Below are 131,523 nucleotides of genomic sequence, written 5' to 3'. Positions count from 1 at the left end.
TTACAAAGAGTAGATAGATGCAAATTGTCTAACTACAGCTTCAATTGTTCCTTGAGAGCGAAAACCTATTGTCGACGAATGCTTAACATAGCTAATCAATTCGATCAGTTTTCACCAGTAGTGCTTCTTAGCCATGTCTTAATTCGATGAAGGGAGCTAAATGAAAGCTCGATAGTATTTGTTGTGCACGGCTGTGAAACCAATATCAACAGAGCCTTTGTAATTTTCGGGAAAAACGATTCGTTCTTTTTTTAAATCTCAATTATGCCTGGCGCTCATTACACATTTTGAACCACAATTACTTTTCCCCTTCAATGCCTTCTTGGCAATTGTAGAAAGTTGCACAACATGAAATACTTTCACTCCATTCCACCAATGAAACACCTCTCAAGTCACTCGGATAGAAATTTATTAATGAAAATGCAGGCGATTTGTCTACAGAAAATCTGACTTCTGAAGACGATATGACGGAATCCAAGCAAGGAATTATTAGAGAGAGACCTTCTATAACATTCGGTTGAATTTTTGGCTGGATGATTGCTTCTGTGTTTGTGTCAGCTAGAAATGTGAATGGCGGTTATATCAACATTCAGATGCACTACAATGTCGCCTGCTTCTTTTAAAACGGCAGTCGTGACGTTCTCCTAATCTTCCCGATGAAATCGTAGCATATCAAGAATAGTATGAATGTGCTGGTTGACTATGTCACGTATCTTCAATTGAAGTGTGTGTACGACGATTGCAGTGTACCAAAATACTTAGCAATGAATGCTACTGATAAAATAAAGATAGATCAATTATTTCATTTTGGATGATAGATAATTGATCCGTTTTTCGATCCAGGCTCAGAATGGTCTTTTAGGTGTAAATCACCTGCTTCGATGAATAAATTGCATAAATCGATAAGTACGTCTTCATCCAGATTTTTGCCTCTGAGAGGTTAATCATGTGTGCCGGAAAAAATTACGCAGGAAACAATTGAGGACAGTACTGTTTTCTATTAATTTTCGTGAAGAATGATGAAATTGGATGTCCACTGGAACAACCTCCATGATTGCAATTCCATTTTAGTCTGATATTTCTGGAATTGTACATGTGTTTTGCAATAATCGTACACGTCCTTGTACTTTGTGAAAGATCTGATGGAAAAACATCCCCAACCACCTCTCATCGTTCAGGCTGGTGGTAGAAACAACACATAATATTTACAGAAAGCAATATTGAGTCGTCTTGAATAAGCTAGTCTTGGTGAATATGCATCCAGTCCTTGGTGATAGAATTTCCTCTCGAGATGTTTGGCATCTGCCAAAAAATCGTAGTTCTTCGAAGGTACCCACACATTTTCTAAGAGACGTTTTTTCTTATCAACCGGAAGATTGATAAGTTCAACTACCAATGCTCGTCAAGCCGACAAATTTACTAGTATCATTTTCATGACAATCGTCGTCTTCAATTTCACTTTCACTGTGTTGCACATTTTTTCAACCGTGGAAGGCCCCACAGTAACAGTGTTTGAACCAGAAGGTGGTTGTATTTCCTTATCCTCATCATCATTGCTTCTGCTGGAATTTTCTTCGTTTCAAATTCACAGCCAAAAAAAATTAATTTAATTTGATTAAACAATAATGTGGATGCGGACGTGACATCTCGCTGCATTGGTTTGACAATGCAGGTAGGTTCTATCTGAATGTCAAATTGAGGTTTATACGGTATACGACTACACTAGTTGAGCTTAATTAAAAACATAATTCTTTTAATTAATATTTTTTATTACTATTAATACTCTTTTTATTAATATTGAAAGCTTATAGAAGAATCATCGATAGAAAGTTTATCAGACAAACAAATATTTTTTTAAAAACTCCTTTTTTGGACTCAGGGATCCCAAAACGGATATTTCTACATATCCATATCACAATCACAAATTTGTCCCAAATAGTTAAATGTTTTCCTTACTTTACTGACGAATTAAACATAACTAGAAACGAGCCGATTTTACTAATATAAAAACTGAGCAACTGCCCAAAGCAATGTTGGTAATTAGGCCACGTTTTGAATTATTTTTAACTGCTCATAAAAAGTATTGATTATTTAAAAGAACTTAGCAAAAATTATAAACTTAAATACGAAACTTTATTTTATGTTGAAAGATCCAAAAGAATCCCTAGTGGCATAACACTACAAGCATAGAATGATAACAAAAAAATGAAGACAAACAAATATTAAGTTACATGCTTTTAAAACATGACACTCGCTTTTGTAAATTTACGGTACATATATTGCAAGTTAACTAAAAGCATTTAAAAAACATCACAATAGGCTGCTTACCAAAAAAATGTTCTAATATCCATTCGTTACAATAAAGTGGATGGCAGATGACCGGTACGAAAAAGCAAACTTTACAGTTGTAAAAAATTGCATACACTATTTACACACTTGTGTGAACACTGCACTGACTCTAGCAAAAAATGCGTGCGCTCTTATATGCTTGGTAAATAGATTCTGTATTTTTCCCATCGTGTCGTGAAATAAGACGAGTGACGAGACACCTCTATGAAACACTTGTTACCGTACGTAAGATGGCGCCGGCGTGTAAAATTAGTTATTAAATCTTCTTACAGATGGTGCGAGTGTGTCTATTTTGTGAATAGTTTCTTTCAAAATTTTTAATTTTACATTTTTTTAAAATTTTTTATTTAAACATTTTTTCCCATCTTGGAACGGGAGCACCTGTTCCCCTTGCTTCCTTCCAGATACGCCCGTGGTGTTCCGTTTGAGTCTGTCAGTTGTTGGAGGATAATTTCTACACTTTTCTTTTAAATAATCCCAAAGAGAAAATTCGCTGGAGATAAATCTGGTGATCTAAGTGGTCATATACCATAGGAAATAATTTTCTGCTCAAAGAAAACACACAGCAGCAATATAGTGTTATTCGCTGTGTGGGCTGATGCGCCGTCTTGCTTCAATCAGCAATCGCGTTCATCTTCTAGCAACACAGTGAAATCAGTTATAATCTACTAATAGTGTTAAACAGGGACTGTTGGAAGCAGCTGTGCAGGGAGATTGACAGAGACATCTGGGGCCATGGATACTAGATCGACTTAAATAAATTCGGGCGGAGGTTGCCAATCCTTATTGATAGTTAGTTGCAAAGTTGTACTGCTGCGCTCTTTCTAGACGGGAGGAAATTATCCTGACGATATCCTTCGGTTCTCCTTGGAGAAACTGCTTGCTCCTATCTGGCGGATGAAGACCGGGAAAAGTCCTGGGCCTGACGGACTTCCGGTTGAAATAGTAAGGATTGTTGACGCGGCCCATTCAAGCTTTTAAATGTGTTCAACATGCTGGTCAACGACGACAGGTGATGAGGAAGGAACTTCTACTGATCAGTAAGGAAGGACGCCCTGTCGATGATCCTTCTGCCTATCGATCGCTTTGTTCAATCAACAACTTCACGAAACTGTTCGAGAAGATGCTGATAACGTGCGGCTTGCGACAACATCGCTAGAAACGGTGGCCTAGATTCGCACCAGTATGGTTTTCAGACAGGCACTCCACGATTGACGCCGTCAACAGGGTATTGAGTACGGTCGATAGTGCTGTTGTTGGATCGAGACACAGAAGGAAAATCCTGGCACTCATCTACTGTCATAAATAATCTATCGTCATCAGAAACACCACCAACAATCTGTTATAGTCGTCGATCTTCGAGTCGCTTGCAAATAAGGGAGTTAACGCCTGAGGAGAAACTTCAGTCCTATCTTCCCAGTAGGTTATCATCGCATCTAGCATTAATGACAGGACCATGTTTACGGTAGATCGGGTTGAGCCGCAGATTCGAGCTGCCACTCCTATTGCATAATGTTGTCTACGATGGGGTACTGAGGTTAACGTTCCCTGAGGGCGTTGCCCGGTCGCCTTTGCCGATGACTTGGTTCTAGTCATAGTGGATAGGACTGAACGGAACATGATGGACAGGGGCAACGAAGCCACCGAGTTAACGAGAGGCTAGTTACTCGATAAAGGATTGGAACTGGTCTCGGAGAATAGTAATTTTTTGGTCACTGCCGAAAGGTGGAAACTGCGAAACATCGCCTTTAGAATATAAGATGTCTCTGACTTTCTGGTACTTCGGTGAAGTACCTTGGAGTATGGCTGGACGAGAAACGTTTCTCAAGGGACATAGGAGCAAAACCGCGGTTAAGACAACGACCGCACTGAGGAGACTTCTCAGCAACATAAATGGCCCAAGATCTTCAAAATAGCGCGTATACTTGAGTGCCGTGAAATCGATCCTGCTGTATAGGACACCTGCCTGGTTAAGAGCCCTGAATACACAACATAACCGATTGATCCCTGAGCGCGTTCAGAGAAGGATGTCTTTGCAAGTCTGCTCGGGCTACAAAACTGTCACGTGTGAGGCGGCGTTGATTAACGTCAGTACGCCACCGATATACTTGATGCCACAGTTCAGAGACGACTGTTACGGTGGGGAGGGAGAAGGATAGGGCATCATTTTACGGTGTTCTCCTAAACAGATGGCAATCCAAATGAGATGCATCTGATAAGGGAAGATGGGTACACAGTCTAATTAATGGTGTCGTGCCTTGAGTTGGTAGGGGATTTGGAGATAGATTATTTCCTCACTAAGTTCCGATGGTTATGAGTGCTTCAGATTGTATCCGAACACTAAGAGGCGCAGCGAAGACGATTTGTGCCCGAATGCTGTTGATGATGTAGAGCACATGATTTTCGTGTGCGATAGATGGACGAATCTGAAGACGCGATGTGTGGCGGTAACAGACTCGTTAGACACAAACATAATCGGTGACATGCTTGGTAGCACTGAGAGTTGAATGCGTCTCCAAGATGGTGAGAAGCATAATTTCTGGGAAGGGGACTAGGGAGTAGGATTGGGGCCAGTCTGCGAGGTTGGGGGCGGGCTCTGAGGAGTTCCACGGAATACCTTGGCCGGGCCGAGTTGAAAAGGCGGACTGGCCGAAGATTTCCCTGTAGCCTGTGGAGAAAGAATGTAGTTGATTGAGGCCTCGACCAAAAGGGCTGTCATGTCTCTGCCCGCGGAGGGGCGGATCTAATCGGTGAGAGTGGCCCGGCTGCGGCAGAGAGTGTCTCCCACGACTATCAGCCCTCCAATAAAGAAGAGCAGGGGCCCAGCGTATTCTGGGGCTCGGTGGCCACGAATAGTTGTGATAAACTACTGGAGATTGTTAACAGCTTGATACTGCTTACGGAGAGTGAAGTTATGACTCAGAACAAGGTGAGGGGCCTGGCCAAAACACTTTGAGACCAGGCCAGAGAGGTGGTCGGTGTAATCCGTAGGTTGACGGATGTGAGCACCAACACGACTGTGATGACCCTGGAGGAGGTGCAGAGGGTTTTGCGTTCTGGGGATGTTGAAGATCTAGAGGAAGTTATTGGGGCTCGTTGGTAGAAAGAAGTCTTTAGAAATGTGGTAGTCTCAAGGGGTTTCCCAGATGTGTATGGTGAAGACTCTCACGTGTTTCTTGTCTCCAGGGGTAAATGAAAGAAATCCCCTTATGTTCATCCTATTAAAAGACCTTGGGTGATGCTTAGGCGTCTATTCTGTAAGGGACTGTATTTAGGGACTCCCAGAGTACCAAGGACTTCTAACCAGAGGAAGAGAGGATAAGCCAGCTGGGAAGTGGCCACTTCATCTTATTGATATGGAGATCCGGAAGAAAGGACCCCAGAGGCCCACCTCATTGGTGGTGGGGCCCCATAGAAAACTGTCGCCGTTAAGACTCAGAACAAAAGTTATGCAGAATTGTTTAGGCAGGTGAAAGACGGCACTAGGGGAGATCTCCCTGAAATATTGTCGCTGAGGAGAGGTGCTAATAAGAGTAAAAGATGAGAAGCAAGGTGGGGAGAGACTCGAGAAAAGGATTGCAGATGGAATCGTGGGTGTTAGGGTTACCTGTACGAGTAGGGTACGAACCAAAAAACTGTACATTACAGACACTGATGAACTTTCTACAGAGAAGAAGATAATGACTGCTCTAGATTTGGTAACGGGAATCCTTTATTTAGTGGTTCTGATTAGTTTTTAGTTTATTTTGTTCGATTACTTTGAATAGTTTCCTTTTTCTTCTTTTTTTTTTAAGTAATAACTAATAAAGAATATTCCCAAGAAAGAGTCTTCTTATCCTCTCAAGTTGTGTTTGAAAAACACAACAACAAACTTGGTAAAGGCAATTTGCCTTTACCAACGCAAACTTTGAAGTAGATCAGTTCCAGGACCTGACCCTAAGACCGTCACACGAAAGTACTAGAATTGCTATTGCTATTGATATCGTTCAGGATAGCAGCTAAATTGTGTCAGAGTGATAGGGTAAGGATTGGCTGGGTCTTATGCCGAGTTGCCCCTAGCAAAGATGTGAAGAAATTCTACAACTGTTGGGCTGTAGGTCATAAGGACGCAAAAGGTGTTGGTCTGCACCGGAGTAGGTCCTGTTTTAATTGTGGCAAGATCAGGGACTTTAAGGCCAACTGCATGAAGACATCAGAGACGGAGTACGATGCACTGGAGGCTCAAAGTGTTAGACATCTGCAAAATGATGATATTGCTGACTAATGCCAATAGTTCTCTTTCTCATGACTTAGTCAAGGAAATTGCGAGTAGATATGATGTCGATTTCATTGTGATCTCCGAACCAAATAAGGTTGTTGCTGCCAAGGATGAATGGTGCGCCGACAGTAGGGGCGATGTGACCATTTGGTATGTCAGTTGCAGACTGGGCTGGCGGTTGTTTGAGAGGAGGAGCGGCCTGGTATCACATGGTACCATACACTACTCACTTGCATGTACCATTGCCCACTTGTTATATATCATTAAAATGGATAGGCACACCTCGTCACCTACTAAAACATACATGACTATCAATAATTAAATTTATCTCGTCAGACAGCAATTTGCTGCCACGCCAAGGCTGCTGAATGCCAGCAAGTACCTGTCCACCATTAAAGCGCTTGGAGCCTTAATCTGGCTGGTAGCCAGCCATATCTCTCAGTTAGCTTCCTACAGCAGCACGGTAGGAGTGCTACCTTAGGACACTTTTCCCTTAGGAATCTTTTCCTAAGGAAGGAGTCTTTTCCCTTAGGTACACTATTGATGTTGGTTGAACAAAGCAACCACATTAACGAACTCCCACATGGTCAGACAATGTGGCTCTTGTCACTTGTGAGTGACCAATTTTCCCCTTGACCTCTAAGTTCCAGGGTGGCTGAGTTCTGCCCCCCCCCCGAAAGGATTGGGCAGTCGAACTTCATGTGTTCATTCAAGTGGACCTCCCCACAAACACACAATTCATCAGCTTCCAGGTGGAACCAAATTTTCCATCCAGGGAAATATTATAAAGGTGCTTCTTTTACTTTCCTATCTAGATATCACTACAGTTATAGAAGGTAAAGTATTGTAATCGGTTCAATTTGGGGATATGTGGTTTTCACCACATATTGACATTTTGATACCTAAGGAACCCAAAAACCCAAATGGAGATTTTCCGAATGTTAATGTTCATATGTACGTGTGTTCGGTATTGGCCTCTAATCACCTTATATCTCCAGAACCACTGAACAGATTTTGACCAAATTTGGTCAGATTACTTTTATATGTGGGCGGGGGCATGATGTCATTTAATTTTCAACTCAAAAGGTCAAGGAGGTAAGGCTGTAGAGCAAGGTCACCCTCAGTATCTCAAGATTTCACATAATTAAGTTCATACTTAGCACATTTGTTAACAATAAAAAAAAATAATAATATTTGCAAAAAAAATGTTTTAGCAAAATTACACCCCCCACCCATAAAAATGCTCTATACTACTGCTACATAGTGACATCAAAGGTCAGCGGTAGAATTAAATAAAAGAATAATATTTAAAGTTTAAAAATGTAACTCAGTCTGATTGGGTCTTAAACTTGATTGCCCAGTTGACACGGAACCTGGTGAATTAAGCCTTGTGGCTATACCAGTCTGTTGACCATACAAGCAAAATTTGTTTTATTTACGTTGTGAAATCACATTAGTTTAGTTAGTGCTGACTGTTGCCGCTAGTATTGCTACATTCACACAAATTAAATACAATACATGCGCTTTAGTTAGAATCACTGAATTAAATAAATGAAAAAATGTTGTATTTAAATAAAATGATAGATATTATAAATTAAGTTGTGTGTGTGTGTATGTGCATGCATGCGCGTGTGTGTTTGTGTGTGTGTATGTAAGCCTTGGATCAAAAACAACCCACAGCTGAAGGATTTTCCCTGAATGCAGCTTTAGGTGTGTAATGGAAAAGTCCCATTTTTATCTACCCATTCTTGAAATAATCTACTTAAGACATTATATGTACCGATCATAATAAAAGATTTATTTACAGTTCAAATTTATTTTTATTAACAAAAATAAATGCAGTAAGCTAAATTCTAATCATGGTGTTCAAAAAAAAATTACTTCCCTGACACAAATTCAAATCTGGGATAGACTAACATTTCATAAAAAGAAACATGGTAATAATAACATGACAAAATGAAAAAGTATCCAAGGCAAGGCCTTTAGCCTTTAGCCTTTAGCAAGGCAATTATGTCAAACCCCTAAGAAAATTGATTATTTTAACCATTTTGAAAGTAAAACCTATCAGGTAGTTGAAAAAATTGTCTGAAAAAGAACTCTGGAATTTCAAGAAAGACTACAGTTTTTATTTTGCAACACCCAACTGCTTTACATGTAATCTTGAAGTAACAACAATTACGTTTTATTTTACATATTCTCATTCAGATAGAAACTACACTAGACTGTTGCACAGGCCAAGCAGTTATAAGCCTAACTTCAGTATCATGGCATCACCACAAGAGAAAGCATTGTGAGTGTAAAAGTTTGCAGAAACATCAGCGACTAACATAAAGAAATTATATAGTCTATCATAGAAATTTCTTACTAACAAAAATAAATGTAAGTGTTGTGAACAGTTTTTGGAAATTAGAGGCATTTTGCAAGGATGTAAACCAACCACATAGATGAATAAATCACCTACTTCGTGAATCTCCTTTCAAATGTCCTATTTCATGATTCACAAAGTACGCCTAAAATAAGTACCAAAAACAAAAAGAATTCAACTGTCTTTCCAACAAAGTCCAAAACATTCAGTTTGTAGTGCAAGTTATCAACTAAACATTATAACTGTTATACATTTTAATTGTTGTACATTTGTTAACATTATTATTGTTCATGATTTTGTTTGCAAACGAATGAAACTTCAAGCTTACAAAGTGGTTAATGCATTAAATTACACCTAATAATAAGCCACAAAGAGTTTAATTTGTAACAACTGTGTTAAACTTCCTTTCTGCTGATGCAAACTACTTGTAGCAGATTTTCTTTTCTTATGAAGCAAGATATTTCATGATCATAGAGTTGTGAATCACCATAATTGTCCAGAATGGGGCTCAGAAAATTCACACAAACTGATAGAATTCATCTGCAACTGTCTGAAAGTGAATGTCATGTTTATAATGAATAATAAAATTCTGAGGCCATTTTTTTTTTATGAGCAGACTATTATAGTCATACTGTACTCAGACAAGTTAGAGAACTTTGTGTTCCTGCAGATCGAAAATATGGAGGGTTTAATTTTCCAACAGGATGGAGCCCCTCCATATCATGCAGAAGATATGTGGACTGCACACTCAATGACAACCTCTCAGAAGGCTGGATAATCAGAGAAACTTCAATCACTTAGCCACTGCGAAGACCTGATTTGATGCCAATGAAGTTCTTCTTTCGGGATTGTGTAAAAGAAAACCTATACAAAGAGAAAATCCAGCCATTTGATCATCTGCACCAAAGAATAACAGCAGCTGTAGAGGCGATTCCTACAGCCATGCTTGTCAGAATATGGAAGACAGACAACTGCAAGTCTGTAAATTGCACAATATTGAATAACATAAAGAGATAAAAAAAAACTTAACATTTTGGTGTTTTCATATAATAAAATATACACATGAGAAATTCTAAATGTTATAAAGTAATTTTAATTCACAAACCACACAGCTCTTTTCAGACACCAAGGTACACCAAGGTACACCAAGGAACTTGGCTCCTTATTCATTTAATATCAAAGTACAGGCCCTTAATTACACATAAAAGATGGCCGGAGAAAAGTTAAAAGGAAGGAAAGAAGGCCAGGTAAAGAAGGCAAATTATCACAACTTGGCAACAATTTTTTATTGATATTTTCTTCAATATGCATTAAATGGATTTCTTGTCATTAAATGACAATCTTATCCTTAATCAAAACTAAAGCAGTAATACTATGATTTACATTAAAACATAATAAAACAATATAATTAAAACTATATACATCCATTATAAGCTAAGTTTGCAGTGATTCAATCCCATTTGTTCATACAATTTTTTATTGAAATCTCTCTTTTGGTTAATTTAACAATATAATTAAAACTATATACATCCATTATAAGCTAAGTTTGCAGTGATTCAATCCCATTTGTTCACACAAATTTTTATTGAAATCTGGTATTGATGAATGATACAATGGTTCTCCTTTCAAAACTTGTGAACTAGAACCAGTTATCTGTAAACATACAATCAATATAATATCTTCTAAAGTTAAACTAATAATAAACAAAACTGGCCAAACTAAGTAAAGTAGAGCCAGTGAAGAAGAAAAATATAAAACATATGTTTTTGAAAATTATGTAATTTTATTATAACCTATTATTTAAGGATGCTTAGTAAAGTATAATTTTATCAGAAAGCTACCTCATATTTTTATAATAATAAATTAGAATTCAAAATTTCACTGACCTCAGTGAACTACACAGTATAGTCATACCTCGTTTAATGTTACCTAACAAAGTCCATAATTTACAATTTTTTTGGTTTTTTTTAAAATTTTATTTTATGGAAATGTTTCTAAAGGATAAATACGAGGGATTTTTTTCAAGGTTTGATCGGTCACAAAATTAAAAATTTTTTATTTGTAACAAGTACTTACATAGTTACGCTATTTCTCTATATAGTCGCCACTCCGATTTAGACATTTGTCGTATCATGGTTCCAACTTTCCAACACCCTTGTCATAGAATGGAGCCGCCTGTATTTTCAGTCATGTTTCTATGCTGGTCTGCAGCACTTGGTGAAATTCATGGAACGTAGCACGACCATCACTGCAGCCTCATACTGCGTGACTCTTCAACGTCTACAAAGGGCAATTCAGAATAAGCGGAGAGGAATGTTGTCATCTGGCATTGTCTTTCTTCATGACAATGCTCGGCTGCACACTGCAGCTGTAACAAAGAAGCTCCTCCTGCAGCGTTTTTGTTGGGAAGTGTTTGACCACCCATCATACAGCCTGGACTTGGCTCCATCCGATTTTCACCTCTTTGCTCACATGAAACACTGGCTAGAAGAACAACATTTTGGCACAGACAAAAGCTGCAGACCAGCGTAAAAACATGGCTGAAAACACAGGCGGCTCCGTTCTATGATGAGGGTATTGGAAAATTGGTACCATGCTTCGACAAATGTCTAAATCAGAGTGGCGACTATGTAGAGAAATAGTGTAACTATGTAAGTACTTGTTACAAATAAAAAATTTTTTATTTTCACTGTGATTTTAATTTCGTGACCGATCGAACCTTGAAAAAAAATCCCTCGTAAGATAAAACGCTCTAGACCAATGAACTTTACACAAACAAGCACATTATTCATTAGTTGAAAATATAAACTCAATGAACATAATTAAACATATTAAAATTTATTTAGAAACTAAAACTATTAATGTCACTCAAGAGTTGAAGATTAGAATCTTGTAAATAACAAAATCAAAAATCTGACAAGATGTTTGAGTGATGTATATAACAGTAAACTTTTTTTGTGAAAATGATCTAAATTTAGAAAGCAGTGTTATTGTAAAAATATCAATGTTATATGCAATAAGTCGGCACAAGCAATTATGAAATGAAAGAGAAAAGGTGTATAACTTTAGATTCATTCATATTTTCAAAAGTTGTATTTGTACAATTGTAATACTTAATCGTTTTACAATAAATAACATTTCTTCCTAAATATATAAAGAATTATTATGTAATTTTTGATGAAAATCTTTTTAATGTTGATGTTTTTAACATATCAAAAATTTATTGAATAAAAATTACTTTTCTTAAAGATTATATACATGCATATGTATATTTTACTTATTAAGAAACTTATCCCTATCCCGACCATAATATTTTTAACTATGATAATGAAATTGTTTAAGATGTGGGACATACCTTCTTCATTAAATGAAATATGACTGTATATAAATTAATAATTGATTGTATGATATGAGCAATTCATTATGTAATAAAATATGTTTTATGTAAAACTAAGATTTATTTCCTGTTTTTAAATATAACTACCCATTTGTCTGGTTTCACCTGGCTTGTGGTAAATAATATGCTAGTCATTAATATAACTAAAAAATTACAATATGAAAATGTATTAAACCCAAACTATAAATTGCTGAACACTAAATCATAACCTACGAAATACTTACTAAACACTGTGTATAAAAATAACAAATAATATAAACATATACTAACAGAACACAATCCAAACTGTAAAAAGTACTTACAACCACTACAAGTACTTCTAGTACCACCAAAATACAAGATAGGTGAAAATACTGGAAGAGCTTCATACAGTTTAAAATAGCAAAAGTAGTATGAAAAATTTTGGTTTTTATGTTGGTAACGTCATGATGTTATAATGTAGTTAAATCAAATGTTTCCTGTTTCACACCCAACACCAAAGCTGTTGGGTGTGAAATATGTCATGTATACCACAGTAAAAGAAATCAGCACTGAACAACACACAAATATCAAATTTTGTGTTTAGTTTAAAGAATCACAATAAGAGACATTAAGACTGCTTGAATAAGCACAAGCATATGAGAACTGGCAATGAAGAATGCAATGGTTTAAAATTGACAAAGTGTTTTAGTAATGGTCATAAAAGTGTTGGAAATTATATTTGTAATGAAGTAATGAAAGCCCTTATAACTAGATAAAGGAAAAAATATCAAGCATGTCAAAAATGTTGCTTAAAGTGATAAAAGTAAAACTGTCAAGAAAATAGTGTCAATAGTTGAATTACACTGATAAACATAATTTTTGTATCTTAACACGCAATACATGATTTTAGTCTGTTTTTTATGCTGAAAATGAATATGAAGTCAGAATCTTTCTATCGCCCAGCATTTTTGAAAAATTTTTAAATTATAATTAAAGGATTTTTTTTCAACGTATAGTTAGCATTTTAAGCTCCTATATTGTATTTTGTTAGCTCATTTTTTATTGTTAACTTTGTTAACATAATTTGTAAGCTATAAATAAACAATACTAGACAAAGAATTAATTACATCATAGTCACATATTAGGACATTACAACTAACACTGAAGAGTGAGCCTTCACAGACAAGATTAATCATGTTTGTGCAAGTCAAAACATATAGCTGAAAACACAGTAGTGTAGTTTGTATTAACCACTGGGTTTATAAATGAATTAATTCTTCAGTCTTATTGCTCTCTTAAGTTTGTAAACAATGCAGTGTCATAATGCGCCGAAATTGTGTAAATGATGTGGTTATCTTTTGTTATGTATATGGTGAGTTTACTGTAAAATCAAATAGAAAACATTACAACTTGAATTAAAAAAGCATATCATTTGCACTTTCAGTGTAAAATTGGTGATCAGAATAAGACATGGGCTCTTCATATAATATGCACTAATTGTTCTGTATATTTAAGAGGATGGCTGAAAGGTACTGGAAGGATTTGCCATTTGGTGTAACTATGGTTTGGCATGAACCAAAGGATCATGTAACCGATAGTTACTTTTGTTTAACAAGCGTGTCTGGAATTTCTAAAAAATCTAAACATACTGTAAAATATCATTCATTTCAATCTGCAATCAGGCCTGTGCCTCAGTGAAATTATTCCAGTTCCTCAGCCACCTGTGAATGTATGTTTCAAAAGCAGCGATGAAGAATCAGGCAGTACTGAAGAAAACAACAATGATTTTGATTTTATTTATCTTCCAATAAGCTACATCTATCACAAGGTGAATTAAATGACTTGATTAGGGATTTAAATTTATCAAAAGCTCAAGCTGAATCGTTCGGATCAAGACTGCAACGTTGGTATTTAATTTTTTTTTTAAATACAAAAATTTTGGGCTTTCGAAGCCGACAAAAAGAACTTTCTCAGTACGTTATTGATGAAACTAATTTGGTTTATTGCACAAATATTGATAAGTTTATGTTGCACTTTACAAGCTCATAAACCTGAGGACTGGCGCCTTTTCATATATTCGTCCAAGTATAGTTTAAAAGTGGTTCTACTACACAATGGTAACAAATACCCTTCGATACCAATCGCTTACGATATTAATTTGAAAGAGACATATGATATGATGAAAGACGTTCTTGGAAAAACATTATAAAAACATAGCTGGAACATATGAGGTGATTTGAAATTTATAGCTATTTTGTTAGGCATGCAGTTAGGCTATACTAAGTACACGTGTTTTCTTTGCGAACAAGACAGCCAGCTAGGGATAAACATTATGTTATCAGAGTGGAAGAAACCAGACAATTTATATCCAAATGGAAAAAATATTATTCACGAGCCCTTAGTTTAATTAACATTAAATATTTTTAAAAAATCAATGTTTTTTAAGGTTATATATATTTTTAATAACAGTTTTTGGCAAAAAAAAAGGATGAAAAACAGTTGGCATCCAGATAGCCAACAAAATAAATTGTGGTATGCTAACCAACAAGAACTCAATATTCTAACATTAAAATCACATATAATATTTCTATAATTCAAACCCTTTTTATAGTTTGCTAGCACTTGATATGAAGGGAAATGTGAAATTATAATTTATGACTGTGGAAATGTCTTCTTTTTTAACTTTTAAATCAGATAAAAGTTAGAGGATTACAATGACCTGACACAACAAAAATTATGAAAATTAGATCAAAAGGAAAATTAATATCTAATTTAGCAGTACAATCAGTTAACAAAAACAATGTGTTATACCAAGATGTTAAAATTAAATGCAATTATTAATACTTCATCAAGAAGAGGCAACATGGCTGACTCATTGCTAAAAAAATTATATTCTTTTTTATAAATAGTGTACACCAGAATTTTTGTAATTCATAAAATGAAATAAAAGCAAGCATGATATAAATAAAATTAGTTATTACCCAACAAAAGCACACTGTTCTTCAATTTCCTTTTTATCATTTGCATTTTACACCCATTGAGATGATTTGGCTTGATAAAAAAGGTTTTGTTTCTAAGAATTAATATGAGTATTTGAAATTAGTGAATGATAGAGTATACTCTTTATTGGAGAAGATTGCTTGTGAAGATCCAAGTGTGTTGGGGTGGAAGTAAATATGAGTAACATAGAATGCTTAGAAAGTATATTTTACTGCAAATAGTGACTGGGCAAATGCTTATCTAGTTTAACAGTAATAATAATAGTGGTTGGTATTCACTACCACTGTGCTATGTAATAGATTCAACTCTCTACCACAAAGCTTTCACAACTAGGTGATCATCACCACTGAAGGTGATCACTCCAAGCATCATGTCTCAGTATGCTGCCTCTACACAGATATAAATTTTGTATACTTTTCACAATATCGGGTTAAACTGAAATATTCATGTTGATTTCTCCACCTCCTTCTTCTTGTTGTTTGGATCAATTAAAGAAAAAAGAAAACCAGCCAACTTTTACAAATTTTAGATACTGATCTGAGACTGTACAAGACTACACTTCATTTACATTCATACATATCATCCTCAGAAGTATTACCTTACAGTGATTTCAGAGGCTAATCAGTAAACAGTAAAAGTAATATTAATACCACATCAGATTTAACAAGACGGTGCTGATTATGCAAAGAAAAACAAATTAATAAGATATTAACAACAATACTAATAAAAAAAATCAAAATTACATTTTAAAATACCGTTAAAAAATTCTCGACAGTGTTCTGGGACCCAAATGCGTGTATATGGCTGACTACCTGAAACACTGTAAATTCGATATGATATATATATATACATTAAAACACCTTAGGAGAGATGTATAGTGTTAAACAATCTATGAAGCCATTAATTCTGCAACACGATAATGCTCCACATCACGTGCATCCATCAAGGCTCTAGTGAAGTTTAAATATGAACTTATTCCATACCCTCCACACTCAACAGATTTGGCACCCTGTTATCATCATTTCTTTGTACAACTATTGATGGATACTAAGTGTAGTCATTTCACCACTGATGATGAACCTCACTACCGATGTAGTGAGGTCATGGAAAAATGTGTATTTGTAAACGATGACTACATGGAAAAATAAATAAGCTTTTGTTACAAATAAAATTGTCCTTTTATGCCATATATGTTTCATTTGAATACTCTTTTCATTTGCAAGTTATGAGTGACTGTATATTATATTTCAGTCACCCCTTGAATGTAAAACAAACCAGACATTAGTAAGCTAAGGACACTGAAATAGTTAGATAAAAAAAAAAAACCGCTTACTTTCACAGAAACATAATCTCCAGGTTTTATAACAGATGTAGTTTTACTTTGAAATTCTACTGGAATGTCTATGCTTGGAAATATTACTTTCACATTTCCATCATTACGCCCAGCTAAGAATTTATCAGATCGTTTGCTTCTCTGAAAGAAAAATTTTGAAAATTATACATATGTTACAACTCATTACTACTGATTGTAGTAATGATACAAAACAAAGAATTATTTAATTCCCTAACTGTTTTTAACCACCAACCGTAATGAAGCGAAAAATGGGGGTTATGTTTGTGATTTTCTCTATACCTACTGCAGCTATCGAATTGGGCCTTTAACAGAATTATTTGTCATATTTCCTCATAGGGTTTTGAGCCATAAATGTCATGAATTTTTTAATTTTATTTTTCAATATTCTTTGTAATTTTTACTTCATTTTTTAACACCAGGGTTATTTTTAATTTTATACTCGTTATCTGCATATTATGTTCACATAAACTACATTGCAAATTTGATCTCATTTTCTATTTCTGCTGTATGAACTACTGACACATACTGTGCATAATATCAGCAAGTATGACGCTAGCCAGTAGATGTCAGGGGAACTTGCAGTTCACCTACACACCTGTACACACATTCTCACCAAACCAGCTGATCGCATAACATACCCATTACAGTGGTGCTGCAGCCCTACCACTTGCAGGCAGCTTTAAAACAGCACATGGCAATGCAAAAGCATTCATTGTTCAACCAAAAGAAGAATAAGAAGAAGAAAAAACCTCCTGACTGGTCCAATGCAGTGGGGGATCTCTTAGAGGATGCCAACATCCCTGCTGGAGCAGCTGGTCTGGCTGGCCCAGCATAAAGCCTGCTAGTACCAGGAGGCATGGCGGTGAAGAAGGGGCTAGACAAGCATCTCTCTGTGAGAACCACCTTGGCTGCACCTGCAGAAGGTGGGTTGGTCCACCTGCAGACCTGACATTGTGGGCCACCACTCTAGTGAATGCTGTATTGAGGAACCAACTGCCTGTGAAGCTCAGTCTAGTTTCAATCGATGAGCCACAACTCCCAATTACTACTGTCAAGCTGAGCCTACTTTGCCAGACACCAGACTAAACAGCCCTTCTCAGGACTACCTCTTCCAACACAAAATGACTCTTTTCAGGGCCACGACTACAAAATACCAAACAGCCCTTTTCAGGGCTATTGCAAGGTTCTAAGATGCCACTTGTCATCAAAACAATTACTCACAATATCTAAAATTGGTAATTTAGCATTTATGGTACTATATTAAAGTATGTCAACTAAATGATTTTCCCTTTCAGCCCCAAAACTTGCTTGTACAAACATGTTTTATGTCAATTTGTAAAAATGGGTAATACATATATTACCCATTTTGCTGAATACAATCTTAGATTAATTTGAGATTAAATAAATTCTTTTCAAAAGACAAAGAACAAATAACTATTGAATATATATGTTCCATTAATAGAATCTCACCTTATCAATTTTGCATGTTTCCAGCATAGATAATGATAGTAAAAATTTGTTTGAAGATAAAAATGTTTAAAGTTTAATGTTTACATTTGAAACTAAATATTGAATGCAACACAGTTCCTGATGAAAACACTTATACAATCCATAAACAGGCAACTAATCTTAATAATTTGATACTTAAAAAAAGTTTCATCTGTTTTCTATAAAATAAGACAAATTAAACCATCAATCTCTCTGGTAGAGTGGTAGTATATCGACCTTTCATTCAGAGACCCTGGGTTCAAATCCCAGTCAGACATGACATTTTTTCATGAGCTTCAAAATTTCCATTTCATATTTCTATGGCACAAGCTTTGAATTTATGCTTGAATTAACCGCAACAAAAAAAAGGCAAAGCATGAATTTAGTTATTTATATATTTACTTTTTTATAAAACAACTTCATATAATAAAATCTATTAATAATTAGAGATAATTAATTAATGTTTAATTAATAAATGTTTATTGGTGTTTATTACTCTCCAACAATGCAAAAAATTATGAAATTTATTACAAATATGGTGAACATTTTGCGGAGACAGTACATAAAGTTCATAGTGGTTTTGGTTGTAATGAAGCACAGTCTCATACAGCAAATTGTAAAATTAATCGCTAAATTTGAGAAAAATGGCTGAGTTACAGATATGAAGATGTAAATCTATCGGTTAGTGCCAGGTCAGATGAAAACATTACTATTGTTGCTAAAAATATTGCTGAAAATGCAGGTTTCTCAGTTCCAAGATGTTCACAAAAATGAACCATCTCAAAGACTAACATTCTTAAGGAATAACATTCAGAACATAAAAACTAAGGTAACCATTTATCAGATATTGTATAACACATTTTATCATAAATTTTGCACTTGATGGAAATGAAGATAAGAACTTTTTTTGTTAATTTAAAAAGCAAATCTTAATGAAAAACCTTTTATTTACTTTCTATGAGAGTAAAGATGATCAATGCATGGCAAATCACTAAGCTGAACAAAGTGAAAAAGAATTATTGTAGAGCTGAATATTAAGAGCATTCGGTGAATTTGGTGTGGTAACTACATATTCTAATTTGTGAAAACAGCAAAATTAAACCACTTTATACTTTGCTTTTCTTTCCTACTAAGCCTAGCTGAGATGCTTTCTTAAAATGACAGTGTAACCTTTGGGCATGGCTTGTGTCAGGTTATTTACAACTGCTTAGTTATGAGACCTAACAGAAAAATGGAAGGATATACATTAAAAGCATTTTTTCTGAACAGTGGTATCAATTTTTTAATTATATTCTCTAGTTATCTAGAAATATTTTCTTACAATTGTTCTGGAATTTTTGTTCAAGTAGCCTTGATGATAAAATAAAAAATTAGGATTTTATATCTTCTCAGCACAAGTCAAAGAATGAAAGTACTATAACCCATCAAGATTTAAGAAGAAAGTCCACAAGCACAATTTAAACTAGTAACCTATCACATTACACTTTATGTAGCTTTAAATAGTCTTCTATAGTACAGAATATTTGCTATAGCAGTAGCAAATAAATAAAAAGAATTCGCTTGGGCCTACGTGTGTGGCAGACTGTTCCTCATAAGATTAATGCTGTTAATTATCAGTGAGAATGAGAATTTGCATGGCTAAACGTCTTGTGAATTTATTTTAGTAACAGTGTGAGCCCTTCACAGAAAACTTGGGTCTCTGAATCTGCATGGCGAACATAAACTGCACTACACAGTCATTGTGCAGTGCAGTAATGTGCTGAAATAATTCCAAGTTTAAAAGTTGAGAAATTTATCAATTTGAAATACACAGTAATACTGAATGAAATAGCAATGGAATGTTTTCAAATGCTCACTGAAGCTTATCAGGAGGAGGATTTGCAGTAGACAACTCAACTTTAAATTGATTTTTTACTTTTCATTTCATTATACCTTTCATTCTATCAACATTAGTAATAATACACCCAAACAATTTAGACATAAATATAGAACAAAAACACAAATAAAATACATAAATATAGAGCATACTATAAATATATATGTACTATAGACTGCTTGTCTCATACAAGGGTGTTTGAGTAATATGAAAATGTCAGAACACCAGAACATTTTTTATGTTCTGGTGTTCATAAAACATAAAAAAACATATAGTTTTTTATGTTTGTATTACAAAGAATGTTAAATTACAAATAAATGTGTAAAATTTATTATCAAAACTGTTAGGGAATTTGATTCTGAGAAAATTGCACAATAAAAAAAATACAAGTTCAAGAAATTTGATTTTATTACCAACACTTACCGTATGAAAACAAAGGGATTACAAATACAAAGCATGTTTGCTTTCTTACAAAGTGCAATGACACAAAAAAACAGTGCTATATTAAAGATAAAAATAAATTTCAAAAAGCAATTAAATAAAAAAAACAAATACTAATGTTATTCAGACAATTTGCATATTTTTCTTGAATTCACTGTCAAATTGAAAATTTGAGAAAATTATGATTTTGTAAATTTGTTAACAGAAATCAGCTGGCCAACAATGCATTTTATGCCATGTCATCAGTGCATTGCATGTTCTATATTACTGCTATGAATTGTTGCCAGTACAGTCAGGTTAATTAAGTGTGTGTGTTTGTTTTAATTTGTTTAACTGGTTTTAAGTGCAACAATACCTTTGTTATTTACAACTGAGGAATACATAAACATGGTATTTACCTTGGGGGAATGTGGTGGAAATGCAACTGCTGCTGCCACTGCTGCAGAATATCAAAGATGTTTTCCTAACTGCAGAGTTCCAAATCCTAAAAGAATTAATGAAATACTCCATATGTTACAAGCAATGGGTAGACTTCCCAGCATTAGTTCTACCATGACCAATCTGACCATAATGATGCCAATATTGATGAAACCATTATCGAGGCTACTTAACACAGTTTGGGTATTGGTACACGATGCCTTTCCCAATGTTTTAGATTTTACCCGTTGATGGTGTGGAGGAAATTTTGTAACAAGCTGTAAACTTACCATAATTAATGAATACAAAACCAAGAGATTCTCCTCTTTATTGCATTATTATAAATGATTGAATATGAACCACCAATTGTACAGGTTCATTTTATTTACTGATGAGGCTCAGCTTACTTGGGATGGCACCAATAACCTTCACAATGAACACACTTGAGCAGAATTCAATCCACTCACAACAGTAGAATGTAATTTCCAACACTGATTTAGCATCGAAGTGTGGTGTGGTTTAGTTTACGACCAGCTAACTGAATCATTTATTCTTCCAGAATGTCTAAATTCTGACATTTACTGGAAATTCCTTAAGGAACAATTGCCACTGCTATTACATGTTCTGCTAGCATCAAAATACCACTTGTACTTTCAGCACGATGGTACACCTCCCCCACTTCTTACATACCATATAAGCATGCATAAATGAGCAATTTCCAGAGCACTGGATTGACCCAGCAGGCCACATTCTCCATCACCCAGATCACCTGATCTAACACTATTAGACTTTTGTGGGGTTACATACATGTGAAGAGTTGACTGCTTGTATTACAGATGCCACTGCACAAATTAAGAAAAGTTGTGCAGAATTACAAAGAGCAATGTTAGCAACCCGAAAGTGTGCAGCCAAATGTACTTAAGTAAAGGACAGATTTTTGAAAATTTACTGTAAACTTCATTTTCTGTAATTAATAACATTTAAATCTAAAAGCATACAAAAGTATCCAAAATCAGATATAAATGTCGAAATCTGACAACCAGTCCAGAGCACTCTGAGTCACCTGATGCAGAATCCCCAGATCACCGTCAAATGCTCGAAGTGGGCACTCCATAACAACATGTTCTATTGTCTACTCCTCCGCTCTGCAACCGAAGTCAGCAGATGGGCGGAGAACCCACCTCTTAAAGGTATAACCACACCTCCATTGATCCATCCTAATTCAGTTCAGCCTCGACCAAGTTTGGTGTGATAGTTAGAATCCCTCAAGTTCTTTGTTGGATCTTGAACCAGGTGAGCATTGTTGGGTGGATATTCATTCCAGCATTGTTGCCAGTTTTCATATGCAAGTGTTAGTAATAAAATCAAATTCCTTAAACTCGTGTTTATTATTTTTTTTATTGGGCTATTTTACATTAACTTTATCAGAATTAAATTCTCTTCAAGTTTTGACAATAAACTCCACACATTTATTAGTCATTTAACAAAGGTTTTGTATTAAGCATAAAAAAACATGTTTTAGACAAATTTTTCTGTTTTACTTTGGATATTATGGAAACTACTGGATTCTGGAATGTTTTATCTCAATTCCTAGAATTTCATTATTGTTTTAATTTACTCTTTGCCCAGGAATTAGGATGAAATCTTTCGCTAGTTATAACTCTGTAACGGAGCATTTCCAGACCCGTTTATATGAACCTTTTCATTATTTTCATTAGTAGAATAAGCTCAGAAAACACTATGTGAATCACCCTAAATAAATAAATATTATTTATCTAGGTGATAGTAGCAGTTTTCTACTATCAGGAACTTTAAATATGAGTATTAATAACAGTTGTGAAATGTATCACTCCTTTAATATGGAGAACAACTCTATTTTTAGTCTTTATTTAATAAGTATTTTTACAATCACTTCATCTGATTGCTCAAAATAAATGTATCATAGTTACCCCTTCAACTAAAACAAGCTGCACTTTTCCATGAAATGTTTCATTCTTTTCAGCAACCACTTCCCGGAAAGCCTGATTCATTTCACTAAGTCTGCGTAATTTTATTTCTGAAGGAACATCATCCTTATATCGTCTGTGAGCAGTTGTTTTCTAAATAAAAAAATTAATTTTCATTTAAATTTAAAATTAAAATTAATTTTAAAACAATTACAATTTAATTTAAATTAAATTTTCATTAAAATTAATTTTAAAAGAATTACAATTTAATTTAAATTAAATTTTCATTAAATACTTTAAATCATATCAAATATTTTAAAAATCAAAACCTTCATAACTTAAATGACATAGTATTAATTTAACGTTATCTCAATTTTATAAGAAAATTTCACTTCAGATCAGCAGCAACTTAACTAAGCTGCTCTAAGTCAAATCTAAAAAGCTGTGTTTGGTGGCAATTGAGCTTTACAATTACAATTTTCTTAGAACCTTGAAAGGTTCTAAGAGTTTTTTATTCAAAAATCATACGAAATCATCAAATTATTTCCTTAACTTAGTTGGAAAAATTTCAGTATAAGTTTACTTTGGAGTAGAATCAGAATGAAATTTTTCGCAAGCTGTAACTTGAAAACAGAATTGTCAAATCCATGTTTACATTAACTTTTTTCTTATTTTCACTTTTTTGATATATACTGAAATCCTTTCCCATTTCTTTATGAAAAACTTTCTATAGAAATCCTGTGTAGGAGGAAAAATCTTCTAATGAAGAGTAGCAAGAAGAAGAAAAAAATTATGATTTTAAAAGTCTTAAATACAGTTATGTAAATAAATAGATCTCTGATAGATTCAAAAAAAAAAACATAAAAGAGTATTTTGTTGGTAATACTGTTACAATAAAGAAAGGCTTGAACACAACATTCTGTAAAATATATTAAATCACAAATGTTCTCTCAATTTCACTGTAGGTATTCTTTTTATCCCTTTGAGTTACAATAAAATTAAAAATTGTTTCAAACCAATAAAAATCTGTTGAATTATTGTAATTATGACATTATAATATCAACCCAGCATAACTATCTAAACAGTTCTTAAACATTTTCTGGTCAAATGGGCTAGAATATGTAGCAGGCTAATAATATTACAAAAAAAAAATTTCTTGACATGGAAATTTGAGTATTGAGTACTCATTAAATCTTATGAAAGTAAAAAGAAAAAAATACCTGAAGAAATATACTTAATAGAAATGTAGAAATAATGCTTTTCAAAATAAATAAATACAGGTATAAATGTTATAAATATACAAAGTATTAGTTTTAACTCAAATCAGATATAAAATTTAAAAAAAAAACTTATATTAAGTTATAGTACATTACAGTAGACAACAGAAAATGTAAGTTATATTAATTTCTCAGTTGATGCTACATTTTTTCTATTATTATGAAATTTCAATGATGTAAAAATAAAACTAATAAATAGTATTCAATAAGAATAACAAAATAATATATAAAATAAAAATGAACAATTAAACTTAACTCCTAATAGTTAAAGAATAAGTAAATAAAAACTCACATCTGACTAAAAGAATCATTTTGTACTGAATATTAAAAGATTCATACAGAAAAACTAAACAAAAATCATAAACACAATGCAATAAAATAAAAATTTGATTGCAAGTGTAATATTGTAAAAACAAAAGCATTCCAAAAACTGTTCCTCCCCTTCAGAGCTGACAGAAAAAATTACTTGAGAATGTAATACTGTGGGCATACCATCAAGAATTCATTCACCTGAATGAAGAGATATGAATGCCAGTCACGAATAATTTAGTTTCAGGTAAAAGAATAGTCAGGGAAAACAATTTTAACCTACTGATTAATTTTAGAAGACAGATTGAAGATAAGCAAGGCTATGTTTATGCCATTTGTGATTCTTTAAAAAAGAATTTCATCATATAGAATAGAATAGAATTTTTAAGATTTTATGAAAACCAAGATTGATTCAAAAATGATTTATAATGATACACAAATCAATCAGCTTTAACAACAATAGAGAATGAAAAAACACAAGCTGCAATACAAAAATGTGCTAGACAAAGATGAAACCTACCTCTTTCATTTAATGTTTTATGTAGAACCAATAAAGGAAATTATACAAGAAAATGTGAAAGTGAAATAACAGTCCAGGTACAAAAAAAAAGTTAAAATTCAGTAATGATTTTTTTAAAAAAAGAAATGAGTTAGTTATAAGAAATGAATTGTAAGAATTCATTACTAAAGGAGGTGTTCAATTTGAAAACGAATAAAAGGAAAACAGAAGTTGAAGTCTGACAGAAGGATATTCGGGCATTTATTAAAAGATAGGTAATTACAATAAATCAAAAGTTACAGGAATTTGTTATTTAAATAGAAAAGTTACAAGGAATGAACAAAGCATGAAGATATCAAAAGTAGCTATAGATTTGTACAAGCCAAAATAATTTTATCCAGAAGAGAAATCTGTTTTCTGCTATTGCACATTTAGGAATGAGAGAGAGACATTTTTAGAAATATGTCTATAGAGTGTGGGGATTTATGATGACTAAGATGAGTGATAAAGAACCTAGAAAAACAAAAATAGAGCTTTGAAAATACTTAGGTATGACGTAAGTTGGTGGATAGAGTAAAAAACTTATGTTTTAAGACAAAGAAGAAGTGAGAGGTTTGTGGCAGAATGAAGTAAAAAGAAAGATCAAACCCATAGGGCAAATATTTAGGGATGCAGGATTATTAAAAAAAAAAACAATAGGTACAAGTAACCAAACAAAATGGATATTATAAAGTACATGAAAGTGCTTTGTACAGTGTTATATTTAAGTGTGGGAACAGCTTTTTATACTACATATCTGAGAGGAATTTGGAGGCAGAAAGAAATGGGGTTACATGTAGTTAAAAAATATCTCCATTATGGTGGGTTTTTAATTCTTGACTGCCATCTTGGATCACCATTTTGAATCAAAATTAATTTTTTTAAATAGAAAGGTAAATGATATATGACACATGATTTCAGTTTAAAATTTTATAAGAAAAACAATTGTGAAACCCATTTTTCTGTTAATACCTTTGTTATTGAATTACTAGCATTCAAAGTTGCAATGACGAAAAAATTGTGTAACGGTAAAACAAACTGCATGAACAATTTTATTGTATTTTACAATCATAACACATACAATAACGAACTTGTATAGTATGGATATAAGTGCTATAGTATGGATTATAATAAACAATAACTAATAATTAACAACACAACAACAAATTAAATGATATCAACTGAAATTATTTTCCAATTAAAAATTAATTTCCAGTGTAATACCAGGTTTTTATTGGTTTTTCTGGGCGAAAAACACTTTAGCGTTATCATTGCCCGAACACAATTTGTTTTAAAAACTATGTCAAAAAAAAACAAAATTCACAATTAAAAATTTAAAAGAAACGCCCAGAAAACAAAACATGTAATATATAAACAAAAAACAATAGTATAAAAAAAAAATTAAAACAAAATGAAAACTTAAAGAAGAAATTAAAAAACAAAATCAAAAAAACTACTATATAAAAATAAAACAAATATTTAAACTAAATGTTAAAACACAAAAACATACAGTTACCAAAAAAAAAAAAAAAAACGATTAAAAAATGTATAAAATATTAGCACCCCAAAGAAATAAAAACAACTGGTCTAAAACTTCTTTATTATTGCCCAGGATTTGATGAAAATTCCCGGGCAATTTAAACTTAAAATGCAAGGCTGCATATCGTATGCATTCTACAAGAATGTGGCGCAGAGTCAAGCAGCAGTTGCATCGCATGCATACTGGTGCGTTTACTGCTGATATCAGATACCCGTAAGTAGCTCTCATATGTCCTATCTGCAATCGGCAGAGGATGACTTCCTCATGACAAATTTTCCCGTATGAAGAGTAGTCCCATGACAACACAGAACCTTTAATGTGCCGAAGTTTGGTATCTACCGTAGCCGTCCAGTTATCTTGCCACTTTATGCAAAGCGTGAGTTTCACACAGTTAACTAAGTCGGATGCAATAACAAATGAGCTGGAAATACTTAAAAGATGTGTACAAATTTAGTTGGGCAAATCAGCTGTTAATTTACAAAAATGCAGTTTGTATTACGATGAAACAATGTAACTTATTAACTTCTCATTTCACATTTTTACTTCAACATACTTGTAATGGTAACATTTGATAGAGCTAATAAAACACAAATAAAGTTGTATGCCTAGAGGTTCAAATTTATTTTTTGGTGAAAGTTTTATTAATTTTTTCTCATTCATTTATTTAGTTTTATGTAATATTAAATCTTCAAACAACAATGATTTTTTTTAAATGAAACTAAAAGAATAACTCTGTCATTGATGTACAGGTACAGTAACAGAGTTCGGCCTTTAAAAGAGATATGTGATTTATTTAATAATGGATTTCCAAAAAGCGAACTGATAAGTAAATCGACTGTGATCAAGGCAGTATAGTGATTTGAAGAAACTGGTACTGTAAAGAACTGTCTTCGCGTCAATAGATCAAGAACTGTCACAACTGATGCAAAGTCATTAGATGAATTGCAGACCTTTGTTGAAAACCCTCATTCATCGATTCAGAAAGCTGTTGTCCAACATGACATCGTTACTTTTCCCCTTCAAAAAATTCTTAAAACAAATAAATCTGACCCTTATAAGCTACACCTGGTGCAAGAACTTTCAGAACATGAATTTGACCACTGAGTTGAGTATTGTGATATTATAATGCAAAAATTAGACATAGATGCAAATTTTTTCTAATTCAATAATATTTTACTGATGAAGCAACTTCTATGTTAAATGGCCATACCACTAAACAAAACTGTTGATATTGAGCGATAATAATCTCAGATGGATGTTGGAAGCTCATACACAGCATCCTCAGAAAGTGAATGTTTGGGTGGGAATCATCAGTCATCATATTGTTGGGCCTTTTATTTTAGATGACAATCTAACAGGAAATGCTTACTGCAACTTGTTAGCTGATAGGATTTTACCAAATATCCAGGAAAATGTTGGACAAGAATTAAATAATAATATATGGTTTCAGCAATATGAAGCACCACTTCATTATTATATAAGGGAACGGCAAATTTTAAATGAACAATTTCCAAATTGCTGGGTAGGTCGTAGAAGAGCCGTAGAATGCCCTGCTAGGTCCCCTAAACCTGTCTTCTCTGGATTACTTTTTATGGTTGTACCTGAAACATAATGTTTACAAAACAAAACCTGCAGACATTGACAAACTGAAAATAAGAATAATTGACGAATCTGCTTGTGTACTATCTGACATGATACAAGTTATAAATAGATATTACTTGAGATTAGCACACTGCCAAGCTGTAGATGGGAAGAATTTGTAAGATTCTTTATAGAATGGTATGCTTTCATAATTTATTTCATTAGTTATTTATAATCAAAAACATTTATTTAATATCTTAAAACAAATATTGTAATGTTTGAAGTAAATAATATCGATTGATATAACTGTTTAATTTGTTGTTGTGTTGTTAATTATTAGTTACTGTTTATTATTATCAATATTATATCACTGTTTAAAGTTTGACATTGTATGCATTATGCAATAAAATTGTTCATGCAGCGCGTTTTACCTCATTTTATTATTAACAAGACTTTTCCGTCATTGCAATTTTGAGTACTTATAACTCAAAAACTAAGGCATTAACAGAAAATCAGATCTCACAATTGTTTTTCTTGTAAAAGTTTAAATCAAAATCATGTGTCATATGTCCAACTTTCTATTTAAAAAAAGTAAGTTTGCTTCAATATGGCAGATCCAAGATGGCAGACAAAAATTAAAAACCAATCAAAATGTAGATTTTTTTTTAACTATATATAACCCCATTTCTTTCTGTCTCTTAATACCTCTCAGATATGCAGTATAAAGCTGTTTTCGTACTTAATTAACACTTGCTACTTCTTTACATACTTACAAAAAATTTATTTTTTCAAGGTACTGTAAACAATTTTAGAAAAATAACCAATAATAAAGTACTGTCATCTGAACAAATACGTTTTATTTTTTCCAAGTACCCCCATTGTTACAATCACTAGATAAAGACATCATAGTAGCTTTCAAAGCATATATTTTTGTTAAGACTTTCTTTGGTTTGTTCAATGCAAAAAAAAAGGCCAAAATTTATACATTTACCTAGTTTAGAAAAATTACAATGCAGCAAATTGTAGTCAACATAAATGAAGCTGATAAAAAAATGAAATCATCCACTAAAAATACCTGGTGAAAAAATTATATGGGAATACTGTTTATACTCAGAGAATAATGGAAATAAAAGTTAATTTGTTGACAATGACAGGTACTGTTGCTCTAGTGAATAACATTAGAGAAAGGGATTTGAAGAAATCTAGTGCTATATAGGGGAATCTACGAAATTCCATTAACAGAAAACATTATATGCAAGAAGTTAATATAAATTAAATCACTTCTAACAAAAAAATTAATTAATAAACTTACTTACTTCTCTCATACTGTATGCAAACAGAAATGTCGACGAGTATTTTACTTCTCTAATTAAAGTAAGAGTATCTTGAAATTCTTCTTCTGTCTCGCCACAAAAACCGCAAATAAAATCGCTTGACAGTGCAACATCAGGTATGATGTCATAAACATGATTAACTAATTCTAGATAAGATTCCCTTGTATAACCACGTCTCATTCTTTCCAAGACTTTACTATTACCACTTTGGGCAGGTAAATGTAAATGGCTACATATATTACTTCTTTCACTTATTAACTGTAACATCTAGAAAAACCAAACAATAATAATAAGAAAAAAAAAGATGAGGATTACCTATACCAAAACATATCTCAACTTTATCATAACAATCACATGCTAGGAAACTCAAGAGAATATCCAAGAAACTTATAGCAATATTTTCATAATTAAATGTATATTAATTTTTTTGACTATTAATTTCAAGAATATGAATAAATAGCTATTATTCTTTGGATTTCTAAACTCTAAAAAATGGTTTTTCAAAGTAAGAACAGATTAATTTATTTAAATAGATATTTATTTCCCTGTTGCATCAAATGTTATTCTCTTTGTAATAAGAGAAAGGAAAAGATATTGTTTATTATCAAAATTAATGCCAGTGTTACCAGAACTAAGGTGGAGATATTTTTAAAAACAAAAAACTGCAATAAAAATATACTTAAATGGAGAAGATTTTAGGTGATGATAGTAACTACACCTAAAAGTACCATCACCAGTCTAAATAAAGAGTTCAATGAGAATTAATTAAAGAATTAATTTTATAAACAGTAGTATTCACATGTTTAAATGGAGAAAAATTAAATATTTTAAGCAGTTTTTGCAAATAAAGTATGACAATATTCTGAAAAGAAAAAAAGAGGGGTTTTTTTTATTTGAGTTATGTTTTTAAAGTAAGGTCCATTTTGAATTTGCCTCTACATTATGTAAACAGATGACGCTTGCATAGATCAGTTAATCAATCTATAGTCAGCTGTTAGCAATAATAGTTCAGTCATTCATAGTTAGTTGTTTATACTCACTCATTTACAGGTACTGTTGGGTAAAGTTAACAAAAAACACAGCTCATATTTGCCAAAAGAAATTGGACTTTAATGAGAAAGAAAACAACTGAACTTAAGTTAAAGCATAACCTTAAATTAAATGAAATTATGAAATAAACATAACTTAATTTCACATAAGAAATATCAACTAAAATCAGCATATCAGTAATAATAATATTAAAATGAGATTTACAAATATAATTAGAAAAACAAAACATCAATAAACATAGTATGACAGGAAAACTATTGCATTACTGACAAATGCTGTAATATTGAAAAATTAGCAATGAACAAATGTCATTTTTTTTTGTCTTCAGTCATTTGACTGGTTTGATGCAGCTCTCCAAGATTACCTATCTAGTGGTAGTCGTTTCATTTCAGTATACCCCCTACATCCTACATCCCTAACAATTTGTTTTACATATTCCAAACGTGGCCTGCCTACACAATTTTTTCCTTCTACCTGTCCTTCCAATATTAAAACGACTATTCCAGGATGCCTTAGTATGTGGCCTATAAGTCTGTCTCTTCTTTTAACTATATTTTTCCAAATGCTTCTTTCTTCATCTATTTGCCGCAATACCTCTTCATTTGTCACTTTATCCACCCATCTGATTTTTAACATTCTCCTATAGCACCACATTTCAAAAGCTTCTAATCTTTTCTTCTCAGATACTCCGATTGTCCAAGTTTCACTTCCATATAAAGCGACACTCCAAACACACACTTTCAAAAATCTTTTCCTGACATTTAAATTAATTTTTTTATGTAAACAAATTATATTTCTGACTGAAGGCTCGTTTTGCTTGTGCTATTCGGCATTTTATATCGCTCCTGCTTCGTCCATCTTTAGTAATTCTACTTCCCAAATAACAAAATTCTTCTACCTCCATAATCTTTTCTCCTACTATTTTTACATTCATTGGTCCATCTTTGTTATTTCTAATACATTTCATTACTTTTGTTTTGTATTTGTTTATTTTCATGCGATAGTTCTTGCGTAGGACTTCATCTATGCCATTCATTGTTTCTTCCAAATCCTTTTTACTCTTGGCTAGAATTACTATATCATCAGCAAATCGTAGCATCTTTCTCTTTTCATCTTGTACTGTTACTCCGAATCTAAATTGTTCTTTAACATCATTAACTGCTAGTTCCATGTAAAGATTAAACAGTAACGGGGATAGGGAACATCCTTGTCGGACTCCCTTTCTTATTACGGCTTCTTTCTTATATTCTTCAATTGTTACTGTTGCTGTTTGGTTCCTGTACATGTTAGCAATTGTTCTTCTATCTCTGTATTTGAACCCTAATTTTTTTTAAATGCTGAATATTTTATTCCAGTCTACGTTATCGAATGCCTTTTCTAGGTCTATAAACGCCAAGTATGTTGGTTTGTTTTTCTTTAATCTTCCTTCTACTATTAATCTGAGGCCTAAAATTGCTTCCCTTGTCCCTATACTTTTCCTGAAACCAAATTGGTCTTCTCCTAACACTTCCTCCACTCTCCTCTCAATTCTTCTGCATAGAATTCTAGTTAAGATTTTTGATGCATGACTAGTTAAACTAATTGTTCTGTATTCTTCACATTTATCTGCCCCTGCTTTCTTTGGTATCATTACTATAACACTTTTTTTTAAGTCTGACGGAAATTCCCCTTTTTCATAAATATTACACACCAGTTTGTATAATCTATCAATTGCTTCCTCACCTGCACTGCACAGTAATTCTACAGGTATTCCGTCTATTCCAGGAGCCTTTCTGCCATTTAAATCTTTTAATGCTCTCTTAAATTCAGATCTCAGTATTGTTTCTCCCATTTCATCCTCCTCAACTTCCTCTTCTTCCTCTATAACACCATTTTCTAATTAATTTCCTCCGTATAACTCTTCAATATATTCCACCAATCTATCGACTTTACCTTTCGTATTATATATTGGTGTACCATCTTTGTTTAACACATTATTAGATTTTAATTTATGTACCCCAAAATTTTCCTTAACTTTCCTGTATGCTCCGTCTATTTTACCAATGTTCATTTCTCTTTCCACTTCTGAACACTTTTCTTTAATCCACTCTTCTTTCGCCTGTTTGCAGTTCCTGTTTATAGCATTTCTTAATTGCCGATAGTTCCTTTTACTTTCTCCATCACTAGCATTCTTATATTTTCTACGTTCATCCATCAGCTGCAATATATCGTCTGAAACCCAAGGTTTTCTACCAGTTCTCTTTATTCTGCCTAAGTTTGCTTCTGCTGATTTAAGAATTTCCTTTTTAACATTCTCCCATTCTTCTTCTACATTTTCTACCTTATCTTTTTTACTCAGACTCTTGCGATGTCCTCCTCAAAAATCTTCTTTACCTCCTCTTCCTCAATCTTCTCTAAATTCCACCGATTCATCTGACACCTTTTCTTCAGGTTTTTAAACCCCAATCTACATTTCATTATCACCAAATTATGGTCGCTATCAATCTCTAACTATTATTAAATTTTCATCTCCTTTTACGTGTTTAATTGCTTCATCAATCTCTTCGTATACACACTCTTCCTCATCATCATCATCATGGGCGCTTGCAGGCATATAGACATTAACAATCGTTGTCTATAGGTAGGTAGGTAGGTTTTGATTTTATCCTTATTATAATGATTCTATCGCTATGCGTTTTGAAATACTCTACTCTCTTCCCTATCTTCTTGTTCATTATTAAACCTACTCCTGCCTGCCCATTATTTGAAGCTGAGTTAATTATTCTAAAATCACCTGACCAAAAGTCGCCTTCCTCTTCCCACCGAACCTCACTAATTCCTACTACATCCACATTTATCCTATCCATTTCTCTTTTTAAATTTTCCAGCCTACCAGCCCTTTTTTAAACTTCTAACATTCCACGCTCCGACTCGTAGAATGTTATTTTTTAATTTTCTGGTGACCCCCTCCTTAGTAGTCCCCACCCGGAGATCCGAACAGGGGACTAGTTTACCTCCGGAATATTTTACAAAGGAAGGCGCCTCCATCATTGCTATATGAAAATGCAGAGAGCCACATTTTCTTGGAAAAAAAGCAGCTGTAGTTTTCCATTGCTTTCAGCTGCGCAGTACTCAGAGGATTGAGTGATGTTGTTATGGCCGTTTAAGTTGTCCTGACTCACCCCCCTAACAACTACTGAAAGAGCTGCTGCCCTCTTTCAGGAATCATTCCTTAGTCTGGCTCTCAATAGATACCTCTCCGATATGGTTGCACCTTCGGTCCAGCTACTCTGTATCACTGAGTACTCAAGCCCCCTCACCAAGGGCAAGGTCTCATGATTCATAGAGGAGGGCAAATGTCATTAACTTAGAAAAATAAATTACAGTAAATCTTAATTGGCACTGGCCTTTCCTGATTTATGAACAATCTTAGCATTAAATAATTCAAACATGCAATTCTAGTTTAATGTAGAAAAAAGGCCACAATAATATTATAGTACAAAAAGAGTTAATTACAATAATTAAATTGAAATAAATAAACATATAAATAAGAGTTCCTTTACTAGTAAGCTTTCTTGAAAATATAAAATTACAAGAAAGGCCTAAAACATAACTGCACATCAGGATTAATTTGCTTTAGGTTAATTTAAGAGAAGTATTATGAATACAGTTCATGAGTAGAAAAGAATTAATCTCGGCGATTAACAAGTTACAAGATTAAATGATAGAGTTAATTACAATAACAACAAATTGAAATAATTAAGCACGTAAAATAGGTTGCAGCTGAACGATGTCACAACCTTATATAAGCCACCTGTCGTGAATAAATGGCTTTTTAACCTAAACTTGAAATGAAATTGAAACTTGAAAGACTTAAGGTATGATGAACTGAATGTTCCACAAATTTTAATGATAAAATAACTGTAACGTAATAAATAATGAAAATTGAACTTGCCTGTAGCACACAAATATTAGCAAGAGACAAACTCGTGAATGAAGGTAAATGAATACATACAGTAATCCTGGGCGTAGTCCGCAGTGGTGTATCAGGAACATGGGGGTGAGACGTGTTTTAGAGATTGAGCAGGACGTGGCGTCTCAAAAAATGTAGCAACGAGTTTGGAGAGATTCTGCATCGACAAAAATGTAATCAGCAGCTAGAGAATATTCGGCGTCGATAGAATTGGCAGTTTGTAGTAATTGAAGCACTTTCAGCAAAGACGTAATATACAGAATTTAAAGATTAAACTTGACAAAGAAACGAGGCAAAAACAAAACATAGAGATCGGTGAAAATAACGAACCACTGACAGGTAGAACTAGAGATAATTTCGACAGAGAAATACCGCACCGTGTATGCGAATATGAATGCGATGAATATATTAGCACAAAGTTGGAGAGCGAAAAGTCATAGGGGACTCTACATGGTGAAGGTCTGATCTACTCTGCCGAAAAAATGGCATGAACGAAAAGAGGGGGAAACCAAGCCTGGGCAGTGGACAGGAGAGAGTGTGTGTTGGCAACAAGAGTAGTGTCTTAGTATTAGTATGAGAATGATTAGAGAAAACGTGTGGAATTCGAGAACGAAGACATAACAAAAATGATTTACAAGCAAGCACAACACTAAAGAATTACATAAGACAGATAAAAAATAATTCTGAATACGCAAGTTGAAGAAATGACATCAGGGCCGACAAAGAGAAATAGACTTCTAGGAACTATGACAATATTGAAATTGGTTGAGAATAAAAAAAAACACTAAGTCTAATATATACATTAAGACTAAACAGCAATGAAATAATGTGTGATAGAAATAAGCTAACATCAATATGATGATGCAACAGTCAGTCAAGCTGGAGCCTGAGAGAAATGATATCGAAAACAAACCCAAACAACCTATTTTAAAAATACAAAAAATGCAAAAAATTACCAAGCCTGTAAACTACAAGACTCGACCATAACCTTGAATTCATTAGAATAAAACGACTTTACGCAAACGGCGTAAACAGGTACTCATAGGTTATCGGTGTGCACACCATACTATTGTTTATGGTGAATACCTGTAAATCTTTTATTATTTCAGGTAGTGTTTTCTCACCGGCCATATTCTCATAATGTTGTACATAATTTTGCAAAATCAGTATTTGATTACCGATAGAACAAGGAATGCTGGAATAGTCGATGTCACCTTCTGTTGCCGTACTCCCATACCAGCTGGACACATTGTCAACAGGATTGTGCAGATGTAATTTGTTCGGCACCATTGGATTGTCACTAGTATATTTGTAAGAATAATTAACACCCTGATATTTATTGTTTAGTCCATAACAAACTGCAACCAACATGAACTGCTCGCTGTTGCTGTTGGTGATCTGGGCGCTGTTGGTATGAACAGCAAACGAAATCCTATCAGCGTTGCTATTGTAGTAACCTTCTTCACTTCCGATGTTATAGACAGAATGGAGAATTCGGCCAGCGAAAGATACTAGGGTATTATATCACACGGTACATAGGTAAATGGTGTAATACGTAGCCATACTTCATTGTTGGCACAGGCCTGGCCGGCACCTTTACTACCGCTGGAATAGCTTCAGCCCATGTCACTTGCTCATTAAGGTGTTTAAATTGGTAGCCAAAAGTCCACACAAAAAAAGATGATTACACTGCAGATGGCTGATTTTGAATTGTGATATTGGCTGATGGACGATGCTGGACAAGGCATTGTGTTCTGGTCTAACTTGGCCACCTTTGCTGGAGGATCGTCCATAACCATTCCAGAATCAGAGATGCGGCTTCCTGAAATTTTCGGATATAGGACACCAGTGATGTACTCAACAGCATATATTCTTGCAAGCCCTGCAGCGCCCACGAGGCTGTGCCAATACCCAGTCCAGGTATATGATTCGAGGCCGATTCGTAGGCGGAATCGTGTTCCTAAGCGATCTGATTATCTACGTCTACCAAATCGCCATTGTCGATTGAATTACCTGGCCTAAGTAATTATGTCCAGGAAAATTCATACTGACCAGAACCGCGAGTTTCCGCGCTTTTTATTCAGAATAATCCATACCCAGTACATATAACGCTCGGCGAAAGATTGTTTCCCACCACACAAACAGAATTGGTGGGAACGGAAACAATCAGTCTGGTTACTTATTCGGATCTTTTTCAAAGATCCAGCCTTCCGCCTAGCAGCCAAACGCAGCTGGATGAGTCGGCCGGACAGGCGACGAGCTCGCAACAGAATCGGAAGTTACGGAGCAGACGGCCCAGGAAGGGCACGGAGCTAACAGTCAAGCGAGCAGCGTCAGGCGGTGTAAGCGATCCGGCTGGAAAATTCTACGAACATAAGGTCGTAAAAACGTTTTGGCCCATTTAAAATAACACTGAAAATTCATTTTTTTCTATGAAACCGTTAGCACCGTAAATGTAGATGGAGAGAACGGCCAACGTCGAGAGCTACGTCAGCTGCCGGACGGAAGTTGGATCTTTGGAAAAGATCCGAAGTAAGGAGGTTGCTTTCGTTCCCACCAATTCTGCTCGTGTGGCGGGTAAAAATTTCCCGCCGAGTGATATATGTAGTGCGTCACAGTTATCTGATAATATCGTCGCGGCTCGTGTATATAAACGAACGAAACACCATATAAAATTATTACTCTATTATCTGTATATCAAACACTTAAGCTTGACGTTTGACCACTACAATAAACAAGCACATATTACAAAGGTTCTGTTTTATAATATGAAGTCGCTCAATGATATTACAAAATACTAGCGTATCTCGTCACGACTTTGCCCACAATACAGATGTAGCTTCACTCGCAATGCTTTTTTAATATATACAATTTAAGATAAACAAAAAAATTTATTACAATCCCAAATCTAGCATCCCCCCATCGCGGCTTCGTCCGTGCTCTATGGTTACTTGCACTTCCCAACAAGATCAGAGGGTCATGGCTCGCTTCGCTCTCCCTTCGCGTTTTCTTCGTTTCTCTTTCCCTTACGTCCCTTTTCCCTTCATCTTCCCCCATTTCCCTTTTCCCCTTCCTCTTCCCTATTACCTTTTTTGATTTTTCTCTTTCTCCCTTCCTTCCCGGTTTTCGATTTCAGTTGGTCTTCGATGAATTTCGGTACAGGTTCATTTTGCCGCTAAGCAGAAATCATGGTAAAATTGTTTGTTATTCCTAATTTAAAAACAAAGCCTTTTCCAGACACATGTTTATTAAGAACTTTCTTTCATTATTTAAAACAGAGACATACAGCTGTAAAATTTAATGGTATCCTTCTGGAGCACTCACACATTCATTCTGCTGCTCTGCGCGCGCGCACGATGTATTTGATAGATGTAATGAATTACTTCATTTCCATGTTTTACCTACACTTTTAATCTCAACCAATTTTTTGCATCCGACATCTTCAATTATTTGCTTTACGTATTCTAATCTTTTAATTCCATTTTAATTCCTTTTAATTCTTTTAAATCCATTATTTGCTTTACGTATTCTAATCTTTTAATTCCATTTTAATTTAATTATTTATTTATTTTAAATTTAATTTAATTTTAATTAAATGTATATAATCTCCTTTCCTTTTTCCTCTTTTCCCTTTCCATTTCCTTTTCCCCTTTGTCCCTTTTACCTTTTTCAATTTTTCCCTTTCTCCCTTCTTCCCTGCATGTAAATCGGTCCAGTAATTTTTTAGTCTATAGCGGACACAAATATCAGAAACATTGCAATGGAATCGTAAAATATTTAGTATAGCGTATATTGCTTTTACATCCAACAGATAGTGCTGTTAACACGAAATTTAGTTTTTTATCGTTTTGAACCCCTTAAAATCATAATTTTGCAAACTCCTTTCTTAGTTCATGCCTACTTAAAGATACGAAGGTATCCTGAAAATTTCAATTCTCTACCTATAATAGTTTTGGTTGTACGTTGATTATGAGTCAGTGAATCAGTTAGGACATTCTCTTTTATATATAGAATATAGTGGCAATAAAAATCATGCTAAAAAGGTAAAATTCAATGAGGAAAAAATCACGAAGGAATCAACGAGGAATGTTGGTTGGTTATTGAATCAAGGTGTGGAAAGTTTTTTGTTTAGTCGATGTTTGATGATGCATGTTCCACATGCAGTAAATACTGTCATAGACTTGAAATAAAGTTTCAAACAACTTAATTGGTATGCTAGTGGAAATAAAGTACAACATGGTCAAGAAGAAATCAATAATTTACTTTAAACAATGATTATATGATATAAATAGATCACAATTTTAAATCGGGAGAATAACAATCATATTAATGATTAATGAGGAGAAAATCACAAACGAATTGACAACGAATGTTGGTTATTGAATAAGGTGTGGAAAGTTTTTTGTTTGGCTGATGTTTTTTTGACGAAAAATGTGAAAACATTAAATATCAAATTGTACTTGCTGTTTGATTTAAGACAGATTTTAACTATACAAATTTTAAATTGTAAAGTTTACACAAAATTTATTTATAATTAAATCTAATCATTAATTAATATTGGTTGGTATATTTAAATATTTTGCTAAAAATTAAAAAGTAGTTTGTCAGTGACAAGTGATGGAAATTTTGTCTAGCTCTTTATTTATAAAAAATAAGGCTCAATCACAAATTACAGTGCCATGCTAAAAGCATTAAAATATAAATTAACATTTGCCTACCATGTTTGCATCAGTGATTTTCATTTCAACATACATTAATCAGAAACAAATAATTCTGTCTATACTACTAAATGACTATTAATGACAAAAAAAATAAATATTACATCATGTATAATTCTGTGCTTTAAAGATTAAAAATTAAAAAAAACAACCAACTAATAATAGTAAAACTTAGATTTAAATCAAATTATCATTATTATTACTATTAGATTAAGGTAAAGAGGTAATGAATATTATATAAAAGAGTTATTACATACATTAAGTAATATAAAAACAAACAATTTGAACACTCAAAAGAAGAATTAAATTACTTACCTCATCCGGAAAATCTTTTGGATGGGGAGACGTAAATCTGATCCTCATATCGGGATCTATCAGTGATACTTTATCTAATAAATCTGCAAATCTTAGGCCTCCCTTTTTAGTTTTATAAACAGTTTTAAATCCTTTTGCCATTTTTGTTTCATTTCCAAGGGAAAAACTTTCTTGACTAGTATCTCTATAACTGTTTACATTTTGACCTATAAATAAAAAAAGGATTCACCAATAAAACATAATCCTTTCATTGAAAACATTATATAATGCAGAGGGCCTACAAGATCTCAAGAATAAACCTAGTGAAAGTTGAAAAAGATATTTTAAGAAATATCCATCGTCCAAACATAAAAGATAATATTTATAAATTAAGAAAACCAGGAAAAGTTGGAAAAAAAAGAATTTTAAAAATAAGACACGCAATGAGGAAAGTTAAGACTCAAATTTTATGGTCAATCATACAGAATGGATGAAAATAACAAAACAAATATTTAAATTTTTCTAAGAAAGGAACTAAAATAAGTCAGTTCAAAGAAATTAAAAAAGATTTAAAATAATTAAGCAATCCAAAGAAATAATTTCCAATAGATAATCATCCAGAAAACTAGTGGATGAATCTAAATTTTCCGAAAAACAGAAAAGGAAACACAGCGTATGGACCAAAGAAAAGAAAGTAAAGTTAAGAAAAGCAATTTGGAAAAGAAAGAAGTCAGGAATACTATGCATGTGTGATCATTAGGAAGCACAGATTAAAAAAAAAAAAAATTACTAATATTTACAAAGTTATTAATGATTAAAAAGTTTTAATGACTGTCACTGTAATTTTCAAAGGCAAAAGTTTGAAAAATTTACTTATCTAATAATATTTACTTATTATTTTGCAGAAGAAGTCATTGGGTACAACCTTTAATAGAATGTCTCAAGCCATTCTTAAAACATAATTTTTTGTTGAAAATCGCTGTCCACCATTTTTTGAGGTGGTCAGAGGTAAAATGAAGCATTTAAGCACATGAACTTTTTAGTTTTCCACATCCTAAATAGTCCTTTAAGTATGGCCAACATTTCCCAGGACACTATATGTATATGTGTGTCTGTGTCATTTCTTAGTCCATGAATAGAATTATTAAATTAATAATTTTCCAAAATATTTTCAACATATTTCTCAAATTTAGATTCTGTAATACTCTATTCTTTAGACAAAAGCACTTTTGACATCAGATACTTTGATTTTTTATCCAGTTTTGATATTTCCTTTCTTTCACCACACAAATAACTTTACTTCCATAAATTTTTACACTTGTTTTCTATATTTACAAACATGAAAACACATTCAGAAAACCATTTAACTATTTCCAGTCTTTAATAATGTTTGCTAAATGCGTAAGAAATTCTGACACCTGACGTGAAAAAAAAAGGTGGATATATATATATATATATACATCATTATTTTAACCCAAAAAATTGAAATAGAAGATAGGGGGACATAATGTGCATAATAAGTATGAAAACTTCAGTAAAAGTCATAGAATGTCATTAACTAAAAATGTTAATGTAATTTGAAAATGTCATTTAATGTAATTAAATGTCAAACGTTCATTAACTTCTTTTACAACTTTTCAAAATAACTAATACTACAACTTACCTAATAATGTTATTTCCTTTACGCCCTCATCAGAAAGCTTCTGAATTTCTTTTACAATAGAATCAATTGGTCGAGATCTTTCACGACCTCTCGTAAATGGCACAATACAATAAGTGCACATGTTATCGCAGCCTCGCATTATCGATCTAAAAAAAAACAAAATTTATATTCGTTACCATTAAAAGATGAAATAACTGGCTATATCAGAAATAGAGAATAAAATACACTTATTTTTATGAGTAAAAAATGAAGGATAAAAAAGGAAAAATTACTCTTCAAGGTTAAAAATGGGTATCTATTAAAATGAAAAAATAATTTCATATCTATTGTAATAAGAACTGCATTTTGTATTATTTAAAGCAGTTTAAATAGCGATTCAAGCAGTTACATAGTTTTAAGTTCTCTATAACATTAACCATTGTGCTTCATAAGTCTGTACAAAATCAAAAGATTATAGAACTTTGTCAAAGTAATTTTTTATTTTTCTGCCACACTGTTAGGAACACAACCAAGTTTCAGTCAAATACATTAATAATTTTGTTGTTTATGTTGATCTGAGTTGATCAAAAATTGTGATTTGTGAAAACTGGATGAATTAGGGAATTTTGTATGATCAAACATTACTTTTTAAAAAACAGTAAACTAAAGCCAAAATATAAAACTGTACAAGAAACTACTAAAGTCAAGCTGGATAAAATTATGTTGAGTCGACTTAATTGATTAGAACTGTTTACAAATGGTTTGATTATTTTTGGAGTAGACATATGAGCACAAGTGACACTAGGTATCTGAAATGAATGGTTGTTTAATTTTTTACACAAATATATTTACATATGTGAAACTGTCTTCAAGATGATTGTCGCATTTCTTCAGAATCTATCAAAAGCATGAACAGGTAAACATTTCTAAGCAGGGTTATAGGTTTTCAATATAATCAAGAGGCATTTTCGCAGTATTTCATAACAGCTGCTGAACTTTGATACATCACTACCAACTTGAAACCAAGAAACAGTCAAAATTATCCCTTACAAATTAGCAAACTCATTCCAAAAAAGACGAAAACCTTTCATCAGCAGGAAAGGTGATGGCCATTGTCTTTTGGAATGCTTGTGACATAATCTTTATTGACTTTCAGCTAAAATGATAACAAGATAATATTAAACATCTTTGATGGATCACCTAAATGAGGAAATAATAAAAAATTACAAAATTTGATAAAAAGAAGTATTTTTAACCAAGACAATGCACAGGCTCACTCTTATGATTGCAACAGTTATATTGTTTGAATTATAACACTTCTTCTGCATCCACCCTAATCACCAAACGTAGCACCTCTGGACTATTTTCTGTTTCTATATATAAAAAAAAGGCTTGCTGGAAAATTTTATGCGAAATGAAGTTATTGGTGAAACACCTGCCTATTTTGAAAAGTTACATATATCATACTATAAGAATGGATCTAAGTATACAGATGGAAGGAGATAGTTTTGAAATAAAAGAAATCTTTCTCTAAAAACTGTGTATTCTTTAATAAAATACCTGTATTTTTAAAACCGTGATCAATAATGTAAAATCCTTTCAACCAGGCAAGTGGTTTTGTTTGCTTATTTTTTGTAAAAATAACCTTGTACGAGGGCTGTTTTTTTTTCAACCTCCAATCATGCATCAAGTAAACAAGAGGTAGGTGGGAGCCAGGTCTGTGAGTCGTGCCACTACGCCACTCCCCACCACAACCTCAGCTATTGCTGGCTTCATTGCATCAGTCTGAGCAAAGCTACAAGCAATTGAATATGGCCACTACAATCGATGGTCCCACCAAGTGTGAGTTGCAAAGTATGATATGTTTTCAGCAAGCAGAATGACGTTCAAGCAAGCACTGCTGAAATCCATCATAGAATGAGCATAGTGTAAGATAATTACTTTATGAAAGACGGTAGTGTACAAGGATGGTGTAGGAAATTTAAAGAAGGGCGAAAGGATGTCCATGAAAAAGGTGGGCAAACACGCAATGTTTTTGCTACTGTATGCCTGGTTGAGTGTATTGATGATTTTGTTCATAAAAAACGAAGGTTTATGATAAGTGAACTTTCTGCAGAAATTCCAAAAATTTCAAGATCTTCTCTGTACACAATTGTGACTAAAGACCTAAGATACTGGAAACTGTGTGCACGTTGGGTCCCAAAAATGTTGACTGACGATCATAAAACACAGTGAACGACATCACCCTTAGTGCTTCTGATGCGTTACGATAATGATGGGGAAGAGTTTTTAAAGTTGTTACTGGCGATGAGACTTGGATCCAGTATGACAATCCAGAAACCAAAGAACAGTCTAAGCAGTGGATGCACACTTCTTATCCAAACAAGCCGAGAAAGTTCAAACAGACACTGAGTGACAGGAAATCAATGACTACAGTTTTTTGGGACTATAAAGGTGTCTTGTTGGTGGACTTTATGGAGCAGAGGACAACAATAACAAACAAAGTTTATTGTGAATCTTTATGTCACCTCTGCAGAGTGATCCAGAACAAACAAAGAGGCATGCTCTCATCTGACATGGTTTTGATCCATGACAATGCATGACTGCACTGTCCCAACGTGACTCAAGACCTTTTCAAACAATTCAAGTCGGAAATTTTCGACCAACCACCGTGTATAGTCCAGACCTAACACCAAGTGATTTTCACCTATTTTTAGAATTGAAGGCATGGTTGAGTGGACAACAGTTCACTAGCAACGAACTTCAGGAGGCTGTCAAGACATAGATTACCTCATTTGTGGCAAACTTCTTTGAAGAGGACATCGAAAAGCTGGTGTCATGATTCAACAAATGCCTCAATTGTTGTTGCAATTATGTAGAAAAATAAGTTAGAAACTACTCAACTTTTAGTAATAAAGTAATTTTGTTATGTAAATGTGTCTTTTTTTTTATAGCCCATCGGAGGTTGAAAAAAAAACAGCCCTTGTATGATCTCATAATAATTACATAATTTCATAAAGTACTCCCTTTGTAATAAAATACTTAACAAACGCAAATGGATATAACAGAACAGCCACTGATAAATATAAGCAAAAAAAATGTAAAAAAACTGGTTACAGAACTGCCTTCAGAACAATAAGAAAAACAAATCACTTCATACTAATAATGCCCCTGGAATTCAAAAATTGAACTACCCTAACTAAATAATACTTTATGATATATTGTGAAATGGAACGCACTTTCAACATCATAATGAACATTTTAAATCTCTGCACAGCAACCTACAATCAACATCAACATATGCCAGCTTTCTCCTCAATACAAAACACAAATATATCAATATTGAAATTTTACATATAAAGAAAGGACCATTATCCTAACGTACTTTAAAATTATGAAATATATAAATTCTCAAAAATGATTAAATACTTACTGAAAATACCTAATTAAAACCTAATACACCTTTTAATCATCGCATTCTAAATATCAGTCTGCTTAACTAAGAAAAAAAATACATCAATAACATCAGCTGATGGTAGAAACAGAACGGAAGCACCATTCACTGAAACTGAAGATGGCAGTAAGAGTGACACACAACAAGTTTTTTAGATTTGTTAAATTTTATTTGTTTTGTTGTTTCAGAAGTTGATGTGTTTAATCATTTTCAACATCAATCATCATGGGCAGAAAACATAATTATACATCCATTTCTTGTCCATTTTACACTACTGACAACTGTTATTGATCTGTATCATGCCATACAATTTTAAAGAAAAACTTTAACATACATGGCATCTTTGCAAACTTCATGCTGTATTTGCTGACCAATAATCAGAAGAGAATTGCATTAACAACTTCTTGAACATACCAATGCTGATGAAATGTTTTTGAAAAATTCCCTATAGGAGATAAAACTTAGGTTTCTTAGTTTCCATATTAAAAACCTTAATTTCAATTTAATGAGGAAATTAAGAATTAACCATTGCAGTGGGTGAAAAAGGCCTGCCCTGACAAAATTCCCACAAGTCGGTCAAATATGAAGATGAAGGATCTTTTTTTTTTGATGGGAAGAATTAATCCATTTTGAATTCATTCCCTGCAATCAGATAGTAAACAAGGAGTTTTACGTGGAAGTTTTATGGCAAATGAAGGCTGCTGAAGACAGAAAGAGCTACGGGAAAATCAGAGTAGGATGCAACACTAAGACACACACAACATTAAGCATCTTTTCTTACCTGCCAAAGCACAAAACAACTGTTGTGTCTCACTCACCTTACTCTCCAGTCTTGGGTTACGCAGACTACTGTTTTCCTGTTTTTGATACTGAAGGTAACCTTGAAAGGAGATCATTTTCAAACCCTAAATGAGATAGAGGAAAACACGATAAAACAGCTGTGTGCCATCTCCAAAAACATGTTCCAGGACACATTCCAAAAATGTAAGTAACATTGTGAATGGTATATTGCCAGCAGAAGGGACAAGCCTAACAAGCCAATATAAAGTTATATATATACATTAAGTTTCTATTACACAGGATAGGTATTTATTTGAACATACTTTGTATTTTAATTTATATAAACTTTCTCAATAAAAAAATTTCATGAATGCACATCAGAAGTCATCCAGTTAAAAAAATGTAAATAAAAATTTTAATTTGAATAAAAATAAGAATGTAAATTTGAACATCAAAATACTGACACAAAAGCAGATACAGAATCTTCATTTAATCTAACTGGTACAACATCCGCGTATGTTTCATCCAAGGAAAGAAGAACATTAACAGCAGTCTGATTATTTTCAGTAAGAGCAAGTAATCGTGGAAGATCTCTATAGCTGTCTGGGCCAGCAACCAGATCTACAGCTTTCTCTTTTTCAATGAGTGAGTGTTTTAGTCTTTCTGCCATGCAACCTACAATTAAGAAATTCAGTTACTAACGTGATAAAATGGACAAAGTAACTACTATTAAAAAATATATTCAGAAAATTATATAACAGGAAATCAAACTTATTCTCTATTTTTTTTTCTAATTTTTGCAATAATAATATTCTTTCTTTGATCATTTAAAATAAAATTACAAGAAAACAAATAATAAGTAAATAATAATGCTTTACATTGTCCCCTTCTCTGTTTAAATAAAACTTAAAAAAAATAACATGAAAAAACTGATTAATCAGATAACTGACTGATTAATTATAAGCAGTATCACAAATGATTACTTATGGTAATTTTAATAGTCATAATCACAAAAGTATTTCTGATCTCATTAATTCCATCAATGAATGACCTATTCCACAAAGTAGTATGGACAATACTACAATTAGTGAATTAATTTTTAGATTTTACTAATAAAACATATAACAATCTAGAAAACATTTATTTGAAACCAGTAATTATTTCTCCACACATTACAAGTACGATAATTAAAAAGAACAAGAGTTTCGTTCAACAAAAATATATTAACATAAGTATTCTACAGGTGATTCAAGGAAATACCTAAATTTAAAATAAAATAAAATTTTTAATTTGTTCAGGGCAAGTGTCAGGACTGAATAACTACAGAAGTTAGCCACACCATCCTGCCATTCAGTTATGGATACTATGGAGTGGTGCACCATCTGATTTTGCCATCAAAGCTTTTTGTAAAAGATAATTTTACCTCCAGTTTAACTTAGGACACCACCATCCTGAACTATTAACATATGCAATTAACACATGTATATATAATTTTGAGGAAACAGGTTCAGCAATGAAAAAGAAACCTCCAGATAATGTGCGGACTATTCATATACCAGACAATATCTAGACTGTTCCAAGCTGCTGTCATAAGCCAACAATGTTTAATTTGTTGTCATGCAGTATCTTTATAGTCGCATAGTTCAAGTGTCAGAGGAATACATCTGCAGGACTTACTTTACCATCTATAAAAGTTACAGACTGTCCAGGAATTAAAGCCAAATGATTACATAATGTACCATTAATTCTGTGAACGAACAGTTGTAAAGATAGACGAGTACAATGACTTTGTTAACAAACTGTGGATGTTGGACGAAGCCAATTTGCACCATAACAGTTCTGTTAATAAATAAAATTTTTGTTTTTTGGTACAAGAGAATCCTACACAGCTACACCAGCACTTGCTTCAAAACAAAAAGATTACTGTATGGTATGCGCTCTGTCATCATATCCCATTAATAGCCTTATTTTTTTTTAAAAACAGGGATGGCTTCATAACTACAGTAACATCAGATTAATATATCACCATGCTGAAAAACTATGTTGAGCAAAAACTACAGATATCTCCACAAATTTACTGACAACACTTCAAGAAGATGGATCAACATTACACACAGTACAAATATCAATGGCTCTGTATACCAGTTGTTTGGTAACCATGTCATTTTGAGAAATGGTAACATTCTATGACCTCCCAGATCTCCTGATTTGTTGGAGTGCAAGTTTTTCTTGTATAGGTTAACTTAAAGCAAATTAAATTAAAGTTGTTTGAGTGGAAACAAGATCTATGAGTGGACTGATCACTTTAAAAAGAGAAGGATTTCTCTGTGATGAACAGCGGCAAGGTAGACCTTGCAATTCAGACTAACGACAATATTGAAGTGATTAAACAAATGATTCTCAGTAATCAATGAATTACAGTTATGACAAAGCAAGCAAGTTGAATATAAGCCATGCCCCAGCATTATCAATCATCCATTATCCTTTAAACGTTTGAAAAGTCTGTGCTCGCTGGGTTCCTCATCAACTGACCAGCATCCACAAAGAGAATTGTTTGAAAATTTCCCAGAAGCTTTTGAAATGTTACAAAGATGAAGAAGACTCATTTCTTAAGCGAATAATAATCATTGATGAGACATGGGTCCATCACTTTGAACCCAAGAGTAAAGGATAAAGTTTAGTGTGGAAATATCCTTCATCTCCCACACAAAAAAGTTCAAAACTCCGATGTATACAGGAAAGGCGATGATGACCAAATTCTTGGATATGGAAGATTGACTCTTGGTTTACTTCACACCTAAAGGTCAATCAGTACAGTGACAACTACTGTGAACTATTGTATTTACTGCAGCAACAGATCAAATCCAAAAGATCTGGTAAACTTTCCGAAGGCGTGATTTTGCTTTAGGATAATGCTCGACCTCATACGGCCAAAAAAAGTCCTTTGCCTGCAAGATCTTGGTTTTGAGCTGCTGAACCACCGGATACAGTCTAGACCTTGCTCAAAGCAATTTTCATCTTTTTGGCCCATTAAAATTAGAGTTGCGAGGGAATCATTATCGAACTGATGAAGAGGCCGTAGAAGCGGTGAAACATTTTCTGCGTACCAGATCGAAAACTTTCTTCCAGGAAGGAATTCAAAAACTCGTTAAATGTTAAAAGATGGACAAAGTGCATAGAAGTAGGAGGGGATTATGTTGAAAAATAATGCTGTATAATTTATATAAGAACAAATAAATACATTGATTTTTCTGAATTTCACTCTACTTTTTGACTTGCCCTCAAAAAACATCCTGTTTGTGTGTGAAAATCTACCACATAGGTTTTTTTATGTTTATATTTCCAGTGATTAAATATGGCTTCCATGTTATTTTATAGACACCCTATTCTCCGGATTAACGACCAAAAGAAAATAAACTGAGAAAAACCTGAAAATCATATTTTCAGTTGAATGAATGTGAAATAGTACCAAAAAACATTAACTTATTTTAAAAAATACTGAAAAATCCCATCACAGTCTTAAACTGCTGGTTTGATTGGAAAATACTCTCTGCTCGATTTCTGGAAAAAATTAACATTCAATGTATGAAATAATATTCTTCTATTGATATTTTAATACGTATAACCATTAGCAATGTAATTGCTCTAAATACAATGAATTCATAACATAATAACACGTTTTCATGCTTTTAACCTTGACTTTTCTGATAGTTCACACTTAGAAATTAAATGATCAAAACATGAATTGGCCTTTCTTACAACTGATTCCTGTAACTCAAGAGGAAACATTTCTAAAAATAAAAAAATAATCTTGTCTCCTTATTTTCATCAAAAAATAGTTTTAGTCTATAATAACACAATCAGATGAATTAAATTATGCACTGAAAACAGAACATCATCAGTGCTTCAATTGTCATTGGCTTGATTTGGAGTTAGCTGTTTTTTTCAGTTTATTTTCTTTTTTACAGTTTGTACAGAACTTGAGAATCACCTAATTCTTTTTCACAAATTCATTGACATATTAGAAAAATATAGTTTCCATTACTTTGCAATAAGGAACATCATCCTTACCACTAAAATTGTTATTTTTCATAATCTAACCACAATTTTTTCATGACCAGAAGTACTAACCATTATTTAAAGCCTACTTCACTTCTAAAAATAATGAATAACTTATCAATAATAAGTATATATATGTACATTAACAAAACACAATAAAATTAAAGAAAAAAATGAAAAAGTGATCTAATTTCAACAAATGGACATCACTTCATTCACAGTGTAATTAACATTACTAAAAGAACAGTATTTGCTCATAGTAAACTACTGATCATGAATAGACAAAACAAAGGAAAGTGAATTTTTTAATTACAAAATGGAGATGAAAACTAGTTCTTGAGATAACCATAGATGCTACATAGGTGCTTACAAATCCCATTATTACACATTTTCAGCATTGAAGAATGGAATTTGAAATCCTGTAGAGCCATGGATGTTAGTGATGAATGCTTATTCATAATCAGCAGTGTAGTGTTAAAAGTAATACTTCATTGATATAAAAAATGCAGGAAGACGTAATTTGATTTCCTGATCTCATGATTACAAACCAAGAAAAATTACAAGTTTTCCTCTTAATTTTTAAATTCTTAAAATTGCCTTTAAAATTTCCTGAGGAAAAAAACGACTACCCTGTAATACATCTTTTTTTTTTTTTGTCTTCAGTCATTTGACTGGTTTGATGCAGCTCTCCAAGATTCCCTATCTAGTGCTAGTCATTATATTCACCCACTATATTTCCTTCCTTGCTTTTTCCAATGCTTGCATTCCAATCTCCAACTATTATTAAATTTTCATCTCCTTTTACGTGTTTAATTGCTTCATCAATCTCTTCGTATACACACTCTACCTCATCATCATCATGGGCGCTTGTAGGCATATAGACGTTAACAATCGTTGTCGGTTTAGGTTTTGATTTTATCCTTATTACAATGATTCTATCGCTATGCGTTTTGAAATACTCCACTCTCCTCCCTATCTTCTTGTTCATCACGAAACCTACTCCTGCCTGCCCATTATTTGACGCTGAGTTAATTACTCTAAAATCACCTGACCAAAAGTCGCCTTCCTCTTCCCACCAAACCTCACTAATTCCTACTATATCCACATTTGTCCTACCCATTTCCCTTTTTAAATTTTCTAGCCTACCAACCTTTTTCAAGCTTCTAACATTCCACGCTCCGACTCGTAGAATGTTATTTTTTAATTTTCTGGTGACCCCTTCCTTAGTAGTCCCCACCCGGAGATCCGAACGGGGGACTATATTACCTCCGGAATATTTTACCAAGGAAGGCGCCTCCATTATTGCTATGTGAAAATGCAGAGAGCCACATTTTCTTGGAAAAAAAAGCAGCTGTAGTTTTCCATTGCTTTCAGCTGCGCAGTACTCAGAGGACTGAGTGATGTTGATACGGCCGTTTAAGTCGTCCTGACTCACGCCCCTAACAACTACTGAAAGAGCTGCTGCCCTCTTTCAGGAATCATTCCTTAGTCTGGCTCTCAACAGATACCTCTCCGATATGGTTGCACCTTCGGTCCAGCTACTCTGTATCCCTGAGCACTCAAGCCCCCTCACCAACGGCAAGGTCTCATGATTCATAGAGGAGGGTAATACATCATGGTTGCAAAATAATGTTTCTCAACTGTAATGATCAAAATTAAATTACTGAAGAATAATAATTAAATCAATTTACCGATACTTTCCTCCACTATTTTTTCTACCTTCGAGATAAGATATTATTTAATTTTTATAAAATTCTAAATCCAAGTTTCAGATAAAGGAAATCTTTAGTCTTGTTAGATATGTTAAAAGTAAAATTTATAAGCAATAACTGTGCATTATTAGAATTACAAAATCAAGTAAATAAAATCTTTAATCTCATTGGAACATAATATAGATCACGTCAATGTAAAATAAATTATAAATATTAAAACAAATTTTAAGATAATAAAATTGAGTATTTAAAATCCAAATTCATTATTTAAATACAACAAATGAAATAATGTTAAGGTAAATACATTAAATATGAAAAATTACTGTAAGATAATTCATAATTCATTACCTGTTACTGAAAATTATTTTGAGCAAATATTTATATAAGCGAATGGGATGGAGATAAAGTAACCTTTTAATTAGTATTATTTAAAAATTCATCAACAGAATAACTGTTCCTGTGAAAGAATTTTTTTTAACTGTATTTTAATTAAACTGGGGGGAAGATTTTTCAAATAGTTTGTCAATTTATTAAAAAATGGAAAAGGAAGCATAATAAAGCCCTTTATCATAGCCCAAAGTATTGTGTTGAGATACATGAAGAGTTGATTGTCTGGGTTAGTAAAGGTGAATGCTATTATTTTTTAAGAATAAGTGACCATTCTTTTTAACAAAGGTTGAACACTCATAAATATAAACACATGGGTAAGTTAAAATATTTTAACTTTCTAAATGGTGGTCTACACAATTCAAATTTATGTTCAATGAGATAACATACTTTATATGAGAATATATATGGACATAAAAAATACTTAATAATGATGATAACAAGCTTAGAATTTTATTAACGCAGTTAAGAGCAAAACGGTTACAGCTCAATTTTGTTACAAACAAAATCAATATGATCATCCCATGAGAATTTGTCATGTAATAAAACATCAAAAATTTCCGTTTGTGGATAATAGAAATATTCTTGTTATCATTAATAGGAATTCTATCGTCACAATCAGCAATGTTACATCTTCCTGAGAAACACAACAAAATAGTTTCATCTACATTTAAAGTTATATGGTTTAATATGGTTTTTGAGCTACTATTGTACAACTTTCAATTCCTTGTAAATAATTATCTTTAGATATATTTAGTTTGCTTGGCATTTCTCCCGCCACCACCCCATTCGGTTACCCTAAAGCATAAGACCGAATGTCTGTGCCACAAACAATTACAGAGCCTCGAAACAATTTAGCGACCAGTGTGCTAACTAGCTCCTAGAGCTAACCTAAAGGCATGAGCGGAATAAGTGTAGTACCATACACCACTCGTTTGCGTGTCCCACTTCACACTTGTAATATATATCACTAAAATGGGCAGGCACATCCCACCAACTACTAAAACATATATGACTATCAATGATTAAATTTATCTCATCAGACAGCAATTTGCTGCCATGGCTAGACCGCTGAATGCCAGCAAGTATCTGTCCACCATTAAAGAGCTTGGAGACTTAATCTGGCTGGTAGCCAGCCATATCTTTCGGTTTGCTTCCTACAGCAGCACGGTAGGAGTCTTTTCCCTTAGGTAAACTACTGATGTCGGTTGAATGAAGCAAACCACATCAAGGAACTCCCACACGGTCCAACAATGTGGCGAGAGCCACATTGACTCATCGCTTGTGAGTGACAAATTTTCCCCTTGACCTCCAAGTTCCAGGGTGGCCTGAGTTCTGGATCCCCCAAGAGCTCGGCAGTCGAACATCATGTGTTCGTTCAACTGGACCTCTCCCCGCAGACACACAGCTCATTAACTGCCAGGCGGAACCGAAACAAATATTGGTTTAAATTTACATGGTTGGAGAGCACTCGGGCTGCCGTTGTCCTTAAAAATGAAGGAGAGGCATACCATCCCCGCAGATCTTGTATAAATATATACAAGAACCTTCCCTTAGTCATGGCGTGCCATTCTTGCTCCCATGCTTCCATTGCAAAGCTGTAAAGTAGATATAGATATAGTTTTAGATATAGACCTAGTTGAGTCATCTGTGAAAAGGATTACAATGAATGGCTCAAGACTTTGAGGCAGATCATTAATAAACAATGAAATAAAAAAAACAAGGAATCTTATATATAGGCTGTCTTAAAAAGTAATCTGAAAACTTATGCCAACCACTCTTTCAGGTGTTACTCCTTCAGATTTTGTATAGTTTCTTTTAATTAAAAAAAAACCTCCTTCACGTAACATTTTTTACAAAGAAGCTTTTTGTTCTACAAGCAACTAGTAATAATTATGAAACATGATTTTTATCAAATTATAATAAACAATCATATCTTGCTTTATTTTAATATTATTTTTCAAAAGAAAAAAGTTTAGAAAATATTAATATTAGAAAGTATTCAACTTCAGACTTCAATAATAGAAAATACAGGTAGTAAATTACAATGCTGAATAGAAAATACAACGCTGAAGTAAATTGGCACCCAAATAGATTTTATAATATAATCTTTTTTTAAATCTTCCCTCTTTTCAAACAAAGTGTATGATCTAAAAATGGTCTGAATAAAAACTGAATATTATCTGTTTAGGTACGAAATAGTGTATGCTATTAGCATCATATCTTTATTATAATTAAATGGCACATCAATTGCTTGTAACTGTAATAAATTATAGCTCCCAAAAGTTATATCAAACTTCACCTCCTTACCACTTTACTGCTGAGAAGCTGATAACCACCAAATTAAATATTTGTAATGACAAGTACACTGATCTTAGACAACTTTACTATTTAATAAATTTCAATTCAAATTATACTTTAAATGAATATACAATACATTCATAAAGCCTCTCAATCTAAAATGGGCACTGATATGATCCTACGCTTGTAAGTTTGTTGTTATTTCCTGATACTTTGCAGATACCGTATTAGACAGGATCAAAATGAACAGATTATGTGACTAATTATCTCTCTGTCTGTGTCAGCAGTACAATTAACACACCAGTTTTTGCAAGCCCTGCATATAGTGACTGTAGAAAATTATTTAATCACTTGGTTTTGTACCGAATACCAGAATATTTTTTTTGAATAATTTTTCCAACAATGCACTACCAAATAAATCAACTAATTTTTGTTTAGTGTCTACATTTCATAAAACAGGAAATGTAGCAAATCGTAAACATCATATGTCAATTATATGATAACAAATGTTCTGTCATATGAAATGATTTTTATGTTCTCCAGGAAAATCACTCTGAAAACTTTATCACAGACTGAAGTTTCAGTCAAGGTTGTTCAAAAGACTACAAAAAATTCAAGTTGCACCCACACTGAATTCAAAAAGTTTAAGAACTTAGAAAACCAGATTTTAACAACTGACTTCAGAAAAATGCTGATTATTCAAATATTTCACTTAATATGGTGTGCATGTTTTGGACAATGTTATTTATTAAGATGAAATGAGATTTCATCTTTTTTGAAGACAAAACACCAAAAATGTGGAGAAATGTGGAGTATGGAATGTGGAGTTCTGAGAATTCTCACAACTATCATAAAATTCTCAAATCTGTATTTGATGCTCAATTTTGTGATGAAGAGTAATTGTACCTATTTTTTACATAAAAACATTAACTCCAGAATGTTATTCAGAAATTATCACAAATTTCAAACCTTCACTTGAAACTGAACAGCTAAACTGCAGGTCATTGCATAATGTTACACTACTAAATCAATTATGGAGTTGTTACATTACTTTTTTTTATTTAACTCCATGTAATCTCGTGCATACTATTGCCTCCACAGCTCCTGAATACTTTAAAACCAGATTCTTATTAATGGGGGTCATCTAAAAGGTACTGCTTTCAAGAACAACTCGCACACTTTGGATGAATCAAAAGAAACTACTGAACACATCTCTAATATAAGTCCAACAACTCTAAAGACAGTTACACTTTATTATTTGTTAGGTTGCACTTAATTATTTATTGTGACCTGTAAGTGGAAAGAATTGAAAATATAGTTTGCTTAATTTCCTATATTATATAAATATAGTTTATTTAAGAAGATTGCATGACTTTATTAACATTCACGTGTGCGTGCATTCATTCGCTATACAAATACATTTGTAAGGGATGATCAAAGATATGATTCTTTCTTTTACGTAGATGTCATAAGAAAGCTACCTATTGTAATGGGTCCTGTGATTCAACTTCTGGAAAATTTCAACATATCTTCGCCTTTCATATCCCCGAGACCCCAAAACCACCTTCAGTTCAAAAGTTTATTTATACATTTATCTATATATATATAATTTCACTTTCTTGTTGCTATGATAACGCGTAATTTTGTGCCAATCACTTTCAAATTGATAATAAAATATAACAACCCAAAATCTCAGTCATGTTTGTTAATGGGCAAAACTGGACCATGGGGGTAGAAATGGGGGGGCTTTCTGAAAAAGCAAAATATCGCTATAATTATCTTATTAAGTAAAATATCAAATTCATTAAAAGTTCCTACTATTCTTTGGATAAGATTCTAAAATTTATTTAAACATTTTTTGATATCACCAACCATTGGCCCAGGGGATGGGAAAATGGGATTTTGAATTTAAAAAAATCATACCTCCCTTAATATGAGCACACTATCGAATAGGTTTAAAGTGGTCGTTAGTCCTCTAAACATTATGTCTGAAACAATTTTTGATATGACCAACCTCTACAGCAAGGGATGACCAAAATGTTGCTGAAATTGTAGGAAGATGGGGCTTGTCGTATGCTGAACATGTGAAACTTTTTTCACATGCAACCATTGTTGTATTGAGTAAGTTTGAAATTTTTCTTAATTTTAAAGTGAAAATCTTTTTTATCCCCTACTTAGCACCGGTGAAATCTACCTCCGCCTTCCAACATGCCAAAAGGGATTTTTTATTAATCTTTAGTTGTCAAGATTCAGTTCTTCATTTTACAGACTTACAAAAATAACGTCTAAGTAGCTTAATATTGTTATAAAAAAAAACCATTTGAAATACAAGGTAATAAATGAATTAAAATACACATATTGAATAATTTTATCTGGATTTAGATATTTTCCCATTTAATACACCTTTGCTTTTAAGATTTACTCACCTCTATGAAAATAGATGCGTTTTAAATTACAAGTAAATGACTACAAACAAAATGTTTCATTATAAGTCAGAGGCTAGAATAATAAAACAAAATCCAATGATTAAGTATGTGTAATTACTTACTTACTGTTTATAATTTCATTGAAAATGATAAAAAAGATTCATATGTATCAATTATTTATTTTTTTATTATTATTTGTGTGATTACGACCCAAACAAATTTTTAAATAATTTTTATAAAAAAATAATTAAATTTATTAAGTAATTCTTTACATATTATTTCTAATTCTAAACATCATGATTCATTCATATTAACCTAACAACAATAATCTAATTGTTTAATTCCTATATATTTTTTCCTCCTGTTAACCTTACCAAAGAGTAATGTAAAATATTTGCAGACATACAAAAAATTCCAACAATGCTACAGCAATGAAATGTAAAAATCAGCATAGGCAGCATTTTTTGAAAACCTAACCACTAAAGAACACCGGTATCCACGATCTAGTATTCAAATTCGTATAAAAATAACTGCCTTTACTAGGACTTGAATGTTGGAACTCTTTGACTTCCACATCAGCTAATTTGGGACCACAGGTTCACCACTAGACCATCCCGGTGGGTCAGCATAGGTACCTAGGCAGATATTTATGTACATACAATTTTTATATTAGTTATTTACTTCCCATTATCTATATTGGCATTATTTACTCAGTTAAGATGAAAAAATGTAAATCAAATAATGGGAATATTCTATTTATGCTTATGATGGTTAACTTTGTTAAGAAATTATTTTTTCTTTTTAAGAAATAAACAGAAGTCGGTCAATGGTATCAATCTAGGAATAAAAAAATAAAATTTCTTACACTGATCCTTTCTTTCATACTAAGAAAGAGTGGAATACATTTTTATATTTATTACACGATGAATTATTTTATAAAACTACAGAATATATCTTCATACAATGTACCTGTTCTAATGAAATTTTAAACCTAATCATACAAAGTACATTAAAACTTACCTTTTCCCTTATAATTGTGTAATCTTCATCTCACTGATCATATAACATTGGATATATACATACAATTTCTCTATAAATAGACATGTTTTTTGAAAACAAGATTTCTTAGGTATTGAAAGTATCTGGCTCGATAAAACACTATCGACAGGGAAATAAATTGAGAGTAATTCTAATCATTGCGAGTTCACATTCTCGCTGTTGACAAATGGGATGAGATCAGAAATATAATCTGCCATATAAATCTACTCTTATAAATTTAACACTAAGTTTCTCATGCTGCAATTTCTGCACCAATGCACCTTATGCTGCAAATATTCTGTACCAATCTGTGGAAGCCTTTTCATGATCAACACAACCACACACATCAGTTATAAAGAAACCAGGATACTTTCCACTAAATTCCTTGAACTGCATAACATTTAACTTTACTCTTAGTTAATTCTATTGCATTCCTAAGATGTATTACTAACACTTATAAGGCATTCATTTTCATCATACCTACGACAAATTTCAATAATCAAAATAAACAACTTACAGCGAAGCATAAGGCCCAGAAAAAATTAACATTTACTGGATTTAACCTACTAATGAATAAATGGTATTAATAAATAAACTAATTTAACAACATTTTGCTTTATGGCTTATCAAGGCTACCTGTTCCAATATTACTAATTATTACCTAATATTCCAATTTTAAGAGGTCTCTTAGTTCTTGCTCTTTTTCTTCCCTTCAGATATGTAAGTCTTTCCCATATTTTATTCTCTGCATTTTCTCTTATGGCACAAGTTACAATAAGCACGATATCTGCTTCAGAAATAGAATTTGTATTTTCAAAACCAGCTGACTTCAAAATCGACCAAACTACTTCTGTGTCACTAACATTCATCTGACATCCATAAACATCAAAGTAAACTGAAATATATTAAGCATATAGATTATTAGTTATTTAAATATTGATAGATATAATATATTTGGAAATACTTAACCAACACTAAAAATGATTAAAAACCCTGAAAAAAGATACAGGTAGTAATTTTATCACTTGAACAATAATACAAAATGTACATGTATGCTTACATCAAGTGTACAAGAGATGGTTGTGGGATGCTTAATGGAAATCTACAACAATTGAAATTGCATACCACTTAATCCGTAGTAGTGTGATTTCTCTTTCTTCAATAGAAAATTTAACGATAAATTATTCGATTTTAAAAATACCAAATCCATGGAAGGTATTTTTTATGTTCCTGGCTATATAATCATAGTTACATTTTTATATCATAGATATAAAATGTAAATTATTACATAATGTAAACTGCGCTAATCAGATCAAATTTTGCATTCACAGGTTTTTGTAGATCTTGAAGATTCATGAAACTTTTAACTAAAATAACACAATTTTTACACTGAAAATTTTCAAAAGGATTTATATACGGACATAAATACTGACATATACATACAGACATACAGTGATTATGCATATGATACATACAGATTGTTTTTTTCTTGATATCTCAAGACTAGATAGACCAGTACAGATGAATTTTGGTATGCTGATTTCTTTACATGGAGCGCTGATATTATTTAATTTTAGTAACAACTGGCCAAATGGATTTGTGGACCTTACAGGTACCAAATATTAAAATTTTACTAGAAGGGTAGAAACATTTTCATTAATACTTTATCAATAATAGTGTAATTACGCAGACAGAAAAGTAAAATTTAAAGAAAAATTATCTTAGTTTATAATTGCTTATTTTGGTGGCAGGGTGGTAGCGTTGTCTCTGTTTCATCTACAGGTTCTGGGTTCAAGTCCTGGTCAGGTATGGCAGTTTTTCACATGCTATCAAAAATTCATTAATTGAATACAGAGTGCCAGCCAGAATAAAACAGAATATACAGAAGTTAATTACCCTTTCTCTCCTTACAGTTAATTATAAGCTTTCAACATATCAATTCATTGTTCTGAGGGAATTGACTGTAAATATTTAACTGTCAAAAAAAGTTTATAATAAACATTTTCTTAAATTGAAGTCAAAATTAAAAACAGAGTATGCTATTTAATAAAATTGAAAAAAATTCAAATAAATAGAACAAAACAATTCAAAAAATATGTTGCAGTTATCTTATAAATAGCTAAATGTTACAAATAGTTATAATTAGCCAAGTATAACAGAGCCGTCCTAGCAAAGCATTTTTTCCTCTACTTACAGCATTTATAATAAGAAGGAAAGGGTGGAATATATTGTAGAGTTATACAGAGGAAATGAATTAGAAAGTGACGTTATAGAGGAAGAAGAGGAAGTCAAAGAGAACGAAAGGGGTGAAACAGTAGTACGATCTGAATTTAAGAGAGCATTAAAAGATTTCAATGGCAGAAAAACTCCTGGAATAGACAGAATACCTGCAGAATTAGTGTGTAGTGCAGGTGAGAAAGCGATAGATAGATTATACAAAATGGTATGTAATATTTACGAAAAAGGGAAAATTCCATCAGACTTCAAAAAGTGTGTTATAGTCATGATACCAAAGAAAGCAGGAACAGATAAATACAAAGAATACAGAACAATTAGCTTAACTAGTCATGTATAAAAAATCTTAACTGGAATTCTGTACAGAAGAATTGAGAGGAGAGTGAAAGAAGCCTTAGGAGAATACCAATTTGGTTTTAGGAAAAGTATAGGGACAAGGGAAGCAATTTTAGTGCTCAAACTAATAGTAGAAGGAAGATTAAAGAAAAACAAACCAACATACTTGGCGTTTATAGACCTAGAAAAGGCATTCGATAACGTAGACTGGAATAAAATATTCAGCATTTTAAAAAAATTAGGGTTCAAATACAGAGATAGAAGAACAATTGCTAACATGTACAGGAACCAAACAGCAACAGTAACAATTGAAGAATATAAGAAAGAAGCCGTAATAAGAAAGGGAGTCCGACAAGGATGTTCCCTATCCCCGTTACTGTTTAATCTTTACATGGAACTAGCAGTTAATGATGTTAAAGAACAATTTAGATCCAGAGTAACAGTGCGAGGTGAAATGATAAAGATGCTACGATTTGCTGATGATACAGTAATTCTAGCTGAGAGTAAAAAAGATTTAGAAAACACAATGAATACCATGGATGAAGTCCTAGGCAAAACCTACGGCATGAAAATAAACAAGAACAAAACAAAAGTAATGAAATATAGTAGAAATAATGAAGCTGGACTGCTGAAAGTAAAAGTAGGAAGAGAAAAGATTATGAAGGTAGAAGAATTTTTTTATTTGGGAAGTAGAATAACTAAAGATGGACGAAGCAGGAGCGATATAAAATGCTGAATAGCACAGGCGAAACGAGCCTTTAGTCAGAAATATAATTTGTTTATATCAAAAATTAATTTAAATGTCAAGACAACATTTTTGAAAGTACATATTTGGAGCGTAGCTTTATATAGAAGTGAAACTTGGATGATTGGAGCACCTGAGAAGAAAAGATCAGAAGCTTTTGAAATGTGGTGCTATAGGAGAATGTTAAAAATCAAGATGGGTGGATAAAGTGACAAATGATGGGGTGTTGCGGCAAATTGATGAAGAAAGAAGCATTTGGAAAAGTATAATAAAAATTTAAAAAAAGTTGAAAGACTTACACATCACATATTAAGGCATCCTGGAATAGTCACTTTGATATTGGACAGACAGGTAGATGGCAAAAATTGTGCAGGCATGTAAAATAAATTGTTAGGGATGTAGGATGTAGGGGTTATACTGAAATGAAATGACTAGCACTAGATATGGAATCTTGGAAAGTTGTATCACACCAGTCAAATGACTTAAGACAAAAAAAAACTTACAGCCATATATCTACTCCCCTCCACAATTGCCTTGCTATAATTGTTTGGCTATATTTTTCCATTAATTGTTTCCCACCACGAAAACGTCTCTTGTACGAATTGTGATGATTTTCAAATGATGAAAGCTATGTGTATACTTCTTAAAATAACAACATTATCTATGTAATCGGAAATCAAATTTAGAAGGTCTACTTTATTAAGTAAGATGTAAATTATACACTGTATACCAGTGGTAATTTTATTTGAACTGACAACCATCAAATTACATCAAAGAGAAACTGGTCAACAATGACACAAAAACCATTTCATGTTTAAATTGTAACCATGTCCAGTAGTTACTAGAGGTTTGAGTGAAGTCATCAAAATAGGTGAGTCAATATTTTTTTCAAAACAAAAGAAAATGTCACTTAAGCTTCCTGTTCAACAATAGGTATAATTTTTTTTTTAAAAACACAACAAAGGTTCATTATTAGCACCCAGAAACAATGCTTCTATAATAAACAAACTTGCTCAACAACCACAAATGCTAAATATCATAGTTATATATAAACTAAATAAAAGTAACATAAAAAATAAAATTAAAAATCAAAAAACACAATATCACGGGCAAAATAGTACAAATCTAAAACACTAAAATTCGAATACAGACACACAGCCTTAAAAAGTAATAAGATATTTGATAACATGATTCGGTGTATGATGGAATAAGTAGGGGGAGGAAAACGATTTTTTCTATTTGCAATTCTAGTTTGTAGCTGTAATATTTTAATTGATCATATACTTCTAAGAAGAATACATATTAAGTGGCACACTTATAATGGCATAAATAAATAAATCTTTATTCTGACTGGAACATAATAATGCACTAAACTTATACAGATTACATCAAAATAAGATAAATTATAAATATAAAAACAAATGATAAAATAAAAAATAGATCTTTAATTAAAGTCCATATTAATTATTTAAATACAAATGGATGAAATAATGTTAAGATAAATAATACATTATTAAAAAAATTACTACAAAATAATTCATAATTTAGAAGCCATTATTGAAAATTATTTTGAGCACATATTTATGGACACATTGCATCATGATAAGTATAAAGTGAGTTTTCTGTTATTTTTAATTAGTATTATTTAAAGAATTCATTAAGGGAATAATACTATTCCTGTAAAAGAAAATAATTTTATTGTATTTTAAATAAATTGGTGGGAAAATTGTTTTCCCACTAAGTTAGTTTGGTAAACTACTAAAAATGGCAATGGTAGCATAATAAGGCTCTTTCTCATAAGCTGAAGAACTGTGTTGAGTTACACAAAACCAGTTCTTCTGTTGTCTGAGTAAAGAATATTGTTAAATTTTAGTAATAAGTTCTTTGTAGCAAAAAATGCACACTCATAATGATAAACAAAAGGATAAATGTGTAATTCTAACTGATATCGATATTTTACAAATGATCATGCTGAAAATTTTATATATTTGGTCAACATATACAAATCGTTCAAAGATTGTGGAGTTGTATGAAAACACAGCCATAACAATGGCACAGAAAATGTCATGTTGGATAGCAATTTATAGAAATTCAATGGTGCTATCCACTACCTCTTGACCTCAACCCATTTAAAATTATACATGATAGCAATAATTATTAACCTCGGTAGATAAGTTCATATATTTCAAAAATTAAAGTGTTAGAACTTGAAGAGGAAAGGATTCCATAGTGAGTGGATAATTAATGAAAAGTACTATTAAATAAAAGTAAGAATGTGTCAATGAGATATAATTCACCACACCTAGTGATTATGTAAGACAGGAAGTATTGAAGAGTTCAGATTACTTTCATTCAAATTTAAAAGAAAAATTCTTACAGATAATTTTGGATTATACAAACAAGAATGTATCATATGTTTGCAAAATAAATATTATAATCATTATTATGAGATATGAATAAAGATGAATTACAAGCATTATTAGGGATGCTAATTTTATTGGCACCTTTAAAAAAAACCATATCTACAACTGAAATATCTAATATAAATCTAGGTGGGATAGTATGCAAGACAAACACTCATAGTAACCATTCATGTTTTTTAAATGTGCAAGAAGTTTACCCAATATGACATTCAACTTATCTGAAAATAAGGGAAGAATATAAAAAATAGATTAATCAAGATTTAGAAAATAGGACATCATATTTAATGAAAGATAAATGTAAAACAAAAATCTCTCTGGATCACTCTTTGATTATAACTGAAGAACTTTATCAAAAAATTGATGATATAATTTGTGGGGCGCAGTAGGATATAATTCAATATTGATAAGTTACACTGATTATTTCAAAATTTTATGTAGATGAAAACAGGACAAAGATCGCTATATTTACTAAATATCTTGTTATTACAGTAACATTTTTTTTTAATACCTTTGGGATCTAACAATAATTTTTCTTTCTGAGAGCAGATAAATAATTTAAGTTAATATGATTATTTTTTTTATTTCAACAGGCGACTTATAACTAACATTGTCAAAATTACAAACGTCTCTACTAACTGTAAAAAATATGTTCCTTATAAGTCGTTACAAAACAACTGTTGCAAGACTTAACTGTTTTGGAAATATTACCTTTACGATTAAAACCATGCCACGCTGAAACATCCAAGTATGGAACTGGTTCATATTGTTCCTGAATATTTAGTTGCTTGTCATCGACACTGATCGAATTTTTAATAAAATGTTTTAAATCTGGTCCACCGGAGGAGAAAAAAGATTTCTTATTTTTTGGCGAGCTATCTACTGCAGTATCTTTAACGCCAGGCTGGTTTGTAGAATTTACCACAAAAGAGGTATGATAAAATCGTTTTAATTGCAGATATTTACAGCACAACTTCAAATGATCAAATTGTGGCATAATTGAAACACAAGTAAGGCCAAGTTTTAGGTTTCATCTGCCCGTTACCATTGAGGTTATGTCCAAATGTTTTGAACCTAGACGACCAATGGGTAGGCGTCGATTAAGTACATAAATAGATTACTGGAAAAGCCAGCGTTCATATAAGTATTAGATGCACTAACATCATCTTACCCAATATGACATTCAACTTATCTGAAAATAAGGGAAGAATATAAAAAATAGATTAATCAAGATTTAGAAGATAGGACATCATATTTAATGAAAGATAAATGTAAAATAAAAATCTCTCTGGATCACTCTTTGATTATAACTGAAGAACTTTATCAAAAAATTGATGATATAATTTGTGGAGGGCAGTGGGATATAATTCAATATTGATAAGTTACAATATTACAATACAATATTAGTCGTTTTTTAATACTCGAATAAAAACTCATTTGGATAATATAAATGTCTACCTCATGGTTCTGATTTTATTTATATATCATCCAAATTAATAAAAATAAATTGTATGCAATCTGAACATGCACTCTTGGTTCTAAGGTCGAAGATCATTTCTGTTTACTTTTGTTTACGTTCGTTTCTAGTTCAGAATTGTAAATACTTTAACATACTACATTACTTTAGGATGTTTATTATTTAGTGACAATATATCTTGAATTGTTCAGATACTCTAGGTTGTTATTATAGTACGATTTATTGAAGTTATTTTATCGTGTGATTTTATTATTGTTAAGGTTAAGTAACCTGGTTCTACAATATTACATTGTATACAAACATATTTATTATGGTTCCGCGTAGAAAAAAGGTGACTTGTTTTTTATTAGCTACTTAAGAGTTTACCTTTTTAAGTAAATGTATCGTATATGCTTGTTCTCTTTTATTAAACTCGTTGAGAAAATGTTAATTAAATTTACTTTTCTAGGACATCAATCATCTAATTTAGATCCCTATGTGACATGATCAAATTTTGTGAAACCGTTATTGTATTAAATCGTCTTCGAAAGGGATCAGAGTAAACATATATGTGTGGAGGATCTTCCATTTGATGGAATTGTTTTTGTGAGGTTGTATCTGTTTTATTTTCTGCATGTTGTGTGTATATGAAAAGAACTAACCTCCATTTCAAGAAAAGACACGTGTAAGTGTGCGGCTACCACAACTAATAATAATATTGTATAACAATTCATATGGTTAGTTAATCACATATCCAAAAAACTAGACAGTAATGTTTTTATGAAATTTTTTCAAACATTAAACAATATTTCCTCCACCAATTACTGGTCATAATGTAGAGCTCTTATTGAAAGATTAATTAACTGTAGATTAAGTTGTGAAATGAAGGAAGTAACAACCCATTTAAATTTAATGTGATACTCATATTTTTCCCTTATATGAAGAGGTTGTTATTAAATAAACGGCTTAAACATAAGAAATAAAAATTGTATTTTAAAATGCATATTTAAGAAGATTTTCTGTTTTAAAATAATTAGTACTCAATTTTCTTAGGAATTTAAATGTAGAATTAGTTGCTACTGCTGTTGGTAATTATAATTAAATTTTTTTATAATTTAATATATCATAGTAGATATGCCTAGGATTAGGAAAACATAAGATGTAAATGCCGGAAAGCATATTTCGACAGCGGATCAAAGTTTGCAAGATTGCGGACTTGTACAAGATCAAAGTCTTCTCTTTTTCTTTTTTCTGTTTAGCCTCTGAAATCACCCCAAGGTATTACTTCAGAGGATGATACATATGAATGTGAATGAAGTGTGGTCTTGTACAGTCTCAGGTTGATCCGTGTGGTTAATTCAGAATTACCCTACTGGCTTATTGTTATGAGTTTATATTTACTTCTAGTAAGATTAGATTCCAAACTAGTGGTTGAAAGCAATGAGGGTTGTTTGTTCTTAAATCTATTAAAGCAGAATATATTAAGCTGAAGGTTTCTATTTCTTGTTAATTGCCAACTATTTTGATAAATAACTCAACTTGGTGAGGACTTATTTTTTACTAATGAATTTGAACAGTCAGTGATGTGAATTTATCATCATACATGTTACAGATTATTACTAATGTGACTATTTTGCATTGAACCGCCTTAACACAATGGGGATTTGATAATTAACCCACCACACATCCCATTTGTTGTTAATTAAAGTTAGTGTATAAATTATTTTTAATTAACACTGTTAAATTACTGTTGTTAATTAGAATACAGTAGAATACTTTTACACTGTATTTTAAAAACTCGTGCATGCTTGTTTGATCAAAAGAAAATTTGCCTGTAATATCAGTTACCAGTATGAGAACAATCACAGTCACTGAAAATATTTTGAAATAAGTTATTAAAAATTGTTTATTATGAAATTTGGTTCTGATTATCATTTTAAAGTTTATATTTTTAAATTAATGCCATTATTGACAACTATGGACAGAAATTTAATAAGCAGAATAGGTATGTAATGAGTACTAACCCTTACATAAGTCTGTGAGAAAACTTCAGATATTCCATTGATAGAAATGAGTATCATACAGTGAACAATTAAAACAGAAAAATTCTTTTTCAAAAAGTTGTTGCATTCACTGGAAAGGGTAGATAACTATTCTGTAAAATTTTCAAAACATAATACAGAGTCTGGAAATCCTAGTTTTGTATTGGTTATAATTACAAGTAAATAGAGTTTCAAGCTTCGTCCAGATGGTGGAGTTTTACTCAACACATAATGCCATTTCTGTTTCATTGGTCCATTAAATGGATCAATGAATACGGCGTACTATTTGTATCCATTTAAAAAGTTTATAACTTCTTTACAACAAAAATACAAAAACACAAGGAGTATTTATGTCCCAAGTGATTGGAGGAAACTTAAAACTTTCACTGAAGCCATGTTCAAAATGTTTGATAATGATTTGTGGAGATACATTTTAAAAATCAAAAATGAAATACCAACACCATCACAAACACCAGACTAAATAAATTATTAAAAAATAATAAGAAAATATTTAGTAGAAAGAGTAAATAAATACTCCAATATTAAAAGATATTAAAAAATACTTACAAACAAATAATCCAAACTGTCTTATAAAAAATCCAAATTAATATGTAATCTTTAACAAACTAATTAAAAAAAAAAAAAAACATTGGTCTTGTAAACCAAAATTTAAGTAAATTCATTAGAACAATCAGTAAAGAGAAAATCCTCTATAATAGCCAAAACTAATATTTTACTGTTTAAAATACTTACTAAAGATATAGAAACAGCAGAAAAACAACTAAAAATCCTGAAGGAAACAGCCAAAAAATAGGACTACAGATATCTTTTGAAAACATTACCTATCAGACAGAACAATATCCCAAATATATAAAAATAAATATCTCCCAAATATATTGAATAAAAATTTGGAAAAATCAAGAAAATAGAGAAATTCAAATTTCTAGGTGAAATCGTTTAACAAAGTTGGTTAAGTAAAGTAAGATTTAGCAAATTGCTGAAGTCCTTGACAAAGAGTGTATGCAGCAAAGATGGATGATGGTTAAGATTAGGCACTGCACCTCAGTAATACGACTTGAAGTCCTGCATAGAGCAGAATGTATAACACTAAATCAGATAGTGAGAGAAGGACAGTAAGAAAGATACTTGGGCTAAAGTAAACAGATCACCATTGGAAAATGCAAAATGGTAAATTCTCCTCAAAACTGAAGACTCACAGACGCTGTATTAAAACTGGCCTTTTATGGACATTATCAATAATGAAAGCCTTAACAGACTAACCAAGAAATTTTTGACGAATAAATTGGAGATAAAACAAACATTAGGTGGTTCATACAAATCAAAGAAGATCTTGAAATTCCATGTAGATATAGAGAACAGAAACAAATTTCACAAAGAAGGTACAAGATTATGAAGGGATCCAAAAAGGAAATGGAGGATGTAATAATAAAAATGGTCAAGAGAAAAAGACAGAATTGGTTGAAAATTAAAGAGAGTTGGAAGAATAGAAGATGTGATCAATGATGATAAAAAACTTACCAAATTTCAATAAAATACTTTATGTGAGAAATTGATATATAAATCTTAAAACATCCAATTTAAATGGAACTAATACTAATTATTCAAACAATTTTAACATGCTCAACACAATCAACAACTGGAAAATAATGATATATAAGATGATTCAGGAGGAAAGGGAAATAATTTGGGAACTGATTCTAGAACTTGAAATAAGGAAAAATGTTCTTGTAAATATATGTTCAAAAATGCTTTGTTATAAAGTTACGGCTAGTGAAAAATTTTGTTTGAATTTCAGTTCTCTCTGTGAAATCAGAATATATGAAAATTTTAAGGGATTATATGAGGGATAAATTTGATGATTTCTTAATGTCTTTGACCTGAAAATTTGAATAAACAGGTTCAAGAAATATATCTCCTATAGTTTATTAGATATCTAATGTAAAACAGAAAAATTCAGTGAAGAAAAGCACATTTTTTTTAGGTTTGATGTGCAACAAGTTTGTGTTAAATGACTAAAAATGCATTTTATTATCAAGATTGTAGCAAATTTAATTCTGAGAAAATTGATGTTATAAAGTGTATGAAAAACAAAAAAAAAATCAACTTTTATTATTAAAAACAAAACAGAAAACTTAGCAGAAAAGTGTTATGAATTTTTAAATGTTAAATCAACTATTTTCACATGTCTTGTTTAAACAGACAGAATTTTTTATATTTGTCATCTAACATCCAAAATAACTTGACCTTTCATTCATTCTGAACATGTTACCATGTATTATGAAGCAGGCAGTTTCAGTATAATAAATCAGTTTGTTTCAATGGAATGTAACTGTTAATTTTGTAAATTACATTATGTTACTTCCACTTGCCAGAACTTAGCATTAATCCTGGATGGATTTGGTTCCAACAAAATGGAGTGAATGCCAGTACATCAAGTGCTTCAGTGAATATTCTTAGAAAATATTTCCCAAGCATCTTATTTCTCATTGTTGAAAAATTCTGTGGCTGGCTCATTTGCATAATCTTTCACAGTGAGATTATTAGTAGTGCTTAAATACCGGATAGAGCAGGATTTTGGCCTCGAAGATTTTCTTGTATAAATAAAATAAAATATTTGTTATTCTATTGCAATTATAATAAATTTTTTCGTCAATTAAAAATAAATTATTTATTTTCATAATTAATCAATAAATGATTTATTATTAAAAAAAATTATTGTATAAATTAATTTAAATATCTGTTTTGTAAAAAAGATAAAACATTAATTTTCTCTCGCAATTAACATATATTATAACATAAATGACGTACGTTGAGTATCATTCTCGTCATCGAGGTCGCACGCACGGGGAGGTATCTCCACGTCAAGGCCCTCTCCCGTCGACACTTGCAAATCAGGTGGCGGTGAATTTGTAGACGTGCGCGTGCGCGTGTGTGCATCAGCGGAACGACGTAGATGTTTGCAGTGCTAGGTTTGGTGCGCGAATAATGAGCGCAGGCTAAGGTCGAACGTCAGTTAATTGTGACCTTCCCACATCCAACGCCTTATTTATCAAAATATATAAGTCAAATAAAATAATTGTTATCTCAGTGTGTGGTGTATAAATTTCAAAATCTATACACACGCGCAGCAGCAGCAGCAGCCTCGGTTACAGCTATACATGCCCAAATACCAGACTCAATAAAGGTGGAGCTTGGTTAACGGACCCAAACTCCCCCCTCCGCCAACATGATCCTCTTCAGGTGGGATCTAATGTACTGCAATTTCATTGACGTTGTAAGAGTTCTCAAACAGCACAGGACCTCCGTGCTGGACCATCTGAAGATGGAGGCTAAACGATCTGACGGCAACGTTAAATGGTGGGCAAATAAATAAATATATATTTCATTATATCTACTAACAATTGTGTTTTCTTTTCAGCTACATAAATATGTTCTGTTGTATGTGTGTGTGTGTGTATATATATATATATATATAACAGAAAATAAAAGAAAATTATTACTAGATATAATGAAATAAATATTTCAATCAAATACTAATAAATTTGTTTTCTTTCATCTATTAAAAAAAAATGTATTCGAGTATGTACTAAGATATAACCTTTGTGTTACCACACACAGATACGTGGTACCATATGGTACATTTGCCATTTATACGTCTGCACAGTATTAAACGTCATCAAAGCGAAACGTGATCATCATGTTATATATCGAATGTTGGCCGATAATCCAGATATGGAATACTATAACGTAGAAGCAGTAATAATGCCGTACTTAATGTGTGAAGAGTCTAGGCTGCGAAAAACGTATAATATTTTATATTACTATGACATATGGGGGTGAAGATCACAAGTGCATATATAACATGCGTAAGGCCTGCGGTAAACGAATAGTCACTGATAATTTAATCAACGAACTATTATTTTATTTAAGCGTATTTGCTAGATGACAAAAATTATATAACGACTATTGTATTTAAATGTGGATTATAGTGGTAAATAGAACAGAAGGTATCCACGTTTAGATGTATTACAGTTAAACTGCAACACCTGCACGATTACTTATGACGGGGCATGGTGGCGATGGGATCAGTTGAATGACAACAATGAAGATTGTATGTCACACGACCACGAATGTGCGTCGGAAGGCCTTGACAAAAAAAACAAGAAGTGTCTGCACATGTAAATGTGGGTAGTAGATTTATAGAGGAAAAATGCAATTATATGATTTTTGATCAGTTAAATATAGATTTTTAATGAAAAATAATTAAAATTCGATATAAAAGATTGGGAAACGTGGTGTAAATCTATGACGTTTGATTACTACTATAACCACATTTATAAATATTACGATATTGATGATAACACAATGCTGATTATTGGAGTTTGCGCCATTTATTGACGAAATGTGATGGGTAACCACACCATTGAACCTCAGCAGTAAAATAACGTAAATAACAATTTTTTTTATAATAACTGAATCAGTGTCATTTATTTTCCATATATATCTTGTAAATGATTTATAAGTAATATTATTTTCCATTAATAATGTATGTGGTATTACTTTTTTTGCTGTTAATAACAGAAACAATGTCATTCAGTAATGAATTATGAATACTGCAGCCATCTTAAATAACATATCATAATTACCCTTACCAATAGCAATGACCTTGAAGATAACTACTGACCGGATCGTACAAAGTGGGCGATATAGCTAAAACATTCAGGGGAGACTTACCGTCCTATTTTCACAATGTTATTTTAACCAACTTTGTTCCTTTTTTAGAAAACTTTTTTTGAGGTACAACTCTCATATTTTGACCACATATTTTAAGGCACTAGCTACAAACGCCTAACTACAATATTCTGTCTGTCTTAAAATTTACCTTTATTCAATTTTTTTAAATGTCCCAAAAAGTTGTTCATTTTTCATTTGATTTTATCATAACTATTTTATATTGACATACGGCTATGATTTTAGTTCCAGTCTTGCAAAATATCCCTAGTATGGTACTGTCGAAATTTCATGCTCCTATATGAAGTATTTTTGAGAAAAAGGTATGCAAGTATGAAAAAAATCAAGTTTATGGGAAATAAGCTTTAAAGTTTATGTTGACTATTGATAGATTTTAGAGCGAGGTTGGAGTGTATGATCATAGGTGATGAATGAAGACAGCGCCTTGTTTGTTGGATAATGGTTTAATGGATTGTCGTCTTGTCAGTTAATGAAATGAATTGTAACATCACGTATAATTTGGCATATAAAAATAAATAAAACATTAAAGCTAACGTTCATCCGAACAAAGAATGGACTCCATCCGGACTAAGAGTACGACGTGACCGCCTTGGATCAGATCGAGCGCCGAACTAGTACGAGCTGAACTCATCGGTGAGCGCTAGCACCCACTAAATCGCAGCACCGGACGGCTTGACGTGGAATGGAACAACTATTAAAACTTGCCTGATCCATAGTCTAGCTCTTCATCTGGCTGCAGTCTTCTTTTTACTTGTCTCTTTGTCTTCCTTTTTTCTTTAATTAGTTCTTGGTGTGCATATTTTGCTTTCCTGTTGTGAATGGAATCAAGCGTGTGCAGTGTCTTCACTAAATGTTAAGTTGAATTTTTTTAAGACTAAGCTTACTGTAGTAGCCATCATACACTCTAAGAGATAGAGTTTTTATTGTAACAAATACATTTTTTAGAAATTTTTGTCCAGTCTATATTGTTAAAACTCATTTGGATTCTGCATGATACCACGAAGACATTTTTTCAATTATTCACAATGAGATAGGTTTTCATAAATAGGTTTGACAGCTTTAAAATTTCTTCACTCAATCCAATACCATGTGTATATCTAGAACCTTCTGCTTTGGCTTTGTTAAATTTACCACCACGACGTATCACCTGGTGGACAAAAATAATGCTGCGGATCGTATAAAAATAGGAAAAAGTCCAAAAAACATGTGTTGCTAAAGAAGTTAATAAAAATATTTTTAATTATCATATAAACATAATTTAGGTACCGTTGGAAAGCGGGATTTCAAATTATATTTTGATGGTAAAATCTATAAAAATCAATAAATTTTCATTTTCGACGGTGTCTCCCCTTAAGCGATAATTAAAAAAAAACACGAAATAACCTTGGTTTTACGACCGAATAACAATAGGCTAAAATGTAAAGTTAATTTCACTGCCAGTTCAGAAATCAAAGTCACGGTTATATATTTTTATGTAGCCTCTAAATGGATCTTCCAGTTTTAAAACCGACAGGTTATATTTGTTAAATAGTGAATGATTTTTTTTTCTGTAACTAGTAATGTAGAACTCTTCAATGATGACAGCTTGCATACTGTAATATGTTACATTTAACAGAAATAAAATTATTCTTTTATTAATTTTATAGATCGTGGAAGAATTGGAAAAAATAGTTGAAGAAATTGATTCTAATTTCATGGCATATGAAAATGAAAAACATGGTAGACTGACTTATGTGTTGTGTATAAATTACAGTATTCAACATCTACATTAAATTATGAAGAAGTACTTGAAAAACCTTTTTCTTATATTTTAAAATAGAATTCTGAGATTGAAATATATTTCACATTTTCAAGTTACAGACAGCTGGATCATTACAAAATGTTTTCCCAATTGTGTTTATCTTCAGTTGTATTTTTTTTTTTTTTTTTTAAACAGCTCAATTTTATTAATATTTAATCTTTTGTTGATTGAAAATTAAGTAGGGATAAAAGTTTTTTGGGAAAAATGAAACCAAATCATATTTTGATCTTTTCTCAGTGTAAAACGATTTTTGAGAAAGATCATTTTGAATAAATTCATTGTTTTCCTTAGAAATCAGTAGTTTTGGAATAAATTTTTCTTGACATAAATTAAAAACGGTTGATATTTTAATTGTTATTTTTTATTTGGGTATAATTGTTGCAATTAAAAAAAGTACGATAATTATTTAATGTTATCTTAATATGTTTTATATATTTAAAAAAATAAACAATAATTTATTGATTTTATTTAAAAATCGTTAAATGTTGCTTATATAAAGTAATTTACTTTATTATTATTATTATCAAAGATAATATATGATATATTTATAACACATATTGAAGTTATTTCATTAATTTAGATTTTATCAGTATAATTGTTTTTGTCATTAGAATTTAGATATACCTTAATTTCTTCTTCGGTTAGTTATTCACAACCTTGTATTTCTTTTGTACTGCAAAAACATTGTTTTCATAAAATCGGGTTTGTTGTTAGCACAGTTTAGATTTCATGGAAAGATAAAAAATTTACATAGTTGCCGATAATCGAATTAACTTAGTAATTTATTAGACGTATCATAACTAACATTCGATGTTGGTTGTCAAACCATAAATGCGAAAGTTGGTAGCATTTCTGTTCATTTACAACAGAATCATGTGAAAACAAACCGACCGATTGCTTTCAAATTTTCAGAATACATTTGTGTTGTCCAAGGAAAGATTTTAACCCATAAAGGAGCCCTAGCCCTTAGTCTTCTTGGATGACGATCTAATACATAACATATCTGACTTACAGCTCTCTATTTTGACCCCTTTCCGAGATAAGGTATTCTAGGGTAATGGAAAGGGGAACCAAAATGTATATATTCGTTTACACTATAAGCATAATCAGGACTCTATGTCAAAAACGAGGGAAATATCAGAGGAAAGATAGTTTTTAGGCTTTAATTGTTATTTATCAGTATTATTCTAATAAACATTAAAAAAAACAGCGAGGGTGCCTGGCTGGACGGGAAGAGTAAACGAAGAGAGCCTTGATCAGTTACTTCCATATAAATAATTATTTATTACTTTCATTATTACTGTTAAATAAATTGTGAATGTAAATTACATGTAATCAATGTTCTTTACTCTTTGTTTTTGTTATTATTTTTATTCAACTCTGTAATTATTTTTAATTAAGTTTTTTGTTTTCTTAATTTATATACCTTCTAGTCGCCGGATAAATATTGTAATTCTGTTGTTTGATGTTTCAGTTGAGCTTAATTTGTGTTATTGATTTTTAATGTAAAACTTTAATGGAGAGTATTACGTAGTTATTACCGTAATAAGACTGATGTTTGGATCTGTTCCAAAATATCAGTTAAATCAGTTACGTTTATCTAACATGTTTTTATTTAGTAGGATTATCTCTCTGATTTGAAGGATTGTATTTTGTGCATGAAGTAATTGCATTGTACATGCTGATCTTGTTAAATAAGAAATATTTAATGAAGAGTTTTCGTTAACTTTGCCGAGTTATTATTATGTCTTGTAAATTATACATGTACAACTAACTACAAAATATAAATTTATTTAAATATAAAAAAATATAAATGTGTTTATGGTATTAATATTAAATAAATATAAACAATTCACAATAAAGAAGGCGATATGTATGCATAAATAATTCTAAGTATATTAAAGAAAATGCTTTCTTAAATAAGACCATAAAATTTATTTTAAAAATAAATAAATTTTGTGTAAATATGCTTTCGTATTATAATATAATATATTTTTATCTAACACGTTATCTGCATTTTAATTTGATTAAAGAATTTATTTTTGCAAAAAAAATAAAGATAGAATTAATATACTGGTTGGAGGGAGGAACGGAGTTGCTAGTGTGCATGCGCCGCTTCGAATCCGAGCGCTGCGATTGGTCGACGGGACGTGGAACTTTTCGCGCGTACAACTGTAACGGCTGTTCAAAAACCGATGCTCGACCTTAGGCCGTGTTCTTCAGTCGCGCGCCAAACCTCGCACCGTATACATCTACTCCCTCTGCTCCGCTGATGCACGCGCAAGCATCGCACTACAACAATGATGTATGCGCACGTCTGCGCGTGCACCGCTTCCTGGTTTACGAGTCTCGACGAGAGAGGACCTCGATGCCTCCCGGTGCGACAGCCACAACGATTAGGACCATCCTCGAGGTACGTCTATAACTTATTTTTTACACATCTTAAAACAACCAGGGAAAAGGAATTTCTCACAGGAAAGAAGGGAAATTCCAAGATGGCGGACTTGGGAGGGGGAAAATTCAAGATGATGGACTACGTTGAGGGATCCAAGATGATGGACTACGTTGAGGGATCCAAGATGATTGACCATGGAGAAGGGGAATTCAAGATGGTGGTCTATGAGGATCCTAAATGGCGAATTAGTGTGGCGGTTGAGGGGGCTTAGGTCACGTGACCAGAATCCTGCTCTCTGATTGGCTAGTAATGCGTAGCCGATATTTTAGCACTATTATTCTTTACCAAGTTACCATATTAAAAAAAAATTAAAGAATTTCTTCACAAAACTCGCTTTGTGGAATTTCAGTAACAAACTGAAGAATGTGTATGCAAAAATGATCATCATTTGGACTAACCACTTCCTGTATCCAAACATGAAATAAAGTCTTGCTGTAATTAAGGTAACATCAAGCAATTAAATCAAAGAAACAAACACTGGTTTTAACAAATTATATTTTACTGGTGGTATTGAAAATTTTGCTTAATTTTGGAAAAAAAATTGTGTCTTGGACTGCTATTGAAGGAATTTATTTTTAATATCCTCTTTAGGGATATTAAATAAAAGGGGGATGTTAGGCTTGAAAGCTATTTAACATTTCTTAACTTTGACTTACAGTTATGAATCACAAATAAAATGAAAGAGTTACTCTTACACCTTTTTCTTACAATTGTTCAATGAGAGTACCCTTTGTCATGGGGGACACATCCAACCTATTGAATAGTTTATTTCATATTTTAACCAACATGTCTGGAATATTAAGAAGAGATAGCTGCTCAATCCTTTGCCTCAAGTAGGGTAGACCTGTAGGTAATGGAGGCACATACACAAGATCCTTTATAAATCCCCAAAGGAAAAAAAATCACATGAGATTAGATCAGATGGCCTTGGGAGCCATCATAAACAAGCTCTGTCATAGGGTCTATGCCAACCATTCCAGAAGTTGGAGTAAACATCATTTAGCCCATCTCATTCAGAGTTATGCCAATGGAGGCACACCATCTTGTTGCCAAATAAAATCCTGTGCCCTATCTTGCCCAAACCCTTGCTCTATCCCATCCTCACTCTCACTAAGATGAAATGTTGACTCATCACTAAACACAACATCAACAATTTTCATCAAGGAAGTCATCATCTTCATGCTGCAAAATTTAGATTATTATAGTCGGCATGCACAGTGTAATCAGTAGGCTTCGAAAACTGTAAATGGTATGAACACACATATAACCATTTCCTTACATAAACATTCCACATCATCAGCATTACTAACTCATGGCTGGCCTTCTTAACAGATTTTTTAGGACTGCACAGGAAAAACTACCTCACATGTTCAACATTTTCTTCAGATATCCTCGGTCATTCCATACTGTTCCCTGTACACAGACATCCAGTTGTTTAAACTGATTATGTTATTGATGAATGTTATTATCACATGGAGGATCACAATTAATTACTCTATGGAATACATGTTGAACTGCAAGTATAGTTTCACATTTAGTAAAATACAGAAGGCTTTCTGTTCAGGAGTCATCATCTTTGATAATGGTACTATTAAGAGGAAAGTTAAAGGATCTATGACCTTATATGCAACTTACTGTCCTTTTTGCTCTTTGATTCTCTCCATAACTCAACACTATATCTCATCTAAAAGATTTATAACAAATTATAACCCCAATATTTTTTTTTTAAAACCAGTATACTGCAACAAAGATTGTTTTTCCTCCAAAATAAACAGATACACATATGCCTAGTGATTAGGGTTCCTAAATGAGTAACTAATCACTTGGCAAATGTGATAGTAGTTGGTGTGTAAATATGAAACTGGATTTGGCCTGTAGATGGCCCTACCTGTCATTGTAGTTACCATCAAACCGCATCATTGGTGCCATTTTCTTTCTTTGACAGCTGAAAAAGATTTTCAACTCCCAACAATACAAGTTTCATATAATAGCATAGTTTTAATTAGCATTGAACATGTCGAGTTTTGTACCTACAAACTACGATTTGTGAACAGCATTGATTTTCTGTTACCATTTAAAGAAAACTGCTGCAGAATTACATCGAATGCTTGTCGAAGCTTACGGTGCTTTTGGAACATGCTCTTGGTAAATCACAGTGCTTTGAGTGGTTTAAAAAATTGTAAAGTGGCGATTTTGATGTGAGAAACAAAGAAGGTGGAAGACCACAGAAAAAGTTTGAAGACAGTAAATTGCAAGCATTGTTGGATGAGGATGATGCTCAAATGCAACAACTCACAGATCAATTAAATGTAACACAAGAAGCCATCTCCATGGGAAAGATCCAAAGATGGGAAAATGGGTTCCACATGAACTAACTGACACAGCAAGCAAAGCGAAAAACCACTTGCGAAATGCTGCTCGCCAGGTACAAAAGAAAGTCATTTCTCCTTTGAATTGCGACAGGTGATGAAAAGTGGATATGTTTTGAGAATCCTAAGCATCAAAGATCATGGGTAACTCCAGGTGAACGATTGACATCAATTTCAAGACCAAATCACTATGGAAAGAAGACAATACTCTGTGTTTGGTGGGATCAGAAGGGTATGACCTATTATGAGCTGCTAAAACCTGGGGAAACCATTAATACTGAATGCTGCTGACAGCAAATGATCAATTTGAATCAAGCATTACTTGAAAACTACCAGAATATCAAAAAAGGCAACACAAGTTATTTTGCTTCATGATAATGCACCAATCACACACAGCAAACCCGGTCAAGGAAACAATTCAGGTGTTCAGTTGAGAAATACTTTCACATGCGGTTTACTCACCAGACTTGGCTCCATTCGACTACTATTTATTTGCATCGATGGGATACGCAATTGCTGAGCAGTGCTTCACTTCTTATGAAAATGTACAAAAATGGCTCAATGACTTAAAAATGCCTTAAAAGAGCAACCGGTTTTTTGACGTGGCTTTCTTAAATTGTTAGAGAGATGAGGAAAATGTAGAACTAATCATGGAAAGTATTTTGAATAAAATATATTTTATCATTTTCATACAATAAATGTGTATTTTCTATACAAAAATTCCGGTTTCATATTTACACACCTGGTAAGATGTAACTGAATTACAAACCATTCAGCAGAATTGTCACTTAAACTTAAAATAGACAAATTACTGCAATAAATTCTTTTATTTTATAAACCTTATGTTATTTTTATTTTTTTTTAACCTGTAACAAAAACACCAGATGCAGAATAAAAAAAAACCATTAGTTGAAGCAGGAAGAATCTTACCCCTCGCCAAACATTGGTACCATGATGACGAGTTAAAAATGGTACTGTTATTTGATTATCTACTTCAGTTAGTCTGAATGATGATTTTTTTTTGGGAGTGATTATGTAAGATTCAAATTCTATTTTTTTTTAAGTCTAAGTAATCATATGAACTGTATCATTGATGTCCGATTGTTTTAATATCAAAAAAGTTGTCATGGTACCAAATTCTACACAATTGTACTATTACATTATACAATTACTTATTATTATACAATTCTACTATTTTATTCCCAAAAACGTGTTACAAAGCGATTGCATATAGGCTGCTAATTTTTTGAAAAAATTGTACTGCTTTCATGATGATTTCCTTAAGTTTTATCACCTAGTCAGAATAAAATTAAGAAGTAGATATAGATTTATATACAGATATGGGAAGAGTTTTAGTGTGAAATCTTCAGTGTTAGAGGAAGGTGCAAGTATCACTCTTCTGAAAATCCATTAATTTGATAGTTGAGAGTTGTAAATTATAGTAGGTGGTTGTGGTTGTAAGGGGCCATACGAAGGCAATAGTAAGTTGTGTAATTACATTGATGGAAATGTCTGCGTAGGCATTTGCATTGGTGTCATCCTGATAAGAGGCCAAACTGATGACTGTGATGTGTTTGAGGATCTAAAAGACAACCTCCGGTAAAACCCATCAGGGCTACGAACAGACGGGGTGGTGTGGCAACCAGGTTCATGAAATAATCACAAGGCAGTTGTCTTCCTGTGGGGATCAGGATGAGATGACATGTAGATAAAATTACCAGTATTGAACACTCTATCGACCTCCTAATTTAAAATCATACTGTGAATTATTTACATTTTTAATCAGGTGACAATGTAAAACACATCATTACATAACAATATTGACAAAATGTTAATAAAAAGATCCTGATAAAGTACTTGGTTTACAAAAGAAGGAACAGATTTCAAATAGAAACACATCCACATTAATGGATAAGGGTATGTTCCTCAATTTAGTGTACTCTTAATATGAGCACCATTTGTTACATGATAGTTGTCAGAATTATTTCTTGCCAAACATGAATTAACTGTTCCTAGGTATTGAATTCACAGCTTTAACTGTTCGATGTCTCAAGTCTTGAAAAATAACAGAAATGCTACAGGCAATGAGCAGGATCTTCTAATCCACTGTACTAGAATGGTATTGTTTACCTAACATCAGACCTGTGGAAACGAGATGGGCTACAATCCATGATTTGAAAATCTTGGACTTTCAAACTATTGATTGAAAATGAAGTCATTTGAATTTTCTTCGAAAAACAGCCAGTTTTGTAGCTCATTATGATACAAAATTCTAGTCACACTTTGGTCAGCATAAAAGAGATGTCATAAATTTTGCTTACAGGAATTGTGTTTAAATTCAGCTTTGATGATTCTCTTTCATGTTTGAAAGTACAAGGATTTTCTCTCCCACAGATTCTAATATTGTGCCAGTATGCTTTATCAGAAAGATAAAAAACATTGCTTCATTTGTCAAATCTTGTATTACGGTTGCCAGAATGGAATTTTTACAGCATCATATATAGATGCATTTTTAAGAAAACACAATGTAACATAGTTGAAGAATTGATTATTCAGAGTTCATTGCTTACTTATGTTGTAGGTTTTCCTAGGGCTGTGTTTGATTGGAGCTCAGATACACTCAAAATTTTCAACTAACATGCTATGGTAATTAGTGTTTTTCTGTTTGGATAATCCCACTTCTAAATATTTTTTTTTTGCTGCTTGTAAATTTGTTTATAAAAAGGCATCATTCGTTGAACCGATAATGAGTTTACCTTCATGTGAACACTGGATTCATTCTTTGCAAATTGTTAGACCGTAAAAAGACTTCTGTAGTGTTACCATTATCATGTTAACAAAAATGTCCTGCTGTATGGAACTAATAGGTAGGCTTTTAAAATTTTTAACCTTCCTCTATTTATTGATGTATGATATGTGTTTCTGTCTTTTATAATGTTTCGGAATTAAACATTTGAAATCTGTTTAAATTTTTTTGAGAACTCTATATCAGGATGATGTTGGAAAGATTTTTACTGTCTAACACTATATGATGTTTTTATAAGATTTTTTTGTTGTTGTAAAACTGTTGCTTTTTTTTGTAAACTGTGCAGGACTAAACTGTTTGATTAATTTGTGTGGACATTTAAGTACAATAAATAAATATATACACCTTTTACATACTTAAGATACAACCTTTCAACCTACATTCCTTTTACATACAAACCTCACACACACATTCTTGCGCCTGTATATATATATATATATATATATATATATATATATATATATATATAGCTATGATCAAATACTCATTAGGTTGAATTATTTTTGTTGTTATTTAATTAATATTAGTTTTTTTTTCAGGTTAATAATTATAACAAAATAGGATTGAAAAAGCATGTTAAGAAGAAAACAAATAGATTGATTATTGCCCAGGAAAATGTTTTAAATGCAAATAAATTAAAAGATCCATTAAAACCATTTTCTTCATCTGCCATGTTTAATAATAATGGTTTAAACTTTCACTTTGAGTGTAAGAGAATTTGTGACATAGATCATGATACGTTAGATACTTTGTTAATTATTGAAGAAAAGAATATGAAACAGTTATACAGTGAATGTAATTGGGGTTGGGATTTTGAAAAAAAGAAAACTGAAATGACTGATAAAATGGCATGGTATCTAATTGCAAAAAATTGCAGCAATGAAATTGTAGGCTTTTCACATTTTAGGTTTGATATAGATTACAAATATCCAGTCCTTTATTGCTATGAGTTGCAGATAAAAGAAAGTGTTCGTGGAATGGGTTTAGGAAAGTGGTTTATGAATTTATTAGAAAAAATAGCTTTCTACAATAAAATGGAAAAAGTTGTTCTTACAGTCTTTAAACATAACACTGTAGCGTGTGAATTTTTCACTTCATTAAAATACACTAAAGATATTACATCACCTGAAGATGATGATGAAAGGTGTTGTTATTTAATACTTAGTAAATTAGATACAAATAACTCATTGGGACCGTAGATTTATTGTTTCATTTCAACAATGTTTCTCTATAATTTTTATTTCATCTAAAGTGAATTTACGTTATTAATAATACATCAGTGAGTGTTTATTGTTTCAATGACATCAATTGTTAATGTTTTAATTCTATTGCAGTGTTTATTTATTTATTTTGTATTTCAACTGCATAGTCTTCTAAATTGTTAATTGTTTATTAAATTAATCTTGTTTAATTAATCTGTAGATACTGAATACCTCATTCTAAAGTTGTTACTTTTTTAAAAACCACCCTGTAAACAGCTATCCTCTATTTTCCATATCACTTTTCCAGCGATACAGTGAACTATATTATAAGTAAAGCATTGAAAACTTCTGGAAGAATATATGTGTTGTCCTTTTTTCACTTGACATCATCATACTGGAAGGATTGGTTTGGATTAAATTTGGCACAATAATTTCTGTATACAGAGCATTGATGTCATTTAATTTTGGTCCCAATCAGTCAAGGAGACACAGAGATATGGGTCTTTTCTTTTTCCTTTAACCTCTGGGAATTACCGTTCAGGTATTACTTCAGAGGATGATGTGTATGAGTGTAAATGAAGTCTCAGTTCGACCATTCCTGAGATGTGTGGTTAATTGAAACCCAATCACCAAAGAACACCGGTATCCACGATTTAGTACTCAAATCTTTATAAAAGTAACTGCCTTTACTAGGATTTGAATGTTGGAACTCTCTACTTCCAAATCAGCTGATTTGAGAAGACATGTTCACCACCGAACACATGTTAACCTGGTGGGTTAGAGATATGGGTCTGGTATCTTAAAATTTTACGCAAAGGTTGAGTAAATCTGTTTCACATTATTTAATGCCTGTTAGGTAGCTAATATACTTTCTGATGGTGTTTGGTCTTATTTAAACATACATTAATGAGGGATGTAAAAATAACTTTTTTATCTGTACAAGTTTCTTGTACTAATTCCATTACGAGTATGTCACTTTGGTTATGTATTCAGGCAATTTCATTTTGGGGTGGGGATAAAATACTTAAATATTTTTGCTTTTAATAAAAAAAAAATATTCAAAATGGTATGTTGATTAGGATGTTAATAAAAAATATAATATAATTTCAGTCAACACTCTTCAAAGAATAAAAACATTCATAACCCAAATGTAGATGAAAGGGTAAATTATAATCTCTTGTTCACCTGTTAGCATGGAGACTAAAAAAAAAAAAAAACAGAAGTCAGTCAATGAGCTCTATAAGCCTAAACTCTTCATCAGTAAGATTATGAATCAAGATTCGTTTTTGGATATTTTAAAAACAAAATTATTATATGCATTTAATAACATGCAATTGGAGGAACCGATATAATTTTTCAATAGGTTGAGAGCCAAAGCATACATTGAAATCAGTCATAAATTGGCTTGATGATCAGGAATTTAGTATTTTAGATTGGTAACCACAAAGCCTATATCTTAATCCCTTAAATGTTTTTGGTCCAAATAAAAAAGCTATGCTTGTGCAGTCACCATTGATTTATCATTCTTTGTAAGAAAATCAACGATCAATGAGATATAATAAAGATGAATACATAATAAAACTAATCAAAAGTATGCTTATTCACAAAGTTATGAAAGCCAAGGACTTATTTATAATTTTCCTCCTAAGTAGTCAGTAACCAGCATTGATGGCTTTTTTTATTTATCAAATTACAATGCTAAGTTTTAAAACAAACACTGACTGGTAGCAATGTTGATTATTTAACTACCAATTTGTGCTGTTCTCATTTCATAATCATTTTATATTGTTTGAGATATTGTTCAATAATCAAAAATATTTTCATTTTGAGAATATTATTTTTGCTATGCCAGTATGAAATTACTGTTCATAGAGCAAATAATCAAGTTCTGTAAGTGTTTTTACTCCCTCTCTGAACCATGAGACCTTGCTGATGGTGAGAGGGCTTGAGTGCTCAGTGATACAGAGTAGCTGTGGACTGAAGGTGCAACCACATTGAAGTGGTATTTATTGAAAGCCAGACTAAGGAATGAGTCCTGAAAGAGAGCAGCAGCTCTTTCAGTAGTTGTTAAGGATGTAGGTCAGGAATACTTAAACATCCATATCAACATTCAATCTTCTGAGTACTGCACAGCAAAAAGCAATGGAAAACTACAGTTATTTTTTTTCCAAGAAAATCTAGCTCTGCATTTTCTTGTAACAAAGATGGAGGTGCCTTCCTTGATAAAATATTCTGTAGGTAAACTAGTCCCCCATTTGGATCTTGGATGGGGACTGTTATGGAAGGGGTCATCAGAAAATTAAAAAATAGCATTCTACGAGTTGGAGCATGGAATGTTAGAAGTCTAAAAAAGCTTGGTAGGTTAGAAAGTTTAAAGAGGGAAATGGGTAGATTAAATGTAGATGTAGTAGGAATTAGCAGGATTTGATGGGCAGAGGAAAATGACTTTTGGTCAGGTGATTTTAAAATAATTAACACTGTGTCAAATAAAGGACAGGCAGGAGTAGGTTCGTAATGAACAAGAAGATAGGGAAGAAAGTACAGTAGTTCAAAAAGTTTAGCGTAGAATCATTGTAAATCAGGATAAAATCAAAACCTAAGCCAACAACGATTGTTAATGTTTATAAAGTATAAGAATGCTAGTAATGAAGAAGGTAATAGGAACTATCGATAACTAAGAAATATGATGGAACAGGAAGTGCAAATTAGCAAAAGAAGAGTGGATTAAATAAAGGTGTTCAGATGTTGAAAGATAAATGATCATTGGTAAAATAGATGAACCATACAGAAAAGTTAAGGAGAATTTTGTGGTACATAAGTTAAAATCTAATAATGTGTTAAATACAGATTGTATACCGATATATAATACGAAAGAAAGGTTGGTAGGCGGATGGAATATATTGAAGAGTTATACAAAATAAATAAATTAGAAACTGGTGTTGTAGAGGAAGTCAAAGAAGATGAAGTGGGAGACACAATACTGAGATCTGAATTTAATTGAGCATTAAGGATTTGAATTCCAAAAAGGCTCCTGGGATAGATGGAATACCTGCAGCATTACTGCTTAGTGCAGGAGAGGAAGCGACAGATTATACAAACTGGTGTGTACTATTTATGATAAAGGGTAAGTTCCGTCAGACCAAAAAGAATGTTATTATAATGATATCAAAGAAAGCAGGAGCAGATAAATATGAAGAATACAGAATGATTAGCTTAACTACTCGTACATCAAAAATCTTAACTAGAATTCTGTACAGAAGAATTGAGAGGAGAGTGGAAGATTGTTAGGATAAGACCAATTAGTTTCAGGAAAAGTATAAGGTCAAGGGAAGCAGTTTTAGTGTTCAGATTAATATTAGAAGGAAGATTAAAGAAAAACAAACCTATGTCGGTTTATTTCATACTTAGAAAAGGCATTCGATAACATAGACTGGAATAAAATGTTGAGCATTATAAAAAAAATGTAGGGTTCAAGTGTAGAGATAGAACAATTGCTAACATTTACAGGAACCAACTGCAACAGTAATAATTGAAGAGCATAAGAAAAAAGAGTCTGACAAGGATGTTCCCAATCCCTGTTACTTTTTAATCTTTACATAGAACTAGCAGTTAATGATATTAAAGAACAGTTTACATCTGAGTTACGGTGCAAGGTGAAAAGATAGAGATGCTACAATTCTCTGATGATAAAGTAATTCTAGTTGAGAATAAAAAAGAATTAGAAGAAACAATGAATAGCATGAGTGAAGTCCTATGCAAGAAGTACTGCATGAAAATAAATAAGAAAAAATGCAGGTAATGAAATAAAGAAGATAACCACTGAATATAAAAATAATACGAGAAAAAGACTATGGGGTGGAAGAATTTTGTTATTTGGGAAGTAGAATTAGTAAAGATGGATGAAGGAGAGGGGTGAAACTGAATAGCACAGGTAAAACAAGCTTTTAATCAGAAATATAATTTGCTCAGACCAAAAATTAATTTAAACATCAGGAAAATGTTTTTTAAAGTGGTTATATGGAAGTGAACTTCCATATTACAACAGGATGATCAGAGTACCTGAGAGGAGAAGATTAGAACCTTTTGAAATGAGGTGCTACAGGAGAATGTTAAAAATCAGGTGGGTAGATAAAGTGACAAATCAAGAGGTTTTGCGGCAAATTGATGAAGAAAAAAGCATTTTGAAAAATCTAGTTAAGAGACAGACTTGTAGGCCACATCTTATGGCATCCTGGAATAGTCGCTTTGATACTGGAGGGATAGGTAGATGGGAAAAATTGTGGCAACATTTGAATTATGGAAAACAAACTGATAGGGATGAAGGATGTAGGGAATATACTGAAATGAAATTACTAGCACTAAGTAGGAAAGCTTGAAGAGCTGCATTAAACCAGTGAAATGACTGAAGACAAAAAAATACTGTTTTTACAATTAAATGCCATTTAAGTATATGAACAACTTTAAGATTTCTCAAAATGTTAGAAATGATAAAGTTTTGCATTGTTTTTTTCTGAATGAGAGATCCATCTTGGTTTATTTTATACTTTATGTTTAAATAATGATTTTTCTCAATTGGTTGACTCTCTACGCTCAAAATATATATTACGTGCAAAAACAAAAAGGTGAAATGCAGATTTCTGTAGATGTAAAATATTTGATTATCATCGTCACGGTTGGGTTCAGAATTTTTTCTTGACATGAATTAGTGTTTCCACTTAAAAGTCGTTTTGATTCCAGTTTATAATGATCATATCTCAACACAGGTTAGAATACTGTATAAAAAGCATCATTTTGCTTCTGACACCATTGTTCTAGCTCTGCACACATGTGAAATCTTACGCTTCTTTTATGGTATTTGAGACACGATAATGTTACAAGCTTTACTTGTTATATCACTTACTTGTAATTTCTCAGCTGTAATTCATCAGTCTTCTTGGATGAGAGTCTGCAAATTTCAATCGCTGTAATTGTAACTTCAATTGGCCATTTAGATTGATGCTCATTAGTTATTGAAGTTTGACAGTCTTTAATTTTTTTTACCTGCCTGTAAAGTTTTATGTGGCTCTAATAAGAACTTTGTATTGTTTCATACGAGAGTGAATTTTAACCAGTTTTTCACCTTTGAAAAGAAAAAAATGTATCATTGTACTGTTCAATTAATTTCATTGCTGGTGGTATGTTGTTTTTTCTATTGATCAAAGCGACATTTACAAATTGGCTCTGTAAAATGTAGAACTAGGCACAGGGTTTGTGCTTCTGCGAACTCAGTTAGCTAGTTTAAAGGGCAATGATGTAGGACATTCAAGATGTCCGTATGAGGCCTGCAGCAAAGGCAAACACAGAGTTAAAAAAAAATCACCAATGTAAATGACTACAGAGGCATTTACATCAGTGGCATCCCATCCAAGGCTTGGCTTATTACTGTGAGGTGTAATCAGTTGGTGGTCTATAAGATGACTCCCATTAAAGCCCATCATGGGAAGTAATGGCAGGAGGGGTGGCAACTGGAATTGTCACAAATTGGGTGTCTTTCCCTACGGGGTTGGGATGTTCAATTAATCTGCAAACTTCAAGAGAACTCACAAATGTAAAATGAGATTTTAAACAAAATAACTCTACTCAAAAGCAGATTAAATGTCATCACAGGGTTACCAACTTACTAAGAGTATCATAACCCTCTTACAAAGTGTCTTGCCTCCACAGCTACTTGTCTTTAGATACTGAATAACCCTCATACATTTAAAATGCTGGACTTAGAGGTATGAATCTATTATAAGACCTTGTTTACGGAATTTTTTAACAAGCATCAAATTTCTTCCCCAGTTTCAAGCTGTTTGCTTGTACCTTCAGTTGAATGTACAGAAAAGTTATCCCTCATCAGATACTTAAAAACTTTTATATGTTCTCTGCCTGTTAAAATCTGGCCACTATATGAATGTTGCATTAGTTTAGCTCTGTTTCTTGTACCACCAATTCCATCACAGGCACTTTTTCTGTGGGAAGAAGTTAAAAAAGTACTATTTAGCATAGCAACTAAATCATTCAAGTGGTGGCAAAAACACTTAAGTTTTCTTTTATATTCTTATATTGGCTACTTCAATTAAATAAATTATTTTCTTTTGACCAGGAGCCAAATTTTTTACATCTTCAACCAGAAGTTTTTGAAATCTAAATGGTCTTTCATAACACAAAGACTTCTGCAACAGATCTGTTTGTAGTTGTTTTTCTATTAGTAGATATAAGGATGTAAGATGGCTCTCCTATGGAAATTTTTAATTTCATTCCAACCATAAATTAGAAATTTTCAGAATTGTTGCCTACATACATTTTTGTTAAATTTTCTGTGTTTTTATTGGGATTTTGAGATCAAATTATGTTTTTCAAAATTAAAAATGTTTCAACCGAAGTCTGAAAAATTTATCATTTGGCAGGACCAACATCTTATCTCTGTCAGTACTAACCCATTGTGTGAAAGTTATTTCTTTAAGTTTCATTGTGTATTTAATAAGTAGGAAATCTTTCCGTGTACAGAAATGATATCCACAAAAAGAATTACATCTAATAAGTTAAGAGTTTTTTCAATTTCATTAGTTTCACATTTCGATGGCATTTGTACACACATACATCATACAGTGTTTCAAAATGAATATCGGGGTTTTATAGCTATATTTCTAAAGTTTCACATACCGTACAATGATTAATTAATTATACATGAAATGAAAGAACAATTCAAATAGTTTTAGCTATGCATAAACTCTAAAGCCTACAGATTACAGTTTGCAAATGAAATTATGCACCGTTATGATGACTTGCTTTGTAGAGTTGTATTTAGTGACGCATCAACATTTCATGTAAATGGAAAAGTAAACACTCAAAATGTGCTTATCTGGGGATCAGAATCCTCATGAAATTTTATAGTGTGAATAAGGCTCCCCGAACTGAATTTTTTTGTGCCACATCTCAACAGCAAGTTTACAGGCTGTTCTTTTTCGCAAAAGCGTGTCTGTAATGAACTATTTTGATTTGCTACAACTATGGCTCTTTCCACAACTGCAATGCAAACCACAGAACTTATATGTCAACAAGATGGTGTGCCTCTTCACTGGCATAACACACTATACGCGATTGGTTGAATGAAATTCTCCCAGACCACTGAATTGGTTGTGGGACCAGATGACAGGGCTTGTTTGGCGCGGCATCCATGTTCACCCAATCTGACTCCATGTGATTTTTTCATTGGGGGTTTATAAAGGATCAAGTGTATTAGGGATTGAAGCAGCTGTCACGTCAATTACTCCAGACTTGCTGATAAAAGTATGGGATGAACTCTCCTATCAGCTGGATGTGTGCCATGTGATGAATGGCGCTCACTTTGAGCAATTATAGGAAAAACTGTTTGATTTGCTCTTTCATGTAAAATTACCAATGCAAGTAAAACTTTCAAAACACAGTATATTCCTAATGCACCGGGAAGTACAAAGGTCAGTGCAAAGAAAGCAGGCCTACCAATTTAAAAAAAAAGATATTCCTGTTTAGATTAACACATAGTATTTTTTTTTATTGAACAAAATCATTCTCTTTCACTTGTATACTTTCAACGCCCTAATATACATTCTTTTAACAGACGTATCTATTATCATTTTTCTGATAAAATTCAACTGTTTTATTTAATCTATTATTTCCTCTTTTTGCTAGTATGGAAGTATATATTGATTTCATTAAGTTCATAGTTAATGCACTAAGTATTCTAATACATTAAATACTTCACTGATTTTCTATGTAGAACAAGAGATAGGTAAAAGTCTAATGACTGACTTTCTCTTCTTTGCTAGCTATCATACATTTTTCTTTCAAATCCTCAATTATATTTTTATTTTCAATTGGTAATGTATTTGAGTTGATTTCTCAATTTTTTTCATTTTCATTTAGGTTTACATTTTTCAGTAAACCATGATTCTAATTTTCTTTTTATTCCAATAGTAATTTTTTCAGTTTTCTTTTTTAAGGCTGACTGATTATTATAATACACATGCAGTTTCCGCTATAAACCTAAGTACATATTTGAAAACATTCCATAGGCGTTTCGTTCAGTATTACTAAAAATTTCAAATGGATACGTTGCTCAACCTTTAAACTTAGCATTATTTTAGAAGACAACTACGTTAAACGATGGGCTAACTGAATCAAACTACCAAATTTCATAGTCAGTTCTTATTGCATTTTCTAAGAGATAGAAATACAGTCTTGTTATCTTTATAGATATACCTCACATATGTATAAACATAAACATCAGATTTACATAACCAAAACAGAATACCCTTACACCAAAGTATACCTTTACTTATTCCTATTTTCAATAAGAGGAATTTTTATAAGAAATTGGAAAAATATAACTGCAAAATATACATTTGTGAAAATCATATAAAAAAAATATAAATACTCCAGATATTGATGAAATTTATTTATGTGACTAGTCACTAAAAACTGAACAGTAAATATGTTTTTAAAGTACATCATCTTAAAGTGATAATTATTTTATTGTGAAAAAGAGTACAAGTTTTGCAACAAAAAACTGTGAAAAGTGCTCTGTAAATGCCCTTGGCTCAAAATTACCATAAATATAAATGAATTTTCAATAAAAATTGCTGTATTTTCACTATAACTACTACACTTTCTTCTCTTTTTATAATAATTAATAGATTATTAATCTGTACAATCCAAATAGATCAATGAAATTGATTTAGTATCCACTAAAAAAGATATTTCTAAATTTTTGTTGATACCATAAAACTATTTACATTTTCAACAGGACTTTTAAATCATAAACTGTTCAATTGGGTTCTCGACACATATAATTATATACTGAAGAACTTGTCAAACGGGTCTTATGTTATTCTAGTAATATTGTCACATTATCTCCCAATAATCTCATTCCATCCTAATAATTCATGTTTTCTTCCTTTTATACTATATAATTAACCAAGAAAAATAAGGATGCCATGAACATTATCTTATTTTATATATTTGATCAATGCGTAAATTAAAAAAAAACAAAACATGTTTCACTGTAAATTTGCAAGAATATTCCTTAGGTGGTAGATGCACATAATATATTACAGAAGAAAATTTTTCAGAACTAAAATATTAGAAATGGTTTGTATACATTATTGAAATTAAAATACAATTATTTGTAGATCCCCATTTTTACTGGGAGAAATACCAGCAGAACTATATTTTGATATAATCTTATGAACAAATCACATATAAATTAAATTTTATAAGTTATAATTTTCTGAGTTATAATTAAAACACCAATGTATTATTAATTAAATAAATAATAACACCGGGAGAAATTTATCAATCAATAATTTTGTAATGTATAGAAAAAATTAGAGGAATTTAGTCTCGTCTATACAAAAAAAAGTATAGAAACAAATTAAATTGAAAAAAACCTAATATTTAATAACATCAAATCGCTTTACGTATTTACATTGAGATAAATAATTTATATTGTCAGAAATGTACTGTAAATATTATTACTCATAAAAAACTTCTTCCAATAACTTACAACCACTGGTAGATCTTTCTAATCTTATAAAAAAAAAAACGCAAATTGAAGTTTGACTTCATAATTTATTACTTTTTATCTTTACACTGAAATCAATGTAATACATGTAATGGTAGGAATCGAACCAATATTCATTATAAACAAAAAACTGATTAGAGAAAAATAAATTAACACTTAAAACAGGTATTTAACAGTTTTTTTAAAGTCATTTAGAATTTAAATTAACCATAATTAAAATTTTTTGGTAATTGTGAGCCTGAACATCATCAACCTTAATATTTTTCTAATTGAAGTATGTTGAAAAGTATGTTATATAATTAATAGAAATACAAGTTTCAAAAGTCAGAAGAATGAAATTACCTCATTATTCTTCATCAGAATCTGTAATGGCAATAGCGTTGTTAACCCCTACTGAAATCCAATTGTTTGCGTATATAAAAATAAAATCACCTATGTTTTATAACTTATTGAATATAATTTTTAATGTTAATCAGACGAGGTTAGCGAGCGTAGGTTATGTTTGATTAGATTATATTGATTCTATATAATGACCTGTCACGCACTATATCAATATAACCTAACCAAACATATCCTATGCTCGCTTCGCTCACTAACTTCATCTAATTAATGTTAAATATACAAATTATATATATATATATATATGTGCCAGTGGACAGCTTCATTGTATTCTGATGCTACTGCCATTACAGATTCTGAGAAAAAATACTAAGGTAATTTCACTCTTCCGACTTATGAAACTTGTATTTTTATTAATTATATAACATATTTTTCAATACACTTCAATTTGAAAAAGATTAAGGTTGAGGATGTTCATGCTCACAATTACAAATTTTTTTACTACATAAACTGTTTTTTTTTTTGTAATTTTATTAAAAGCTGAATCAAATGGATATTATTTTAGGAAGGCAAAAAATTTATCTATAGACAAGACTGAGTAACTTTTTTTTTGTTTTAATTCACAATTATTTCCTCTACAAGGAATCTAAATTCTTGAAACTGTGAAATTTTAGGTGATAATTGTTAATAAAAACAAAAACTTGAACCCACAGCTTGTTAGTTTTTAACTGATTATATAAATAAGTGGCTAATGACCACATACATTAGTCCATAAAAAAATCAATTTGAACTGTACAGAATTAATAAATTAATTTTAAAACAGAGAATTCTACGGAATTAATCTTATTTAATTAATAATGTGAAAAGTGTTTAGTATAAGGATAATTTTAATGTATAAATTTAGTGGAAACTATGTTAATAATTTATATGTAAAAATATATATGTTAAGTATAAATTCAAATGCTAGAAAAGTATAAAATATCTGCCATACTACACTTATTATATACAGTACAGTCTACTGATCTATGCCATGAGTAAAATGAATTTGCATAGATTTTACATGTTTTTTAAGCAAATTATTTTCTTCATTTTGTTTAAAAAAATTTCAGTACATTTCTTCATCTAAAACTAAAAATATTTTCATTGACAGAACTACTTCAAAAGCTCTGTGCAATAATTATTATGTAAATTTTCTAAATATATTATTAATTCGTGTAAATCATATGCAATAAGTGAAAAAAGACAAAAAATAAACACAAAGTTTATTTGGTCTTGTGAAAAAACTACATTGACAAAGCACTTTTTAGTTGTACCATAGATACATGTTTGAACTTTACATTATTGTTAAGATTTCTTCTTATTATAATAATTACATTTACTATTGAAACTATTAACTAATACAAAAATTAATTTTATAAATAACATTTTAGATTATGTGAGGTGATGACATATTATTGTATAGTTCATTAGTACAGTACTTAACCTACGATAGAAAGTAACTGTATAAATAACTTAAATAATTTATTAACTTAAAAAAGTTTCATATCAAACTGATAAATAATAAATAAAAAAACAACAAAGTTTACAATTTATATATTACTTTTTACTTTATAACCCCTGTAGAATATAAATAAAAAAAATATTAAAAGTCATTGATGCCAAACTTAAAGAGATTTTCTTAAATAGAAATAACATATTGTATAAATTAAATTTTCACTTACCAACAATTTAAAAAGTATAAAACCTAAACTTTCGGAGCCGCTATTCCATCTTCAGGGATGTTAATTTAAATTCAAATCAATAATCATCGTTTTTAAAACTAAACTGTTATGTAATAGTTGGTCATCAAGAATTATTATGTAACCAACTAACCAAATTCTTGACAACTGGCTATTATAAACATAACAGTTTAATTTTAGAAACGATTATTGATTTGAATTTAAATTAACATCCTTGAAAATCTCTTTAGAGGTAGTAACAGCTCTGAAAATACTAGGATTTACACTTTTTAAATTGTTAGCAAGTGGGAATTTAATTTATACAATTGTATTAATACCAACAGTGCCATATGCTTATTAAATTAAATCAAAACATTATATTTCAAATTTAATGGATACTTTTACATCGAGCTAATTAAATTCAAATAATCTAGAAAAAAGTCTATATTATTTGTTATGTAACATTCGTTCAATGATAAAGAATATGTTTTACAAACAGAAACTGTTACTGAATTTATCTCCTCCCTCACTAAACAGAATCCAAAAGGCTTATAGGATCGATCACTTCTCTTTATGTTCATATGTATGTGAATAAGCATGCTTATTTATAATTTTTAAATATAGAGAGATTTTGATGAAATGTTTTACATTAACTAAACAACTTAACTGGTTCTAAAAATATACTTACTGGTAAAGAAATATGTATTTAAAACAATTAAATTGTGTTATATAGATACTACTGTATTCAAAGTACAAATTAATTATTAAATTACTAATAACAGAAAAAAAATTCAAATTAAACTAAAGAAACCTATTCTAAATATGTAAGTAAGTGTTCCTGTTAATAGCCAGTTACATATCTAACAATGTTTCATTCATGAAAGATCATTAAAGTCATCCACTAACATATGCTCCTTAAGTAATAGATCTCTTCATTTATTTTATTGTTTTAACAGTCTATTATTAATAATTAAAAATGTTTTAGATTATCTAGAAAAGAATCGATAAAAAAGGTATAAATGCAATAATAAATGAAAAAAAAAAAAATTGCATTTGATGTATTGATAGATTTTCTCATATAAAGTAATACTGATTATAATTTTCTGAACCTTCTAATTTACACAAATTTAAAAAAAAAATAATCATTAAGAAATTTTCATTATAAATAGTCTTGAAACAAATTGAAACTGATAGGGGCAGGTGGTCAACTTAAAACAGAGTTACTGATGCCATTTTGCAGGGTGGTAGGAGGAGGGTTGTTCCTATTGTAAATATAAAACGGTGGGTTCCAACTCTGATCTATTTTGAAATAAACTTCAATTTTTGAGTAGTTCAAGTACCTCATTTGTTTATTATTAATACATCCACAGGAAAATCAGTAGTATTAGCAAAGTGCAGAAGGTTCCAGTCCAGTTTCATGATCTTTAAGGTCTTGGATTAGTCTTGTGTCTTTCTTTTTAATCTTTTTTTCTGAAAATATTTTTATATAATAATATAAATTTTTTTTTATATTAATGCATATGATTTTTTATTATATTGTATTTATAAGAACTGGAGAAAAATCTGTATTTCATGTTTGCTGATTATTTTTTTTTTTAATATAACATTTGCTAACCTTAATGAACACGGAATATGAGTCACAGAGAATGAAGGATTAAGAAATATACAGCATACATATTTTATTTTTTTCATCTTTTATAACTGCATAGGACCACTTTAGTCAGTCCATTATATCAAAGTCTCTTCGAAGCGAGTGTTCGGGCCTTGGGGTCCTCCCAATACTTTTTCATATGCTCCAATCTTCATGCTCTTTCTAGTGTTGAAAATTTTCCTGCGAGTATTATTTTTCTTGATTTTTTTCATTTAATTTTATCTTATCTGAGGTGTCTTCTGGTGTAAGGCCAATTTCCTTCAGATCTTCTCTTATTTTTCTGATCCATCTGCATCCTGTCTTGGTGTTTTTTGAGTAGAGATTGTACTACACCAGCTGTTTGAAAAGACTCAAATCTTGCATCCTCAGGATATGTCCAGAGAATCCTTAGGCTTCTCTTACTCTAACTCCTAATACACGATTTTGTTGGCCCGATTCACTGCCTGTTTTTCTGGTACTTTTTGTTAACGCAAGTTCTTACAATTTTGATTTTGATTTTCTGGAGTCAGCTAATCTTTGTTCAGGTGGAGTATTTCTGCTGCATATTTTTGAGGATTTTATTTTATAAAATTTGAAAAAAAAAATTGTTTAATTTTCAGTATGCCTGTTACAATCTGTAAGACAATAATTGGATTTTAACAGGCAAGCTGACATTGTATGTTAGGATAATAATTTTTATATTCAATAAAATAATCAGCAAACATTAAATTCAGGCTTTTTTCTCCAGATTTTTAGAATATTATTATAGATACTAATGTATATAATAAAATCAAAGAAGAAAAATTGGTACACAACAAAAAAATGAAGGAAATATAAAAACAGAAAAGAACCACTCAAAAAACTTAAAACTACATTTTTAAATGTTCTTTACACCAAAATGGAGCTGAGTTGGAAGCTGTCATTTTGAATTTAAAGCAAGAATTCAATCTCCTATTTTATGTGCTGTCATTTTAGAATGTCAGATTGAATTTAAAGTAGATGCTCTCTCCCATCATCTTGCAAGAGGGCATTAATAAACAGTGTTATAAGCAGACCACCTGCCCTTGTGAGTATAATGGATAATTAGACTTGACTTACGAAAACAAGGCTTCTTTTTCATAAACAGTAGTAGAATGTTAATTCAATGTTCAAACAACTGGAACAGATGTACACAAATTGGTCTTAACTTAAGATGATGAAGAGCGCCCTTAAGAAAATAATAGTAAAAAATACGATTGTTAAAAAGCATCAAATATTCAGATAAACTGAGAGAAATTAAATAAACTTGTAGATTAATACAACATTATAGATTGAATAAATGCGAAGGAAGTAGGGGTTAAACTGTTTAATGTAAGAGTCTGATTTAGGCAATGCTAGTTCAACTAACTTTCAGGTACTTACTACCCAACTATTCTTAATCTACTTTTAATATGTGCATAATAGTTAACACAAGGCATTTTGAAAACACATCCTGATTACAAAGTTAAATTGGACAGCAAAAATTGCTGAAATTAAAAAAGTATTCTTACAAGTCTTTTAAGAAGCAATAAAACAACGTTGAATAATGAAATAATTTCTTATAATTCTTTTTTTTTCTTAAGACATCATAAATAAGATTTATGATGACAACTATCACCCAGGGCTAATTAAAGTAATTTCTATTGTTGGACTGATAAATGATGTGGTTTGTGTTTTGGTTATTAACTTTTTTTTTTTTTTTTAATTTCTCAGAACTCAGCTAGCATCAATACAATAATTATATTTAGCTATTGTAGCAAAATAAATATTAATTTATAAAAATCAAATGTTAATATGTTATGACCAGAACAGTTATAGATAATTATAATTAAAAATGAATTAGTTACCTTTATTCTCCACAATTTTAACACTCACAATTATACTAATCATATTTACAGTACAGTGAATCCCCCACAACAGTTTATAATTCTAACAATTACATCTCACTTATAGTGTTTTTCCCAATGTCAATGAACAAAGTGCTGACAGATAATTTGAACTGACCGATACAGATATCTGAGTAAATTTTAATGAAATAATATATAGAGAATTAATATTTGAATGGATTAAATGGATAAAGAAATAAATACAATAGAATTGACAGTACGAGGTGTGGATATTAAATAACGAGAATACTAATGCTGCTACAGAACTGTGCATGCGCCAAATTCCTATGACCGACAGTTGTGTAGCATGAAACCTCTTTCTCTTTCGATTGTTGGCACTCCAGTTTCTGTAGACACATTAGTTTGGCCGTGGCCTTCGTTTGGATAACACCTGTTTTTCTGTTTTGCCGAAAAAATTATATCTTTTATTACAGCAAAGAATTGTCATAAAATTTCATGTGAGACTTGGAAAAACCGCTACTAAAACTTATCTTTTATTAAAAAAGGTATAGGCAACGAATGTTTATCATGTGCGTGGGTTTTTAAGTGGTTTAAGCGTTTCCAAGATGGCTGAGAAGTCATTGAAGATGATGTTCGCTCAGATTGGCCTTCCACATCAATGGATAAAAATATTGAAAAACTTGGTAATCTGATCCAAACTGACTGTTGGTTAACTATTCGTGCGATTACTGAAACTGTAGAAATTGACAAAGAATGTGTAAAGCAAATTTTACATAACAATTTTAACATACAAAAAAGTGTGCAAAAATGGTGCCTAAAATTCTCACAGTCGAACAAAAAGAAGCTCATGAAAATGTTTATTCTGAGAATTTGAATGCCACTGAAAATGATCCAAACTTCTGGCAAAGAGTGATAACATGTGATGAATTTTAGTTTTTCACTTATGATCCAGAAATTAAGTGTCAATCCATGCATTGGAAAGCCCCAACTTCACCAAGAGCTAAAAATACTTGAATGAGCATATCAAAATTCAAAGCGATGATGACTTGTTTTTTTCAATATTCATGGGATTGTGTACCTTCAGTGGGTTCCTGAAGGTCAAACTATTAATCAACATTACTACCTTGGGGTCCTTGCTAACTCCATGAATAAATAAGAAAGAAAACAAAAACAACCAAAATTATAGAAGAACAAGTCATAGACTCTTCATCAGAACAACAAACAGGCTCATACTGCATTGTCTGTCAAGATGTTTCTAGCCAAGTATAACATCTCAGTGTTAGACCATCCGGCTTATTCGCCTGACCTGGCATCAAATAAATTTTACCTATTCCCCAAGGTCAAATATACATTAAAAAAAACAAGATTTCAGACCGTTGAAGCTGTGAAAGAAAAAGCAGCACACGTCATGAAAGAGCTCACAGAAGAAGACTTTCATCACTGTTTCGAACAATGGAACATTCACATGGAGCATTGTAGGGATAGAAGAGGGTTGTATGTTAAAGGGGATAATAATTAAATACAATACAGTTCTGCTATAATGCACTTCTATATACCGTGGATACAGATATAACGCGGATTATAACCTGCCCCCTAAAAAATACATGAAAAAAAATATATATATATTGTATCTTCCGCACTAAACTTGTTTCTATGTAAGTACACATTAGACTATATTGGCTTTTTCTATTAAGCCATTATTGCTTTATTTTTTGCCTATTTTTTTAATTGATTCCCTTTGTGATTTAAAATTTATTTCTCAAAATAACATGGTTAGTCTATAATGCAGTTGTCACGTAAGTCTCTCGATAACTGCATTATAGCGGGGTTACACTGTATGTATAAATTTAAAATAAAATATTTTACAGCATTAGTCTCGTTATTTAATAGCCACCCCTCATATAAGATAAACTGAGATAGTTCGTCCTTATGGAAGGAGTAATGGACAAGAACAACACTGTATCTAAGTCAGTAAGTGCATCCATGGAGAACTTTGATAAAATATTTTAAAAAACAACAGTTATGGTAATGAGTATTAACCAACTGGTTAATGCTAAGTTACCGTTGTAACCGGTTGAAGCCAAACTGAAACCGAATGGCCGAACTAGATTACGTCAGTAAGGGTTTCCGTAATCTTGTTTCTTAGTGTTTTGTACTTAAATTTTAATTTTTTTTAAGGTTGTCTCTACCTCACACCCTTACACCGTCATCTGGCTGGACTTGTGTTTTCATTCTGTAACATAAGTGTACGAAATAAGTGGTTCCATTTTGGGTCAGGTCCCTGAGGTCGGTTCTCTGCTGCAGCAACAATCCAAGTCTTGGTTATGAACTGAAGTTGAATTCACTAAGGGAACTAGGACTAAATTTAGTTTTTGCGAACAACATTTTTGGTGGTATGTTGTTGTTTAATTTGCCTTGAATTATGATACATTTACAAGAAATTGGTTCAGTAAAAGTAGAACTAAGCGCGGGGTTTGTGCTTCCACGAACTAGGTTAGCTCGTTCAGAGGGCAACGATGTAGGACAATCAAGATGTCCAGATGAGGAGGCCTACAGCAAAGGCAAAAGCTTAGTTTGAAAATCACAGATGCAAATGTCTAATGAGGCATTTACATTGGTGGCAACGAGGCCTGGCTTATTACTGTGAGATGTAAAAAGTTAGAGGGTGAAAGACAACTCCTGTTAAAGCTCATCAGGGCTATGAATGGGGGGGGGGGGGATTGTGTGGCGACTGGAAACATCACAAGACGGGTGTCTTCCCCTATAGGGTTGAGATGCAGCAACAATCCTCATTGCATAAAGTACTAATGTGTAATGAGCTAGCTGGATTTCAGATTATTATACATCCTATTCTATGAGGTTTTTATCCATTTTAAAACTACCATGTGTCTATGAAAAGGTCTCCAATCAAAATCTTTTGTACTCACTACAGTAACACTGAATGCGTGTCAGTAGAGTTGAAATGTTGAAGGTATGCAGGACTTTGATTTGTAGCTGGGGAATGGTGATGGGTGAACAGCACTTAAATTTGTTCTACAATTTACATGTGGATATAAAGAGAACCTGCAACCAATCGAACGACAGCAATAACAGTAGGGAGATAAAGAAGTGTTGCAATCAGATATTAGGAAGAAACATGTTTTTCAACAGAAAAAACTTAATGAAAAAAACTTTTTTTTTGATTGATGACTTAATTCACCAAAGAAGCTTATAAAAAAAGCTTGTGTGGGAATATGAATATAGAAATTTGTAGCACATGAAGAATGCCATGCCTGATTGGGATTCAAACCTGGAACCTCCGGGTAAAAGGTGAGACACTACCACTCACCATGAAGATCGGCAAACAATTTCACAAATTTAAAACAAAGGAAAAATGCTGTATGGTAGAATTTAATTAAAAAAATTCTTTGCATATCCACAGAGAAAAGAAGTCCATGCACTTAGTGAATAGAGGTAGTGAATAGAATAGTTAGTGAATAGAGGAAGTTTTTAAGTGGATTCTGAAGTATTTAGATAGCATAATTAAAATTATGCTAAACAGATGCTAAAATTATGCTGTTATACCAGATCATAAAAGAGATGCTGTTAGCACAAATTTGAAAACATTATTCAAGATTATAAAAAAAAAACAACATATGCATCACACTTCTTAAAAATTAAATTTAACTATCTATTTAGCACAATAATAATTCGATGTATAAATATAAAGTAGGGGATTACTGTACTTAACACATACATAATTAAATTCATATGACATTAATACATCACAGTAAACATCTTAGTACTTTATTTACAATACACAAAACACCTCACAACCATAATAATACATTTCTAAACAATACATATTATGTAAAAATAGAATTATATTTATAAGATTTTTTAAAATAAAATTTATACACAATAATATACAATACTAAATACTAATTTATGATAAGTTTACTAAATTAAAAAATATAAGTTAAAAAAATATCAAGAGATTTCTTTTTCTACTACTATATACGTACTATTTTTGTTTAATTCATAAAAAGTATAAAAAATATAAACTGAAACTACGTATTTTATATTCTAATGTACCAGTTGATAACAAATTTGCACAACCATAGCTTTTAAAAATCTAATGAAATATTTATTTTCAGTATGTGTTCTATTATTTTATAAATTCCTTTAGTCTTTTCAGTGAAACTTCTACATAAAAATAAACTTTTGATTTAATGTTATACGTGACAAATATTTGTTATATGATATACATTTATTTATTTATATTAGAAAATTAGTTTCATCTCAAATTAATTTGAATTATTATAAATTTTAAATAACAGTACATGAAGAATAATGTAAACTTGCTGATTTTATAGGACACAGATGATGCTGACCTATACATGACCTCGATATTATGGCTATAGGAATTAAAGCAATCCACTCAGAAAATATCTTACATACCATACTTTTTGTATAAATAATTATGTAAAAGGTACTTATTATATTATTAAATTGATACTCAACTTTTTATCAGTTTACTTTTATTTATGATTTTTTTTATAGTCATGAAATACAAGTTACATCATGAGAAAACTTTGATGTTTAAATTAACGTTAAAGTTTTCTCATGATGTAAATCGTATTTCACTTGAAACACATAAATAAGATTTAACACTAAATTTTTTGTAGTACTAAAATCATTTTAAATATTTTTAATAATAAATAATTATTCTAAAAAGAATTTCTTCAATTTTTATAGATATGTATATAATCAAATTTTTTGTGAAAGTAACTTAACTGGTCAGAGGAAAAAATATAGTAAAACTATATAAATATTATTTGTGAATAACAGAACTACGTACAAAATAATATACATAAATAATAAGAGATTTACAAAATGGTGAAAAATAAAGTTGAAAGTTAAAATTAAATTTCATAGCATATTTTCATTTGTTACATGCAAAATATCAGTATAGATTACTAGCGCTTCTCTAAGTAAAAATTTTGAATGATCAATTGTCATTACTAACAAGGTAAAATATTTATACTGATGTATTTTATATTTATCTTCTGCATTTAAATCAAAATATTATTATTTCAATAAAAACTAACTATGTTCAGTAGAAATCATAGATGCACAATATATAGTAGATCAGTTCATTATGTAAACTAGACACTGTAATATCAATGACATATACATTGGTATTATCAATTAATACATGTGGCATGGAAGAAACGGTTTATTGAACCAAAGATTTGCTAAAATATACTCTGTAACTTTTTTTTCACTTTGCAATTGCACAGGGCTAATTGCAATAGATTAATGGAGTCAATAGTTTGCCCATTATTTTATAAAAATTTCTGTGATTGATAATAAATAAAAAAATTATTGTATCTTCACCAAAGATTAAATAAATATTAATAATCTCTTCACATTCAGATAAAAGAAAATGTAAATGAATGGATCCATCCAAAGCCAAAAGGGTCGTCTGCTTGTACAGTGAAACGATTTTGATTTTCAAAAGTAGATTTTATGAACAGAAAAATGAATAATTTTAAATAATATCACTTTAAATTTATTTAAGTGACATAATTTTAAGAAGGAATAATTTAGTGAAAATAAAATCTGTTTCTTTATTAAAACCCAATAACACAATTAGCCTTTTAATAGAAATTTTAAATCTCTGTATATGAACAAGCACAATTGATTATATTATAAATACGTGGCTGGTTTCATAGTGTCACAAGATTAGATACTTCACATACATTATAATTATTGTACCCATTAATTTTATTATGCATTTATTTTGTCTATTATACATTCTTTATGTTTACAAGATAAAAATGATTATTTAACTTAACATAACGTTAATTTTTACACTGGTGCCTTCTGTTACACATAACATGAAAATAGAATATTTCTAACTAACAAAATCAATCATTTATACTGTGCAAGTTATTAAAAGTGTTTAATAGATCCTTTGTGTAATTAGTAAACCAAAAAAAAAAAAAATGAATATCTTCTTCAGCATAGTTTTTTTTTTTTAAACTAATAAAATATTTTTTTTTATGGGTTTTTGTAAAAGAGTAAACATATAGAAATTATCATGAAATTTATACATACTTCTACAAACTTGTATAATAATTTTCATTTATCTTAGATTTTATTATAACGTGAATCACAATTACATACCTTCAGATTTTTATAACCAGGTGTTTATTGCTCTTTTCAACACATAAAAATAACTACCAATAAAATATACAATAAATAGGTTTACTGGGGTCAAAAACATTTATAAAACCTGAATTTATTCTTAATTTGAATGGCCTAATGGGGGTTTTTATACTGTTTTCATCCCAAGATGATATGTTGTACTACCAGATTATTTTTCTATAGGTTTATGGAAAAAACTGATGGTTTATAGACAATACAGGTCTATGAATAATTCTTGTAAATCAAATTACTAAAAAACAATGAACCAAAATTTAAAATTGAACAATATAAAAATTAAAGCACTATAATAATAGTAGTAAACCAATAATTTTAATAAAACAATTTTAAAAATAAATTAATAAATTGAATCTTTGAGCAGATGAAAAAAAAATCTTGACTAAAAAATAAACAACTGAAAACAAATATGAAAAAAAAAATTGTATTTTTTCATTAGTTATACCAAACATGAAAACTTTCCCTGAACCTGTCATATGGCTTAAAATAAATTGTTTTATGATTAATGTTATTACTGTAATCAGAAAAAAAAATTAGGTCCATTTTACTTTGTAAGATTAAAAAAATTATATATTGCTTATCGGTTGTAATTTTGAAGTTACCATTAGAATATGGCAATAAATTTACTGTCAACAATTTTCAAACTCCACGATTTATGCCTTACAAAACCAGTTCTGAAAGTTTTGCAACAGTTCAGTATCTTATAATAAAGAAATGTAATAAGGTCATGAAATGACCTTACCTGTAGAAGTAGAAAGAATGTGGTAAATGCATATGTCGTGTTGATGTGCAATTGCATTCAAATTTATGGTTACAAGTGTCTATTTGTGTGATGTCTATCTATTACCGTATTCAATCATTTTAATATTATATATGCACGTTTCTTTGAAATGGAAACAATTAACTTCTATTAAAGAGAATTTGGTTTCAAACATAACATAACATAACTGTAGATGGGATAACAATTATTTATGTAAGATCTGCACATCTAAATTGTCAGTACATCATGCAATTATGGAAGTCCAGGTGAAGTCATTGACATGTCTTCCCAAATCAGCTGATTTGGAAGTCGAGAGTTCCAGCGTTCAATTCCTTGTAGAGGTAGTTACTTTTATATAGATTTGAATACTAGATCATGGATACTGGTGTTCTATGGTGGTTGGATTTCAATTAGCCACACATCACAGAAATGGTTGAACTGAGACTGTACAAGACTACACTTCATTTACAGTCATACATATCAACTTCTGAAATAATACCTGAACGTAATTCCTGGAGGAACAGGAAAAAGAAAGAGAGGTGAAGTCGTTGAAAGAGATAAATCGCTATAAATAGATGAACAAAAAATGTTCCCTATTTTTGATTCCAGATCATATCCATGACACATTAATATACGATGATATAGATCTGGGAACAGTAGTGTCCAGTAAGTGGTGTGCTTATAACTTTTCTTTTTCTTTTTTCCTGTTTATCCTCCATGAATTACCGTTCAGGTATTACTTCAGAGGGTGAATGAGGATAATATGTATGAGTGTAAATGAAATGTAGTCTTGTAGTCTCGGTTTGACCATTCCTGAGATGTGTGGTTAATTGAAACCCAACCACCACCAAAGAATGCTGATATCCACAATCTAGTATTCAAATCCGTATAAAAGTAACTGCCTTTATTAGGACTTGAATGCTGGAACTCTCGACTTCCAAATCAGCTGATTTGGGAAGACGCATTCACCACTAGACCAACCCGGTGGATTCGTGTGCTTATTAACTGCATACTTAAAACATAACCCAGTTAATCATCCTGAAAATTTTGTTGATCCTATTCTGGTAAACATAAATTAATTATTGAAAGATTCTGGAGGTGTGCCGAATCTCTACAAATGAAAAAATGACAGAGTAAATGTAATGTTAGGTGGTTATTTAAATGAATTTCTTTACCTCCATCATCTTCCTCCAATAAATCCCTTTGAACAAATTTTACATGATATTAGCAATTTTGGCCTTCTCAATAGGTAAGTTTATATTTGTCAACATTACTAAGTGAAACTTTACATCTTAAAGAGGAAAGGATTTCAAAGCAGCAGATAATTAATGAAAAAAAAACTAAAAAGGGTGAAAAATATTTTAGCCTTTTAATTAATAATTCTGTCATTTATGATTTAATCATAATTTTGTAAATAGAAAACAACTTTTGTACCATCTGCATTAAAATAAATTTAACAATTACCAGCTTTATGTTACAGAAAAATAATTATTGCCTCTGTTTCAAAAGGAAAGTTGTTGTCAAACCTGACTTATAGAAAAAATTAATTACTGATTCAAAGATTCAACTTAGCGACCAAAGATTTACTGTTATCTATTTATTAATAACAACAGAATGTCAAAAAGGTAAAAGTTTTTTCACAATCTTATATATCAATGTTATATATGAATTATGGAAAACATTTTGATGATTAGCCTTATCAAACATTGGTTTTTTCCTGATATATTTCATGGTTTGAAACAAAAATATTGATAAACATAACCTTGACTGTAATTTTGGATAACTGGCATTAATCTATATATTTAAAAATTCTTTATGCAACATTATTCAAACTTTTACTACGGCTCATTTTGTAATATAAATTAATAATTAATTTAAGTGTAACTAAATTTACAAAGAAATACACTACATGTTCATGAAAAAAAAGAAAAAAAACATCCTTTCGTATAAAGAGGCTGCAAAAAGTTTAATAAAAATACACATTCAATTGGGATAGAATACAGCCTTCTCACCTTAAACATATTATACAATAACTTCTATCCTGTTAAAGTAAAGGAATTAAATTCTGACAAAGTTACAATTCAAATAAATATCACTTTAGGCTAAAACAAATTCTGTCAGATCTGACTGCTAGAAAGTTTCAGAGATCTGAGTTGGGTACAAGTTAAGATGGGTCATCACCTATCAATTCTTTTTTGCTAAATTTTTCGTCAAATTCAACCACAATTCAAAATGTTTTTTTTCTATTAGATAACAGTTTTATTATGTAGAGTTCTGCTTTAAAAGTCGGCAAAATTACACGTTGGTATGGTATAATTCTGCTCAAGAAGTGATTTGAACTATGTGGAGTATGAAATTCAGTGTTAGAATCAGATTTCTAGTTTGTGTAACGAAAACAGATTCTGATTATTTTGAAAATAATTAAGGACTATTTTTATTTTCTAATTTAATTATAAATAATTCAAAATGGTGGTATTATTACACTTCCAACGGTTTTTTACAAAGAATACCATTAAGTACTAAAAAAGCAAAAATTATAATTACTTCAAATATTTAATACGTGCTTTCAAATTTGACTAATAATTAATTACTGACTAATACGAAACTGATAATTTAATTAAAAATTTTAAGAAAAGAAACAAATTAGAGATGGAAAATTCAAATAAGCTGTCTGCTTGAGTATATTCAGCCGTTTGTTATTAATCACGAAATAAAATAATTAAAATATCTTATTTTTCAGCTTTTACTTTCCTAATAACAATATGTTAAAAGCTTAAATAAAGTCTGATGGAAGTTAAGTACCGTTTTACTTGGTGCCTCACAAATTTTATAATGATCATTATATTGTGGCCGATTAAGAAAATCAGCATTATGTATAAAATGTTTGTATAAATTATGATTCATAATGGTAAACTATGAAAATACTTTCTCATTCCATGTTCAAAATTATTTTGAAATAACATACATTGGAATTTCATAAAAAATTCAGACATAAATATCAGGAAAACCTAATGCAAATACAATATTTTTATTTTCTAGACTAAATTATTTATTAATTTAAATAACTGTTTCATAATAGCACTTATTGAATAATAAAAATTTACAGATTTGAGTGCCAAAGCAGCTAAAAGATAGTTGCATTTCAAATAACATCTAAGCATATTTTCTTTTTTTCCTGTTTAGCCTCCAGGAATTACCATCAGGTATTATTTCTAGGATGAATGAGGATGATATGTATTAGTGTAAGTGAAGTCTTGTACAGTCTCAGGTCGACCATTTCTGAGATGTGTAGTTAATTGAAACCCAACCACCAAAGAACACCGGTATCCCCTCTCTAGTATTCAAACCCTTTACTAGGATTTTAACGTTGCAACTCTTTACCTTTGAAATCAGCTGATTTGTGAAGACATGTTCACCAATAGACCAACCAGGTAGGTATACATACAAGCATACTATCAAATACTTAGTAACTTGGAACGACAAACAAGATATGGCTAGAATTGGTAAAAATTTTACAACAGTATTCGTTATAAAAGAACCAGCTATACCAAAACCAGTGTGGTTCACATCAAGGTGCTATTAGATACTATAGAACATTATACTATAGAACAGGACCTATCGGAGATCAACAATTATGCTTAAAAAATATACCCTGATAAAAGTTATTATTTTTTTTGTTTAATGCATAAAAAACAACCTAATACTAGGTAGGATTACTTTTTAATTGCTGTCAGAATCATGAGTAAATTAAAAAACCAAAAAAAAAACAGTATGATTACTAAAACATAGAGTTTGAACTTAGTAAAATCTGGAAAGTGATAAGAACAAAACACTAAATTACTTGTTTTGCAAAATATCTCGGGTTGGATGTTGATGTTAACAGAATCTGTGTAAAACAACTTATAACAAAAAAAAAAATAATAATACAAAATCTTATCAGAAAACCTTCTTTCAAGAAAAATTGTAAATATATACAAAAAAAATAAAAAATATATAAAAAGGTTATAAAAAAGTTTGAGACATCACTAATACACTTACAAAACAATTAATAGAAATAATGCATTTACATTATAAAATATAACACTTAAAAGAGGAAAAAACATTAATTATTAAAAATAAAATAATGCAGTCCGAATAATTAATAAAAAAATAAATAAAATTAAGAGAAATATCAACAAAATAATACTTTAAAATAAAAAAGTACATATTGTCAATCTACTTTTATATTAACTTACACGATTACTCAAAAAAATAATCCAAGAATGAAAAATAATAATATAACTATAACAAATAAGCATACTTACATGTATGCTACTCGTATATACTATTAAAACAAAACAAATAATAATCATTTATTTACATATAAAAATTTCAGGATTTATAACTTAAGTACATATAGGACGGACACATTACTGTAAATTCAACATCTTATTTTTTTCTTATAAAACTTAATCTAAAGGAACAATGAAATGATAAATTCAATAATAAAATATACAAACTTTCTCTATGTTAAAACTACTAATACTAATATACAGATTAATACTATAATTCATATGCTGATGTTTTATACGTCATCTGATTAATATGTAAATTAATAATACTTAAATAAAAACTAAAGAAAATGAATTAAAAAAATTAAAGAGTTTAGCAAAACTTTCCACTCAATAAGTGGTAAAATATCTGGATAATTACTGCATGAATTGGTAAACATTAAATTTTACAAATCTTTAAAATGTTATAATGATGTTTGAACTTAATAATAAAAAATGGATTAAAAATCGTATCCTTAGTTGGTCTAACTTTATGATAAAATTACCAGACAGTGATTTACAAATATTTTAACATAACTTATAACCTTTTTTAAGCTGAAGACATTAATCTCTGTAATAATATATTACATTTAAAATACAACTATCCTGTTTCATTTTATTTTATTAACAACTTTTATACAAGAAAAAATGTTCCACTGCTATCAAAAATATGACTGTTCCACAAATAATTACCATGAAAACTATTCAAGGATGAACAATTTTATGTTTATGTATTTAATATACTAATACTGTATTAAAATTTTAGATAGAAAAAAATAATACTGAAATTAATAAAAATGTTAAGAAATCAAAACAAATGGACAATTAATTGGTAAAAATGTCAATTAACTGTGGAGAACTAATAATAAATAATATAATCTTTATTCACGTAATATAAAGGCTTAACTATTTTTATTTCTTAATATTTGCTAATATAAATATATTCAACAGGAATGATAACATTTTCACTTTTAGTTTATATTAAACATTTATTGTTCATGTAGCTACGATCAACAATCACGATTATTAACAGGAAAAAACAAATCACAATAAATACATCTATTGATTAAAAAAAAAAACCAAATCCAAGGATTAAGCTGTAAAACAGAAATTAGTTATACAACTAGCATATAATCTTCAATTACAAGTAAACAATTAAAACGGATAAAATTATTGTTTGGAATGATAAATATTAATAATGAAGTGCAAATCCTTGCCAATAATCATAGTACTGCCCAGAACCGATCAATCAAAAGCATGTTGTATCATGAATATCATAATATTTAAAAAAATATATATTTGATATATTTAAATAAAATATATTTGGAAAGAAATCATAATAAAAAAGGGAGTCCGATAAGACTGTTTCCTATCCCCATTACTTTTTCTCTACATAGAACTAGCAGTTAATGATGTTGAAGAACAATTTTGATCTGGAGCAACAATACAAGGTGAAAAGATAAAGATGCTACAATTTACTGATGATATAGTAATTTTAGCTGACAGTAAAAAAGATTTAGAAGAAACAACAAATGGCATGGATGGGTCCTACACAAGAACTACTGCATGAAAATAAACAAAAACAAAACGAAAGTAATGAAATGTAGTAGAAATAACAAAGATGGACCACTGAATGTAAAAATGGGAAGAGAAAAGATTAGGGAGGTAGAAGAGTTTTGTTATTTGGGAAGTAGAATTACTACAGATGGACGAAGCAGGAGCGATATAAAACGCCTAACAGCACAGGTGAAACGAGCCTCAGAAATATAATTTGTTTACATCAAAAATTAATTTAAACGTAAGGAAAAGACTTTTGAAAGTATATGTTTGGAGTATAGTTTTATACGGAAGTATAACTACTTGGACGATCAGAGTACCTGAAAAGAAAAGATTAGAAACTTTTGAAATGTGGTGTTACAGGAGAATGTTAAAAATAAGATGGGTGGACAAAGTGACAAATGAAGAGGTGTTGTGACAAATTGATAACGAAAGAAGCATTTGGAAAAATATTGTTAAAAGAAGAGACAGACTTACAGGTCACATATTAAGACATCCTGGAACAGTCACTTTAATATTGGGGGGACAGGTAGAAAGAAAAGATTGTACAGGCAGACAATGTTTAGAATATGTAAAACAAATTGCTAGGGATATGGGATTTAGGGGGTATACTGAAATGAAACGACTAGCACTAGATAGGAAATCTTGGAGAGCTGCATCAAACCAGTCAAATGACTGAAGACAAAGAAAAAAAATAGTTGGTTAATTACACATATGCTGTAATAAAAAATATAACACAAAGTCTTGTACATGAAGATATTTACAAATACGTAGTTAAATTTAAATGAAATTAACCTGTAGATTTTAGATTTAATTATTAAAATATAATAAAACACTGTTTAAAAGATAACTATGCATTTGGGTAGCTCTTCTAAAATAAATAGGAAACTTCCTGGATATATTAGAAAGGTATGGAGTACCCTGAATACTGGAGGATGGAATTATCCAGTAAGATGGAGATGTTATTTATGAATTACATACATCAGATGATGATTAGGTTGATCTCCAAACTAGATCTTAATCTTATGAATTTTTATTTGAGATTACGTAAGTGTTTTTGTTCAAATAAGGAATTTGAACCGTTTAAAAGAATGGAATGCTGAAGCTGTTATGTGTGTCTATGAAATGTTCTCTGTAAAGTACAGCAGGAGGTTGAATATCATATTGATGACTTCAGAGCGACTAAAGGAGTGCACGTCAAAACCTATTGAACAGTTAATAATCTTGAACAATATCTCTTCATTTTGTCATATATTCTATGTCTCTGTCATACTATGTTCTGAAACAATGACTGTTTGAAATCTCACATTTTTTTATACATGTACTAAATAATATAAGATTTAATAAAGTTATCTGGTATCAATTTTTAATTTTAACATAAAAATAAACAAAATTATAACACATACATTTTAGTTTAAGGGAATATGCAATGGCAATGAGAGGAAAAGTGTTAGTACATATTATATGGAAATTGATATTACACAATTTATTCTTTCTATATTTTCAGTTTCACTTAATACATTCATCTGAATCATATGGATTCAAATGATGAGTAATATAAACCACTATTTCACATCATACACTTTTGCACTGTCAAAAAGTATCACTTTTAGTTTATATGGTGGGTCAGGTATGTTTTTATTCGAATTTGAATACTAGACCAGTGTATTTTATACCAGTGTTTTTTATTGGTTGGGTTTCATTCAATTAACCACACACCTCAAGAATGGTTAGCCTGAGTTTTTTAAGACTACACATTTACCAGTACATTCACGCAGATATTGATGAGCTGCTATTAATTGTTACATGATTATAAATAGAAATATTTAAAGTATTACAAAATACATTGTATAATGGTCAAATTTTAGTTTCTGTTTTGTGATTAATTTCATTCTTACATTTTAAAATGTTCTATATTTCAAGTCTCCACTGAATTTTGGTGAAATTAAAAAGCATCTGGTATGTTTTTTTCATATTTTATTTATTAAATTTTTTCTGTACAGATTTCTTCTGAAATTTATTAAAATATTTAAAGTGGTGCAAAGGAAGTGTCTTGGTCTTTGATCCGGAAGTCCCAGGTTTGATTTCCGGTCAGCAATGGCATATTTCATACAAAATTTCCATTGCATTTTATCATCCACAAGCTTCTAGTTAATATGGTGAACTAATCACAAAAAAAAATCTGATGAACCTCTATACAAATTAGTTAACTTTTTTAAATAATTGTTTTTTCAAGATTTAGTAATAATTCTACTTTTCTTACAATTTTGTTTGATTTTATTTTATTACCTAATCAAGTTCTGTATATAAAAATTAATTTTATAATAACAATTATTTATAAAATTTGTCTTAAAAAAATTACTGTTTACTAATTCTATTCAAGTTTATTATTCATCTGAACAAGTATTTTTTAAACACTTTGAAAAGAACAGCAAAATAAATTTATTTTTTTCTTTTGTAAAATTACTAAAAAAAAAATTAAGTTTAATGACCAAACAATTCTACAGTGTGGCAAGGAAGTCACTGTATCCCTTAAGTTATCAAAAAATATTTGTTAGGATACGTGTTTAGAACATACAATATTTTCATTGGGTTGGTTGGCAACAGTTTTTTATGTAACACGCTCTGAGTAAAAGACACTTGTGCTGAAATGGCTGACAAAAGCAGTTATAGCATCGAGGAATGGTTAGTGACAAGTGTATGAGTTCATGAATGACAACAAATGAATCAAACAATGAAGCTAATTAGTGATATGTTTCGGCAACACTTTAATAAGCCGCCGCCACCACAAAAAGCAACAACGTTGGCTTGGGAAAAACGTGCATTTGAATTAGGCAGTGTTATAGATAGGCCACGGAGTGGATGAAAGTTAATGTGGTTAAAAACATGTGCTGCTGCATGTGTTTCCACTGCACAATCCCCCATGAAATCAACTCTTAAATGGTCAGCTGAATTTTGTCTACTGTAGATGACAATGAAAGACCATATGAAAAAGGACTTGGAAGTTAGGCCATTTCGTTCGATATTCATCAATGAACTGTCAAATGCAAACATGGAACATTGTACTTCATCCCACCAGGCTTTATTAGAAAAATTCCCTATTGCAGTATACCATGGAAAGATGCTTTTTACTGATGAACGTGCAATCTATCGCAGTTGACGTGCTAGAAATGTGTTATTTTGGATAAAAGAAAATCCTTATTACACGACACAGTTAGAAAGAAATTCACATGTCATGATATGGACTGGAATGACAACTCATAATTTGCTTGGTCCTTACTTTTTTGATGGGCCAGTGAATGTACAAATTTATTCAGAGACGTTGGAGGCATAAATAATACAACAACTTCAAGAGAAGGATCTCATGGAACGAGTTTGGTTGCAGCAGGATGGAGCACCTGCACATTTTGCTCTATCAATCCGCATGTTATTGAATGAAAACCAGGAGATTAGATTGGCCATGGTACGCCATCTACACATTGCTACACTACAAATGAAGAATTCTGTGACACTGTGAGGGACGCCTTCAATAACATAAACACCAGAAATACTCCATCACATGAGATGTAATGTCTGTATGTCGCCACGTCCTCTTTTATTATAATTTATAATAAATAAATTATATAATTTTACAATTTAAAGAGGGAAATGGATAGATTAAATGTAGATGTAGTAAGAATTAGCGAGGTTTGGTGGGAAGAGAAATACCACTTTTGGTCAGGTGATTTTAGAATTATTAAGTCAGCGTCTAAGGGTAGGCAGAATTAGGTTTCATAATGAACAAGAGAACAGGGAAGAGAATAGAGTATTTCAAAAAGCTTAGCGATAGAATATTTGTTATCAGGATAAAATCAAACCTAAGCCAACAACGATTGTTAATGTCTATATGCCTACAAGTGCCCATGATTGCAATGAGATAGAATGCATATACGAAGAAAATGACAAAGCGATCAAACACATAAAAGGGGATGTAAATTTAATAATAGAGATTGGAATGCAAGAATTGGAAAAGGCAAGAAAGGAAATACTGCGAATAAATATTGCTCTATCAGTCCGCACATTTTTTAATGAAAACCAGATCACATTGGCCACGGTACTCCAGTGTCACCAGCTCATTATCATGGCCACCACGATAACTGATCACTGCATGGTTGTTTTATACATTGATAAAAGCATAATCGATAAGAAAATGATAATAACTGATAAATATGTAATTAAATCAAAAATAGATTTTACTAAACTTAGATTAGCTTTGCAGAATATAGAGTGGAATAATTCATATAAGCAAACAAATGTTGACGCTGCATATGATTTTTTTAATCTTAATCTTTCTGATTGTGTCTCTACGGCAACTACTTTGCTCTAATAAATATAAAATTTTGAAACCTTGGATAAATGTTAGTTTAGTTAGAAAAATAGAAAAATGGAATATTCTTTATAGGAAAGTAAGGAATGAATGAACCTGGGAATAATAGGTTGTTCCAGTATTATATTAAATACACTAGATCTTTAGGTGACCAGTTAAAAAAGTTAAACAGATGTATTTTAATGAAATACTACATAGTTATAAGGATTCTAAGTCCCAGTGCAATATAATCAATAAACTTATTAATAATAATAATATAGATAAATGTAAGGATATAGGGGATATAATATCTGAGTATTGTAAGTGATAATTTTTTGAAAGACCAGTGTTTTAATAAGTATTTAATAGAAATACCACACAAAATTAAAGCGTAGCTAGACAACATAAATGACTCTGACAGAAGTGACTTTAAGAAATTTTTTAGGGAGGAGTCTCCTAAGAGTTCTATGTTTTTTTATCCAAATGATGCTAATGAATTACTTGATATCATAAGATCTATGAAAAATAAGAAATTAGCAGGAATAGATGGGTTGGCAGTAAATACAATAAAAAATGTGGTGGATATAATACATCATCCTTTGGTCTATATATTTAATTTAAGTATGGAATCAGGAGTATTCCCTTCTCAAATGAAGAAAGCTATAGTAGTGTCTATTTTTAAAAGAATGGATAGGAAAATTTTAGGTAACTATAGACCTATTGCGTTTTTGCCAGTCCTTTCAAAATTATTGGGGAAACTTATTAAAAAATGGTTAGTAAACTATTTAGAAAATATAAATTTTTTTAGTGAGAATCAGTTTGGGTTTAGAAAGGGGAGAAGTACTGAAAATGCATTACTGATCTTTATATCTAATTTGACTCATAATAAAAATGATAGCAGCAGGACAGCAGGTTTATTCCTGAATTTTAAAAAGGCAATTTAAGTAATTGAATGGGAGGAGTTATTAGAAAAGTTTTAGGCGGCTGAAATTAGTGGCAATAACTGGTTTGTCTTATTTGAGTGGTAGATACCAACAAGTTAGAGTCAATAATGTACTTGGTAAGGGGAGGGGTGAAGTAATTTATGGGGTCTCCAAGGATCTGTACTTGGACCGGTGCTGTTTCTTGTATATATTAATAATTTTTGTCAAGGCTGTTTTTGAGGGCACATGACCACCTTTGCAGATGATACAGCACTTTGTTACGAGTCACCCTCTCAGTCTAGAATTAAAAATGACGAAGAGACTGACCTGAGGATCATAAGATGGTGGCTTGTGATGAATGGAATTTCATTAAATGTAAATAAGACAAATTTCATGAACAACAATTTGCAAAGTATGGCAAAAGATGTTGAATGTATTAAATATCACTAGTTGGGATGTAATGTGAATACTGGTTGTTCATGTGAGGATAGTTCACATGCTACATCTGTGAAATACTTGGGCATTACTTTGGACAGTATAAAACAATTACATGTTTGTATAAATAAATTCTATTATTTAAAAAAATATTGCCCTGTTATAGTTTTGAAATTGCTGTTATGCTTTTGTAGAGTCAAGGTTAGAGTATGGGGTGATATTGGGGTGGAGCTTACTACTGTGTTTTTAGATCTGTTTATATTGCTCAGAAGCATGTAGTACATATAATATTGGGTAAAAGTAGACGACATGAATCCTTCTCATATTCAGAGGCCTAAGATTTTACCACTGCATCATATGTATTTCTACAGAATACTAATGATGTATTATGAAGGCTGTAAACAGGTTTGCAGCAAGCGGATAGAGTAGTTTCTCCTAGACCAAAGAATTGAATTATTTAAACGTTTTTATTCATATTTAGTTCTAAAATTATTTAATCACTTACCAAGGAAATTTAAATCCATAAAAGTCTCTAAAAGGTTTTCACTAGCAATTTATGATTGGTTGTTATCGACTGAAGATGTAGAGTTTTTTTTTACTTGATTGCCCTGTGATTGTGGGTGGAATCAACTAAAATTTTCATATTTTTATTAATTTTAATTTTTGTTATTATTATTTTCTCTTACAATTTTTTATCTAGGATTAATATCTTTTTCAATTTTATCACTGTATTCTTGTATTGTATTTATGATTTTGATTTATTTAATCTGCATGTATGTACATATAATATTGTCACTAGCTGACATTTTTGTACTGCAAGACTTGTATCGAGTAATTATTTTTTAAATCCACTTAGAAATCCTCACTTGACCATTATTCAATAAATGGTTAGTTTATTATTTTGGTTATGGAAATATAATGGATGGTAACCTCCAATACAGTTATTACTATAGGAGGTACCTACTTCCACAAGAATATGTAATATTTGTTTAGTTTTATTATTCTTGTATATAGTTTGGTTGTATGTCTACTCTGCTTATGTATTAAGAATTTATAACTTTAAATAATTTTATTTTCATTTGTAATCTGTTTATTTTGTGGATCATCGTCATCATCATCATCATTATTATTATTATTAAGTGAGTAGATGAAATAATACATTATTGTATCCCATTTTTCATTTATAACTCATTACAAATTTTTCTCCCTCTATGAATCATGAGACCTTACTGATGATGAGGGGCCTTGAGTGTTCAGTGATGTAGAGTAGCTGCATTTATTATAATTTATAATTAATAAATTATATAATTTTATAATTTGAAGAAGGAAATGGATAGATTTTATGTAGATGTAGTAGGAATCATCAAGGTTTGGTGGGAAGAGAAATACCACTTTTGGTCAAGTGATTTTAGAAAAAACACAGTGTCTAAGGGCAGGCAGAAGTAGGCTTCATAATGAACAAGAAAATAGGAAAGAGAATAGAGTATTTAAAAAAGTTTAGCGATAGAATAATTATAATCAGGATAAAATCAAAACCTAAGCAAACAATGGCTGTTAATGTCTACGTGCCCATGATGACAATGAGGTAGAATGAATATATGAAGAAATTGAAAAAGCGATTAAACACATAAAAGGGGATGAAAATTTACTAATAGTTAGAGATTGGAATGTAAGAATCGGAAAAGGCAAGGAAAGAAATCTTGCTCTATCAGTCCACACATTTTTGAATGAAAACAAAGAGATTAGATTGGCCGCGGTACTCCAGTGTCACCAGCCCATTATCATGGCCACCACGATGTCTCTCACCATGCCAGACAATTCATTATGAAGAATAATCAAGGCACACTTATCTGCACATCACTACACTACAAATGAAGAATTGTGTGACATTGTGAAGGACACCTTCAATAACGTAAACACCAGAAATGCTCCATCACATATCATAGAGGACGTGGCAACATACAGAATTGTACGTGCAACATGAGGGCAAACACCCAATGGACCATTAATATTAACACATGTATCAAGTGAGGAAATTAAATAATTCATTATTTTATCTCATTTTTCATTTATAACTCATTACAAATTTTTCTCCCTCTATGAATCATGAGACCTTTCTCATGTTGAGGGGCCGTGAGTGTTCAGTGATGCAGAGTAGCTGCATTTATTATAATTTATAATTAATACATTATATAATTTTATAATTTAAAGAAGGAAATGGATAGATTTTATATAGATATAGTAGGAATTTCAAAGTTTGGTAGGAAGAGGAAAACACTTTTGGTCAGGTGATTTTAGAATAATTAACTCAGTGTCTAAGTGCAGGCAGCAGTAGGTTTCATAATGAACAAGAAGATAGGGAAGAGAATAGAATATTTCAAAAAGCTTAGCAATAGAATCATTGTAATTAGGATAAAATCAAAACCTAAGCCAACAACGATTGTTAATGTCTACATGCCTACAAGTGCCCATGATGACAATGAGGTACAATTCAAATCCAAAAAAATTGACAAAGCGATTAAACACAGAAAGGGATGAAAATTTAATAATAGTTGGAGATTGGAAAAGTCAAGGAAGGAAATATTGTGGGTGAATACAGGGCAAGTAAAAGGAATGAAAGAGGGGACCAACTTCTTGAATTTTGCATGAAGTATAAATTTGTAATTGCCAACACTCAAAATAACAATCATAATAGAAGAATATAAACATAGAAAAAGCCAGGTGATGCTGCAGTGTATCACATAGATTACATCATGGTTAAACAAAGATTTAGAAATCAACTTGTTGACTGCATAGTATAACCAGGAGCAGATATTGATAATGACTATAATTTAGTGTTAATGAAATGTAGATTGGGGTTGAAAACCTGAAGAAAAGGTGTCAGATGAATCGGTGGAATTTAGAGTAGCTTGAGGTAGAGGTAGTAAGGAAGATTTTTTAGGAAGACACTGCAAGAGTTCTGAATAAAAAAGATAAGGTTGAAAATATAGAAGAAGAATGGGATAGTGTTAAAAAGAAAATTCTTAAATGAGCAGAAGTGAACTTAGGCCGAACAAAGAGAACCGATAGAAAACCTTGAATATTAGAGGATACATTGCGGGTGATGGATGAACGCAGAAAGTATATGAATGCTACTAATGAAGAAAATAAAAAGGAACTATCAACAATTAAGAAATACTATAAATAGGAAGCGTAAATTAGTGAAAGAGTGGATTAAAGAAAAATGTTCAGAAGAGGAAAGAGAAATGATCATTGGTAAAATAAACTGAGCCAAACAGGAAAATTAAGGAGAATTTTGTGGTAATTAAAATCTAATAATGTGTTAAATAAAGATGGTACACCGATTATTATATGAAAGAAAAGGTCGATAGGTGGGTGGAATATGTTGAAGTGTTATATGGCGGAAGTAATTTAGAAACTAGTGTTATAGAGGAAGTCAAAGAGGATGAAAAGGGAGATAACAATACTGAGATCTGAATTTAATAAGAGTATTATAAGGTTTAAATGACAGAAAGGTTCCTGGGATAGACGCGATACCTGCACAATAATGCGCAGTGCAGGTGAGGAAGCGATAGATAGATTTATACAAGCAGGTATGCTACATTTACGAAAAAGGGGAAGTTTTGTTATTTAAGGTTCAGGTTAGAGATAGAAGAGCAATTGCTAACATTTACAGGAAACAAACTGCAACAGTAATAATCGAAGAACATACGAAAGAAGCCGTAATTAAAAAAAGGGAGTTTAACAAGGATGCTCCCTATCACCGTTAGTTTTTAATCTTTACATTGAACAAGCATTTAATGATATTAAAGAACAATTTCAATCCAGAGTATCACTGCAAGGTGAAACGTTACAATTTGCTGATGATAGAGTAATTCTAACGAAAAGTACAAAAGATTTAGAAAAAACAATGAATGGGATGGATGAAGTCCTACGCAAGAACTACCGCATGAAAATAAACCAAGAACAAAATGAAAGCAATAAAATGCAGTAGAAATAATGTAGATGGACCACTGAACATAAAAATGGGAAGAGAAAAGATTATGGAGGTAGAATAATTTTTTTATTTGGGATGTGAAATTACCAAAGATGGATGAAGCAGAAGTCATATAAAATTCCGAATAGCACATGCAAAACAAGCTTTCAGTCAGAAATATAATTAGCTTACATCAAAAATTAATTTAAAGGTCAGGAAAACATTTTTGAAAGTATGTGTTTGGAGCATAGCTTTATATTAAAGTGAAACTGGACGATTGGACTACCTGAGAAGAAAAGATTCGAAGCTTTTGAAATGTGGTGCTGCAGGAAAATGTTAGAAATCAGATGGGTGGATGAAGTGACAAATGAAGATGTGTTGTGGCAAATTGATGAAGAAAGAAGCATTTGGAAAAGTATAGTAAAAAAAAAGTATAGTTGAAAGAATTGACAGACTTATACGCTACATATTAAGGCATCCTGGAATAGTCAACCTTGATATTGGACAGACAGGTAGATGGGAAAAATTGTGCAGGCAGGCAATGTTTAGAATATGTAAAACAAATTGTTAGGAATGTAGGATATAGGGATATACTGAAATGAAACGACTGGCACTAGATAAGGAATCTTGGAGAGCTACATCAATCAGTCAAATGAATGAAGAAAAAATTAACAAATTTTTAGTTTAACTTTATGGAGTACGGTGACTTTCCGGCCATCTGTAGTATAAACCAAGGCTCATGCCTGGACCTTCTGCGGGTTGGACACTGCTACTGGATCAGAAGGATCAAATGATACATATAGTTGACTTTTTTAGTACATAAAAGTGTATTGGATAATGTTGAAAATAAAAATTCATTTAATTCAGTCAGCTGTGATGGAGTGAAAGTGAGATTTAGTGGCAACGAACTGTATTGTTGTGTAGCTGGTTAGTTGATGAAAAACAGTGACTGAGTGAGGTTAAAAAGACAAGAATTCAAATGTTCATGAGCCTATTCATTATTATTTTCTATTTAAGTATTTGTCATAACATGTATTACTCATCAGTAATAAATACATTCGTTATATTAATATCAGGTGCAACAGTTATTTGCTAAAATTGTGAATATCTATAGCCAGCCTGAACAGATAAAACCCTATATATTAAATAAAAAAACTTAATCATCGATATTACAAATTTGCAAATAAAACTTATTTTTTCCACTAATTTTTAATGAAAAAAGAAAATAAACAAAATATGTTATTTGATTTTCACAATTTAAAAAAAAACCATAACAGCTATTTTGGTACACAGAACCTTCAATTATTTAATTTAAATTAAACCTTCAAGCCAGGAGTACAAGACTGTCACATGTGTGTTAAGTTGTATGTATCGACAGGTGAACGTGACAGTCTCACAGCACGCAGTACTTGTTTTAAAATTTTATGACTCTGCCATCTGTTGATATTTGTATCGAGGCTTGTTATCACGAGGCTTCGCTCTTCCCCCTTCATGTTTTTGTAACTGTGTAGGGTAGAATATCGTTGATGAAATACTTTTTTGCTTTATGAAGTTGAATTCCCTTCTTTCAATCAGTTGTGTCTGGCAGTGAATGAATGATCATGGCCGGGCCAAGTACATAATCTTACATCAGAACAAATTATCAAATGAGACATATGACAGTAACATTAGAAAATTTGATAGTGGCTGTGAATTTGATAGTAACAAAAGTGATGAAGTTTTTGTGCTGGAAAATCGCAACGAAAATAAGGATAATTCAGAACTCAGTGATGGCAGTAGTAACGATGAAAGTATACAATATGTATCATATATAATACATCACAAAATGTAAAAAAATATGGCTACCTAAATTACAGACTTCAATTAGCACAGGGAATCACTGAAACACATGGAAAAGTTGAAGTTTCTTGTGGACCTGGTAGTCCTTCTAAAACACCCCCACCTGTGAGGCTTACTGGATGGCATTTCATAAAAAGGATTCTATCCACTGAGAAGAAATGAAAACCCTGCAATATGTGTTGTGTGCATAAAAAGGATTAGAAAAAGAAAAGAGACCCCGTTCTGGTGCAAGTAATGCAGTGTTGGACTTTGTGTAGATGCCTGTTCCCAAGTTTACCACACTCAAGTCAACTTTTAGGTGAATTAATAAAATGTTTTAGTATTTTTTCCGAAGGGTTTTTATTTATCCTGCAAGTCCTGAAAATCTGGTTTAAATTGGTGTAATAGTTTTGAAGCTATAATTTTTTACTTTCAGTATTGTAACATAGCTGCTGCTTGAACATTAAATTACCGCCAATAGGGTAGGGCTTTATAAGTTTAAATAACAGGTTGAAGGGTTAATTATTAAACTGTTTTTTTTTCTTTTAATAAGTTCAGAATGTTAACACAAGTTCCTCCTCAATCCTCATAAGATGTAAGCAAAGAAAAAACAGACATACAAAAAAAAAGAAAATCATTTAAAAATGGAAATGGAATGTAATGACTGTTTAGTTAATAAATTTAAAAAAATATATATTTAAGTTTTGCTTAATTATATTATTACTTCTAGACTATTTTAGAAACTGTTTTTATAAAACGTATTTCACCATACAAGCTTTCAAAGCTTAAAAAAATGTACTTTTAACAATATGTCTGCTAAGTTTACTTCACTTTCACAGATGTTTATTAAGTGTATTTATTTACAAAGCCAGGAATGATTATAAAGTTTATATGTATTTCTTCATTTACATAAAAAACATTTAGAGAAAAAAGATTAAAAAAATGCAGTATCACAGATTGAAAAATAATACAAAATTGTGTTTTTATTTTTCATTTCATATGAAAAATTGTGAGCATCATAATAGCAGGTATGCAAACAACAGAATTTATAAATTTTACTTCAGATGAAATGATTAATAAATTAATTGTTTATAATTCAGTTTTCTACTTGAGTTATCTACAATATAACTTTAAATGTTAAAAATATATACATATAAATTGCAGTAAGATCCACAATGTACAAGTAAAAAGAGGGGCTAACATGACTCTGACCACTTCTTGATAAGAATTAAAATTGGATTCACACCAAAGTGGAGCATTAGAATGACAATAATCTCTAAGTTTGACACAAGTAGACTAAAAACATCCAAAATCTGAGAACAGTGGGAAAAAGAACAGCAGATATATAGGAAAAGTTTCATAAGAAAATAGTACAAAAAGCAGAACTCATTTCACTAAAGAAAAATAAGAAACACCCATGGTGGAACGAGGACTGTGAAAATGCAATCCTTAACAGGAAACTCGCCTTCCGGAAATACAGTAACAATAAAACAAAGTAACCTACAACATTTCCAAATGACAAAAAAACAAACAGCTAAAATGATTAGAAACACACTAAAAAAAAAACACTGAAAACGCCAATTGGAAAGCATAGAGGAGAATGGAAACTACATCAGGGACTTTTACAGGACATTCTGAACAAGACTAACAGGATATCAACCACAAAATTAATGTGAACAAGTAATTTTTCATTAGTTATGTTGTATCACTGATTCCAGATGTAGTTCAGTTGTTTCCCTCAATTTCAAGTAATGCCTGAAAATACGAGGGCTATTCAGAAAGTAAGGAACGTTTTGGAATTTTAAAAAAACCAAGTACAAGAAAAACTTTTTATTATATACATGTGAAAGAGGGGCTAAAATACTACTTTTCAACATAATCACCATACAAATTCAGGAACTTATAGTGGTGGACAAGCTTTGAAATTGCTGTGTCATAGAATTCTGCCGCCTGTGATCTCAACCACTCAGTGACGTGATTTTGGCACCCATCTTGCACAAAATTTGAGGTAGCCTAGCTTCTGTGAAACAATTTCAAACAATAAAGTCCGTGAAACTTGTGGGAAACATAGAGAAAGCTCAGTTATTGTGAAACGGCGGTTTTCACGAATCTTTTCGTCAACTTTGGAGACCAGATCTGCAGTCACAATGCTCAGACGTCCAATCTTCTCTTTATCATGAACGTTTGTTTGGCCATTTTTAAACTGAATGCACCACTTCCTGACATAACTTTCACTCATTACGTTGTTCCCGTACACTTCACACAGTTCTTGATGAATTTTTATTGGTATTAAGTTTTTTGCCAACAAAAAACGAATCACAGACCGCACCTCACAACTGGCGGGATTTTCGATTGCAGTACACATTTCAAATTTATATATAAAAAAAACGGGCAGTGCAGAGATGTTCCCGTTATCACGGCTGGACGCTGACTGAGGTGCCGAACACAAGCACACCAATATATACGCGATTGGCGTGCGCCTGGTAGTATCAGGTGGAAACGTTCCTTACTTTCTGAATAGTCCTCATATCTTGTTTGTTTTAAGAAGTTCTGTGTATTGCTTACCTATTTTATTTTGGTTTATTTTAGTGTAAATGATCTTGTGATTTCATTAATGAATTTAGCAATTTAGCAAAATAAATATTTAGCAAAAAGTAGCAATATAGATTTAACTTCTCAAAAAAGAAGCAAGATAATAACACTCTATGAACATACCTGTATGACTCAATGACAATATCAGCAATGCGTAAGGTTAGTCTAGGTATAGTTAATATGATAATTAGACAAAACTTGGGATGGGTACAATTTCACCCTGATTAAAAGGTCACTGTAGAAGAAAACGTAAAACTATGTTAAAAGATGATGCTATTTCACATAGTATAAGTAAAATTAATCCTCAGAAAAATATTTTTGAGTTACAAAACGGCTTAGAATCAGCTGGTATGAAAATTCACGATTCTGCTGTATGCAGAAGACTTCTGGAAATTGGTCACAAGGTACAAAGGACTATAAGAAAACAACTTCTTACAGATTCCAAGAAGAAAAAAAGGCTTCTTTAGGCCAAAAAATACAAAAACTGAAGTGCTGAGACTTGGAGAAAAGTACTTTTCTCTGAGAGTCATTTTTTAGTACAGGTGTAAGGGTGTTACATGTGCAAAAAAACGATGATGAGCGGGTTTCACCAAAACACTTCAAACAAAAGGCATCCTTTAAAGAATATATTTTGGAGATGCTTCAGCTTCTTCGGACCTAAAACTTTAGTACCCATTTCTGGAACGATGAACAGTGAAAAGTACATTGCATTATTACAAAATATGGCTCTACCAGAACTTCAAAAACGCTCTTTTTCCAACAAGATTTGGCCCCCTGCTGCTCATCAAAGAAAGTTAAGCTTTTCACGACAAAAAAGGATTCAGAATTTGGACTGACCTGGAAATTCACCAGACCTGAACCCAATTGAAAATTTATGGATAACTGTGAAGAAAAGATAGAGAAAAAAAAATGAACTGCACTACCCAAGAGACGACTTGTGTTGTTTCATGATCAAGAAATTAGAGAAATATGTAAAAAACTTATAGATTCAATGCCTTAGAGAATTGAAATAGTAATTAAAGATCGAGGAGGAGATATAAAATACTAAAAAAATACTGTAACAAACACTGTACATCCTTTATATGTAATAAATTTGATTATTTTTTAAAATATACTCTTATTCACATTAATCTGCACAAGGCTGTGTGTATATATATATATATATATATGTTTTTCAAACATGGCAGATCACTTGATTTTGAATAGGCAAGAAATTACGGGTTACAAACCAACCAACATTCTTTTTAAAATGTCAAATTTATCCTGTTTCAGGAATAGTTCAGAATTAGATAAAACTTAAAATCTTTTAAATGCTACTGATCTTCCATCTAACAGTCATCATCCTCCTCCAACCCACACACAGAAAAAAGAAAAGGAGAATACTAAGAACAAAAGCAAAGTTCCCCAATCAAGAAAGTTTGTTTGTCCTCAACAAACAAACAAAAACAAAAACCAAAACCCAAGGAAGCTATTGCAACACAAAAATTATTAAGGAATATTATCCTAGAACAGCGACATACAAACAAACTTCTCTTAAAACAAATCACATTATTAAAGATCTTAGAGTTCAAACACATTCCCATCCCCCTACAAGAATACTTGTGTGTGATGTTTTCATTAAAAATCAGAATTTAATGTCAAATCCCCAATGCTAATCTTACCATGGCCCAAAGAAAATCAGGAAGGACCCCTATTCGATCCTTTGATATAAAATTTGATGTTGCATTAAATCTTAATCCCCTAAAACAACTCAATACTCAACCTCTTGATTACTTAACAAAAAACTTTGGTATAAAATATCTTGCAAGAAATTTTCCAAACCTCATAGAAGAAATTTCAGTTTCATTACAGGGTTGAAATAATTGACACCTTAATTTTACCTTAAATCAGGATCTCAAATATCACTTTATTGATACACTCATAACTAATGGCTCAGTGTATATTTTGAAAGTTTAGAGATCCAAGAACAACATCTACAAGTAGGAACCAGCCAAAATGTTCGCATACAGTTAATTTTACATTAGGACATTTTCTGTGAGAAAAAGTTGTTCAACATTCCAGAAATCCTTCAATTATTCCAAAATATGCTCAAATTAGATGAGATATTGGTAAAATTTGAAGTAGTTTATGAATCTAGTCATGAATTTAATATATATATGCTATCAGCTACAAATTTGTTGATAGATTTAAGTTCAGATATTAAAGTAGGATTATCTCAAAATTGTTTTATTTTAATTAGAAATATGAAATTTTTAATATCAGGAGAGCAACTAAAAACGCATTCATAACAAGTTTATCAAAATATATAATCAATTATTTCTTACATATTTCCTTGATACTGTGTGTTGGAATAAAGGTTTTCTTCCAAAGAGTGGTTGCGATTATTGAATTTATGAGAGGGAAAGTATTATCTCTGGGTAATTGCATATTTGATGGAATTGCAACTGCTTTGATTTTGAAATAGGAAAAAAATTCCGGAATATTGATCAATTAAATAGTATTGTGAAGGAATTAGTTAATCAACGATTAATCTCCCACCATGAGTTCTCAAGGTTAATTGGTTTATTTGAAAGACCAGGGAAGCACTTGAAATGTCAGGATTGTATAAGGTCGTGGGTCATCCGAAAATTGAAACTGAAGTTGGAATGGAAAAATTATTTATCAGAACCCATAAATTAAATCCTCTGACATATGAAAAAATCTGTGAAGTCATTAATGTTACGAAAAGGAATTTCATTGAACAATTTATCGGTAAAGAGAAGACTTGGCCCAATGTTCATTTAAACCCATTAGTTCATCTAAGGATTAGTGGGCATATGAACATAATTGTTCAGTATTTTTCACATCAGTATCTAAAGTCTTTCAAGAAGTGACAGATGATGATTTTCTGAATGTTGAAATTCCCAAAAAACATGGATTTTTGATTTTGTTGAATCTAAGTTTTTATTCCTAAAGGATACAGCATTATTGGCAACAACCTGGGACCAACTCCTAAATAATTTAAACCTTCCGTGAATGATCGGCGAACTCTTCTCTATTTCCTCACTCATAAAGACCCATATGGTGAATTCTATTCTTATTTCCAATTGTTTAATGAAGAAGACCAGACAACTGATGAATTGTGTCATAAAACTATCTCAAAAGGAGAAGGAACTTAAAATTAAGGGCCGAATGTTCGGTCAATTCCCATATGTTGAATGATTTAGACTGTGCTTACTGGAACAAAATGTGTCAAGGGCAATGAGATACAAGGATCAAATGATGATCCTGATGGAAAATCAAAAAATGTTAAAAATCATGGCACTAAAAAGTCTTCATCGTGAAACTCATTGGAACATAGTTTTCTCAGTTGATATTGAAGCCTGGAATAACATGTTCAACCCTGATATGTGTTCAGCATGCAGAAGAGTATTCTTCAGTTGTTTATTCAGATCAAACTGTTATGATCTTAGGATGGATATCTTTTTAGATGCTTTAATTTATGTGATTAATATGATTCAAGTCTGGTTATGAAACGGACAGTACGAAGTTATTTAAAAGTTATGCAAAAAATTCTGGAGCTGGATATACAGTGCAATCGCTTCAAAAACTGCTAGATTAACTGGATATAAATTTTTTTTAATGTTAAATGGAGATGATCTCAGGATAGTTTTATTGATTCCTAAAAGTCTAATGAAACATGAAGAAAGTATTATTAGATTGCATTGCTAAATTTTTCAAAGATAAATTTTATGAATTTTGATTTAATCTTAAGTTGGATGAAATATATTACAGTAAGGACCTCACTGGATTTGGTAAAGTTTATCTCTTTCAAGATACATGGATAACTTCAACTTTAAAAAAGGGCTCAAATACATGGGTTGGCCAACCTAACAGGTAATTTCTATTCTGAGTTCATAAAAGGAGCTTTCTCTGAAGAATGATCAAACTCTGGATGCAGTGTTAATCATAGAATTCCCTATTTATTAGCTTGCTTACAAACCTTGCATTATGTTTATAAGCCAGCGAAAAATGTCAAATTACTTGAAAATCAACAGAGAGAAAGTCTCTCAACTGATGATTTACTATTAATCCTCTTTTTCCCTCATGAATAATGAGGCTTTCGAAAAATTGGCTTTCCAATTTTACCATATTATAGATATCTTTCAAAGGTGATAGTGATTTGTTAACAGTTCGGATTTCGTTGTTTATTTTCTTTAAAAATGAAAAGCATAAACTTTATCGTCAAATTGTTGATATTATCAGTAGACTCTAGACTTGGTGAACTCAAAAGGTGATCTAATCCCAAATCCGTTTGGATTGCCACTCAAAACCAAACAGTTTGGAATTTCAACAGTAAAATCAGATTTACAAAAGGCAATGAACACTATCACACAAAATGTAAACTTTAAGTAGTTATGAAAATTATTTAATGAGAGTAATCGGAGAAAATATGTTAATGAATTAACAAATTGTGATAAGTGTCCACAAAGGTTTTGTTTACATTGTTCTCAGCCTGAGCATATGGATAAATAGATGGAATTTCTTGAGAAATACACAGTTCAAGATCTATCTTTATCTTGTACGGAAGAATTTTTTGTAGCAGATTAGCATGACGACTTATTCAATAATCAAAGTATGCTGAAGATAGATCATTAATTGAAAAGATGCAATCGATTCATTTAAAATCTGAATTGATTTGGAACTTGAATATTCAGAACCTAATCAATTCAGACAAATGTCCAACTGAGATTGCAGACAGTATTCATAATTACTATCGGAAAACTGAAATTATTGGAATTACATATCCCTGTTTTAGTGATAAAATTTCAGCAATACAAGTTGATAAATCAACAGATGTCAATCTGGCAAATTTGTAATTAATAACCGAAAAAATTACCTCAACTAAAAATGTTTGTTACCAGAAATCAGAATTAGGAAAAATTGATCTTGGTTCAAAAACAGAGATTAAAGTTCAACCACCAGAAATAGTTACTCTTCTCTGGGGGTTAAGTGATTCAACACATTTAGTCAAATCCAAGGAATGATTGAAAATTTAGAAGATAAACTAGATAGATATGTAGATCAATCAATTACTGATTTAATAGGGACTGAGTTCTAAGTAAGTGTAGAATAAGTTATAACAATTTTTCTACAACCTTATCTAAAAAACACGTGGAGTGATTTAGTATGAATACTTTTAATTTAATTATTTAGAGTGTGAGCTCAAACGTGGTGAAATCTTAATTTTTTTAAGCTTTTAGGTACATAGATAGGGTTAACCTATACGCCCACGTGAACGTGACAATTAGGTTAATTTAAACTTTTAGAAGGGTTATTACGGATAAACTTATTAGTAATCATTAATAGTGATTTAAATAAACAGTGTAGTAATAGTTTTTTAGTCGTAAATAGTGTAATTAGATTTTAATATAGAAAATAAAAAAGTACTTGCCACATCCTTTTAAAGTACAAGTGGTGGAACACTAGTAAAGCAAGATATAGACAGTGGCTAGTGACTGACTCTTACTATTGCTCCAGAAGGAGAGTAATCAGTGAATCGTTCTTTCAAACAGACAAATGAACTATTCTAGCAGTAATATTAATTTTAATTTAAGTCTAATATTATTCCTTGAGGGAGTTTGTTCACAGGTGTGTTCTCTGAGGGAATTTTTTATTCCCAAGGATAATAGTACATTATTTCAATTTTAACTCATTCGTGAACTATAAGCACTATTACTACAAGCTGGCAAGGTACAGGAAACAAGAGAGGCTACCAAGATTAATTTTTAAGAAAGTTGGGGTGTTGTATGCCCAGCTTCTCAAGGAGATGAGAACTGGGGAAGGTGAAGTTCTTACAGGGACAGTGGTCTCGGCAAGGAAAGGACAAGGAGAGGGCCTTGAGATTAAGGTTAAAAACAACGTGATAGAAACGAAGACCTTAATCGATCAGGTATAGATGCACCTTTAGGAAGTGAAGATCTCCTCTGGGGAAAGAATGGACAGACCAATCGCAGTCCATGTAAAAATATCTAGACTGTGAAATCTCTGGGGAAGAGGTGCTACGGGCGGTAATGGAGGAACTCCCACAGGAAGATTAGCATGATGTACAGGTGACCTCTCTGCATCTGGCATCCAGCCAATCATAGAATGCCACTGTAATTCTCCCAAGGAGAGCGGCAACGACATTGGTCGCAAAGGGAAGGATTCGAATCGGGTGGCATCTTGCAGAGTTCTCCTGTGAGAGTAGGCCCCGTGGTAGTACCGTTGTTGGGAACAAGGGCACATGACGAGTGCATGCAGGGGCGAGATTGAACCAGGGTCTGCTACAACTACAATGAAGAGGGGCATTTCAGGAAGGACTACAGGGAGGCACCCAAATGTGGTAAATGCACTCAGACGAGGTACAGTTTTGGTAGCGCTGGATGTGGACAAGGAAAAGCTAGTGTATGAAATTAATCTACATCAATGCAAACAGGAGTGGGTTGGTCCATGATCTCCTATGGGAAGCTGCCTTGGCCAGAAAGGCGGACTTCGCTCTGGTCTCGAAACCTAATGGCAGGATAGTCAGAGACAATGGTTGGCTGGTCGATCCCTGGGAAGACATGGCATTGTGGGATCTTACAGGCAGGTTTGCCCTATCACAGAGAAAACTGGGAGAGGGCTTCGTCAGGGTGTGTGTGTGAGGGGAATATTTCTCTATTGCTGTTATATTTCCCCCTACTGCACCAGGGCGAGATTCACCGAGTTCCTGATGGAAATTGGAGAAGACATCAGAAGAACAGGACACCTGCTCTGATACTGGGAGTCTTTAATGCCAAGAACATGGAAGTAGGGAGCAATATGTCGGACGAGAGAGGTGAGGAATTGTCAGAGCTAATATCCTCACTTAACATAATCTGCTTTAACGACGGCATGCCCACTTTCTGGCGAGTAAATCAGGGATCGGTGTTGGATCACATTTATGTCTCTGAGGTGCTAGCTCCTCATGTTACATCATGTGTAGTGCTGTAGGAGGAACTAGGTAGCGATCATAGAGGGATCTGGATCAAGATGAGTGACCTGCTACTTGGCATGTTAGCCAGGTGTACCTTCGGCGGCTTAAGGAGAGGCTGGCAGTCGAGTTTAACAAGGGGGACCTGTGAGAACCCGAAGAGCTCGTCAGAATCATACAGACGGCCTGCCAAGAGGCAGAAGAAGAAGAAGCCTAGGCGCCAAGTGTACTGGTGGATGGCAGAGATTGGAAGACTAAGGGCAGAGGTGCACAGGCTACGGCGCAGGATACAGCAGAGTTTAGCCAGGGGGAGACAGGATGTGCCCCACCTGTCTCACGATGTGAAACAGGTGAGAAACTGCTTAAAGAAGGAGATCCAAAAGGAAAAGTACGAGCCCTGGAAGAGGCTCCTTCAGGAGCTACAGGATGACCCTTGTGGACAAGCTTACAAGCTTGTCACCTAGAGGCTGGGAAGGAGGTTGCCGATCATTTCAATCAATAGCATCGGCGACATAGTGGATTTGCTCTTTCCTATACTACCAAGTGAAGAGTGGCAGACACCGCTTTGGAATGAGACTAGGAGGATCTCCCTTTCAGAGCTTCAG

At 31.6% G+C, this 131,523-nt stretch overlaps 2 protein-coding genes across 6 annotated transcripts; one reads left to right on the top strand and one right to left on the bottom strand.

The window, feature by feature from the left end:
* Positions 1-10,240: 10,240 nt before the first annotated feature.
* Positions 10,241-92,961, bottom strand: LOC142322688 (mitochondrial tRNA methylthiotransferase CDK5RAP1). 2 transcript variants are annotated; one of them, XM_075361776.1, is made up of 9 exons: positions 91,813-92,961; positions 57,906-58,139; positions 45,786-45,996; positions 41,109-41,254; positions 39,467-39,672; positions 29,414-29,698; positions 22,856-23,005; positions 16,664-16,804; positions 10,241-10,625 (listed from the first exon to the last, which is right to left on the bottom strand). In XM_075361776.1, the coding sequence occupies exons 2-9, from the start codon at positions 58,111-58,113 to the stop codon at positions 10,506-10,508; spliced, it is 1,467 nt and encodes a 488-aa protein (XP_075217891.1). In that variant the 5' UTR covers positions 58,114-58,139; positions 91,813-92,961; the 3' UTR covers positions 10,241-10,505. The 2 variants fall into 2 exon arrangements, with proteins under 2 accessions (XP_075217891.1, XP_075217884.1); XM_075361769.1 differs by lacking the exon at positions 91,813-92,961 and adding an exon at positions 63,692-64,065.
* Naa40 (N-alpha-acetyltransferase 40) lies at positions 64,518-82,119 on the top strand. 4 transcript variants are annotated; one of them, XM_075361756.1, is made up of 3 exons: positions 64,518-64,788; positions 64,906-65,173; positions 81,222-82,119. In XM_075361756.1, the coding sequence occupies exons 2-3, from the start codon at positions 65,171-65,173 to the stop codon at positions 81,879-81,881; spliced, it is 663 nt and encodes a 220-aa protein (XP_075217871.1). In that variant the 5' UTR covers positions 64,518-64,788; positions 64,906-65,170; the 3' UTR covers positions 81,882-82,119. The 4 variants fall into 4 exon arrangements, with proteins under 4 accessions (XP_075217871.1, XP_075217865.1, XP_075217876.1 ...); XM_075361750.1 differs by lacking the exon at positions 64,906-65,173; XM_075361761.1 differs by lacking the exons at positions 64,518-64,788; positions 64,906-65,173 and adding an exon at positions 69,355-69,856.
* Positions 92,962-131,523: the final 38,562 nt, after the last annotated feature.

This window comes from Lycorma delicatula, chromosome 1 (assembly GCF_047948215.1).
Source record: "Lycorma delicatula isolate Av1 chromosome 1, ASM4794821v1, whole genome shotgun sequence".
Classification (NCBI taxonomy): domain Eukaryota; kingdom Metazoa; phylum Arthropoda; class Insecta; order Hemiptera; family Fulgoridae; genus Lycorma; species Lycorma delicatula.
This window is presented reverse-complemented; position numbering and strand designations above follow the sequence as displayed.

Excerpts from the sequence above, each read along its gene's own strand:
- LOC142322688 (XM_075361769.1), bottom strand. The coding sequence starts at position 63,977 with ATGCCACAATTTGATCATTTGAAGTTGTGCTGTAAATATCTGCAATTA. Across the intron at positions 41,255-45,785 it reads GATTCTGTATCTGCTTTTGT|ATCGATAATGCGAGGCTGCG; the intron begins GTCAGTATTTTG and ends GTTTTTTTTTAG. Across the intron at positions 29,699-39,466 it reads CAAAAGATTTTCCGGATGAG|ATGTTACAGTTAATAAGTGA; the intron begins GTAAGTAATTTA and ends TGGTTTTTCTAG.
- Naa40 (XM_075361745.1), top strand. The coding sequence starts at position 75,325 with ATGCACGCGCAAGCATCGCACTACAACAATGATGTATGCGCACGTCTG. Across the intron at positions 75,466-81,221 it reads CGATTAGGACCATCCTCGAG|GTTAATAATTATAACAAAAT; the intron begins GTACGTCTATAA and ends TTTTTTTTTCAG.